Source organism: Eublepharis macularius, chromosome 8 (assembly GCF_028583425.1).
Source record: "Eublepharis macularius isolate TG4126 chromosome 8, MPM_Emac_v1.0, whole genome shotgun sequence".
Lineage (NCBI taxonomy): Eukaryota > Metazoa > Chordata > Lepidosauria > Squamata > Eublepharidae > Eublepharis > Eublepharis macularius.
In genome coordinates, this window is record NC_072797.1 from 123181112 (window position 1) to 123310234 (window position 129123).

At 43.0% G+C, this 129123-nt stretch overlaps 2 protein-coding genes across 6 annotated transcripts; one reads left to right on the forward strand and one right to left on the reverse strand.

Annotated features, from left to right (window-relative positions):
* Nucleotides 1–557: 557 nt before the first annotated feature.
* On the reverse strand, nucleotides 558–64635 carry PTBP3 (polypyrimidine tract binding protein 3). Of its 5 annotated transcripts, XM_054986220.1 has the most exons (15): nucleotides 64544–64616; nucleotides 54000–54033; nucleotides 28449–28524; nucleotides 24014–24183; nucleotides 21543–21689; nucleotides 19486–19650; nucleotides 18937–19047; nucleotides 18158–18332; nucleotides 13800–13877; nucleotides 13043–13182; nucleotides 12628–12661; nucleotides 11965–12057; nucleotides 9921–10137; nucleotides 6957–7034; nucleotides 558–6156 (listed from the first exon to the last, which is right to left on the reverse strand). In XM_054986220.1, the coding sequence occupies exons 1-15, from the start codon at nucleotides 64549–64551 to the stop codon at nucleotides 6024–6026; spliced, it is 1659 nt and encodes a 552-aa protein (XP_054842195.1). In that variant the 5' UTR covers nucleotides 64552–64616; the 3' UTR covers nucleotides 558–6023. The 5 variants fall into 5 exon arrangements, with proteins under 5 accessions (XP_054842195.1, XP_054842199.1, XP_054842196.1 ...); XM_054986224.1 differs by lacking the exon at nucleotides 54000–54033 and having other exon boundaries at nucleotides 64544–64635; XM_054986221.1 differs by lacking the exons at nucleotides 54000–54033; nucleotides 64544–64616 and adding an exon at nucleotides 27345–27434 and having other exon boundaries at nucleotides 28449–28516.
* A 34030-nt stretch (nucleotides 64636–98665) lies between these two features.
* On the forward strand, nucleotides 98666–125434 carry HSDL2 (hydroxysteroid dehydrogenase like 2). Its single transcript, XM_054986905.1, has 11 exons — nucleotides 98666–98789; nucleotides 102321–102484; nucleotides 105524–105622; nucleotides 106070–106184; nucleotides 110386–110489; nucleotides 113059–113157; nucleotides 114941–115135; nucleotides 116860–116931; nucleotides 118655–118876; nucleotides 120638–120766; nucleotides 124411–125434. The coding sequence occupies exons 1-11, from the start codon at nucleotides 98773–98775 to the stop codon at nucleotides 124521–124523; spliced, it is 1329 nt and encodes a 442-aa protein (XP_054842880.1). The 5' UTR covers nucleotides 98666–98772; the 3' UTR covers nucleotides 124524–125434.
* The last annotated feature ends 3689 nt before the right edge of the window (nucleotides 125435–129123 follow it).

Consider the following 129123-nt stretch of genomic DNA (forward strand, 5'->3'; position numbering starts at 1 on the left):
AAGATAGAGTGTGTAGCTATGTGTTACATCAACCCACACATCCCTCTTCATTAGATTTAGAAAAACACACACACGAATGGAATAGCTAGTCTCAACAAAAATCGTGTAGAAGTTATTTGAGGCAGCTCAAATTCATTGCTGGTCGTAGCCTTGCTTTGGCCAGTGCATTGGAAACACAAGTCAATATCTTATCCGTACACAACTGTGATGTAAATTATGTCATAAGGATGTTCCATGAAGATGCAATTGTCAAAGACTTCAAACACAATCCAGAGAGAGCAAGTGTAAAATGGCCAATAGAGGGAAAGGAACACAAATAAAAACAGAGAGACATTAGCTGTACATTAGAAGGAGAAATCCAAAGCAATAGACAAGAACGCAGAAAAATTTGAGAGTACAGATGTCATGACATTTATTAAGAGGCATGCTACAACTAGAGTTGTTAGAAAAAGAGTTAAGTATAGATACTCAAGTAATAATCAGCAAATACACAAAACTTAAAAGAAATGGAGTATACGGCAGTGTACAGAAGTCCAAATTAACCATGCACTACGCAGTTAGAAAATAGGTTTCTTTAATATTTCAACTTCTTTGCATTTTTAACATCAAGTCATCTGAACAACATGGAATCCTTTTCCCCTCCAATGCCGCAAGCTGCTTAACAAATGAAAGCTGGTATTGTTGCTTATCAAAATATACAAGACAATCGATGTTTTATTTAATATAAAAACCATGTTATACTTGTTCCCAAAAACCTTTTTTTTTTTGCCAGGTAAAAAATGTTGTTACAAATATTTACAGCATTTTCTTGTGTTTAGATTAATATTTTTTTACAAACTGAAAAAGGGACTTAGGAACACATGAAAAATTAGGGAATGTCTGACTCCTGTAAGCATGCTCCTTTTTAAAATACAGTACTAAGCAGTCCATTAGCCCCTTGCCTTATGCCATTACATTTGGTTCACATTTTTTAAAAGTAGCTTCTCTCATCAAGTGGTCCATTCACCGAGAGCATTCATAAAAAGGCCACTTGCAGAGTCTTTCAGAAAAGAGAGCTGAAGAGAAAACTGACAAGATGTCTCAGTATATAAGCAGAGCAGACAATCTTTGGTCATTGCAATGAGGTGACAATCTGGTGCAACGATCTACTTGGTCAGTCACCATATTTTTGAACATTTACAGGAACTGTAGGATGAATTGGGAAAAAACCTAAAACATTTAAGAAATGAATCCAAGAATACAGCTGGTTAGATTTCCACTATCATCCCTAATACTGGACATAGATTCAAGGACCAAAGTTCCCCCAAAACACGTACCCTTCACTTATCATGGAGGGTTGGTTGTCTTGATACTAAGGTCCCCCCCCCCTTACTTCTCCACTGCAAGCTATCGAGGGCAACCACAGCCGAAGAATTTAACTTGGATTCCTGCATGTTGCAGCATACTGATGCTACAATGGCAGAAGGCAAAGGGATAACAAACCCAAATGGAACAGTTACAACTGATTGCACAAATGGACAGTTCATGGGTCATTTGGTTTTTACTATATAAATACATATTTTCTTGAAAACAAGAGTATTGATTTGTAAAGACTGAAAGTTTGCAAAAGAAAAAAAAATACACATCTACCGAAGGCACATAAACTTTGGTCCCATTTTGTGTTTTTCTTTAAACCCTGAAATTAAGTTTTAGAAGTTTTTCAATTTCAAATAATTCCTAATTGTTAAGATTTGTTAAGAGAACAGTCTCATATGTAATATACAGATCTTTGCAAAGACAATTAGGAGTTAATTTGCTTCAAGAAAATCTCTGTGCAACTTGAACAGTTATCAGCACAACAGTTTAAATGTGGCAGTTTTTTCAGTTACCAGTCCACCAAAAAAGTAAAAGGCAAACATAATGGCTTTAATGCAGTTAACCACTCAGCCCCCTTCTCCTTTGAAAATATCAATATGTACTACATAGGACAGGATGAAGACTGAACAGGAAAATCTGAGGTTTCTTCATTACCGAAAGAAAGCCTATACACTATGTTTTACAGCAACAAAATTCCACCGCATACAATTTCTCCATCTGTGAAAAGAAATAAAAAGAGGTGCCACACAGACAACTCAAGGCTACATTTGGATATATAGGCACAGAGAGCCATCAAGGTATCCTCCAAGCACAGTCATAGTGCAACTGACAGGGAGACAAAAGGCAACCAAGTCTGGGAAAGACTTAACAAAGGAATATTTGTTTGAAGTTCTATACCTTGCAAAGACATAGGGTTGCCACTGTGAGTTAAGTAAACAGTGCAATCCGAGCTTTAATTGCAGTTCTAAAATTTGCTTCTCTAATCGTTTGTAAGGCTAATAAGCAAAGACTCCAATATGTTGAACTACTGAAACACCAGCAGTCTGTGCTGACCACAAACTCGCACTCTTTCCCTCCTTAAGCCAATTTGGAACAAAAGAAAGAAAGAGATTACTTTTCCTTCCAGTATTTATCCAAAACTAGCAGCTTTTTGCCCTCAGGATGAAAGCTATTATGGCTTAGGCTCTAGTAATGAGAGTCACAAGTGACTGAAATGGACTATTTAGTTGAAATGTAGTTTTTAAACACAGCTCTTTCACAACACTGATGAGCCCTGGACCTAATTTCAAAGCTATTTTGGATGTAATTTGGAATATGACATATTACTTTAATAAAAATATTTATTCTTACAGTTAATAGGAGTTTATTAAACCACAGATTCTTATTCAAGACACTGCTTCCCTTCCTCCGGTATATTAAAAGGCACTGTTGCCAAGTCTTTGCAGCCAAAACATTAAGTTAGTTAATTGGTTAGGGACCTGAAGGTATTTTATCAGCTGTAGAGTCAGTGATTCAAATATCTGACAGGAAGAAGACTGAGAACGGAACAGTTTTCAACTCCAAAGCATTTGCGAGGGTCACACAGTGTTAATTTCAATCACTTTGAGGATTAATGGTGAGAGAAAAGAGAAGAGACTCAGTTGATGAAATGAATGCCAGCAAAGATCAAGTACTCTGGATAACTGGCCATTCTGTACTAGGGTGCTTGATAAGGAACCCTTTGCACAGAGGCTGCTATCCAATAACCACATCCTCTGAAGCAGAATCTAATGCCGCCATTCGGCAGCAAAGGAATAAAAAACAAGAAAATAGGAAAGCGAGTGTTGTCCTAACCTCAATTAAAGGGTTAGGGCGTCTATTTTTTAAAAGAAAGGTAAGTAAATATAACTTGCTCTAAATGGAACAATTGTTTTACATGCAAACAAAGTGTGCTGCCATTGCTCACATATGCAATTTATGGAAAACAGCCTTGTGAAAATAAGCCAACCACAAAGTGTTGAGAACACATGCACTACAACAGATAATATAATTATGACAGGACCACACAAGATAGGTATCTACCATCCAAATTTTGGTTGAACCATTTTAAAGGCGCCAGCATATAAAAATGTATGCCCTACAAAACACAAACGGCAATGATTGTAGAAATGACATTTTCTAGGGACAGAATGAAGCTATTTCTCATGTTGACCATTTTTCTCCCTTAACACTACAAAGTTGCTTTTTTAAAGATTAGTTAAGTCAATAAATTAAATGTTTGCAATGTGTATCTGCATACACATACAATATTTCACACTGCACACACACACAAACACACACAAACACCCCACCCTCACCCGTGATATTATACATTGCTAATGCTCATTCTCAAAACTTCAGGTTGTTTTTTCCTGCTTCACAGTTACATTCAATTCCAATAATGTCCCCCCTTTGTAGCAGCATTAAACACATCATGGTGACCAAACTTAAGGAAACTTTAACCAAGCTAAGGAGGCAGCCAATTCATTACAGCCCTACTTCAATAAGCTAGTTATCTCATGCCTAACTAGACTGTCATCCTGAACATGCTTACTTAGAGCCATGTTCCACTGATATCAGCTGAATGACAGGATCAAGTGCCATATTGAAGTCAGGCGCCTGTTTAATCCCACTGCTGAACTGAGGGAAGATCTTGATACCCTTTACTAGTTGTATACCTTTATTTTTGAACAGCTGTGAAGTCATGGTGAACTTAGGACCAGTCATTAGTGGACACTAAAATTTCTCTGTGTAAAAGCAATGTATCTGCTGACAAGTAAAAAATACACAAGTTTTAGTTAAGTGTCCAAAGGTTTCCCATCATGATCAGCTGGAATTGGGAACATCTACCCAAATATAGCTGTATAATTTAAGGAAGCAACGGTCTCACTGCCTATCCTTTCATCCTACAGCAATATTACCAAGAAGCCTGCATTTCAAGAATATTTACCAAGCTATCAAATTAAAAATTACCATTTTTAAAAAGAGATCTGAGCAAGATCTAATGCTATGGAGTTCTGCTGAACCATATTTTCAGAAGAACAATTTGACTTGCTAAAAAATCCCTAAGATGAATAAGCACTACCAGCCATTACACTCAAATTCATTTCTTAAAAAAAAAAAAATCTGTGTCCGACTGCAAAACTATTTAAGGATTAATCACCCTTAAACTTGAGGAATACCTTACGAACAATGAAGAATTTCAGTAGACATAACATCTTGAGACACCTCTAAAAACATTGTATTACAATCATAGAAATAACTTGTATATACCTATTTCACACACACAAAAAAGAATTGCATCTCATCTTGCTCTCCAAACAGGAGTGAACATTCAGTACTGAAGTTATGATGTTTATGAAGGAAAGCAAGTCCACATTTAGTACAGCAAGCCCAGTTCTGTTGAGTGAAAAGGAATCCTGAGACAAAAATATTCTCAAAGAGCCACTGGCTCAACAGGTTATATACCATCCAGAAACTGGAGAACATTCTTTAGAGCCCAACAGTGATGCCACTCAGCTGCAACCCCCAAAATATTGTGAAGAGGCCTACAGGATGGTCCCTGAATTGTCTTCAGTGTCACCTCCCCACCCCTGTACCAAAGCACCAGAAATCTGATTCGACTATTACTTATTAAAACATTTTTTAAATCACCAAACTTTTAAAAACTAAGATAAAGAAAAAAAAAACCTCGCCAAGCCACAATACAGTTTAAGATACTTCAGATAAAACTCTAAACTATTGTATCATTATAAGCACATAATAAGGCACATAAGAAATTAAGTAAATACACAGTAATTCTGATTTAAGTATTAGAGATTATAGTGGTACAAAAAACCCTTGAGGTTTAACTTTGTGTTTTTAAACAAGACCTTACCAAAAATAACCTTTCTAAAAATTTGTCAAACCATATGACAGACCTGAATTTTTTTCCCTTAAGAGTGTAAACATTTTTTCTCTGAAAGAAAGGTAAAAATTAAAAAAAAAAATGGAAATCAGGACACATTTGATTTTCTCCAAAACTGCTGTTACACATCATTTCATAGTAATAAAAACTAAACCTCGTGCCATGATTTTATACCTAGATAAAAGTGTCACTGAGCACATTAAGACAATTTACTGGTGTCAGCTATATGATTTGGAAATTCTTGTATTTCAAGGAGAAAGAAGGCCCTGCCTTTCCTCCAAGAGTTTCAATAGGTGTTAATTAAAATGTAAGTCCATCAAAAAATTCCACAAAGGATAAAAATGAACATTCTTTATTAGTATTTTAAAGCTATCTGCTAAGTTTAATTTGAAGGCATTTTTTGTTAGGGTAATTTAATGGGGCACAGAAATGTTGTGTACGGTCATTTTGGAACAAACTAAAAATTATGTTCCTGAAATCATTCAAAACAGGGGCTTCTACCGAAAATGTTTTGTTATTAAATACTAGATAAGAAAATTTCATGGAAAATTATTAGCCTTTTGAACAGCGAGATATAGAAAGATCATCCCTTGGTTCATTGTGTGTATAGAAATACACATCAACTTATCGCGAGTTTCATAGTTCAAGGATGCAGCGTTTATCTTGACTACTCCAGTCTCTGTCTGAAGGTTTTACTCTTAACTGTGGGTAGAGTCTTTAAAAAGAAAGTGTCCAACATGTATCAGATGGTAGATTTGGAGAAGGAAACTCTGAGGTGATGATTTTCTCCAAGATCATGATTGTGGAGCTCAATAAGAGCCTGGATGGCTTCCTCCACTGAACCCAACTGGATGAGAGCCATTTTGCGGTCTTTTCTGAAAATGAAAAAGAAATTGTTAAGCCCTAGCCACATCTTAACAGTTTAATGCCTCAAAATCCAGTGTCGTGCAGCAGTTATGAGGGTCAGACGAGGATTTGGAAGGAGCCGGTTCCAACCCATGCTTTGCCATGAAGTTTGCTGGGTGATTTTAGGGCAATCTTTATCTTTGCCTAATCTACCAGACAGGGTTGTTGCGATGATAAACAGAGAAGGAGAAAATAATCTACACAGACCTAAGCACCTTGGAGGAAGGGTGGGATTAAAATGTACTAGATGTAAATCACAGTTACTGGGTCATTAGCAAAACAAGAACACGACAACTGCCAAAAAGAAAGATGGGTGTGACAGTCCTACGTAGCATCTCATTCTGGTTATTTATCTCACTTCCAGCGAGACACAGAACAAGGCAGACAGACAATGGAAAGCTCAATTAAAACTAGAAGATCTTTAAATATTTCTCCGTAAGAAAGGAAGATGACAACTTATCAAAATAACATGCATCTCCTTCCTACCACATCAGACTGGCAAAGTTTAGTTTACTACATGTGGAAGATCTGTTAAATCAACAATTCTACCTACAGCCTCCCAGCCTGGTTGACAAGAGAACCACTGTGAAGGCAAGGGAAAGTTTAAGCCATGCAGATCTGGATGAACTATTTTTTATCCGTGCACATTAAATAGTAATTTGATTCTACATCCTTCTTCATTTGCTACCATTAATTAATTATAAAACCATTAATTAATAATAAGTAATAGGAGTTCATTGCAGTTTTCCAAATTATTGCAGAAACTTACGGAAAGAATTTGAAGTTTTTCACATTACATCCAGTATTTCCAAAAAGACTCTTCAAGTCCTCAACTGTTATAGGAGGTCTATAAATAGAATTGATTTATTTAGAGTAACTGTAGCATATAATCTCAATCCATATATTCTTGAGGCACTATCATAAGACATAGCAATAAAGCATTAAAGCAATGATACAGTAGCAAAAGAAAACAGGAATAAAACAATTAGCTAATAGCATTACTGTTTCAGATAAATCAGTATCAAAAGCAAAAAAAAAAATAAATAGTAAAGATTTCAATTTAAAAAACAGATCACAACATAAAGCCATTAAAGGAGCAGCCAAAAAAAACTTAACAGAATAAAAACAATATAAAAAGGAGTGGTAATATAACTTTCCAGTGCCTTATAGTCACCCATTTCCCCTTAGGATGTCAGGGAGGGGGTCACACAGCAGGGCCTGCAATGGCGGTTTCAACTGGTGAGCAGTTCTTCAAGCACTCCCGGGCAAGGCCATTTAAAGGCAACAACATTCAGAATTGGGCCCAGAGGCACACTGGCAGGCAGGATTACTTTTTCAATACTCACACAATGTGTTCCCAGGGTCTGAAGGCACAACATATCGCAACTGCCGGAACTCAGCAGCTCTGCGTCTGTTAGTGCCTCAGTGGGATGGGGCCTTTCAGGAACTGCCTTGAGGTTTTGCATTAATTGCAGCTCTTAAGCATGCTTCAAAAGCTGTCTCCCATACAGCGCTAATCTGGGAGTGATGATCATGGATAATTGTGGCCAAATCAATTTCCCCCAAGATTTTTCTTTAAAAAGCAAAAACAAAAAAATTAAAATTCCATAGCTTCAAAACTCAGAAATTTTTAACATCTCTAAACCAGTCTGGAAGGCCATGATTTATAGTACTGAAAGCCACAAACATATCCAGAAGCATCACCAGGGACACACTCTTGCCAGTCTCTCATTGAAAGTCACCTAGTAGGACATCCAAGGTAGATTTGGTCCTGAAAGCAAGTTGGAAGCCAGACTAAAATGGGTCTAGAAAGTCTGTCTCTACAGAAATCAAACAGCAGTATGTCTGACAGAAGCTAAACATGTTAATATGACTTTTACCCTAAAACTGCTTTATTTATTACCTATTAGTTTCCAAGCTCAACTCAAGATACTCGCTTAGATCCGAAGCAGTGTTTCCATGGACTTCCGCCCAGAGCATGACTTTCTCACCTCCTCCATCCTGCTGCAGTCTATCTCCCACCCCCATGCATTTCAGGGGACGTTTGGGAGTACAGCGGGGTAGGAGAGTGAGAAAGTCATAATCTGTGGGCAACCATCCTTGTGCTCATGGAAACACTGCTTTGCATCCAAGCCTTTAAAGCTCTATGTAGACATAGGATTCACGTATTTGAAAAATCACTTCTCTATCAACTCATGATTGGTTAAGGTTTTATTAGCAACAATTGGTTATTTTGTCAACAGGAACAGTCCTCTAAGACTACTCCACTTCTCTGAAATACTACCTGCCTTGTGGAAAAGCCTGATGGAAAGAGGTTTAGAAAAATCCATCTTTGCTGAAACTTCAGGAATGGTCTGAAGCAATGTTATTGGAGACGACTCCATATACATATACATATGGATGGGTATAGTCTTGTTTCCTTCTACGTTTAATTCATGGTAAAGCTTTACAGGTGATTAGTCAGTTTTGTTATGAAGGTTAGCTGTATTTTTACTCTACATTATTAGCTGCTTCAAATGTTAAAAGAGACTGGATGTAAATTTAGAAACAAGTCAGCAGTGCCTGAAGGTTCACAACTACCACTCACCGTGGCCAAAAGGGGTGTTTGCTGATGGAAGACAACATTATTCAGGTGCAGGGACTTTTTTTGTTTAAAGAGAGGTTTTAGAAATAAGATGGTCTTCAAGGGAGTAGCCCCCACTCCCAGGCACAGCTCTTGTTTAATGGGGTCTTCAGTAATCCATAGTCTCTCTCATGTTGACTAGGTACAATAAACTATAAAGAGCAAGGATGGCGTACTGCAGGCTGCACTGAACAGCATGCCCATATCCCTCAAGTCAAAGAATATGAAATTAACCCAACAAATAAAAAACCCTCTGATACCTGAAACTGTACAGCCAAACTTGAGGGGTCTAGCTCATGAGAGACTGAAGTAATTTTATCTGTGAACTGCTGTATCAAGTGTCACATCTAGCTACTGAATGTCCCAGGTTTATATTATCAAAGGCAAAGAGACTACAGTTCTTCACCACCTGTAACACCCCAGGTAGTCAGATATTCTTGGATGCAAAGGCAGTACCGATGAAGTGAAGCTGCTTCACTGCTTTCACTGCCAGAGAGTAGGCATGAAAATGTGCTCCAACGGAAGTGTCCCTGGCATCCATTTTAGTTTTATCTCTCAACTACATCTACACTCCTTTGTTATCCTGCGATAGGCTATGGTCACTCCTCTATCCTGACCATCAAACTCTGGCTGACGCTGCACTGAAAACTTGGAGGACAGAAGAGTACTGTAGTCCGTACAGATCTACTGATCGTTTTGATGGCATTCCTGTACTTCTCTGCAAGCCATTTTGAGTCTACATTGGGAAGAAAGGCATAAAATGCTTCATTTAAAAATACGTTAAGTACCATTGTTCAAAAGTTCATTTTCAGATGACTCACTGTAGAAGCTTGCACGTTTGACGTCTGTAATCCTGCATGGAAATATGTGAGACACTCCCATTTGAAATCGGGGATTTATGCACCTGGAACGATGCAGCCTTTAACTACAGACCACAGATCTGAGAAGCAGGCTGTTCTGAGAACAGCTTGTTCATATCACAATGCAAACAGTTTCAAAACAGAAATTTATTTCTATGCCATGTGCAAGCATAAAACGGCACCTTGGATCAGGCCTATAGTCTACAAATTAGATCAGGCTATTGAGTACCTCCCATGTCTGGATACTTACGGAATGTTGGAGAGGTGCAGAGTGGCAGATGGTGGGAAGATATTTTGGAAGTTCTTTGAGCCAGGTTTCTTAAAGCGATGCAAAGGGCTATTACTATAGTCCTTAGTCAGGCCCTGGTCCTCTTGTCCCTCACGAGGGAGCTGTACTGTCTGATGCTTTGAGAGCGTAACACGAAGCACCTTCCCATAAAGTTTTTGTCCATTTAAGTGATTCATGGCTAAAATGTTCAAGTCAGGAAGTTAAGATCTGGAAAGAACAGCTACTCTGATTCTGACCTACTCTGAGTCTGTTTTGACTATCAATTAGTGATAGAATTGGATATACAGTTCACCTGACCTTAATTCTCGTTTATATTTTCACATTTTAAAAGCCAGAGTTCCAGTTTTTCCAAAAGATTTTTTTAAAAATACAATATTACTACACCAGCACACCCTTATTTTGGGCAAAACAAGTTTTCTTATATACTTTCTTCCAGCAATTTTAGAAAAACAGCAAACAATTTGGTATCAATTTATAGCAGCACTTTTAAACTAATATATTATTGCTGACTATTACTAACACACAAAGAAGGGTGTCTAGTTTAAACAACAGACTTTCCATCTTTATAAAAAGGAAATAACATCCTACTTATAGTATGGGGGGAAAGAATGAAGCAGAAAAACCTGGAATTTTTGCAGGTCCTTTTTAAAAAGAACGGCTACAATATCTAGTGGAAAGAGCTGTCAAGTCGCAGCCTATTTATGGCAACTACAAAGAGTTGTCAAGGCAAGATACATTCAGAAGTGGTATGCTGTTGCCTGACTGTGTAGTGACTAGGGGTGTGCACGGGGTTCCTGCTTGGGGTTTACCCGAAGCGGGTGTCATATATGCCTCCTGCATATCTGCCATGAATGTATATTGGCTCTGCCTCTGGTCTCTGAGAGTGTGGGAAGTTCTTTATTGCTGCATTGCCAGTAGGTTATCTCACGAATGTTTACTTTCTCTTCCTCGCTCCGCTGAACCAGTGTCCTTGATTGCCAGCTGAAACTGGCTCGAAATGTATCCTTCTTGAGAACCAAAGATAAGTTCCTCTTTCTCACTTTCTGCTCTAAAACAACGTCTCACTCCAACACCCCCCCGCCCCGTTAACGGTCCTCTTTCCCAAAGGCGAAAATATTCCCTATAACTAACACTGCTAGCCCCACATACATCACTTCTGCCAATTCCACTGTCTGAGCAGCTTGTACTGAATGGATCTCGAATAAAATTACTTCAACTGGAACACCTGTGTGTTAACTGTGGAGAACTTGGGGATCTAACTGCCAGGGACTGACAGCAGGAAAACAATCCAGAACAACTTGAATCCCAAATTGGCAAGCTGCTTCAGGATTCAGGTATTTAAACTACTTCAGTATGCTTTGTAAAGGTTCAGAGCACACTGAAGTGAAAAGGCCAAGGGAAGCTTTGTTCCAGCTCAGCTCCACCTCCACGCCCCTGGACTTACCTGGCTTGCCAATCAGCTGAAGCAAGGGTGCAAACTTTAAAGCGCCCCTGTCATTACTCCAGCTGACTGGCGGAGCTCCCCACTGTTGCTCCAGCTGACTGGCAGAGCACTACCTGTAAATGGCATGGGAAGCACTTTAAAGTTTAAATCCCCCGCTGTTGCTCCAGCTGACTGGCAGGCTTCACTTTCCGAAGCGACCCAAATCCCCTCAGAAAGCTTTGAATCAAGATTCTTGAATCAGGCCGGCAATGCTGGACCCAATTCAGAAATCCGGAATCTTTACAAATCTTGTCTGATTTGGGTATTTATCCCGAATTGGAAACCTGAATAGCACACCTCCAGTAGTGACCCTGGACTTCGTTGGTGGTCTCCCATCCAAGTAATAACCAGGGTCAGCCCTGCTTAGCTTCCAATATCTGACAAGACTGAGCTAGCACAGACTACCCAGGACATGGCAACTACAATATCTGGAGCTTGTTAAAAAAAAAAAATACCACATTGAACGTAAAACAGGAATGAACACAGCACCACAAAAGCCAATCTTTTACTGTCTGACCATACCTAGCTGGGATTGGGTTGCATCTGCCATCTGAACCAAGGCATTTTCCTTTTTATTAAACATTATTTTCACACGATGAACGTCACCATAAACACCTGCCAAAATGAAAAGAATGTTAAAGTGCCTTGAATTCCCGGAGCATCAGTTATCACATATTGTCAACGCAGTTATCTTGAACATCTTACTGCATGAATTCTTTAAGTGAATATACCTATAATTGGAAGCTGGTATAGTTAGACATTTGCATAGATTTTTAGGCATACATCTTTTAAATACACAGCAATACCGTCCTAAACTCAGAGATGCACCAAATGCACAGTCCTAAGCTCGGCAATACTGAATTGCAACTGGAAGAAATAAGTTTACCGTGACCCAGTGATCACTGGAAATACATGCAGTTCGTGTTACTGTTTCAACTATTAACACATCGGCAGATGATGAAAATCCTGATAAAGATCTTTAACATCTATGAATTATCATCCTACAAGTTAAATACAACTACCTAGTAGAGCAGATTGTTCTAATGTTCCCTATATTAAAGACTGCAAATGATTAACTATGAAAAAAATTGACTGGAATTAACAGCAGTTTTTAAAGAATAAAAATACAAACAAAGTAAAAGGTATTAATTTAATTATTCTAATTTTGTACACAAAATAACTTACCAAATAAGATGAAGAGCCCATCTGGTGAGATTGCCTGCATTAAATAGAACAAGATTACAAGTCTACATAAAATGTATTTTATGTTATTTATAATCTGCCTTTCTCACTGACTCAAGGCAGATATGACAAGATTATTACAAGTCACAGGAGTGTTAGGAACATTAAAATTATCTTATGGCCACAAAGAATCCTTAAAAGATGCCTTGAATTGTCATAGTTATATTAGAACAATGATGTTTCAAGTCATATTTGCTTAGTTATATAGAACACAAGAAGCAGTGGTCAGGTATGAGACTTTTCATTGGTAATACTATTATATTTAATCGCTGATTTGCATTTTACATTTTGATAAGTACTGCAGATTAAGCAGAAATCTTCAACGGTGTTATGATTAACAGTACATGTATAGCCTTACATCAGGATTCAGATTGCTAACAAGCAAGACAGAATTTCCAGGAATTCCAGTAACTCCTGGGATGGCCATCCGCCCAGTCATGGCAGAGGTGGTGATCGTAAGAGGACCAAGCGCACTGGGAACACCTGGGACCGACAGACCTGAGAGCAAAAAGAGTTCCATAAAAACCACTGCAGAAGAGTCACCTAAGTTACAGTTATAGCTAAGCAGCTGTGCTGGTCTGCAGTAGAACACCAAGATTTGAGTCCAGTGACCCCTTAGAGACCAACAAGATTTTCAAGGTATAAACTTTTGGGAGTCACAGCTACCTTCTTCAGATACCTTCAGAAGGGATCTCTGACTCTAGAGAGCTTTTACCCCGAAAATCTTGTTGATCTCAAAAGTGCCACCGGCCTTAGATCCTGCATACCTAGTTATGTAAGGGTTTGGTTTTTAAACCATGTATGCCAGACCATGTGTGCTAGTAGCTATATATAGTAAAACTAATTCCATGAATCCCTATTCAGCTTTAAATCAGCATAAACATTTCCAAAGCCCAAAAGGGAATTGGTATTGAAAAGTTATATTGTTATAGATCTATGATTATGAACAAGACCCCTACCAGTACCATAGGCAAGAGAGGCAGGTTAAAAGGTGCCAAAATTTCTCTCTACTCTTTTTGTTCAGGTAAATGTATTATTCATTTTACTTTTTAATAAACACCTGTTCTTCAGGTAGCAACTGAAGAACAAAATTAAACACATTAAAAAGGACTTGCCTGCAGCTTGGGGAAAGCCAATGGCAGGAGCAAAGCCAGCAGCCCCTGCATATGGTGAGGAGATGATGCCTGGAGTGCCTAAAATGGAAAACAGATACTGCAAAATGTTGTATACAGAGCACATAACCAGATTCAGAGTGGATTAGCCTGACACTTATTTGTCCGAGTGCATCTGCATGCACACACTCATTCAGTCCCTCCGGTCTCCTCAGTCCATGTGTGCTACTGCAGGCTGTCCTTACCTCCAGGCCATACAGGCAGTCATAGGATCCAACTGGCTTTAGATTCTGCATTAATCTTGTTCAGTATCAAACATAATAGATTTCACTGAAGCACACACATACTAGGCTGGCTCCTATATGTCAGAACTATGGTTTCCAGAAGCCAGCTTCTGGCTCACAAGCTTCTTCCCTCTTGTACTTGGATTTCCCCTCCCATACTTCCTCCTTCACAGCAAACCATAGTTGGTCATTTCATGTGAATTTGCAATTCAGTATTTGGTGTTAGAGGAATGATTCCTTTATATCTTGGAGTATGCCAACATACTAAAATGCAAGTGCAGAAACTAGTCATGCATTCAAGGCCCCAGGGTAGCACCTAGCAGGGGGTGGGTTTTGCCAATTCCCCCACCTGACAGAAACTGCCCCCCCTTGCGCCAGCACTGTTCCCAGGAGCCACTGAACAGCAGGGGAACAACTGGCCAGGGGCAGAGAAGGAAGTGGGAAAATTTGCTTACACAAGCACTGTTCTGCTTATGGCTAGACAGGGTCCAAGCCTCCATCATTAATTATGTGGCAATTAAAGTCTTGCAAAAACAAAGTACAAGAAGATATATCAAAAACAGGGGTGTGTTGTGAACTACAAATTGAAAACATGACCTAAAGCCTCAATGTAAAAAAAAATGTGACAAGCATGCAATTATAAATATTCAATGTATAAACAAGTATAAATACACAGAAAAGGGACAGTATAAATACACAAATATATAATACATCAAAAAGAGTAAAACAGAAGACAAGCACATAGGTTGCCAGCCAAACTCCATTTCAAGTGAATTTATACATTTATACTGTCCATTCTTCTGAATATTTATACACTTGTTATTTATTTACTTCATTTACTTCATACCCCACCTTTCTTCCCAATATAATGGTATGCTTATCGTATTTGTTCATATTATTGGTTCATGTAATGTTTTCAAGTTGTAGTTTACAACACATTCCTATTTTTGACATATCTTGTACTTTTGTGCTTCATTTTTGCAATCCTTGAGAATGTTCCTTGTTTTCTCTGTTGCAATTAAAGTCTCAGCTTAAAACAGGGTTGGCCTTGATTAGTACTTGGATGGGAGACCACCATGCAGTCCGGGGTCATAATGCAGAAGACGACAATGGCAAACCGCCCCTGAAAGTCTCCTGCCGTGAAAACCCCATGAGGGGTTGCCATAAGTTGTCTGTGACTTGATAGTGGTTTCCACCCCATAAGCTATTTAAAGTCAAGTTATTCAAACTGAAATTCTGATAGAAGAAAAAATATTAACAGCCTGCATTTTCATGTGATCCATACACTCATATGACATCGTTGTCTGAGGTTATGTTTCTGACATTGAAGAGGTATGTATGCAAAGGTTCCACAGGCAGAAGGCAACTGCTCATGGAAGGGTTGTTCTAAACCTTGTGCTACACAGTGCAAAGGAAATTAAACCCTCAAAATATTACTATGATCTAGTGTCATGTCTCTGCAGAACAGCACTAGCAGTTCTTTGGATCCAAGCTTCTGAAAATAAAGCCAACCTTTACAATGAAAGCAGCACACACAAAATGAAGGTGCAAAAAAAAAAGGAAAAAAAACAATTAGTAGGCTGATGTGTAGAAAAGGTCCAAAGACAGAAACAGGTTTATCTGCATTTCCAGAAATATGAGTTCATACTCTTTATGATGATATTGCGCTACTTCAAAAAAAATTAGCACTAAATCACCCCCTCAAGCAGTTAAAACATGTCCTTCCATCTGAATATGTTCTTATCTTTAATCTCAATGTAGCAGCTTTACAGATACTACAAAAAAAGACGATCTATTTTACATTTGTAATGCATACATTAGTCCCTTACATGGCTAATAACTGGCAATAGATGTCAATCGTTTGTTCATAGTTTTTATTTTCACTGTAAGTCATTATACAAGCAGCCAGTAACAAAAAGCTTATTCAGCCAGAAAGGGCCTGCATGAATACTGATACCACATGCAGACATACAATACTGCTGTGTTTGTCTAGAACAGCAAGCATCTGAGCATGCAGCTCGCAAAAGTCCTTTGCTACCTGTCGTGGAGCTCAGAATTCTAGAGATGTGATTAACCTACTTTATACTGGAAGCTAGGTATACCTTTCAGACTCAAAGGGAAATAGTTACTCAGACATCTACCCCCAATCAAGAACAGCCACTGCCTCCACCACCATTTATTAAACCAAGGGCTGGATTATTACTTAATGTAGCTGTCTAGTGTATGCAGGAGTGTTCTGCCCAAAACAGTGAACTAGTGTAAGAGGAAATCCACATAATATATATAGCATGTCAATCGTTGTAAGCTGGGACTTGCAGGTTTGGAGTGATAGAAAGTGATGTATGAAACAGCCCATGTCACCAAAAATGTGTATTCCGTAAGAATCTTGCCAGAGACAGCTTACGGAATACTCATTCTTTGTTTGTGTCATTAATCACTGTTCAGAAAGTGAGTCTGAACTCTGAAGTATATACTGCCTCATGTCCACAAAAGATTTTACAGTTTTAGGAAATGTTCATTTTAAGATCATTCATTCATTATGAAGGTGTTTTAAAAATTATATCAGCCCACCATAGGACAACAAAACCTGGTTTGGGATCATTAATACTTTTCATAATAGTCTTCCAAGCAATAGTATGTGAATACAGGGCTCATCTGGGGGGGGGGGGGAACGCACCGGAACACCGTTTCCGTAGTTCCCCCAACAGTCAGGTGGCTCGCCCACCAGACTTTGAAAAATTTGGGGCCGTTTAGGCCTCGATTGCGGCCGTTCCAGCCCGGATTGGGGCCAAAACAGCCTGGATTGGGTCAGTGCCGGGTGGGGGAATGCTCCCCTGCCAGGCACCAACCCGATCCCAGCCATTCAGGCCCCCTATCCGGGCCCAAACAGGCGCAAAATGGCCATTTTGGGCCTGTTTCGGCTTGGATCATGGCCGAAACAGCCTGGATCGGGGCCAAAACCATCCGGAGAGGGTCGGTGCCAGGCAGGGGAAGCCTCCTCCGCCCGGCACCAACCTGGTCTTGACCATTTAGGCCCCGATCTGGGCCAAAATGGGCCAAAACAGCCATTTGGGGCCCGTTTTGGCCTCGATCTGAGCCAAAACCATCCGGATTGGATTGGTGCCGGAAGGGGGAAGCCTCCCCTGCCTGGCACCAAACCAGTCCAGGCTGTTTTGGCCTCAATTCCAGCCCAAACGGGCCCCAAATGGCCATTTTCGGCCAGGATCAGGCCTGAAACCATCCAGATCGGTGGCAGGTGGGCGAAGCCTTCCCCGCCCAGCACCAAACTCAGTCCCAGCCATTTAGGGCCTGATCTGGGCCAAAACGGGCCCAAAATGGCTATTTTCAGCCGTTCTGGGCCCATTTCGGCCTGGATTGGGCGAAACTGTCCTGATCGTGTCGGTGCTGGGCGGGGGAAGCTTCCCCTGCCCGTCACCAACCTGGTTCCGGCCATTTCAGCCCTGATTCAGGCCCAAACGGGCCCCAAATGACCATTTTTGGCCATTTGGGGCTGGTTTCAGCCCGCATCAGGGCTAAAGCTGCCAGGATTGGGTTGGTGCCGGGTGGGGAACCCCTCCCCTTCTCGACACCAACCCGATCCAGGCCAAAACATGCCCCAAATGGCCATTTTGAGCCTCTTTCAGCCTGGATTGGGGCCAAAACGGCCCTGATCGGGCCACTACCAGGTGGGGGAACACTCCTCCCTCTGGCAGCAGCTAAATCCTAGCCATTTTAGCCTGGTCATGGGGCATGGCACAAGCAAATGAGTTATGCTAATGTGTTATGCTAATGAGTCCCTGCAGCTCTTTTTCTATGAAATGACCCCGTGTAAATGTCAAACCAATATTTTACTTCTGTTTTCAGTGCAATGAACAGCAAAATTCCAGTGCCAGAAGGCAAAAGCAATTTGTATAAAAGTGAAATCAATTTCCCCACCCTTCCTCCAAGAAGCTCAGGGCTGCTTGCATGGTTCTTCCTCTTTGTATCCTCATAATCACCATATGAGGTAGGTTAGGCAGAGAACAAGCCAACCCAGTGCCACCTAGTGAGCTTCATGGCAGAGTGGGGGTTTCTTACCAAAAGCAGCAGCCATAGTAGGGTCAATGGAAGGCTGCCCATCACCTGAAGGAAGGTCCAGACGAGTAAAATCTCTGCTTTTATCATTGTTGTATTTTACATTAAGGCTTGTGAGCTTGGAAAAGTCAATACGAAGAGTGCAGCAAGCATTGTAGATATTTTGACCATCAAGAGTCTATGAAAGAAAAAGGAAAAATACTAATGTTTAATCAGGTTTTGGGGTGGCCGTAAGTCAGCTATGACTTGACGTCCCTCTTCACCACCACCAATCAGGTTTCATGCTCTAATCAGCATTCAGAAGAGATTTGGAATAGAAGGGGCAGGTGGAGAAGGCAGAAGAACATCATAGTATTTCTTTTTTTAATTTACCTTGGGTTTTTTTATGTCATGGGCACAAGGTACTGTTTGAGTGCATATTACCACTATGTTCCTTAAGCTTTGGGGTCTCATACAGCCAAATTAATTTCAAATTTCATTTATTTTGTGCTGCGTATTACCTACACTTACGGTATACCATTTACTGCTTTCCCAATCAGAGCACTTAACTGCAGCTATCAATTATATATATTTATAAAAACAAAGAAATAAGGGTTAAACAAGGCTTTTTCTTAAATGCAAATGGAAAAGGAAGACTCTTCTGCAATTCATTAGTATTTCACAAAGCATCTTTACAATTCTGTTCAACAACAACTCTAATATCATTAAGACTACTATTGAAATCAATGTATGCAGCAAATTATGAATGTGTGTTTTAATGCAAAGAGGTGGATAACTCTTACCATTTTGGCATAATGTGCATTCCCTGGGTCAGCATATTGAAGCAAGGCCTGAAACTGATTGTTCTTTGTGAAAGTGATAATCTTCAAAACAGTCCCGAACTTGGAAAAGATCTGTATAAAAATTCAGGTAGTCAATTTACACTTCTGTACTTTTCAGGAAATGGCTGGACATCTAAGCAACACTGATAAACCAAATAATCAGTGCTACACTTACGGACATGGAGACTTTGGTCTATACTATACTAATGTCTCAATAGAAGGATCAGCTATATTTAATGCTAATGCAGACATGATATAGTTAAAACGCCAAGGTAGATTTTTATTTATGCTCTGAGAAAAAAAGCGGAACAAGTTCTATCAGATCATGACATTTTTCCAATAGGAAGTCAAACAATTAACGAGTGCAAGAAATTGGAAGAACAGTATATAAGACGCAAGTCTAAAATGAATAGGTAAATAGCCCAAATGCTAAATTTGGCTTAAATATAATAGCAATAAACAGAATTTGACAATGGAAAAAACTAACCTGAAATTTGTGCTCGTTCCTACCTGATATAGCACTTCTAGAGTTACAGGGTAGAAGAGATTTTCAACTATAATTCGAAGAACAGAACTCTGGCCGGGGGGTAGTCCACCCTCAGTAATTGGAACACTTGCAAGTGCCAAGCCTCCAGACTGTACAGCATTCACTGCTTGCAATGCAGCTTGAGCTCTCTACGGGAGGGGGTTGAAGAAAAGAACAGACTTACATACTGTACACACTTACAGACATTCTAATGGTTTACAAGAAAAGTTATTTTAAATTCTCCATATTCAGGACACAATGGTGGTTATAGATTTATGTTGCCCTTCATTTCAGGGTGTAATGGAAACAAATCTTTTAAATATGTTTTCAAAAAAGCAAAATTTGGAGTAGTAAAAAAAAATCAATCAATCAATTATTCCCTTTTAAATTTCAAATGCTCTATTTCCTTTTGACAGGCAGTAGATGAATAGTTCATGCTCATTCAGGTATTTTGGCAACTCTACTACAACCCCAAAGCAAGGGCATATAATGTGAACTGGAGAACTATGAATATGGGTGATCTAGTAGGCAGGATTAAAGAGTTATCACAATTTGATAAACAGAGTGTAGTATACAGACTCTGAAGTGCCAATAATTCTTCTCTCTCTCAAATTCAGGTGGAATTATGATTTTTTAAACTTTCCTAGCATGCTAGGAAAAGATTTGAGGCATATTTGCTAGACTGGGCTATGCAGCTTGTAAGTAAAGGTTAATGGTATACTGACATACATTTGTGTCATGAGGCAGTGGTACTTTGGATAAATTAAAATGAAAGCAATTTATTTGGAGAGTCTTCCATTTGTACAATGTCTGATGATATATTGGGGCATCAGGTGGCTCAAGACACTATTGAAAAGAGTTTACATTTTTTTTTACGAAATTGATGCACTCCTAATGTGTATGCCATCAAGGAAGATCTTTGCAATAAGATTTCACTGAAGAACATCCATATTATTTCACTACAAGAGAACACCAATAGGATGTTCAGTCCTGCATTACACACCCTGTCTACTCTCTCACACATATCCCCTATGTGTAGCGAAAATATAAACATATTCACAGTTTATGGAGCACAACTATTCAGAATAACATGCTATCTGCTCTGACGCTGCACATTCAGTTTTCAAAAATAACAGCAGGAAATTGTCTTTCTACTTATGCTTTGTATGTCTGAATTTTACAAGTACAATAGTACAGGGATTCAGTTTCCAACAGTTAACAGTTGCAGAATTTAACAGTTTAAAAGGAGGGCCAGAAGACATGTCAAAAGTCTTTTTCCGACTAGGCTGGGGCTAGACTTTGGGACCAAAGCTTAAATTTGCTGAAATCTACCAGCCTTGTATGCAGTTTACTTATTCCTCCCAAGATGTTCATTCAGTTTCTGACTTTTTTAGGGAGGGTGGAACCACCCCTGCCTCCAGTTGGTCATCTGGCATCGTATCCAGTTGAATCTGATCTGCTAATGGGGCACCAGAACAGATGTGGACAAACTGACAACTAAATATTTGGCTCATCTGCTATGCAATGAAGCAAGTTGACTGTGAAAGTAAACTTAGTTCACACAGCAACTGAATTCTAAGGGCGATAAATGCAAGCCTTCTGCCTCATTCATCCAGGAGGAAGGAATGTACAATTTAGAACATTTTGCAGAAACTAGATTCTAAAACAAGTATTGGGATCACAATAAGTAGCCAATCCCAGAATTCCATTTGAAGATCTAATATTCAACCCGGATAATGACATATAGTTAGGTAGAGCAAGAGAAGTGAAGGAGATGTCTTTAGATTTTGACATATAATATCACAATAGCACTAAGTACAATATGGCTAATTGTAGTAAAACCCAGAATAGAAGGGGAAGATCATTATGATTTTATAAAGGCAACAGTGGAACTGAAGTTCAACTACTCAGTTGAAATTCACTTGGCCTCACTTATACTACCTATTTGCAGGTTTCTGAAAACAGTAAGTGGCTCAGCAATCTTTTACATATTCGCTTATTAATGCATGCTATAAATTTTTCCTGAAAGTTGCACACTTACGGCCTGATGGGGCATATTGTCCGTCTTAAGTTCTCTGTGATTGGAATACTGGATATAAACAGGCTGACTGCGGAGGTGAGGAGTAACGGGAGTGTAGTAGTTCACCATGGTAACAGCAGCTTCTTCTGAAGCCATTTCTAGGAAAGCCTACAATTAAACACAAATAGGACAACTGAAACACTACACAAACTTTTCTGAAAGCTTGCAATGTACTTACCAATGCATTTATAAAAGAAATCTTACTTATATTTATCTCGGCTAAAAATGAATGTGTTAAAAATAAGCTATTTGTTATTTTATTATGTAAGTATATGTTCACTAACCCATGGAAACCTTCCTCATGTAATCATTCTGCTAGGCCAGGTGCACTAACAAGCTTCAGATACTGAGACCATGCCCTACCCTGGAGTAACCATTAATTGCTTTTAAAAAGCTATGTGATTTTATGAAAATAAATAAGATCAAACCCACAGTAACTGAGCTCCTAGCCGCTTTACTGTTTGTGTTTCCATCAATTCCCACCTTCCACTGAAGACTGTCAGTTTACCACATATATTTCCTCAGGGGTTCACTGCCCTCTGGGAGGACATGAAGGTAAGCACAGGAGGCTACAGTGGTGGTGGTGGGTGGTGAGTTCCTGTTCACCTAACATATCCAGCTTATGCTGGACAGGATCCAGTCCAACGTATACAACTTTGTAAAGCGCTTACTTTACTGCTATACAACATCTGCATGCTTTGGAGTTTACCGAAGACTAAGACTCTAACAGCCAAAACTGCAAGCTGCATTCAGACATCATAGAACAAAATGGAATTTGTTGAACAACTCACAGTCACTATGTCAGATGACCATAAACTAGCAAGTTTGGGTTCCCATTTTAATTGCTGGTAGCCTTCTTTTCTGACACCAAGCAGTATCCCTCGATACTATCACAAGAACCCACATGCTATTCTTCTTCTGGTAAAGTGCATCAGTAGCCTACCCACCATCGGTCAGTAACAATACACGAGTTGGGCAGGAGCAGTAAGTACAGAGTGAGATAACTCCCCCTCTGCTTAGCAACTTCTCTAACATCATATATCTCCCCTCATCTGACATGCACTGCACACTTCCAAAGAAATGCATCTTGTTGATTTTCCTTGGATATGAACTGGTACCGGGGGGTGGGGGGGGGGGATGCCAAGTATCATCTACTTGTGAAATAAATGTGGGATGGAGGCAGAATCAAGAGGAAGTGATATGCATTGCATTTCCAGAATGACTCATAGTGTCAGGGAGGGGGAAACAAGGGAGAAAGGTAGGGATTCAGGTGTGCCGTGCACTGCTTCTGTTTTGTCTAGAGCAATTTCTGCTGTTTATGTTGGCAACGTGAATAAAAGCATTTGTTTGTTCAACATCTTTTGTTCTGCTGCCTTTTATATCTCCCCTTGGCATAGGCTACAGTCATGCCGTTTAGAATGGAACAGCGAGTCACTCAAAGGGAGGGCAAATTCTGAGATGGAACAAAGAGCTGACTGCAACAAGGATTTTTGGCCACTCTAGGGGGGAGACAGGGGAGGGCAAACACTGTATCCAACTCCACGTCAAGAACTATGGAGGAATTCTTCCCATTAATGAGAGACACACCTCACTGTTACCGTTTTTCTCAGCATTCATTCCACTCAGGGGCATGGCACTCTTGCTCTTTTATTTACTTACTTCATTTATAGTTTACCCTTCTCATAAACTATGCAGCAGAGTCTAAAAGACAGCCAAAAAAATTCAGGGACTCAAAACACACCTGAATGACCCATAGACTGAAAGCCACTGTGCTAGGACTAAGGCAAACCAGTAGCTGTTTTCAGACATCAAGGCTTACAAACCAAAACTTGCCTGCAATGGGCACAAATGCTCTCCTCCTTCATCTGAACAGAACGACTGAAGCCTTGAGAATCAGGAAGCTTTCAGGGTTTGAATGCAGGCACGTAAGGAAACTGGAGTTTGACTCAAGGCTTCCAATATCACAAAACTTACAATCGCACCTCACATGTGACAGAAGAATGGAGGGGTGTGAACATGGCAACAAGCTGAATTCATTCCAGCCAAATAGAGATTTGATTGCAGCAACTTGAGATACTAGAAGAATATATTCTCAAACTATAAAGCTTGAGAATAGCTTAAGAACTTGAAAGCTTGATTTTAAAATAAAAAAATAGTATGGCCTTGATTCAACCGCACAGTTCCCTCAAGAAGGCCCCCTCAGTAACAACAATAGGAGGCTGCAGTGGGCAGAGGAAATCAGTGGAAATCACTACCACTTAGTTTAGAAAACTAAAGTGTTCAGAAGAGGTTGGACACAGGTCTTTAGGTAGAAGTTTCTTTTACTGATATGAGCCTACATTTTCTCCAGAGTGCCTTTTTTAAAAAGATCCAGTGTTCTACATAGATGCCATAGGTGCCGTCATGGGCAAATATTGCACAAACGTACATACCTGGCTTTTTCCTTTCAACATCAAGAGATTTGTTACTTTGCCGAAAGGTAAACCTAGAGATATGACTTCTGCTTCAGTGACATCATTTGGAATTTTACGAAGATGAAGGACTCGAGATGGGGAACATGGAGATCTGTCTCCTTTAAATTTCTTGCTATCATTCCCATTAGCTAAAATATAAAAAAAGGTAACAGTTTTGCACAAACAAAATTTCTTTGTAAAATATAAGACTGAAGCTCTTGCGAGCAATGTTACATTAGATTTCTTCCTACTCTAGTATTCTTTAATAAAGTAAATTCAAAGATACTGGAAGCCTGAATTACACCCCCCCCCACACACACACACTCATCTTATTGCCTCTTTCTTGTGACTACTGCCACCATCTGCAGTCCAAACTGGTTCCCTGTAACATCTACTTCTAACTAACTTGTTTTGCCTCTCCTCCACAAAAGTTATCTTTGAAAATTAAGGTTTTTCTGCAAACCCTGGCAGTAGGTGTGGTGGGCACCGTTATGCAGACTTACCTGTCTTTAGGGGGGGGGCTAACCCTAATCTTACACAGAGTGATGCCAGTTTGTTTCTTTCACAGAAACTTCGGTTTTACTTTTAGCTTGTAAACAGCTGTATCAAATTGTAGCTGCTGAATCAACAGCATCCAGAGGAGCTAAGACAGTGGGAGTCTTCTGAAGAGCAGCACCGGGCTCCATGGCTAACTGCACGGATCCATAAAAACATCAGACTAGATCAGGCACTAGTGTCACAGGGCAAGGGGTAGGGAAGATCAGAGGTCTAGGAAACGAAGAATGAGAAGGTCTGAGAGAGGTTCAACAGCACTGTTGCCAAGATTCTGTTTCATAAGCAGGCCCCTCTACTAGTCTAGATAGCAAGAGCAATCCGGCTGACTGTGCAAGGCACTAAGGAAGCTAACTGGACAGACAGCATATGTACCATGAAAGACCCTCCAGCCTTGTCAAGCAAGTATAGGAGGGACAGTGAACTGATCATAACCTACAGTTAACTTGGAAAGTGCCAGCACAGTAAGGATAAATTGACTTGGCATGAAGTGTCTTCCTACATCAGGCTGGAAGGTGTGAGCTGCTGGCAGGCCATCCAATCCCATCTTGTAGCCTTCTTTGCTGCCAGCACATTCAGGACTAGAAGTTAAACCCCATGAAGACGGAGGTCCAACATTTGGGCCGTCAGCTGACAGATTCGGGGATTAGTATCCCAGCCCTCAGTAATGCCAGCATACCTGCCATTATTGTGTTATGCAGGTTGCGCTCATCATAACTGTTTGCCAAAGTTATATTCTGTATACTGTATAGGTCATCTGAGAGTGTCTTAATGGCTAACATAAAACGCAGGAGAGCCAGTGGGGCCTCTCCGTTAACTGCTGAAAATATGTACTTTCACTTTTCCAGCACGTGTCCTTGAAGGAGAGCTGTTAGCAGTGAACACTGTATCTTTTCCCAGAGACTGGGATATTTTCACTTTGTACTTCAATTAGTCTAAACTAACCAGTTCCCATGAAACTTCTTTGGGGTTTCGCGCCAGAATGTCAACGGACCCAAAAGGTGGGAAGTTGCCCTATAATTAGTAATGCTTTTGTTTGAATTGTCACTTCTGCCAATTGCTACTTGTGTGAACACCCTGAATTGTATGGATCTCTAATAAAGTTGCTTCAACTGGAACACCTGTGTGTTAACTGTGGGACCTAACTGCCAGGGACTGACAGATGGGGTACCATTGACTTCTGCATCAACAGTAAGGAGCCTGTGCATGGTTCTGGATGCCTCCTTATTAATGGCAGCCCAGGTCACAGCAGTTGCCAGATCTGCATTTTTCTATTTTTGCCAGGTCAGGCAGCTAGTCCTCTATCTCTCGGCCCCTGACCTGACTGTGGTGATCCAAGCAATGGTCACTTCCAGATTAGATTACTGTAACTCGCTCTCCTCAGGGCTGCCCTTGAGACTGATCCAGAAACTGCAACTGGTCCAGAATGTGGCGGCACATGTCCTCACTGGAACCTTGTCTAGGATACATATACAACCTGTCTTGCACTGGGTCCCGGCTGAATTCCAGATCAAGTTCAAGGTTTTGGTTTTAACATTTAAAGCTCTTAGAGAACTGGGACCAATATATCTGTGAGACTGCCTCTTGTGATATGTTCCCTGGACAGTGCTCTGTTCAGCTGACAAACATCTACTGGTGATCCCTGGCCCCAAGGATGTTTGCCTGGCCTCGACCAAGGCCAGACCCTTCTCGCTTCTGGCCTCAACCTGCTGGGACTCTCTTTGGTGAGACCTGGGCCCTGCGGGACTTGCTACAGATCTGCTGGGCCTGCAAGACAAAGATGTTCTGCCAGCCTATGGCTGTGGTTGAGGCATGGGTGGACTACCTAACCACCCTTTCCTGCTGTGTTCCTTTGGGCTGCTCTGCTTTTATTGTTCTGTCCTGCTGTTGATTCTGGCAGTTTGCCTTTGTTCTACGCCACTGTATCCAAATATACTGGATTCTGAATTTGGATGGTTTTCATTCTACCTGTATTGTATGAGATGGTGTTTTTTATCCTTCTGTATTTATCGTATGGTTTTAATTAGTATGTGATTTGATGCTGTGACCCACCCTGAGCCTGCTTGCAGGGAGGGCAGGTTAGAAATATAATAAATCAAATCAAATCAAATTGCAAGGCAAGCCTAAAGGTCAGTAAAGGCAGCAGCCACTGAGGCTGACGGCAGAGGTGCTGCCTGGAGGAGGAAAAAGAGGGGAGGAGAAACATTTTTCTGTTTCTTCCTCTCTATCCACTGCAAATTCTTGCACATCCCCACTTGTTTTAAACAAGTCTGTCAGATTCTCTGAAGCCTCCTTCATATGAAAGATGCTTATCATGCAATCTGATGCTCTTCTTAGTAGTTTGTCCAGAAAACAGAGACACAATGCTCAAGGGCTGGAAAAGCCAACTGCTCTGTGTTTTAATGCTGTGTGTTATTTACAGCTTTGCCTTTAAAGATATGGTTAACAGGGAAGCTTACACTATGATATCACTGCCCGTTTTCACACACATTTTTAGAAATCCTCAGTATACTAAGGCAGTGATTTCAAAGAACAGATTGAAAGACAGTGTCATTCAAAGCTGAATACCAACTAAATATGAAGCTAGTTCTGATAGCACATTTTGTACTATATCCTAATTTAAAAATGACATTTTCTTGCCTACTGTCCTGGAAGCTCTTTGAGTAACTTGGTGACATGTGTACATTCACTATTGCACACTTTTTCCCAGTCAGCCAACAGAAAACTCAATATAACGTAAGGCTGTCTAATCACTTACATTAGGGATGCCCCATAGGTTCATATACTCCTCTCCCTCACTCCCTTTCCCTTTTCAGTTTGAAGCAGCAGGATTTGAGTTCAGTGGCACCTTAGAGACCAACAAGATTTTCAGGGTATAAGCTTTTGAGAGTAAGGTACTTTAGTTTGAAGCAGATTTAAACTATGACTTGGCATCGAATATTGCCACCAAAAATACTGGTGCAGTTAACTATCAATAGTTCGCTCAAGTTGAAAGGCGAGATACTTAAATGGGAAGCAGAACATGCAAACCTACAGAGTGCTCCCAATCAATGACCAGGAGAGAGGCAGCTCTACATCAGCACCGATCCAAAGTATTAGGCAAGTAGATACATATGCCCTTTTTTGGCACAGCTACATCTAGGCTTTATTGTGCCATACTTCAGGCTATACTGCAGTCAGATATAACAGTCTTTTCATTTTTCTATAAACTACGAAAAAATCCAACTGCCACCAGATCTAAACAACATTCAAGTCCTAAAAAAAAAAGAGTTCAGTCAACCATTGGTCTCCAAAACTAGAACAGCCAATTATGATTTCCCTATAGAGAAAGAAAGTTATGTCCACATGGTATAAATCAAGTTGGATTAGTAAAATTGTTTTGGTAAACAGATGAAGTAAACATTCACACAATGAATGTTTAACTGCCAATGGGATGCTGACAGGGCCTCCCCTTCTAGCAGGTACCAGTGATCATGTCCAGTCCATGCCTCTCCATGTCCAGCCAACTTTCTGCCTGTAATTCCAAAGTGTTAGAGGTAGTTCCCGTACAAGGCAATGGGAACAGAAAAATCTAGTTACGTTACTGAAGAGAAACTCATCTTTCCTATCTTTATCATTTACAATTCAATACATTCCTTAACACTTCACTATTGCTGTCAGCCCAGCTACTGTGGAAAGTAGGTTGACTGGACCAGACCAATGGCGGCAGCCCTTGGATCTGTCAGTAATTACATCAACATACTGCAGAACAGTCTTGCAAATAAATCTTTAAAAGTGAGTAGGCCACAAAATGTTAATCACTAGAAGAGACCAAGTAAGTAGCTAATTGCAAGCCTGCCGCAAAATAGATTGTTAACCATACCTGTAGCAGGAGTAGAACTGCTCATGGTAAAAGGCCCGTAAGTGATACCAGAAGGAAGAAGCTCATCAGATCCACGCTGAAAAAATAAGCCATAAAAAATAGCCGAACGTTAAAATTGCCATGGCTCACTCTGCTATCTACCAAATGTATTTTGGTATTTTTTTGTCTGCAAGACCTAGAACGGGGAAATTTTAGTCAAAACACAAAGACAATTTTATTCTAAAGGCACTTTTATCATGGCTTGAAACATTATTTTATCTAGTACATTATTCCATTTCAAGACGCTGTACAAAACCAAACTATTCTACCAGCATCTGGAAACAAATACTTGAGGACAGGTGAGGGTCAAGTATTGTTTACATGTTTATGGTTACATTTAAATTGCCTTTGCTTAACAGCACCTTTTCAAGGTAGCATACTCATACATGCATTTTTCAGGTGGAAAACAGATCTTTTCTGTCAGTTTTCAAATAATATTGTGTCTCTATTGTTATTGTTAGATATGCAAGTCATCACTTTGCTCATAGACCCTCCCGCCAGGTCTCTACTTGTTGAGTGAAATTTAGCACACTAGTATAATACCTCTACAAAGCCCAGTCTTCTGATCTACAGCATCTCGAAGTTCTACCAAGCCTTCTATTCATTACAAATTCCTCCATTCATTACTCAGTGAAATACTGGGGTGGCCATAAGAAGAGGGTGCTGTAAAGGCAGCTAAGCAGCAAAAAGGATGGAAGCAGTTAAAAGGGGAGAGAGCTAGGACAGAATAAGTAAAAAAGGAGGGCAACAAGAAAGTATGCAAGGGGTGAAGTATGTAAAAGGAATGCGAGTAACTAAAGAAGAATGGAAGACAATGGAAAGCTCTGGAAGAAGGAAAAAAGAATGCTGGGAAAGAAAGATAATGGGGATGATGTTAAGAAGGGAGGTGATGGGGAGGAGGAGAGAAACTGGAAAGCGGAGATGGAGAGGCTGCTGTATGAGAGAAACGGTGCAAGTCAATGGGTCAAGACCAAAATGCAGAAAGGATATGATGGGAGGGGAAACACAACAACATGGCAAATGAAATTCTGTGTTGGTAATTCTACAGTGATGCATGCTGGAATAGGAAATCTTAATATTTAGAGATTTTAATTAAATATTTAATTATGCTAATGGAGCGTGAACTGCCAGACAGAGGAAAAAAGCTGGGTATCATTGTGTATAGGTCAATAAAAATATTGGCAGTTCACAGTCGCGTTGAAAAATGCAAATTCTATGCTGGGGATGATTTAAAATGAGATTGAAAATACAAACAGCCAATGTTAGAAAAAACTGTATTAAAATCTATGATTCAGTCTCATTTGGAATGGTGTATAAAGTTCTGATCACTATCTCAAAAAAACCTGCAGAGCTGGAAAAAAAAAGTACAGAAGAGGGCAACCAAGATGACTAAAGGATTGCAGCACCTTTACTGTGGGAAAGGCTAAAGAGTCTGGAGCTTTCAGTTTAGAACTAAGCGCGCCTTGCTGGCCTTGCCATACCATAAGATACATTATCATTTTACAGCATCTCAAGTGTTGCTTTGTTTCACAACCGTTAATTACTTCCCAACCCTGACACATCAAATCTGAAAGCTAAAGTTTACAATGACAATTTTCCTTTTAAAAGCCTACCAGAAAGAAAAAGCTGAGGGCATGCCATACTGCCTGAAAACAAAGCTATCCCTAATTTTTTGTTTAAATTACTTTATATATAAGAAAGATTTCTTATGCACATGCTTGAGTACGTCTTCTGAAACATGGTATTTCAAATAAAAAATTAAGAATAGAGGTTTTCTACCATATAAGTGACTTTTCACACCCACAAGATAGTTTTTACTTGACCTTGGATGCAAAGACTCCAGGAATAAGGAGAAGATGCATCTGGTGAAGGATGTGTGTGTTAGAAAGAAGGGTCATGTCTCCCCATTGGAGACTCCAGCCCACTCCAAAACCTGGCCTGGGGATCTTTTTGGACCAGAATGTCAAAAACAAAGCAACATCTACTTATGTTGACAAAAAAAGGGTAGCCAGATGCACTGGTAGCAAGCCAAGCGCCAGCAGCACTGCCACTAAGCCGGGGCTCATATTGGACTCAGCTGGCCACTACAGGGTTCAAAGGTCAGGAGAAGCATAAGACAAGCCTGTGATCTTCTCCACTACTACCAGCCCCAATGGTACTGCCTGCTGTTCAAGGACTCATCTTGGTTGCTTGGCTGTAGAAATAGTTTTGCATGTCATACAAAGTTACTAAGCACACTGCAGTGTGGCACGTCTGTCAGAGGTTGGTCATCCCTACTGTACAGTGGCTTTTCCAAGGGCATGGGGGAATGGTCCACAGAAAGGACAAAATAAACAACACGCTTTCTGAGCAACTAGAAGAGTCTTCCACACACACAGGATGATCGTTTGATCTAAGCCCTGGCCTTGCTTGGCATTTACATCAACCCATCCCAGTAACTTGTGTGACTAAGCAAAAAGTGAAACACTAGAAACACTAATTTCAGCAATGCACAAGGATTAAAATGAAAACAAAATAGCCGTTTTATTGAACTGAAGGACAGTTTGGCAATCACATAAGACAGGAGGAAACACTTTAAATATGACTGTTAATAAGGCTTTTTCAGGAGCAAAAGAAAAAAAAAAGCATCTTCTCAGTATGGAGACAACTTTTGCTGGGATGTAAGATCTCAGACATGTTCGGTTTGTGAACACTTTTGAAACACTGAGGGTAATGAACTTCAGCAACTCCTGCATGGGAGCAAGGCCAAGCAAAACACAGCTGAGATGTGATGCTTGAGATGTTGTGGCCAGGTTGTTTTAAGCAAACAGGCCCATAATGAAGACTAACAGAGCCAAGCTGTGAGCTCAGGTGCCCATTATCCTTCAAGTGACAACTACTGCCTGAACTTCATAAGAGGCACCTAGAGCTTAGCTTCCCCATCCCCGCCCCCCATTGCCTTTAGAACATCTTTAAACTGCCTACGGGTTAGGGGCAGGGGTAACATGAAAGTGAAAAGAGACAGGAATGGGAATGGGACAGAAAACAAAGGAACTTGGAAAATGATAAGTAGAAGGGGTCAGGAACAAGCCAGCAAAGAGGCATCATGTTGGAGACTGCTGGATTAAACAGACAATCAGATGAGGACTATTTTATTTTATTTTATTCAATTTATATCCCACCCTCCCTGCAAGCAGGCTCAGGGTGCATCACAACAATAAATACAAGATTAAAAAAAACTTTAAAACTCATAAATTACATCAAAACCAGTAACTGCAAAGAGTCATCTAACAGGTGTCACTGAAGCTACAACAAAACCACAGGACGCAGCCAGTGATGAGGGTCTCCTGATCACATCCCAGGCTGCATGGAGTGGGGAATGGGCAGGCAGGAGGGACAGGCTGCCAACACCCCGCAGAACATCTCCACCTTACAGGCCCTGCGGAGAGACCTGGATGCAAGGCTCCTCTCAGCAGTAAAACTCAGTGAGTGATCTTGGACCCAACACACCCACAAGTTTAGGATGACTCAGTTGATGTGAATGCAAAATGGGAGGAAGAACAACATGTGACACTGCAGTCCTTGGAGGAAGGGCAGGATAAAAATGTGATGACTGTGTGATTTAGACATTACAATCAGAATGTTTTTCTCCGTTTGGCAGCAAGTTGTAAAGCAGTTCTTTCAACTAAATTTAGGAAGATTAAGGAAAGTTTAGATGCATTTCCATGACACTAAAGCACAAGTATTATGTTCTAAACACAGTGATAGATTTGGAACTCCACTACAAAACCCTATTGCCTTATTTTCCTGTGAAAAAGAAAATACCTACTATACTGAGGTTGCAAGTTTCACTTCTACTGCTCATAATGCATGCATGTTAAATATCCCTGTTGTTGAGAACACAAGTATTTGGATCAACAACATTGTGTGGAATACAAATATTTCTAATGCCTCAGTGTCTGCTGTTAGTTCAATTTACAAAACTAAGTTTATATATGGAAATGTGGGGTGCCTAAAAGTACTATTTGGTTTTGTAGGTAACAGTTTTTCATGCTTTAAATCAGTGTTCACCTTACACAGGTTTAGAAGTGATTCTTGACGTGAGAAGAGAATATGGAGCAATGTACATAAGCCTTGCAACAAGCCAGTTATTTTGACTTTTTCCTTAAATGAGCTCACATGTGATGTGTGAATGTAGTCCAAGTATGCTCTTTACTCAAAAGAGCTCAAAGCTAGGACACCTTTTCAAAGACTGCATTGAGGAAGGGCTGCATTAGCTTGTGTCTACTGTCTGCCCTAAACAGACAACTTTAATTGTACTCAAGTTGAAAGCAAGAATCCAATATGACCTGCTGTAGATAACAGTAGTTCAAAATTTAGCCTTGAGACCAGAGCAGTAGAATGGCAGTACCAGAGAGAAACCAAGAGGTTATTCTTGATTCATCCGTTATCAGTATAATTGGAAATGTATAAAGTTTTCATGATTAAATGTGCACTAGAACTCAGTAAATATTTTAAATTAAATTTAGTTTGTTACACAGCAAGACTACAGGAGACTGCAACTTGATTTGTACTATAATTTCTATTACAATCTTAGTTAAGACACAGATGAAATCAAACATTTCTGATTGAATGCTAAAAATATAAATCTGTGTGTGATGAGGTAGGACTGGTTCCAGCTCCGTCTCTCCTGGGAAATAGCAAATGAGAGCTGGTGGAAAGCTGGGCCAGTGGCAGTTGAAAGCCCACTGGAAAGGCAGTTACTGAAGAGAAGGTTTTGGAAGCTGCTAAGAGAGGCAGCAGAAATATACTTGGCTGTTAACCCCTGTTCTGATATACAGCAATCTTTCCTTTTTTAACCACAATCCATGAGTTTAGAAATCATTCTCTCCTATGTTCTGTGTAATAAAAGTTATTCTTCCGTTCCTGTGTTAAAGCTAGCTAGCCTGAAGTTGTTGGCTGAGAGGAAATAAGACACACAAGCCAGAGTCTGGTCAGGACAAATGGGCCAAATTTATTAAATAGTGGCCATGTGTGTATGGAAAGTAAACAACGAGCTCCCTTTCCCCAGTTGCCCTGGGCAGTAGCTGGGCAAAGGGAAGTAAATATAGGGAACTGGGCTGCCTGTCTGGTAGAGCCTCTGGGAAAGAGAAAAGAGGGAACTCTGTGTGGATTTGGGTCAGGGTTCTTTGCTTGAAAATTAGAGGTTTGATAGGTGGTGTGTTATGACAGTCCCTAACTATCTGGGAAGTCACAAATCCATGAAGAAAGGTTTGTGGTAGGTGGAAATGTATAAGGGGCTCACAACATGGTAAATGAGTTAAATGATCATACAGTTTTGCTCAAAAATAAAAATGCAGAATGACTCAACAGGACTGTAAATTCAAACCAAAGAAAGCTGTAATCTCAAAAGTTCAAAGCAGGGCTCAAAAAATTCCAGGCACCAGGTCACCATAGCACTTTCAGCGATGATTTTATTGTGGTGTCTCTTGGCAACACTCAGTGGCAGCACAAACCTTATTTATCATTTCACATCAGACTATGTTGTATGAAATAATAACATATTCATGAAGTTTTTGTCCCTGCTTGTTTACATGTTAATTTTGCACCATTCAACTGTGGTAGAATAATTCATCTCAATCACTTGCTTTCTATACTGGCTCTAATATTCAATTACGTGAAGCTTTATAAAGCAGTAATGAAACTATGAGAAACTGGGGAGAAGTTAGGTTATGGCTAGAGGTTAGAGCGACAACTAGGATTACTTGATTATGAGAAACTATGAAAATATTAGGATTAGGTTTAGTGATGACAATATTAAGACAACATGGTGATTAAAATAAAAATGAGAGATTTCTGAATTTTTGGTGTAGCTCCAAGAGTTAAAAGTTCTCTACGTCTGGTTTGGGCTGGCTGGTAGGGGTTAGGGTTAAGTTATAAGAGTGCATTTGGAAGGCTTCACTTTGTTATTAAAGGCTTCACTTTGTTATGATGTCCAAATCAGACAAAATGAAAAACTCTGGCTGTTGCTTTACAAACAAAAAATCCAAGCAAATCAAAAAGATATACCAAGTGTTCAACATACCACCACCTGATTTGGTATATCCTCATGGTATATCCCAACACTTGGTATATCCTCATGACAATCCTGTGAAGTAGATTAGGCTGAGTGCATTGTGTTTTCCACATGCACACTTATACTGGGTTTTCCGGATATTTGATCTGATTTGGGCCTTTGTAACTCCGCACTTGAGGGGAGCCAAATGGAAGTGGCGTCCGTTTATTTTTTCTGCGCTAGAAAAATGCTATTTCTGCTGGGGGCTTTCTGGGGAACACATCAGTTTCATCATTTGATTGGCTAAGGATGGGTCAGTTTTGTCAGTTGATTCACTGAGGAAACGTACGTGTTTAAGGTACCAAGGTTGCTGTTTAAAACATTTTTTAAAATAAAACATCCAAAATGAACGGACTAAAAATTACAGGAGGCACAGAGGGAAACTTTAAAATACCAAGTGGGATTCAGGGTTCTTTGCAGTATTTTTCTATTAGACATATTGCAGCCTTTCCCCTCATCAGTCACAGGGTTTTCTTTTTTAAGGCATCAATGTTGGTGTGTAATTTTTTCTTAATTCAGAGGAAAAAATGGATTGGTTGCTGTTCAACCAATCAGGGAGCAGGGGGGTAAATGGGAGGACGAAAGGGAGGACTAAACCTCACACCAAAGAAAGCATTCTGCACTTCAAAAAAGCCACAGTTCAGCTTTGCGGGGGGGGGGGGGAATGGGGGTATGTGCACAGGAAGAAAAGCCAAGGAAAACAAGGTTCCCCTTACCTGTAACTGTTGTTCATCAAGTATCTACCATGCAGGTACACACCGGGACTGTGCATGAGCAGGTTGGTCATGGAGAAAGATTTCAAGCTTTAGGACCCTGCAAGGGGAGCTCCTCTCCCAATGCACATGCACAACTAGTTTCCTGCTGAAACGGTGTGACGTGGCGTGGAGCTTCCCTCATTCTCTTAGTTCTCCTGAGCCACTAGCAGCAGACTAAGGAAAAAACGAGAGCTCACAGTGGGGCAGGAGTGAGGGAATGTGTGCCTGCATGGCAGATACTTGACGAATAAGTACAGGTAAGTGCAATCCTGTTTTCATCATTGCATCAACTATGTGCAGTCCCACATTGGGAGTATAACAAGCTACTCACCAAAGGAGGAGGGGTGAGCTTGTTAGTTAAACTAAGAGTGTGGTACTGCTGTTTGACTGTTGATTCTCTTCTTGAATTTGTGTCAAGAATAGTGTCTGATGAAGGTGTTGGCTGGCGACTATGTGGCGGCTCTGCAGATGTCATGAAGTGGCACACCCCTGAGGAAGGCAGCTGATGATGCCTGAGCCCTGGTGGAATGTGCAATGACTGGGACTGGACAGGATACACTGGCTTGTCTACAGAACAGCTTGATTGCTGCCACTATCCATCTTGATAGATACTGGGATGACACCCTTTGACCCTTACAGGTTCCAGGGAACCAAATAAATAAACCCTTAGGTCTTCTGAACAGTTTGGTCCTGTTTAAGTAAAATAATAAAGCTCTTCTAACATCAAATTTGTACAGTGTACACACAGCATGAGAACCTGTGGAAGGAAAAAACATGGGTAAAGTGATGCACTGGGACATGTAGAATGGACCTTTGGACACTTACCATGAAGGGTCCTTCTCCTCTGAGTGCAGGAGGACATCTTGGGTTGTTTCCTTTCACCCAATCAGGGAGGCAGGAAGTTAAAAGAAAATTTTCTTCTTCCTCTTCCTCTTGGGAGTCTAGGAACGGCCCTTTGTCCCAGTTATGGTGACTCCACAAGCAGTAAAATCTCTCAAAAAACATTCAGAAACTTTCGAAAAAACTTCCCCCGACTTAAATCTCAGTCACGTGTGCATAAATATGCGAGAGATTGAACGTGAAAAACAAAACAGACAGCAGCAGAATATAGACAGAAGGAGAGATAGGTAGACTCCAGACACAACGGTGTCAGTCATAAGAGAAAGACAAAGAAGGATAGACGAGGAAGCTCGGGAGGGGCAAGATGTCCTCCTGCACTCAGAGGAGAAGGACCCTTCACAGTAAGTGTCCAAAGGTCTGTTCTCCCTCTGAGGCGGAGGACATCTTGGGTACTCCCAAAGCAGTTATCTATTACAGGGTGGGAGAGGTTCCTCGTCCTGCACCACACGTTGTAGAACTCTCCTTCTGAAGGCTGCATCTGCAGAATCAAAAATGTTCATTTTGTAGTGCCGCATGAATGTGGAAACCGATGACCAAGTGGCCGTCTTGCAGATCTCTTCCACGGAGGCATCATTGAGGAAGGCTGCGTTTGTCGCCGCGCTTCTTGCTGAGTGGACCGTAATCCCCTGCGGCACGTCCCTGTTACACGCCTTATATGCTTCCACAATGCAGGATCGAATGTTCCTTCCAATAGTTGCTGATGACATCTTCTTCCCCTGGTTGGGTGGAGAAATATTGATGAAAAGTTAATCTGAATGTCTGATTGATTCAGTCCTGGACAGGTACGATTTGAGGGCTCTATGAACATCGAGGGTGTGCCAATCCCTTTCCTTAGGATGTGATGGATTAGGACAGAAGGATGGCAGATTAATCTCCTGAACCCTATGGAATCTGGAACAGGATTTGGGAATAAAAGTGGGGTCAGTCCTGAGAACCACTTTATCTCGGTGAAAAATGCACAAGTTAGGCTTGATCGACAAAGCTCCCAGTTCCGAGATCCGTCTTGCCGACGTAACAGCCACTAAGAAAATAGTCTTGATAGTTAGCCACCTCAATTAAATTGAGTCGAGGGGCTCAAATGGTGATTTGATTAAGGCCGACAGGACAACATGAAGTCTTCAAGTAGGAAAACGATGCAAGACTGGAGGACTCAGTAAGGTAGCGCCCTTGAGGAAGCGGTGAATGTGAGGATGTCTAGCGAGTCGAAAACCTTCCAGTATAGGAAGGACCGAAGACAGCGCAGCCACCTGTTTACTGAGTGTGGCCAGTTTAAGGCCAGAGTCCAGGCCATGCTGAAGAAAGTCCAACAGTGTTACAATAGACGGGCGCAGAGCGCTGACTTTCTTCCTCTTAGCCCAACGAGTGAAGGCCTTCCAGGTGATGTTGTATATCCTAATTGTAGATTTCTTTCTAGACGCCAGAAGAGTATGAATCACTTGGGGAGGGTACTTCAAGCTGGTAAGGTACTGCCTCTCCATTTCCACGCGGTCAGACACATCCATTCCGGATGAGGATGCCACACTGGGCCCTGCTGAAGGAGATCTGGCACCGCTGGGAGTTGCATCGGAGGGGAACTTGTCAGCAACTGGATCGTGGAACAGGTCCATGATCGGGGTCCCAAACTGATCCTCTAACATTCGGAAAACCTCCTTCTTGAGCGCCCACTCTCCCGGATGAATAGTTTGCCTGCTCAACCAATCTGCCTGTATGTTGGCTACTCCCCTAATATGTTCAGCTTGCAGTGAGGAAAGATTGGCTTCCACCCAATAAAGGATCTTCATGGCCTCTTTGTGTAGCTTGGGAGAGCAGGTACCCCCCTGGTGGTTGATGTACGCCTTGGTTGAGATATTGTCGGTCGGCACCAGGACATCCTTGCCAACGATGTCTTGGCTGAAGAACCAAAGAGCAAGGCGAATGGCTCTTATCTCCAGGAGATTGATGGGCAGGGTTGCCTCCTCCTGAGACCACATACCCTGTGCAGGTTGGTTCTCCAGAATCACCCCCCAGCCTGCGAGACTGGCATCGGTGAATAGCTGCAGTCTTGGAGGGTTGAGGCAGGATTTCCCCTGGCGCAGGTTGGGTGCTGAGGTCCATCATCTGAGACTGGACTTGATCTTCGAGGGAACCGGGAGCTGCTGGTTGCTTTTCAGCGCAATCAGGGATTGGAACGGTCTGAGGAAGGACACGAGTTCCCGTTTGTGTAGGCGGTCCAAGGCCTCGCAGTCCGCTACTAGGGTTCCCATCAGCTTGGACAGTGTCATCAAAGAAATAGAACTGCTTCTCATCACCAGGGCAACCATCTCCTTGGTCTTCTGAATCTTCTCTGGCAGGAGGTAAAAACGACCCTTCTTGGAGTCGATTAACAGGCCCAGATGGAGCAGTTTTTGTGAAGGATGAAGGGAACATTTTGACAAGTTGATCAAGAAGCCGTGCGCTTGCAGGAAGAGTATGGGGGTCTGTGTGTCGGCAACAGCCTTTTCCCTGGAGCTTGCTCTGAGGAGCAGGTCATCCAAGTAGGGGTAAATGTGAATCCCCCTCTCTCGAAGACGGACGAGTGGGTTGATGAGGATTTTGGAAAAAACTCTGGGAGCTATGGCAAGCCCAAATGGAAGAGCCTTGAACTGAAAGTGGAGACTGTCCACATGGAACCTCAGGAACCTGCGATGGACCTGATGAATCGGGATGTGAAAGTACGCCTCTGTAAGGTCTATGGAAGTGAGAAATTATTCCAGGCGTAGAGCTTCTGCGATTGATCTTAGGGTCTCCATGCAGAAGTGCCTCAGCTTTATGAAACGGTTTACGAACTTTAAGTCCAAGATGGCCCTCCAATCTCCGTTTCTTTTTGGCACTGCGAAAAACAGGGAGTAAACGCCAAAGTCTTGTTCTTGTCGAGGCACGGGTTCAATTGCCCTGATGTTCAGGAGATGTTGAACTGCTTTTAAGGTGATAGACCTCCTTTGTGGGTTCCGGCGTAGGGGGGACGATAGGAAACAATCCAGTGGGTGCGACTTGAACTCTACAGAATAACCCTTTGAGACTACTTCTAGGGTCTAGGCATCCGCCTTCGAATCTACCCAGGATTGATGAAAGAACTGTAGTCTCCCCCCCCCCCCCCACCGGATACGGCAGCGAGTCAGGATTTCTGATTTTTTGTGTCGTAATCCTGCCTTTCCCCTCGCTGCTGATGCTGCCTGTTGGATCTGAAACCGAAGTTGGATCTCCTGAATGGCTGTTTGTTGGTGTTCCAGGAGGAGCGTTTGGCATCTTGACGTGGTCTTGCCAAGGAATGGTGCGTACGAAAGGACTGATTGCTGAAGGGTCGCCTGTCAAACCTTCTAACCGACTTGGGTAAGGCTTTTTTCTTGTCTTTTGTCTTGATGAGAACCTTTTCCAGGGCATCCCCGAACAGCTTATCCCCCTGGAATGGATACGCCATCAGGATGAATATGGATCAAAGGTCGGCTGGCCATGCGCGCAGCCAAAGAAGCCTTCTAGCAACTGCCGCCGAGGCAATGGCCCTAGACGAGAAGGTAAGTGCATCTAGGGTGGCATCTGCTGTAAAAGTGGCTGCTTTCAAGACTGTATTTGCCCCTTCTAGTAGATGCTTTTGGTTTTCAGGTAGTAGCTGAATCAACTTGCATAGCCAGACTACTGATGCCCTGGACATGATGGATGCGGTGGAAGAGGCCCAGATCGCCATGGCTGCCGCTTCATGAGCTCTCTTGAGAGCAGCTTCCGCCTTCTTGTCCAAATTGTCTCTAACAGAGCCTTGGCCATCTTCCAACAGTAGACTTGAGGACTGAAGTGCTGCCACCGGGGCGTTGATTCTAGGAACCTGAAAAAGCTCAGATGCGTAAGAGGGTAAGGCATACAACTTTTTTACAGAGCTTGAACATTGTTTACTAGAGGCGGGGGAAGCCCATTCTGCTCTTGTCTCTCAAAGTATTCCGGAAAAGGGAAGACTTTCTCCTGGGTATCAGCTCTGGGGAAGAATTCCTTACACCCTCTGGGTCTGGAAGCGACCCTATTTGCTCCATTAGAAACTTCTTCCCCTCTTTTGTTTCTCCTGAAGCTCTAGGGCTGCCAGGGCCTTATTCAGTAGGTACGGGTAGTCCTCTGCTTTAAACAGCCTGTCTGACTGGTCAGGCATGATAACCTCCTCTTCCTCCTCCTCCTCCGAAAGAAACTCCCCTTCTTCACTCTCCTTGCTATCAGAAGAGGATCCCCCCCCCTACAACAAGAGTCCCATCTCTGGCTAGGATTGCGGCAGATTTCTGAGCTGCTTTGGTAGGCCATTGGCAGTGGGTGCGACGCACCTTACTGGGGGGGGGGCATGGAGGAGGACTCGCTCGCTGCCTCAGGAGAGGGCTGGCACAAATTAATAATTTCTTCCCTCATGGTTTGTCGCAGTAAGGACATGAACTTGCCTCTCAGGAGGGAACCGAGGTTGCCATGTACGTTACCCGTCCCTTGTGTGTAGGTGCCAGCAGATTACAGGGGCCAAACTGCTGTAGAAGGGCCTGCTAAGCACTCTCCCGACTGGAGGTTGGCGACCACGGCACCTGGAGCCGCGCAGGATTTGGCGTGGGCGCCATTTTCGTTTCCCGTCAAAGGCGCGGCTGCTTCGACTGGGCTGCTTTCAGTTTGCTCGCTGGCTGGGTCTGACGCTTCAGGATCTTGCTGCTTGCGACGCGATCTTTTTGAAGAAGTACACGGCTTAGAAGCCAGAAAGGTGCCGGGATGCCATTCAAGCCTGGGCGGCAAGACGGTACCGGTTGCAGCAGCCGTTTCTGCCACTGATGCGGCCTCCGGTGGGCTTTCCTCCCCACCTTCCATAAAACTATCCTCGGAGTCCCTGGACTCCATGGTCTCCATTGTCTTGGTAGTTGAAGGTAGGGAAGGAAGGAAGGATAGAAATAAGAAGGGGAGGCAAAGGCTCAGAGCGATAGAAGAATAAAAAAGGAATGAGAGAGGAAGAGGGAAGGATAAGTAGAAATAGATCAGAAAAAACAAACTGTGGGCTGGCAGAGAAAACTGTAGCCACAACTGCTCTCCCTGGAGGCAGGAAAAGAACTGGGACAAAAGGGCATTCCTAGACTCCAAGAGGAAGAGGAAGAAGAAAATTTTCTTTTAACTCTTCTCCCTGATTGGGTGAAAGGAAACAACCCAAGATGTCCTCCGCCTCAGAGGGAGAACCTAGAAACCACTTTGGGCAAAAACTCCAGGCTTGTGTGTAAAACAATTTTTGCGGGGTATACTGAGAAAAAGGGGCATCACTTCTGAGGGGCGTCAGTTTCCCACATGCCTGGGTAATGTGACTGCGACTAGAAAACCTACTTTCCATGAAAGTACAGCTAATGTATTGGAGGACTTTGGTTCAAAAGGAGGGACCATGTCTTGCTAAGACCAGAGACAGGCTCCGCGGGACAGGGAAAGGTATTGAAGAGGCCCTTCAGAAACTCTGATGGGGCTTACTTGCACGAACTGAATGATTTTTAGTTCAGAGTAAAATCAGTAATAATGGACAAGCCATCTTTCATGGCAACTTGTCTGGTAAAGGTAGGTAGTGATTCTTCTCATTCTGGAGTCCCTGAAGAGTTTCTAGGGAAACTTAGGATTTTCTGGGGACTCCTCTTCTAAAACTCATGTATGAGCATTCATTCAAGCAAAACACACACACACAGGAGGTAAACTTGCTTTAGTGGCAATTTCTTTCTCTTACTTTGCTGAAATTCAGCTGTAGGTCAGTGTAATCCTAAACAAGTGAGAAAGTTCTGGCAACTGTAAAATCCTTTTGTTTAATTCCATAACTAAGATTTCAGCCTTGGAAGAGCTACTTCTCAGAAGTGTTTCGAACTCATAACAAAAATATGGCTCCAGCATTTGAGATGTTTATATTAACTGACCTGTCACTCAAATTTGTCTGGTGCCATGTGTATTCTGGGATGTTTGTATTAACCTTCCTCATCTTTTATTCTGTAAACAATGTGTTAAGGTATATAAGATTCTCTGATGCAACTATTCTTTATGTATATGAGCTAGAGAATAGGCATCTGTGTTTTATTTGGAAATAATAAAACTCTTATTTCTTTACAGATCACTGTTTGGTGCCTTAATTGATTGAGGGTATTGGCCAAAAGGGAAAATAAATTGGCAAGCAGAGTACTTTGAAATAAATTCCCTTTCAATTTTCACCATTGTGGTGGTCTTCTTCTCCAGCCCTGCTGGAAAGTATTTGCTTGCCTACTATTTTCGCATAACATTACTTTTCACCTTTTTGTATACATTTCAAAGTCTGTAACCAACCCTTGTCTCCTCTCCAGAAATTCCAAATAGAAAACTGGAAAACAGTCTTGCTTGGTATATCTCACACCAGGCTAAAGGCAAAAAGCTGTAGGGAGCAAAGGTGGGTCGACCAGCTTGAGCAACATGATGTCAGGAACTCAAGATGGCCACTTCTGCAAATTTTGGCACCATTTTAGACTCAACTAGGATTTCTTTAGAGTGATGTAGCTTCACTTAACACGAGTAATTCTTGGTATCTTTAAGATAAACTCTTCTTTAAAAAAAATTCCAGTAAGAAGTCAGTGTGGGCTGGGTTTCAACACTCCACTTGCTGGGAAACTTAACTCACTGGGTTACTGTGAAGCTAAAATGTCACTTACAGAAAGAGCAGAATTCAAATTTAAATGTAGAAGTATTAAGAAAAAAATCAGGGTTGAGAAGGCAAGCCAATCTCAGAAGGTAAATACAAAACTGACAGGAGAAAAACTTAGAATCTAAGTAGAGTGGGAGAGTTAAGCTTGTGTAAAGAATGCTACTTCATGATGTCAAATTGCCTAAACGAGACAGCAACCGGCTTCACTAACAAAACCATCCCCTTCCACACTGGTTGAACGAGTTGATCAGCAATCTCCCTAGAAACAGGGCTGTTAGTTTAACAGAGAGCAGCTGTTTTAGTCTTGCTTGCTCACTGGCACACTTAGCATGCAGCTAGTTCCATTGTCTCATGTATCAATTATTGAAACTCTCTGCTAGATCAGTAACAAGATACTGTGGGCCTAACAAAAGGCACGCAAGACTGTAATTAAAGAGCCTGTGGAAAGAATGTTTATAATTGAAGGAACGGCTTCAACATTTATGTAAAAACTAATAGAAATAATAAGATCAAGATGGAAATACTGCTGAAACAAATGTCTTACTGGAATGTCTAATACCTTACATTATTATTTGTATTCTCTTTTAAAATATCTCCAGTTTCTAAATGTACTCAGAAGTTAGTATGGGTAAGCTTACGAAGCTTAAGAACCTTGCAAATACATTTTCAGAGGGTGATCACATGTCTCCTGCTCCACTTATCCAGTGCTTTCACTCAGCCGGGAAAGTCCAGTACTACAGTGCATCTCCTACTACTGGTGAGAAAGTTTGAAGGAAAGAAAACAAAGACTGGCAGCAAAAGGCATTCATGTATTTACTCCCTATTTTTCATGGAGTTAAAGTGCAAACAGACATCTGCAAGAAAGTGGGCGTAAGTAATGTTTCAACCTAGGAATTTACCTCAACAGAAGACGGCCCAGCAAGCTAAACCGAACAGAAAGCTAAATGTAGGGGGAAATGAATATGCAGTAGAAAATCAGAACTTCAGAGCTTTTAATTTTTGTTCAATTAAGAATGGTTCCATTTCTTCAAATATATTATTTTGTTAAAATATTTTTTGTTACAAAATAGCAGAACCAAATAGCCTCAAACAATGATTCCTGCCCTTTGCAGAAGTTCCATCCACATGTTCACTCCCCATGCAGAAAGGAATAGTGGGCACAAGTGCACTGGCCCACCCCATGCCTGCACATGATTACCAAATGGGGTCTGCACAGGGCAAGAACACTGAGGAAGTACGCACACATACACCACCCCCCACCCCTCCCTGTAACCAACAACTCTGTTTTGGGAACTCTGAAAATGGAAAAAAAATCCTAACGTTTCCTTTCCCCTCCAGTATCGTCTCCCCATTTTGCTCATAGTTCAGTATAGAATAATGAGTCTTTTGTGTGTTAACAAGGTATTGTGTACTTACACTGCTAAATAATGTCAATAGTCATTTGTTGTTTCAGTACAGAATTGTAATTTCAGTGTTTGGATATTCCATTTGTTTGGTAATATGAATGATTTAATTGGTGAAAAGTCTCTCTAAGAAAACACAGTTCAGGATCCAGCCACATTTCTTAACTTTGTCTCATATTATATTAAAAGTTTGAATTAGATGCAAGTAGTGTGTCCCCATGATTCAAACTTTCTACAACCAGTAAAGCAGTTTATTTGGAAAAGAAGCTGTTTTGTTAGATGGATGAATTCCGTCATGAGAGATGTTTCTCAAGGATTGAGTTCAAATGCTGCTTGTGCCTCATTACAATTCTGTCATTTATTTCAGCATCAGAGCAACTTCAGCTTTAGCTGATCACGTGCACTAAAGCCACAAGTCTCATGCTACCATTCTATCCATATGTTCACTCACTGCATGGGAAGGGAGAGCAGGCATGAGGACCCTGGCCCTACACCATCTCTCTGCAATTGCCAAGCAATCTGCTCAAGGTGAAAATGCCTGTGCGCACTCACACTCCCCATTAGTTTGTTTTTTCCCCATTTGAAGTAGCTTCTGGGATTAAGACATCATATTATGCCCAAGCATTATATACCAGGGGAAAAAATTCCAAAATATTTCATGAGGGTATTTTGTGAAATTCTGAAATACACAGGACAAACAGTTTTAAGTATACAGACAAGAATGGAACACATATGGCCTGTTCCATACATTTAATATGCTTTAGTAAGTATATGCTTTAGTAAGTATACTTCTCACTTACTGGAAACCACTAGAAGTTCAAGGCAGGCATAGCAAAGACTGTAGGATTCTACTGACTGAGAAATGATGGATTTAGATAAGTGCTCAAGGAAACCTTAGGTAAAGAAACACTCTAGGGACTCCAGAATGAGAAGAATCACTGCCTACTAGAAATGGGCACGAACCAGGGGAAAAACGAACCATGCGGTTCGTGGTCTGTCACATTGAATGAACCACGAACTTTCACGAACCTGCTCCGGTTCGCAAACCAGTCCATTTGGTTCGTGAAAACGTCACATCCAAGTCAGCAAATTGTCACTTCCAGGTCAGCAGAAGGTCTGCAAGAAATCCATCCCCTGTTACCTAGGATACTGATTGATCGGTGCCAGGCTATCTGCAGTGACGAACCAAAAAAATGAACCAAACAAACCAGCCTCAAGTTCATAGCGGTTCATCAGAAATGGATTTTGACAAACCATTGGTTCGTGAACCATGAACCAGCCCAATTCTTCATGAACTTAGGTTTGTATTTTAGTTCGTGCCCATCTCTACTGCCTACCATTAACAGACAAGCTGTCATGAAAGATAGCTTGTCCATTATTACTGATTTTACTCTGAACTAAAATAATTCAGTTCATGCAAGTAGGCCCCATTGGGATTACCAAGTACCTTATGTGAACTGAGTGTCACACTAGCACATGCCCTTGGACAATCTACTATGCACTTAAATTTCAAGACAGGCATGCCAGGATTTCTTTTCTGACAAGTCCAATTTTTTAAAATCGCATTGTCTCTGGCCAGAGTGAAAGTGTGGCAAAGCATAAGACAGGAAGACTTGACCTCCTGGAGTATGACCACAAGGTAACCAGGCCCTAGGCTTGGAAATAGGCCAACAGGACTGGTTAGGAGAATTGGTGCTGGAAAAATAATGAGGTGAAGAACACTTGTTTGCTCACTTATTCTAAGAAGATATAGTTGTATAAACAACATTAGAACCTTTTTAGTTATTAACCTGGAGCAGTGAAATCAGTTGCAAACTAAGTAGCACCAGACGGCAGGGTGGATAAAAATCAATGATTTTTTTTAAAAAAATCAAAAAAATCGGATTTTTTTTAATTTAAATCCGATTTTTTTTATTTAAATTGGATTTTTTTAAATAAAATGCTTTTTGAGGAAAATATATTACCATCCAAAGGTTATTCCATCATGAAATAAAGACTAGTTTTTAATTATGTAGAATAAGGCTGTATATGTTTATTTTTTTTGGTAAATAAATTCCATTAATCCATTCACAATGTCATGCTCTTCCAGTGGTTTTTGTAAGATTATTGGGCCTACAAGATATTATCACAGATGCTTGGTTTTGCAGTTCTCAAAACTGAATTTGTGTCAGCTCAGCAGAGATCACATGCCTCTTCTTCACAGCAAAAATGTTATAACATGAACAGAGTTGAGAAAAAGACCTTAATCCTATTGTTCTACAAACCTATGAAGACAGAATCAACCCCTCCAGTGCTAAGTTTCAAGAAGTTCAGTGAATAGAAACAATATTTTTCTGATTGTTTGGAGTGGAATAGATCTGCACAAGAAGAAACTAAGTGTAAGGAGGGAGGGGCAAGCAGTACAAAATGAAAGTGAAACTTTTTGAGCACAATACTGCACAAGTCTTTGGATCTTTTGTGTGTATGACCTGAGGTTTATCACATTATTTCCTTGGAGGAAAAAACCTGTAATGGCAGCAGGCCGTAAAAGAGACCCAGTTTGGGAATACTTTAATGAAGTTCCTTTACCTATCGGTAAGGCAGGCATCTACTTGCATATTAAAGTTATACCAGCAAGAATTAGTCTTTATGTAGAAAACTATGATTTAAATCAAGCCTTAATGATTAGTGATTTAAATCGTGATTTAAATCAGTTTGATTTAAATCAAATCCACCCCGCCAGAAGGTGCTAAAATCCAGAATGAAAGTGGATACAAGCACCCCAAAGAATCTGAAATGTCAACAAAACACAATAGAGAACTAGTATTTAAACAAGTAGCAGTCCTGAAAACAGCCCTATTTGAGAGTGATGAAAGTATCAGTCCATATAAGACAGGTTTAACTTGCATCTGGCAATGAAAGATATGCAAATAAAATTCTGATTACCATAAGCTGTTAATGGCAGACTCATGAATGGTAAAGCCTACCACAAAAAAGTGACACTGCAAAACAACAAAGAAGTAGGGCACCTACTATAATGAAGCATAAGTAGTCATTAGGGTCATCTGAATATCACTCCTTTCTATCTTTCCCTGCATGAATGAAAAGATATGTTCACCTAAAATGCTCACTGTGTTTGGGGGCAGGGGGACAGCAGAGACACAGGGTAGGAAACTGACTGCCAAATGCTGGTGGACGGCAAGGCACTGTACACCAGTTTGGTGTAGTGGTTAAGAGCAGCGGGACTCTAATCTGAAGAAATGGGTGACTTTGGGTCTGGAGCTCTCTCAGCCCCACCCACCTCACAGGGTGATTGTTGTGGGGATACTAACAACATATTTTGTAAACTGCTCCGAATGGGTGTTGAGTTGTCCTGAAAGACGGTATATAAATTGAATGTTGTGGTGGTGGTGATTATGTTACAAGAGACCATCCTCAGAGTTAGGAAAACTACACAGGTTCAGAATCCAGGATTGACAGGGCATACAGTAGCTAGAGTCCCCTTAGGTAGGTGCTAAGAGGGAGAAACAGCATCAGGAAATGCACATCCCCTGCATGGATCAGCTGAGCCCAAGCCCCTCGCCCAAGAAATTATTTTTAATGGTGAGAAGGGCTGTGTCGTTGCAGCTTAAAAGGTTGCCATGATACCAGCCTCAAAATGATGTGCACCAGTCTCTTCTCCAAGGAGAACTCTGGCCTGCTTCTGGGCACCATAAAGGAAGGGGGAGAGATATTAGACTTTAAAAACATGCTTCCTTTGAGCCTACTATACCCATTTAACTATGAAGTGTTGACAGTCCATGACTGTTCAGCACCAACAATTTTATTCCCAAACCTCTGTAGCTGCAAAACACTGGGCTGTAACTATACTATAGCTAATGAAGTTACTGTCAAATGTCAAAAGTAATAAGCAACATGGTTCTTTGATAGTAAAGTATGAGGAATTTACTGGCAGAGCTGTTCTGATGGCATTGCATTTTCTAACTAGTCAGGATGAATATACTGGAAAAATACAAAAGCTATCATTCCTCCCCCCTCACATATCTTACAAAACACAATGTATGCTGTACAACATGTCAACCACATGCCAAATACAACAATTTAGCAGGAAAACATCCACTTCTGAAATGGCCAAGAGTGAGGAATTAACCCAAATGGTCCTAGAGAGAATGGACAGGCATGTCCCTAGCCCCATCCCCAACATTAATTGCATATAATTATTTATAGTCTGCCTTTCTTACTGAGACTCAAGGTGGATTAATGGCCACTACACCACAAGGTGATTAAATGGCACTGGTTATTCCCATTACGAGCCCACTTCAGACATTACTTTAAAATGAGGCTATTACCAAAATAGAAAGATTTAATTTTCAGGGTATAAACTTTTGAGAGTCAAAGCTCCCTTATTCAGATACAACATTCACTTGAGCCTGAAAAAAGGGAGCTTTGACTTTTGAAAACTTATACCTTGAAAATCTTGAGCATTTTAAAGGTGTCACTGGACTCTACCTCCTGTTCTACAGGACAGCAATATGGCTACCCACCTGAAACGATCGAACAGGGAACTACATATACCCTGAGCCACTCTGAAAGTGGCTTATGGAAAAATTCAACCCATAAAGTATCTCCTCCCTCAGGTGTCTAGAATGTTTCAAACTAACTGAGCTGCTTCACAAATATGGGTTCATGTTCAGGTGACTGTGCAGCCTTAAATGCTAAAACATCTAAAGCAAGCTTGAGACTTCTTTACTTTACATTTGATCAGATCTCATAAGACTTCAATCTGCATGCTCTTTTATACCTTCTGCTGCTCTTCGCAGTGCTACGAAGCCAGTGTCTCTGCATGTTTCCAGATTACTTCCAATAAACCCTTGAGCCAGAATGTAAAGCCCCCAGCTTCTGCAGACCCCAACTAGGCCTCAGCTATCTAACCACTTATTCCCAATTGAAGCAATCTAGAGAAGACAGAGAAGAGGTTTGGTTGGTAAAGCAGAGGTTCTGAGAGAACTGCTCTTCCCTGATGAGAATTCCTTGGTAGGTTTGGTTAAAAATCTGAGTTGCATTATAAGATCCAAATCTCCTACTGGAGAAACAGGTTGCTACAGTGACTAAACATGTTTTCCCAGCTGCATCTGGACTATCAATTAGTATCTTGGACTAGACAACCTGGCTGCCCTGATCTACACTATAGTAGCCTAGAGGCTTGACTATGGGAACATTCCTGACACAGGGCTGTACCTGAAGGCTATACAAAACCCACTATTAATTTAAAATGCTACACCTGTTTATGGTTGAAGGAGCACATAAGGCTCACATTACTCAAATCTTCTTTTATTTCAGCTGCCAGTGCCAACATAACCAAAGGACTGCCTCCCCTGTAAACCCAAACACCAGCTTCAGAAACTACAACAGCAGCTCCTTATTATTCTGCCCTCCTGCACTAAAATGGGACAGCTGCAGTTTGTTCACTGGTACTTCTCTCAACCTCTCTGAACATACGAAACTGCCTCTTTCAAGCAAGGCTTCATGGCCAAACGTTTCAGAAGAGCATTTGGAGTTTCCTAGAAGTACTGTAATAGGAAACTTTGGCATACTTCTTGCAAACCTTGCTGTTTTTTGGTATAAGATTTAATTTTATTATTTTGAATCTATGTTGTTACCTATCTTGGATCCCAGACTACTGAGAAAAGAGCAAGTTACAAAGATGAAACTATCCAAGTACCATGGCAAAATCAGATGCCTGCCTTTTATATAAACACTGAGTAGGAGAGTATCTGAAGGTATCTGAACAAGTATCTGAAGAGGTGAGCTGTGACTCATGAAAGCTCATACCTTACCACAAATTCTGTTAGTCTTATAGGTGCTACTGACCTCTTGCTCTTTTCTACTGCTACAGATAGACTAAGTCTGTAGGAGAGGAGAGCCTTAAAGTCTGAGGAGAGTGTGAGCCTTAAAATTTCAAGCTAGTTCTCATCACAATATGCAGTTTATGATGTGATTGTTAATTATACATTGCCATACTCATTTCATTTTTCATCTATAAATCTTATACTTTTTAGTAAATACAGACAACATGCCTCAGGTCAACTTTTCTATAGATCTATACACTCCTCCTCCATTCAGTCTTCTTGGTAATTAGCCTTATTTTTCAGAATGGCCAATCAGAGCAGATCCATAAGGCACCATTACCAGGAGGCCTTGCAATGCCATCTTATTTCAGAGGGCTTTCCTTTGAGGCCATCTTCTAAGGAATCACCCTGCAAGGATCAGCTGAGTTATAAAAGTATTTTTTAATTCTTATTTGTGGATAAGTTTACATGCTTGTGGGTTTGTTTGTTTTTTTGCCTGTTAACATATCTTTAGCTACCACGACATCTCAAAGAAAGGTAGGATAGAAATATTTTAAGTAGGGAGAACCAGCGATGTAATATTAGGAAACTATTCAAATTGTACTTCTTAGAAGTTTTGGATTACTAAAACAATTTTAAAAAAATTGTAATAAAAAAGTTTTTTCTCAATGTATTGTTGAAGGCTTTCACGGCCGGAGAACGATGGTTGTTATGGATTTTCCGGGCTGTATTGCCGTGGTCTTGGCATTGTAGTTCCTGACGTTTCGCCAGCAGCTGTGGCTGGCATCTTCAGAGGTGTAGCACCAAAAGACAGAGATCTCTCAGTGTCACAGTGTGGAAAAGGTGTGGGCAGGTCATTTATATCTGACCTGCCCACACCTTATATACTTATATACTGCTGATTTTTCAGGTTGTCCAAGTCTGCAGTGTCTTTCATATTCTTTTATTCCTGTCTGGATGCTACGCTTTGTGGTCCCGATGTACACTTGTCCACAGCTGCAGGGTATACAGTATACTCCTGCAGAGGTGAGGGGGTCTCTACTGTCTTTTGCTGATCGTAGCATCTGTTGTATAAAAGAACATGAAAGACACTGCAGACTTGGACAACCTGAAAAATCAGCAGTGGCTGAACATAGCCTAACACAAACAGGGCACAGTATCTTATTCCAGGACACCAAAATACTGGACAACACTTCCAACTACTTTGTCAGACTGCACAGGGAAGCCATTGAAATTCACAAGCATAAGCAAAACTTCAACAGGAAAGAAGAAACCTTAAGAATGAACAGAGCATGGTTTCCAGTTCTGAAAAACACCAGGCTAACAAAACACTCTACACCCGACAATAGCCCTGTGGAGAAGATTAGCACATCAAGCACCAATCCATATCCAAAAGAACCTCCTCAGGATACAGTGAAGTCTCCCGCCATTAACATTCCACACCCTGGGAAATTCTTACAGGATGACTCAGCTCAACCCCACCCCTCCTGAGTAGATATAAATGACCTGCCAACACCTTTTCCACACTGTGACACTGAGAGATCTCTGTCTTTTGGTGCTACACCTCTGAAGATGCCAGCCACAGCTGCTGGCAAAACGTCAGGAACTACAATGCCAAGACCACGGCAACACAGCCCGGAAAACCCACAACAACCATTAGTTTTTTCTCAGATATAAAATACATTATTTCCTTTTACTCTTTCAAACTATTAGTGTTAATGGTTTCTTGTTTTCCATCCTGTACTCATATTCTTGTTCTCTGAATGCTCATTCAACATCAATGAATTATGTCAAATGTTCAAATTCTTTATTTACCTATGTGTATTGACAACAGCTGCTCAGTGCAATTCTAAGTGGAGCTACACCCTTCTAAGTCCAATGAAGAGTGTAGGGCTTGGTAGGGTATCACTCTGGTTAAAATTGCACTGTAAATGACAAAACCAAAGCACTTTGATCTTTCACTGAAACAGTATCCGCAAGTTACACCCAACAACAAATTTCATAGAAAGCTCTGCAGAACTCAAAAGCTCTCATACACTATCAACTGTACAGTGAGCTCTTTCATCATAGTTGTCCAACACGGCAACATCTGTCAGACAATAGCTTAAACAGTCTCTGTATTTTTGCTTAGATACATGGGATAGAGAAATGCTGTTAAAAGTTGAGAACACAAAAGAGGTAGAGGTCTTCAGCAGCACTGAACTTCAAAGACCACTACCAGTTGTTGTTCAGTTAGGCTTTAAAATGCCATTTATCACTCTCTGGTTTTATTAATATAGTCTGCACAGCACTAGATAGCAACATTCCAGATTTTAATTACTTTTAAGATCTGGATTCTCAGCACCTCATAAAAGTCATTAAGTTCTGATGAGAAAAAAGTGAAGACTCAAGCCAACTAGTATTTTGTGAATCCTATTATCTTCTATAAGCTGAGTCAGATTCAAAATCCTGACCTTTCTTGGCTCCTCATCCCATCAACCAATGCCTCCACATCACCTGAAAAACTGCTAGAGAATCATGTAAGTCTTTGGAACAATGTCAAACACAAGAGGGAAATCTCCTAATATAGACTAACAACAAGAGAGCCAATGCTCAAGGAGAGTAGATTGGGTTTGCAAAAATACCCAGAGAAACACATACATCTATTGTTAATTTTACCTCCAAATCTTAGAACAATCAGTTACATACACTTCATTTCATTACATGTAATAAATCACATAGCCATTCCAATATTTTATATACAGTCCCTTATAAAGTCCTTAAGTGATTAGTCCTTTTTATTTTTCGTTGCCTTTCCAGCCCGCTCCGAGTAGAAAGTGTGAAATATGCACACGGTCTTCCCCCCGAAGGGTAGAGTGAAAGGCAGCGTTCCAAGATGTTGCTTGGCAGTAGCGCGTGGCGTTTCAAAATGTTGCTTGGCGCTTGGCGTTTATCTGGCTACGAGCTCTGCCGGCTCATTTGTTAAGGGCTCGTTTCGAGTCTCTTCTTCCTCTGGCCACTTATTAATTTCTTCCGATAAATCTTCTTCTGATCAAGACTGCAATATAGCCATTCATGACTATATTGCAGTCTTGATCAGAAGAAGATTTATCGGAAGAAATTAATAAGTGGCCAGAGGAAGAAGAGACTCGAAACGAGCCCTTAACAAATGAGCCGGCAGAGCTCGTAGCGATAAACGCCAAGCGCCAAGCAACATTTTGAAACGCCACGCCCTACTGCCAAGCAACATCTTGAAACGCTGCGTTTCACTCTACCCTTCGGGGGGGAAGACCGTGTGCATATTTCACACTTTCTACTCGGAGCGGGCTGGAAAGGCAACGAAAAATAAAAAGGACTAATCACTTAAGGACTTTATAAGGGACTGTATATAAAATATTGGAATGGCTATGTGATTTATTACATGTAATGAAATGAAGTGTATGTAACTGATTGTTCTAAGATTTGGAGGTAAAATTAACAATAGATGTATGTGTTTCTCTGGGTATTTTTGCAAACCCAATCTACTCTCCTTGAGCGTTGGCTCTCTTGTTGTTAGTCTTTGGAACAACCCAAGATGCAAAGGTACACCTTGCACAAATGAAAATGACCTCCTCTCACGCAAAGGTACCTTTGGATTCATATATACGAGTATTTATTACACTCCTAATAACATCTAAAGTACAAATTACACTAAGCTAAACTACAAGGAGCATGACTGTGAACTTGTAAGGATAGTTATAATTCACTTCATTAAGAAAAAAAGTGTAAGACTGAAACAGAGCCAGGTCACAAGAGAAACATGAAGCATATGAACATCAATGTGATAACCAGAAACTGGAAAAACAAAGGGAAGGCGTTAACAAGTGTGCACGAAAGGACAGAAAAAGATTCCTACCTTTAAACCGACTGCTATAAGATCTGTAACAACACTGTGTGAAAAAATGGAGAAAATGGAAACATTAGAAGAATAGTTATTGCATAGGCAGTGGTAAATAAAGCTAAAGGAAGAACAAACTCCAAAAAATGTAATGAGTTATGGAATGCTTTTGCAAAATAAAAGGGACAGTTTAGTAACAAACAGTAAGAGAAAGGAGAAGTTTAGACAGAACAAGTAGTATAACATATATTCTTTAGATGTGCCCATCATCATGAAGTATGAACAAAATAGTTTTTTCATCTGTCTGCCACACACACAAATCAAAAATATGCCGATTAAAACAAAACAAGTGTTCAAATACAAATGGAATGCAAAAGTACCTCAGCAAGTACCTTGTTACTTTTCTACTATGTTTTTTGCTTTGTTATGTATTCCACATTACCATCCTCGAGGATGATAAGAGTTCAGCCAAGTCAAAAGAATTGTTCCATTTCATCCATATTTCTTTCTAAACCTCTGACAATCCTTTGTCCATATGCTGGACTGCCATCATCAGAGTTAGTTTCTAGAAGAAAGTTATCTTCATGGTATTCTAGAAATAGATGGAGATGATCTTTCTGGAAAGATGTTCTCATGAACAAACAAGACAGAGTTAGATATTAAAGGAAACTGGGGTGCCAGGCTTCAGGAGCTTTCAGCAATTCACCACTGAAACAGCACAAAGTAAAGGACAAGGGATAACATGCTAATGTGATCACCTACTGCAGTGTTTGATATCATAGGTCAATGTCATATTAGTGTACAGTACAGGTGATGATAGTATATTCCATTATTTTTAAAACTGAAGATTTCCTATACACTTTAGAGAAGCAATCTGGCTTTTATCTATGTACGTGGCATGAAGAAATACAGACTTACAGATCCTTGTATTAAATAAATTTAATCATCTAATATGACAATAATGCTGGCAAATCATGTATCAAATTGTGAAACAGGCTACAAATGCAATAAAAGAACTGAACAAATTGAAGGAGGTGCCAAAGATTCAGATGCCATTTGGTCTAAAGCCAGTCATGTGAACAGGGCTATAGTCTTCTCCAAGGAAGAAGATATATTCCTGGGTATCCAATCCCAGTTACGTTGTGTGTGTGTGTGTGTGTTGCCCTCAAGTCACAGCTGACTTATGTCGACCCCTGTTGGAGTTTTGATGGAAAGAGATTAATAGAGGTGGTTTGCCATTGCCCGTCTCCGCAACCCTGGTCTTCACTGGAGGTCTCCCATCCAATTACTAACCAAGGCTGACCCTGCTTAGCTTCTGAGATCTGATGATATCAGGTTCACCTGGGCTATCCAGGTCATGTTAACAAACATCAACTAGAACCTGCAAATAAACTAACTTCAGTTTAGACACATCTAAGAAATATTCTAAGACTATGAGTCTGAGAAAAATCCGTTGACAAAGGAGAATTTACCAACTGATCGATATATACATGGTCTTCCTACATATCAAGATACATGGTCTTCCTACATATCAATTAACTTCAGTGCAGCGCCATCACACATCGTATTCAGAGAAAACGATCTGCAGCAATAAGCAAAATGCAAGAATTCAAGAAGCCAAGAATTTAACCATCTGTTTCAAATCATACTTAACTTTACCATATGTAAGGCTCTAAGCTAATATTTCAGATTTTGTCCAAGGAGCGACTAGCTCATAATACACAGTTCACAGCTTCATAGGGCAAAGAAACATCTTTTTGCTAATGAATGGCAATCAACTTTTGAAGCCATGAAAGTAAGATTAGGGGATAGAGACAGAATAGGAAAGAAGCCAGGACAGAAAGGTAAAATCACACTGTCTTGCAAATCAGTTCCCATACTTCATCTTACCTTTTATAAGTACTGTGACTAATATTATTTTCCCTTTTAACATCCATGTGCATACAAACAAGCAAAAGGCAAGTAAGGATAAAGCAGAAGATCATACTGTAAATGTTTGTGTACAATCAAGATATGCCAAGTACTCAGAGAAGATCTTAGAGACAGCTGCAGAGGAGACAATTGCTTCCATTATCAGAGAAATTGCCTTCAAATAGAGCCATTAAAGGTTTATAACAAAAGAATACCATAATGCACTGCCACACTACAAAACTGTTAAACAACAAATTTGTGGAGAGAAACATCTGTTTCAAAGTTGATAATGCAAGGCATAGTATCATATGGCTGCACAGTAGATTACATCTTTCTACTGCAGTTGCTTTTAGCACATGCAGAAGATCTTTTCTTAAAGAATAGGACTGGCATGCGACTAGATCAGTCAAGAAAATATGCTGGGGGGGGAAGGTCAGAAAACAGTATTAAAAGTAAAAAAAAACCAATAAAATGAAACATGTTAACTGATATGATACCTATGCAATCCATACCAGTAACAATAATTCTGCCTCTTAACCTAGCCACAATGGCAAACTATGTATCCAACGCTAGTTCTCAGACTGAAAGGAAGGAAGGAGACAGTCATTTGGAAAGGGGGAAACAGCACTGAAGTTTACGAAGTAGTCCTTTTTGTGTGATCAGGTTAGGTGACGATGCAGATGTAACATTTCCCAAATCCGTTACTAAAGAACGGACACCTGGAAGATCTCTCAAGTAACTTCAAATGAAAATAAGAACCCTTGCCAGCATCTCTGACCCAGAAACCACCAGCCACAAAGCTTCTGATTTATGATAAAAACTGCCAGAAAGATGATTATTGATCTACTTAAGTATAATCATGACCAAGGAAACATACAGTTTCAATTCACCACATGCATAACAGTCAAGAGGAAGGGAGAGGTAAAAATGTGTCAGATGTTCAGGAAAAAGAGCTCATGCCTGAGTCTGTGTTCAGTACTCTGGACACACTTTGTCTACTAGAAAGTTTTATTTGGAACTGGATCATTTGTACAGTTAGCTGTGTAACCTAGTTCATATTAGTAAATGAACAGATATGTTGAGAAGAGTAAGACAAGTAGGCATTTAAGTAATTTCAGCTTCCAGTGTCTTGACATTCACTCACTGGCTGTTTATTCCACACAAATATCCAGGTTAAAAAATAATGCCACCCTATTTAAGCACACGATTAATAACAATGATGTTCCTAGTATTATGAGCAAACACAATTTGATATCTTGTTACAGCAATACCATCCTACAGCATGTAACACATTACACATGCTCTTAAATGATTTACCGTGTTGTGGACCTTAATAGGAATAAACGCTACTACCTGTTTGTGCAGGGAATGTCTCACTACAACTGATTCCACAATGCTTCACCTTTTAAAAGACTATACTCTCCTTGCCTAATAGATGTAAAGTCTTTTATCTTACATCCAAATCCTAAACATATTTGTTTGGAAGAAAGCACTGACTGAAGAAGGGAGCTCTGATTCTTGAAAGCTTACACTGTGAAAATCTCGTTGGTTTCTAAGGTGCCACTGGACTCAAATCCTGCTCAAATTAGTTCATGTTGTTCTTCAACTAATCTAGAGCTGTCAACTTGAGAATAATAATTTATCACTGCATGGGCACAGCTAGGTTTCCCCAGTTTGGATTTTTTTAAAAAATTTTTTTAACATTTTAATTTCCTATCCTACTTGTGCTAATCAAGATTTTGACACTCAACTTGCAGTTGGAAGTCACAGCTTTGAATCACTGTATCCTAAATTTGCGAAACTCCATCCCATTCCATACAGTTCTGAAAGCTACTGTTTGAAAGTTCACACACAGGCCTGTCACTGTTGGCTGGGGCGGTGGGGGGGGGGTGAGTAGGGTGATAAACAGACTACTGCTAGGGAAACTGCTTTGGTATGCCAGGTATGGCCTTTTATGTTGGTCTCTGCTGGAGAGCAGTTGGCTTACAGCTGATGAGAAGAAACCAGGACGTCTGGGACATAAACTGACACATTTTAGTAGGGTTCCCCCTCCTTCCTCTTGGTAAATGGTCGGCTCACAACTGTAATGTTCATTCGTTTCATCTTGGTGATCTTCACATTAGTCGATGAGCACTTAAGTCACCATTTGACAATTAAATACTGGTTTACTAAAGTATCATTAGTTGCCTTAATGTGATACCCCACATACAACAGTTTAGAAACCACTGGAGCATTGGGGATATAATGCTGGCTCAGCATTCTGTCCATTACATAATACTGGTTTTAAAGAGGGAGACAAGTTCAAGTAACCAATCTTAAAGAAAAAATTTAAAAAGTAAAAATAAAATGAGAAACAATAAATAATATGGGGAAATAATCCTGCTTAATGATGATTGTTTGGAAATAGAAATTTCTATACAGCTACTTCAGCTAAGCAGATATTCTAATTATACAAAAAGATTGCTGCCAGCAAGCACACTGTCATTCGCTAGACAGCACTGCCATTACAGGAGTAGGGGGGAGACGCCACAAGGATATTACACACAGGTATATCTTAATATAGATTTCTGTCAATCAATTTTATAGTGTGGGAAAACTTTTTCTATTAATAAAAGTTTTACTGTAAGGATTTTAAACATTAAACAATGACGGGCCTTGGTGCTCCAAGCGCTTAAAAATCCAGCTCAGGATGAAAACAATGTAGTCGGACTTGATGTTTTAATTAGCAGCTCTAATGAGTCTAGGGGCCAATGTGAAACTATAAAGCTGTACGGTAAGGGTACACATTTACTGGGAGGAGGGGAGAAATGCAGAAGATCCTGCTGACAGCAAGCTAGCAGCAGCTGAACTCCATCTTGGTGGGTATTTACTCCACTTCCTGTAGATATTTTGCCTGGGCAGGGCCAGAGGCATGAGCCCTTGAGCACAAGCCAAAGGACTATTCGGTCCCTGGCTGCAAGCCATGGAGAGCGAGACAAAGCATTGGCAGATCTGGACCAGCCAGATTGCAGTGTTTTTGATCTGTTTGTTTTACAATTTGCATTTACCTTTCTTTATTAAGCCATTCCAGGTACCTCCGGGGAGAAAAGCAGACTAAAGCCCAAATAAATATTTCTGTAACAGCGCATAAAAAATATTTAAGGTAGCTACTTCTAACAATAAAGGAAAGATATACACATTTATTAAATTTATTTACTAGGTTTTTAGTCCTGAAATCACCTTCATTGAGGCTTTAGCAACACAAAAATAAGTCCAATTCAACAGCTAAGCAAGAGATTTACTTTATTCAACTGACGGATATTGTATTATCAATATGCTTTTTTCACACCTTTCTAAAATCAAACCATAAGTGACCTAAATTAGGAGTCTTATGAAGTTTTAACAAAGGATTTAAAATTGCATACTTTCCCTAAAGTCTCTACGGGTTGATATAACAACTTCTGACCAATATTGTTTAACCTCTGACCAGTACCACCAACACATGCCATGTTTTGCCAAAAAAGTATATTTGAGGGAATATTCCCTTCAAATATTCAAGCAAACTAAAATAAAATGCAACTGTTACTCAGCTATCAAATATCCAAAACCTACTAAAATGAGTCCTCAGCACTATGTTCGTGCATTCTAGGACCTTTGTTACACAACCAGTTCTCGCTCAATTCAAATCATGGTACAGTAACAGAACAGAGTATAATTCATGTCTTCTATGGACAGACATCAGATCTGTACGCAGTAGAAACATGTAGACATCTTCACTAAAGCAGAAACCACACCATGCACTGATAACTACATATGCACCTTCGGAACTAATGTGTGTATTAAGGGCTTAGTGAACTAAATGGTGGCAGCACATGCTAAATTGGAAGCTAGATAGGTGGTGTGTGGCGGGGGAACTCCTGGTCTTTACATGCCTGGGTGGCAGGAGTGTGAAAGGCATGTGGGTGGGGGGGGGGTCTACCCACTTAAATATATATGGCCACCATAACATGGTTCTCCCCTCCATTTCATCTCCTGTGAAGTAGATTAGTCAGAGAGAATAACTGGCCCAAAGTCACTCAGTGAGTTTCACAGCAGATGGAATTTGTACCTAAGCCTGTCAAGTCCAAGTCTGATACACTAACCATTACACATCACTGGCTCTTTACACAAGTTTAACCCAGTCCATCACAACTACACTAGGAGGTAGTGCAGTATTACTCCCATTTTACAGAAAGATAAAGCAAAATCAAGTGCTTTAGAATATATCAATCTGATGATTCAAGGAGGATTTGAACTTTATCTTCCAAATCCTGCACACTTAACTGTGTGAATATATAACATTCTTATTAGATACCCCTGAGATCAGACATTTATTAGCATCTTGAGAACCTTTGATTCTCCTGCCTCAAATAAGTCAGCAGCCCACACATTTGCAGGAAAAAGGCCAGAAAAACACAGAAAGAATTAAGGCAAAAAACAGATGTAGGCCTAATTATATTAGGTTTTGCATTGGGGGAAGTGTTAGGGCTTAGCAATATCACATCCACAATACTGACAGGCACAGCCTCCATATTATGTGCTGGGAATTTTCTCAAAAATTAGACACAATGCATATTCTAAAGATGATGTTAACAACACACATACAATACATGCAAAATTAACACTTGACAAAGAGCTCATTATAAATTTCTGACACGGACTACTATGCTTAGTCTCCCTACCTATCATAAACTATTTCCGTTTTCTGCAATTAGACTTTTAAGACAACTTAATGAAACAGTTTTCAGGTGAAAGAAAAGTTACATTATCCCAACATGTTTATATGTAATCTACTGAAGATTTTTTAAACAAATATAGCAAAGACTTACATACAGTAAAGCTGTATTTAATTTTGAATTAGAAATTTAATTAAATTTTCACTAAAATAAAGATACTTGCTTTGCTTGGTAAAGCTGAACACAGGTTGTAACAAGAAACAGTGTAATTTAACAGAGTTTAATCAAAATTGGTCAAGCTGCATTTCTGAAACTTCTTGTTTGGTTCTGTGCAAAGAGAAATGTGATATATTAGAAATCTGTGGGTTTTTGTTTTAAAACTTTCACATTATAAGGCAAACATTCAATTATTTATCATTGCTTGCTTATCTGGCTTTGCTTATCTTTCTGAAACAAGCAAATGTGATTAGTGACCCAGCCTAACCAGTCTAGAATACCCATAAAAATTCTATCCACTGTGACCTGCAAGATCATTAGTGACTCAGGCAGCACTCTCAAAAGCACAGCTCAAACATATCTTTGTACAAAATCCTGTTTTCAGTTATTTCATTTATACAAAAGCTTTTTCCTCTGATGTACCACCCGCAAAACTAAATATATTATTCTTATGCTATCATACTACATATTTCTTTAGAAAAATACCATGACCAACAAAAACCTGAGTTACAGTTTCAGTTTCTTAAACAGAAGGAGCACCTTAAGATTTCAGTTTAGTTACTACTTTTAAAGATATGCTTGGCTGACTCTTCCTCTCCCTTCAGTCCTTGCTATGCTGAAGAACAACTTCTGAAATCAAACTGTAATAATGAGACACAAAACCAGCTTGGCAATTAAGCTGGTTAGACCAACTTATTTGGTGAAACAGAATGCAGACTTTTGGATATCAAAGGTTTCTTCATACTTTCGATTCTTGCCTCTCTTGCGTAATATGAACTGTTTCAGAAGGTGCTGCCAATCTTGAAATCCTTATAATCATAATATTTCATATATATTTATTTTAACTTGACCAAGAGACCTGAACTGCTTCAACACACCATGATGCCACATTTCTGCATTACTTCTGCCCCCCCCAAGCATGAACCCTGCAAGAGTCTATATGCAATTTAATCTTTAACATTAAATACTGTACAAAAATACGATTTTTCCAACTAAGCCTATCAATCTCCTACACAGGGCACATGCTCGGATCAGGCAGATGCTTAAGGGTCAAACTAGATGATAAATCACAGGTCTCATTTTGTCTCAAAAACTGAATTACAAATGCACGAGGCACTGATTTGCCTCAGAACATGGGAAGGAGAAAGGGGTTTCAATCCTTCACTCCGGCATGGTTTTACCAGTAGAAATAGTGTCCACTAGGCATGTAACTATTAACTTTTAAAAGAAAACATTTTCACAAGTATGAATCTGCCCAGATATTGAGACTGGCTGAGGTTTTATTATGGGATCCCACCTCATGTAAAATATAATGGCGAGGACTCTCAAAACATTCTTCTCAGTTGCTACTATTAACTATGATAAGCACTACACCTCTCCAGGCCTTCCAACAGATATATTCTGAAATGCTTTTGAATGAATACTATTGCTGGTACACTCAGATTTTGAGGAGGTTGTTTTTTGTATTTTTATTTTTTATGGCTTATAGTATCTAGCCAGTATAGTATCATACTATATATTTTTATTGGTTTTTAAGAGTGCTCAATGAAGACAGAAGTGGCATATTAACTGTATATAAATAAAACAACATAGGAGAGGCAATTCTCTGAGACTATCTCAGGGGCAATTCAGCATTTTAAAGACAGATCTATGATCTCCATCCTGCCTACTTTGACCTAATAATAATAATATTCGATTTATATACCGCCCTTCAGGACAACTTAATGCCCACTCAGAGCAGTTTACAAAGTATGGTATTATTATTGGTATTATTATCCCTACAACAAACACCCTGTGAGGTGGGTGGGGCTGAGAGAGCTCCAGAGAGCTGTAAGTTTGGAGACTGTTTGCTTAGGGTAACAAAGGTAGAGAAATTAGGCATCTTGTCACACGATTTAAAGCTGTCTTACCCAATCTTTGCTTCACCAAACCATTACTTAAATTCCAGGAAGACACTGTACAAAGAATTTATGTCCAAGTTGCTATCTAGCATTTATATTATTAGCTCAGTAAAGTACTGCCTATCAGTATGAAATATATCCCTGTAGTGGTCTAGACATAGGAGTAATCTAAAAAGCTATTTAAAGTTACTATTTAAAAGCTTAATATACATCAAAATAAGTCCTAAAGATCAGTACAGAAAAGCTCAATTTATGAACAGTCATAAGATGGCACCAAAAAAACAGGATGCACAGGCAAACGTATTTCAGACCATAATGTAAAACACTTCAGGAGCCAACATTGCTACTGGAAACACAGGGTCTGGTTTCATGTCTGTGAGTGAACAGAGTTCTAATTAATTAGTTAATGGCCTTCATCAGTATCAAGTCAAGATTACAGTTTTAAGTCTCTCCAGTTATCGCTTATACTAGCACTATACTAGACATACAGGCACTGCTGCCTTAAGGGTTAAAAAACCCTCTTTTAAAAGTTGCTCAGTTTTATTTTTAAGCATTTATTCCTGGACAAATCTGCAACTTTAACTTAAGGCGGCGCTCTCTTTTTCCTGGCTCTCCAAACACCAAGAGGAATAGGAGTACAATGCACTCTAACAACTACCCCTTCCTGTGGCTGCCTCCCATCCTTGATGTCGCTATTCCCCTGGTTCAACAAGGAAGCACTACAGCAGCTTCTGCTGCTCCTGTCTGTCTCCCTCCCTAGAAACAGCTTGTTTAATCTAAAAATCACAAATGTCCTTGCCCCCCATCCCCACATACTGGTTTCCATCTCTTTACCACCAGATCAAATAACAGACCCAAGAAAGAAAGATGACTATGCTTCCATTCAGTCGCCCGTCCCAGAAGCTTCAGCACAACTCCTTGCAAAAAGCTCACACCCACACCTGACAAACGGCCACAGCCGCAAAAGGCACTCTCCAGTTTTCTCCGGCCTTTATTCTCACCCTGCACCCTCCAAGAAAAGGAAAGAGGAAGAGAAAGCAGGGGAAGGGGGAAGAGAAAACTGTTGCTCTTTCAGGAGCAGGGTTTTTTGTTTGTTTCAGGGTGTTTTTTTTTTAAAGACAGGAAGGCGGGGGGGGGGGGGCAGAGCTCTCCGGCGCAACAACAGTATGGCGTGACTTCGCTCCAACGGCAATAAATGCGCAAGAAGTTTGAGGCTGGCTCCTACCGCCATACCTGAGGGAAAAGTTAAAAGAGTTTCTTCCCTCCCCGCATTCCCCCCCCCCTCCCGCTTCAGGTTTAGGAGAAAGGGAAGGGGGGGGGGCTTGTTTTCTTCTTCATCTCCACCTCCCCGGGAAGCAGCTTCGGCTGCAAACTCTACATGACCCCTCCTTTTCCCAAGGAGAGAAAAGAGATGGGGGGGGCGGGATATTTCGGGAAGAGCTGAGGGGGGAGACGAAATTGTGTGGGAAGCGAACTCAAGCGAGCCCCCCCCCCACAAACCTTCCCTCCCCCCGCGTCGCCTACCCGACTGCCCCACCCCGCCCCACCTTCTTTGGGCCCCCCTCCCACCTCTCTACCTGCGCCAGTCGCACTTCACTTCCCACCTGTCCCTCTTCGGTCCCCCCCTCCTCTCACTTCAGTCACTTCTCCCCTCACCCCAACCCGTTTGCCTTCCTTCCTCCCCCCCCCCCCGGATATTGTGTCTCTCCAATGCAAGCGAGTGCCCCCGCGAGGTGAGGCGAAAACGGCGCGGGGCTGGGGGGGTGCCGCCTCCCTCCCCTCCTCAACAGGCGGGTGGAGCCCTCCCGTTCCCAAGCGCCAGGGCGAGGCAGGTACTTACCCATCCATGGCACAGACAGGAGGAAGGAAGCGGCGAGGGACGGGACGGCGAAAGGGGGAGGGAAAGGAAAGGGAGCAAAGCGGCCGCCTCGCTGAAGGGGAAAACGAGAAAGGATGGGCGGAGGAGGGGGGCGGGCCGCCGGCACCGCGCATGCGCGCCGGCTGGGCTCGGCCTGCCCCGCCCCCTCCTCCCCCTCCCTTGGCCAGGGCTGAGGGGCAACACCCAAGCGTCAGCTGGGAAGGGGGCGAGGCCGCTCGGCGGAGGCGCGCGTGCGCACTTACGGGCTTCGTTTTTGAACGCCCAACGGGTCGCGGCTTCGTTTCGAAGGCGCGCTCGCGAGGAGAATGAGGGCGCGCGCGCGCGCGCGCTTCGGCTGTGGTAACAACCAGCCGGCCGCTCGTAGGCGGGATGTGTGCGGCGTCGCCGTTTCTCTTCGAGGCGCCCGCCCGCTTCGGTTTTTCCCCTCCTCCCGCTTGACGGTGTTTTTTTAGGCTAGGGAGACGCGCTCTTCACCAGTTGAAATAATACCTCCCACACCTGTTCAAAGTACAGATTACCTGCGAGTTGTATTAATGGTTACATTTCGTTTTCAAATTGGCGCCTCAAGTTTTCTTCACTCTTTTTTTGCCTCAGGTGTTTGCTAGGCTGAATATTGCGGTGTGTGTGTGTGTTTTAAAGCTTTCCTTCGGAGACTTAAAAGCGAAGAGTTGATGCTCTTCCCAGACTCTCGCCTGTAAAAGTGTTCTGAAGCGATTCCGTCTCTTCTCTCTTTTGAGGGCTTAAAAAAAGGGCAAGTCGCTGGCGCGAAACTGTGAGCCAAGCTACAAGTAACGCTGACACAGGTTGGACACTTGTCACCTTATCTCAAGTTTTGATGGGAGATGTAGGCATCCTGGTCCTACAGCTTGGCTCTCCATTTAATTAAAGTTTACAGAACCCCCCCCCACACACACACACACACAGCGGAGGGGAAGGGGGGGGTGCCTGGCAAGAGCTCAAGGCGTGCACTCCCCTCCCAACTGCATGTTCTCCCTCCCATAGACTGCCGCTCTGTAAACTTCTGTAAGCTGCAAGACCAGGATGCCTACATTTCCCATCAAAACTTGAGGGAAGCTGACAAGTGTCCAACCTGTGTCAGGCATCACTTGTAGCTTGGCTCTGTTTTGTGAAAGGGTCTGGCTCTAGGAATGCGTTGGTTGCTATTAAAGGACTCCTATGCAGAGTATAGGATCGGCCCAATGCCTTGAAGTGCATAAACCCATTTGTTTCAATAGGTTTTAAGTTTCCCTCTTTCTTTGTTGGAGTGACGCCTTTCAGATAGCCAGTGGTTCTTATGGTAGTGTATGTGGAACTCCACATGTACTGTTGCTAGAGATAAAACTGGGAGATTCCTAAATTACCTAAAGATCAAGATGAATAGCCAAAGAATCTGAAGAAGTGAGCTGTGGCTCAGGCTCATTCTCTACCACAAATTTTGTTAGTCTTATAGGTGCTATCTAGAGATGGACACGAACCAGAAAAATTCCAAATCGTGTGGTTTGTGGTTCTTCGTATTTCACAAACCACAAACTTTCACAAACTTGCCCTGGTTTGGTTCAGTTTGTGAAAACGTCATTTCTGGGTCAGCAGAAGGTCTGCAAAGAGCAGAGAGCCCATCCCCCTGTTGCCTAGGAAACTGATTGATCAGCACCAGGCTGTCTGCAGCGATAAACCGAAATACGAACCAGGCTAAAATTCATCTCGGCTCCTTAGGAATGAGCTCCCACAAACCACTGGTTTGCGAACCATGAACAGGCCCAGTTTGTGACAAACTTCGGTTCATATTTCAGTTCGTGCCCAAGTCTAGTGCTATCCTATCTTCATGAAAGTGTTCTTTTGAATACATGGGAGATTTGGGGGAATTGCACAATGGTCTGTGTCAATCATTCTCAAAATGTAGGCAGACTCATGCAAATTGAGTGGAAAGTGTGTCTCTGTCCCAACATCCTTTTCCGAGAGTCTCTACACAAGACATCTTATACGGGATGCTCAAGATCTTACACTTGTTCTCCCACTGTGAATACACATGCACTACTAGGGAGACAGAGTTATATGAGAATACAAGACCACACGGAAAGTAAGTCACTTAAGCATCCCCACGTAAAATGTCTTGTGTAGAGAGACTCTCAGGATAGCTAAATCTGCAATTGGTTATGCTTCAAGAGTGATTGATTGAATGATCCAGTTACATGGATTCAGATTTTTGATGAGTGCTACTTCTGTGTGTCACTGGTCTGGGTCTGTATCTGTCCAAACAAGCAGTGTAGCCCAAGGATAAGCTCATACAGCGATTCTGCAGGTAGTCATTGGCAAAATGAGAGCTCAAAGTGTAGTGTGGCATGCTATATGCCCATTTTAGATGTTGGTCCTAGTGATTTTGACAAAGAATGATTGGCATAACTGCTAATTAGATTTTTCCTTTTAAAGGTACGGTGGTTTTTGCTAGTTCTTGAGAATTGAAAACCACATTCTGTTATTTGATTTGGAATTTCAGTTTTCTTTTGATTTTGTTCATTGAGAATTAGGAGGAATTACTCTGCTGATGGCCCAGACATAATTATCAGCTATGCTGGGTTTTGACCTTGGAAATGTAATTTGACCTAGAATGTGTAACAGAGGGAGAGCTTCTAAAAAGAGCACAATACAGAAAGGTTTGTCCCTTCCGCCACTGAAAGAGCTCTGTTCACATAATTTTCATATTCCTTAACTCACCCTGCCTAATGGCTTTCTGAGCACTCAGAAGACCGAAGAGATTATAAATTACAGAACATGCTATCCAGTTAGGTAGGCACCCAACACTTTCTGAATGTTTGCATGAGCCATACCATCTAGAACAAATTTCCAATTGATTTCAGTGGCATCAATCCATATTCACATTACTTTGTAGATCAGCTACCATTGTTGACACCTCTGCACCTTGTTAGATGAGTCTAGTATTCCTACATGCAGCTAGATGGCTCTGCAAACTCTCATACATGATGACATCGCCTTTTGTTTGCCCACCCTCCCCCCACAATATCATAGTCTGGAAAAAGTGCATACCCCTCATTGCGCAAAGTGTGAACAGCAAAGTATGCATAGATTTCTTCATAGAGAAAAGGGTATCTAGAGGAGACGCAAGTTCTAAACATGTTTTACTGTGTGTGTTTCAGATGTTAAAGTTGTCGTTTGTTTTGATTAAGGTTTTATGTGAATGCTGGAAGAATTGGGACAAATCTCATCATCTACTTTGTGAAGGTATGCAGTGTTTCCCAACAGGGTGGTTAGTTCTCAGTGCTACAGCATTAAAAAAATGTCATGTATTTGTATGTTTGTGTTTAAATCCTATCAGGCTATGATCAAAGCACTTGCTACCACCAGTGCCATTGAAGCACTAAAAGGATTAAGTTGATTTATTTATCTTTAGTCAGCCTTTGGGGTTCAGGCTGCATTCTTATTTGTTTCCCTTAAAACAGAGAAATGACATAAAAACATCACTGCTCTGATATAGGTGGGGCCTCTTTGAATTATAGTGTTAATAACAGATGGAGATGAGGATGACCAAACCTTAATCTAGCCCTGGATGTATGTGCTCCTGGCTAGGGTTCCTGGGATCAGTTGCTGGAGTGAGAGAAACTGGATTCTGAAGTGCACCAGTTGCAATACTTAAATGTAGTATCTGTGTTCCACACCCTGTTGCATTGTTTATTGGATGCCCCATTCCTGTTGATTTAATTATCTCACGCTGTGTGATCTCCCTTGAATCCCAGTGAGAAAAATGAACTATAAATAGTGTAAATAGAGTAGCACTGCTCTGTTAACCAAACAAGGCCCATTTTGTTTACATCAGGCCTGGTTGTCCAAATTCTACCCACCTATCACAGAGACACTCACCTATTTTCTTTTATGCCTGAAATAGGTTCTGAGACCTAAACCCACACAGGCTGCTTCCATATTAGCCATTGTGTTTGGAATTGCCATTGGTCCTTTATAAAATTATAATCGAGAATGGCAGGGGCCATCAGACCGTTGCACCTCTTATGTTTTCTGTGTTGTTCTCCTAACTTTTATCAAATTTGGTTGGTGGCAATATTGTTGGCTTTGAAAAGAAGTACAGTGTTAGTCTGTCCCGTGAGCTTGGCCAAGTGTCTTTGATGCACATGGGAGGAGGAATGTTGACGTCATTTGACTGGTAATGCCCCTTGTTGCTCAGCCATTTTAAAATGTCCTGTAATGCGGTCCCTTCTTCGATTATATTTGAACAGCCTGTGATTCCAATAAGGAAATGAAATCAGGAAATACTTAATTAGAGCTAATTACAGTAGTAATGGGAGAGAGGAGCATAACTGACAGATCACTTTAAAATAATAAAGGGCTCTATGAAGCTGCTTGAAGTGCTCCTTAATATTGCAGAAACAAATTGTGCTGGGTGAAGCACTCTGAAATTGATTAGAATGTTGCCCTTTTCGCATCTGAGAAAGGAAAGCAAGGATTTAGGGCAGTGTTCGTTAAGGCTTAGAGATTTGGAAAATATATGGGGAAAGCCCTCCCTAGGAATAAGGACTTTAACAGGGGAGAGAAGTATGCAAACAGGCCAGTGGCCTTGGCTGACTTTCTAGTGACAAATCCAAACGGATCACTATATGCCACCCAATTTTATCACTTCTGTGGGAATAATGGTTGCAGAATAGTAGAATCATAAAATCATAGAGTTGGAAGGGGTCATACTGACCATCTAGTCCAATCCTCTGCCCAAAGCAGGAACAGCCTAAAGCATCCCTAAGAAGAATTTGTCCAGCTGCTTCCTGAAGACTGCCAAAGAGGGGTAACCCACCACATCCTTAGGCAGCCAATTCCATTGTTGAATTATTATCCCCCAGGTTTTTCGGTCCTTCATCAGTCGTGGACAAGTGGCCAGGGGACAGGGGTAGCGTTGCTCACTCGAGACTCTTTCTCCTTCAGACCACTCACCACCCCAAAGATCGCTGGTATTAATTGTGTGGGCCTGGTGTGGGATGCTGAAGAAAGTTTGGCTGTCTGTCTGGTGTACCGACCACCTAGCGCGCCAGCAGATACCCTGTTAATCCTACTGGAGGTGGTGGCTGGTTGGACCTTGGAGTACCCCAGGCTTTTGGTCTTGGGAGATTTCAATGTCCATGCTGAGGACAGCACCTCCTCACAGGCTGTGTGGACCTGGTGTCTTCCAAGGCAGCACGGCAACTCAATTTGTATCAGCACCTATGTATCAAGCAGGCCACACACTGGATTTGATCTTTGCAATGGGGATCTGGATGTAGTTGAAGCAGTGGGATGGCCAGACCACTTCGTCCTGAGGGCTTATTTGAGCGCACCAGCCCCCCTCCTCCCCTGCATGGGCGGCGAGCATATTTTTGCTCGTGTCAGGCTTTGGCTGGGGCATAGCTACACAGGGCGTCAGTGTGCCTGAACTGCAGTCCTTGGCTGTGGACAGGGACTGCCCAGGTCTCCGCTCTGTGGAAGGAGGGAAGCTATACATCACCCTTTTCTCCCTCTCTACCACTCGCACGCCTGCTCAACCTGTCAGGGTCCCAGCGGCATCCTCCTACTTCCAGCCTTCCGCGGCTTCCATTCTCCTTGATCTCTCTCCCTCCTAACCTCCTCCTCACTCCTACACAACCCACCCTGCCCTGTGGGTGGACTTCCCTTATATCCCTTCACCCATTACTGGCTCTACCTGCCAGCCATGCCCCCAGCACCCTAGCCACGCCCTTGGCAGTCCTAGGCAGCCACACCAGTGGCTGCTTTGCTCTCAGCCCCACCTAGTTCTGGCTGATTCCTTCTAGCCTGCCTGCAAAATGGGGCGTGGCCCTGTGCTGCCCTTCCTCTACTGCAGGTAAGGCTGCTGACTGTCTTGCTGCTGGCTGGCTGTCCCTGCTTTCTGGGCTTTTCCCCTCTGGTCTGATCCCCTCCTGGTTGTTCTCACTGTCCCTGCCTGGATTCCCAGCCTCCCAGCGGAGGGTAGGGCTAGCTGGCTTCCACATGCCCTGTCTAGCCCTCTGAGGCTTGGGTGCTTCTTTGCCTCCCTCTGTTGCTGGCAAATTTGGGACCTGGTCTGTTGGGACAGCAGAGTAGCTGCCTCCCAGCTGTCCCCAGCCTGTTCCTCTAGGCAAGTCTGGGGGCTGAGCCTCAGACCCCAGACAGCTCGCCTGCAGGGACTGATGAATCCTATTGGTTTCCAGAATGCTCTATGGGATCTGAAGCCCCCTGGTGGTTCATTGGATGAGCTGATGGAGGATTGGCATATCCCCATCTCTCCGAAGTCATTGATGAAATTGCTCCCCGTCTCCCTCTCCGCCCCCGTGCCCGACTAGCCCCCAGTATACTGAGATCTATGACAGATGAAGTGGGAGCTGAGATGGCTGGAGCAAGTGTGGATGCGGGATTATGACAAAGAAGTGAACATAGGTTGTTTATGAAAGCCTATGAGATGGCAGTAAAAGCGACTAAGAAGGAGTTTTATGCCACTTCTATTGCATCCACAAGCTCACAACTGGCGCAATTGTTTCGTGTAGTTCAATCTCTGACCTCCCTTTCTCAGGGAGATCACCAAATTATAAATTTGAGTATTAGCTGTGAGGCCTCTGGGAGCTATTTTGTGGGTAAGGTCTTGTCCCTCCACCTTGACCTGCCAGCCACGTTTGACACAGTAATGGAACTGGAGGACCCCTGGCCATCTTCTGGTTCGGTTTTTGATCAATTCAGTCCACTCTCCCAGGATGAGATTGACAGGACCCTGTGGGAAGTGAGGCCTACCACCTGCCCCTTGGACCCTTGCTCGTCATGACTGGTGAAGACTAGCACTGATGGGCTTCCTGCTCTGTTGGAGGTCATTGTTAATCTCTCCTTAAGCTCTGGGGTTTTTCCTGGATTGTTAAAGGAAGCGGTGGTGCGGCATCTCCTGAAGAAACCATCTTTGGACCCCTCCAATCTGGTCAATTACTGCCCGGTCGCGTAAGGTGATAGAGCGGGCAGTGGTGGAACAACTACAGGTATTCCTGAAGGATTCCTCTGTCCTGAATCCATTCCAGTCCAGCTTCTGCCCTGGCCATGGGGTGGAAATGGCACTGGTCACCCTCACAGACAATCTCTGCAGACATCTGGATCAAGGTGGGTCTGCATTGCTGATACTGCTGGATCTTACAGCAGTGTTCAACATGGTCAACCACGATCTATTGGTCCACCACCTCGCTGATGTGGGGATACATGGGACAGCCTTACAGTGGCTGATCTCTTTTGTCCATGGTCGGGGACAGAGAGTGGTGCTTGGGGAGCAATTATTGCCACGTTACCCTTTGGTGTGTGGCGTTCTGCTGATGTTATTTAATATCTAAATGTGCCCCCTCACCCAGCTGGTGCAGTTTTTTGGGCTGGGTTGCCATCTGTACACTGATAACACCCAGCTTTGCCAGTTGATGGACGGCCAGCTGAGCTCTGCCCCCGATAATCTGTCCAGGGCTTTGAAGTTGAACACTGGGAAGATGGAGGTCCTGCACCTGGATCGTGTGTTGTCAGATTTGGGGATCCGGCTCCCAGCCCTCGGTGGGACATCTGTTGAGCTGACACCGATGATAAGGAGTTTGGGCATAGTTCTGGATGCCTCCTTGTCAATGGAGGCTCAGGTTACAACAGTTGCCAGGTCTGCGTTCTTTATCTTCATCAGGCCAGGCAACTTTCCCCGTATCTGTTGACCTACGATCTTGCAACAGTGATCCATGCAATGGTCATCTCAAGGCTGGATTACTGTAACTCACTCTACGCTGGGCTGCCCTTGCTCCAGAAATTACAACTGGTCCACAATGCAGTGGCGCGTATTTTGACCGGAACTCCATTCCCGTCACATATCACACCTATTTTGCACCAGCTGCACTGGCTCCCAGTGGAGTTCCGGGTCAGGTTCAAGGTTCTAGTTTTAACTTTTAAAGCCCTTAGCGGACAGGAACTGACATACTTGCAGGACCGCCTTTTGCCCTATATTCCGCAGAGGCTGCTTTGATCAGCAGATATACAACTACTGGTGATCCTTGGCCCCAAGGAGGCATATCTTGCCTCAACCAGGGCCAGGGCTTTCTGGGTCCTGGCATCTGCCTGGTGGAACTCTCTGTCTGTAGAGGCCTGGTCTCAACAAGGTCTGCTATCATTTCACCAGGCCTGTAAGACAGAGATGTTCCGCCAGGCTTATGGGGGCTGAGGCGGATGAGCCACCCAACCGGCCCCTCCCAGCAGGAGGGGGATATGTGCCAATTCTACACTGGCTAAGTTTAACTCCCCTGCCCTGTGGGCCCGAGGTGCTACATAGGGTGCAAATATGAGCTGCCTTGTTAAGTTTAAATGCTGTATTTTATGGTTGCTACCAATGTTTTAAATTGTTTTAAATTTTTGATATATATCCGCTCTGAGCCCGCTTGCGGGGAGAGCGGACGATAAATAAGATAAAATAAATGTAATGAAACTTTTCCTAATGTCCAGTCGGTACCTTCCCTCCTGTAGATTAAACCTGTTATTGCAAGTCTTGTCCTCTGTTGTCAACAGGAACAGCTCCCCTCCCCTAAGTAACAGCCTTTTAAATACTTAAAGAGTGCAGTCATCTCCCCTCAGTCTCCTCTTCTCCAAACTAAACATTCCCAAGTCCCTCAGTCTTTCCTTGTAGGGCTTGATCTCCAGGTTGTTCTCTGTGCCCATTCAATTTGTCCACAAGTTCAGCAGGAGGCCTTGGGTAAGCCACTCCTCCCATGAAGGGCTTTGTATGTGATAACCAATACCTTGAGTTGAGCTCATCACCTGACGGGTAGCCAGTAAAGTGACTGCAGAATGGAAGTAATATTCATGCTCCACCTAGCTCCTGATAATAATCAAGCTGCAGCATTTTGCACCAACTGGAGTCTCCAAGTTGGTACTTTGAGGGGAGACCCACACTATATAGAGTGCATTACGTTAGTCAAGTCTCAATGTTACCATGCCATGGATCGTCTGGGTCAAGGTAGGTGGCCATTTTCTAGTCTAGAACATTAATTGGTAGGATGTTTAACAGCATATTTTTTGGATTTAGCTCAAATCTGAGTTTGAAAAATCTTCTGCAACTTTTCATGCATCTTTATCCAATATTTTTGTGCTTTCTTACAACAAATCCACCAGATATGGTAAACTGTTGCATCCCTGCATTGACATTTCCAACACTGTCCACTATAACCCTTACTGATTCTCGCCATGGCTGTTTCCAGATGGCTTACCTGCACCCGGAACATCGCGCCACGTTGCGGGGAAAACGCGAAATATCGTCGTGCAAAACTCGCACGAGAAAATGTGGTATTTCGCGTTTTCCCCGCAACGTGGCGCGACGTTCCGGGTGCAGGTAAGCCATCTGGAAACAGCCCATGTCTCCCTTCCCCAAACCCAGAACTATTCAGCTGTCAATATAGGCCACAATATATCACAAGAAGAATGCAGAGGCATTACAAGATGCCATAATGCAGGTTTTCAGAGGTTCAACAGAGGCCCTGCTCCATGTAAAAGTAAAGCGGTAGCCACGTTTTCTGTTTCTATTGGCAGGAAAAATAGGAAGATGCTGTTTCCCCAGGCATTTGGTGAGAGAGAAGGGGACTTTGTCCTGTTTTCCCTCGCTCACTAACTGTGATCACCCTCTGATAGTGAATGTTTTTCTACGTTACATTGTTTTTAAATTGTTGCTTGTTGTCATGTTTGATGTTCACCACCTTGGGAATCCTATTTGGTTGGAAAGTTAGCATAGAAATGTTTAAATATATAAATCTTTACTGATTTTAGATGCTGGATTTTTCTGATTGTTTTAAGAATATTTTTGCAGCTATTGCACACTGCCTCAAGAACCTTTCTGATGAAAGAGGTGTCTTAAATTACTGTAAATATAAATACATTAAATAAAACGTTCTTACAGAGCTGTTGTGCCAGATGACTCAGGCAAGGAAGCCAAGCCATTCCCTTCCCAGAAAGAAAAGGCATGTCATAAACTGTTTGCTACACCAGGCTGCCTTTCTTATTAACAAACATGGTTCATTTAATTGTTTTCATTAAAATGAACTTGGAGGGAATACAAAATCCCTATAATTGAATTAATAGCCGGTGTGGAGAGGGAGAGGTGTGTGATCTTACTCAGGGCTTTTTTTCAGCTGGAACATGGTGGAACGGAGTTCCGGCACCGCTTAAAAATGGTCACATGGCCGGTGGCCCCGCCCCCTGATCTCCAGGCAGAGGGGAGTTGAGATTGCCCTCCGCGCCGCAGCGCAGAGGGCAATCTCAACTCCCCTCTGTCTGGAGATCAGGGGGCGGGGCCACCGGCCATGTGACCATTTTCGTGGAGGCCAATTTAAACTTTAAAAAACTCCCCCCTTGTTCCAGCTGACCCAAAGTGACGTCATTGTGCGGTCTTGAGTTCCACCACCTCTTTTCCTGGGAAAAAAGCACTGATCTTACTGATACAATTACTTTGCTTTGTTCAAATAATCCATGACTTCTCCAAAGAAAAAGGGAAGAAACATAATCTAGGGAAGCTGCTGGTCCAGTGAAGTACTAACTGGTTCTGTCAATTGGTACTGAACTACCAGTTGGGCCTTGGGAACAGAGAACGGGATGCTCGTCTGCAAATGTCCATCAGAAGTTGTAAATCTGCACATTTTAACCTAAAACCCTTGTGGTTACTGACAAATGCTCCATTAAAGCGCAAGAGCTATAAATTTAAGAGATATTTGTTTCCTTTTATTCTTGCCCCTCAGGAAGGCCTCTCAGAAATAGTTTTTTTTTAAAAAAATCAGCACAAGGGAGAAGGAAATATAATTCACTTCTGAGTCCTTAAAAATATCTCCCTTAGAGGTTTTCCTAAGTAAAGACCCCACATTTTTATGACATGGCACAGATGTTTCTTATTACAAGCTAAATTTAAAGTCTGACTTAAAATACTATGGAGGATATTTCTATATTTGGTATATAAAAATAAGTAGGCCATTCATATTGTAGTTTGTGATGTTTTAACTAGGAACCTGGATTGACTTCTATTTCCTTTAGCTACCCAGACCTTGTAGGAGCTATTGTGTATTGTTTAATGGTTATAATAAAAGACAAGAAAACACCAGAGGTTTGTTTGAAGTAGAGACATTATTTGGTTAGGCTAGAGACGTGTATGTTGACATAGATAGGAAACAGTGGAAGGGCTAGGGGAAGAAATCACTCCGGGATAAAAGTAAGATTAGCAGAAATGTCTTAATTGCATACAAGTCTGATATTCTACTGAGACTCCACAGAATATCATAATTTTGATAATTTGGTGTGTTAGCTCCTCATGAAAAAAATGGTAGATGAGTCTAGGTAAAACAAAACACACTGGAATAAATATAGAGGTCTGCCTACAAGATCTTGTCTACAATATAAAACAGCCCATGGTTGACACACAAATACTGTTCCATGTTGGACTTGATTCTAAGCCTCAGTGTTTTTCTCTCTAACTAACTTCAAAATATTCTGATACAGTAGCATGTTCTGTGCAGATAATTTAATCATATACCAATTAAATGGTAAAACTTCAATTTGTAGAATGTAACAGCTAGATATACATGCTCAGCAGAGCTCTGAATTTATATATATCAAAAAAGACACATGGCAAAACTCTTTTGAGTTTTGTGATAGTTTGTGATAGGGATGATGGACCTGCTGATTCACTTTGGTTCTGGGGGAATTCCTTCCACTCTCTTGCTTTACTTTGGTTCTGCTGGGCTTCCTCTTGCATTTGTGACTATACCTTTGGCCATTGGCGGCCTTGCCACTCTGCTGGGAAATGTTTTCCCCATAAGAAACAATGGAGAGTGGCTGGGCAGCTTGTTCTGGGGGGGGGGGGGCGCTTGGGATTTGCGGGGACTTCATTTTGGTTCTATTGGGCTTTTTCTGGGTTGAGGCTGCATTTGGGAATGTGCCTTTGGCCACTGGCAGTCTTACCCCTGTGTGTTTCTGCCTAGGAGCCTGCTTGGAAATGTTTCCCCCAATAGGAAACAGTGGAGAGTGGCTGAGGGCTCCTTCTTCAAGGGCCCATAGAATTGGACCCGGGGGTCCAATCTTCCTGAAACTTGGGTGGTCTTTAGAGGACATTCAGGAGTAGGTTCTCTGAAAATTTGGTGGAGTTTTCTCAAAAAATGACCCCTCCATAGCCCCCAGATAGTTTTCCCCCTAGGGAATAATGGCCAATAAATTTGGGATTCTCTGATCTATCTTGAATGGATCAGAGAATTTTTCCTGGATTTCAGGAATCCCAGATTTTTTTGTGACCCCTGAAATGCAGATCTGGATTTCCCAGATTCTTTTTTGGGTAAACTCTCCTAGGTCCTGGTAGCCCAAATGTCATCAGATCAGGGAAGCTAAGCAAGGTCAGCCCTTGTCAATATTTGGATGGGAGGCCACCAAGGAATGCCTGGGTTGCTACACCGTGGCAAGTAATGACTGACCACTTCTGAACATCTTCTGCCTTGAAAACCCTATAGGGCTACCATAAGTGAGCTGTGACTTCACTACATACACACACAAAACAAGTTTCCTGAGAGTGGAAGCTCAAAGAATTAGAGGACGAAGAACTGAACTTGCTCCCTTCTGGAATGGAAGCTCAGACTGTATGTAAGAAAAGTCAGTCACTGCAGTCCCGGGGAGAGGGGGGAGATGTTAAGAGGTTAAACCAAAAAAGACATCTATGCTTCCCGCAAACCTACTGCCTAGAAGGCCCACACAACAGGAAGACATAGTGACCATTACTGTAGTAACTGATGATACTACAACCATCATTATTTTAACACTTGCAATAGGAGATAAAATGCTCGTTTCAGTTCAGAGCTTGATGAACACAATCAAACCTCTTGATAAATTCTATTTGATCAGTTTCCTGAATCTCACAGTGAAATTATTTTGTTGAATAATGGTGACATTCAGGTAAGTAGCCACGTTGGTCTGCAGTGGAACAGCAGGATTTGAGTCCAGTAGCACTTTAGAGACCAACAAGATTTTCAGGGTATTAACTTTCGAAAGTCAAAGCTCCCTTCTTCAGATACCCTGAAAATCTTGTTGGTCTTGGAGGTGCTACTGGACTCAAATCCTTTCAGGTAAATGCCAGAGGAGCTTGGAAAACAAATATTCTCACTCTGGTTTCTGAATATTGCTATTTTTAAAGTCAGATTGTGTCCATTTATTCCTTTGCAGGGTGCGGTGAGGTGAATATAGTCTGTGCAAGGGCTTGTTGTTACATGTAGCATATATTACACTGGAGGATAAACGGACGATTGAGCCCCTTGATGGTATGGCTGTTACTAGATCCCAGAATTATGCTGATTGACACACATGAACTTGTTACAGGGTCTAATTCCTGACCTATGTCTCTATTAGGACGCCTGTTAGTGCTGTGAAGTATCTCTTTTAAATCAGGGAGATGACTGTGAGTGAGTACAGGCCGTGTGATATGCTGCCGATGGTAGCATGAAGCATGTAGGCATAGCTAGCGATTCAGGACTTTCCAGCATATATTAGTGTTTGTATTTCCATTGCACGGTTGCAACGTAGCATCAGGAAAGTGAACTCGCTGTGTGGACTGGCCAGGCTGAACCTGATAGCGATGAGGAAGTGATAGAGATCCAGATGGAATAGCTCAAGATTATTCCTGTAGCTCCATCTGATGAGGATTTTAATGATGTGTTTCAAATACAGGAAAGGTATTTGGGGGCAGGAACTAAGGAAGCATTGTTCTAAGTCAGTCATAAATATGCTGGCATACTGTGAGGTGGTGCCTAAAGAGACGGGGGATGGATCCTACCAGCTTTTCAACTGAATCCCACCTTATTCTCTTCCTGAACAAAGCCTCTGTCCCATGTGGCTTACTAGCATATCCTTTTTGGTGGTCAGCAGGGCTCGTTTTGAGGGGGAACACGCAGGAATGCAGTTCTGGAAGTTCCCCAAAGAGATCACATGGCAGGTGGCCCCGCCCACCTGACTCTTGGCCATTTGGGGCCTGTTTCGGCCTGGATTGGGGCCAAAACAGCTCAGATTGGGACTCTGATGGGTGCTAGATAACTCTCCTGCTCAGCAGCAGCCTGATCCTGACCATTTTGGGCCCCTTTTCGGCCCTTTTCAGCCCTTTTTTGCCATTTTGGGCCCAATTTCGGTCCTGAATGGTCAGGATTGTGTCCAAAACAGCCAGGATAGGTGATGTCAGGGGGTGTGGCACATGCAAAACAGTTATACTAATGACACTTCTGGTGATGTCAAGGGGCGTAGCATATTGTGCTAATAAGTTATGTTAATGAGTTCCTCCCGCTCTTTTTCTACAAAATGACCCCTGGTGGTCAGTATTCTGACAGAACTGAAGTAGGTGTCGCTGGGGAATCATTTCACATGCATTGACTGCTTTTGACTTGGTGTCACCTCCAATTAAAAGGATTTTTCAGATTTTTTTTTAAAAAGCACTACAAAAAACCCATGAAGAGAGACAATAGTGGGTTGAGCATGCACGTGACAGACAATTGCGTTTTTATACCAGCTTCAATTCCCTTAAAAAAAAAAATCTATGAAGCCAAGATGAATGCTCAAGGATGGTTCATGCTACTGTAATAACCAAAACAAGCTGGCAATATGAATGTAAACAAATCCAGAAGAAACCAAAGCAGGACATTCTGCGGTAAATAAAATACCTGGATATTTTCTGTCAACCTCCCGTCTGCATTTGCTATCTTGCATCAACAAAAAAAATTCACAATTGATGGCTGCCTTGGAATGTGAAATATGCAAATGCCTGAATTAATACTTCCTAGCTGCTACTGGCAATAAATGAACCTCTGCTATGCTGAAACGTCAAAACTTGTTTAATTTTTTACACTTTTTCTGTGTTGCTTCAGCCTGACTTTATTCCTCCATATTATATTTTCCCCTTAATGTTTTCCTTAATTTAATTTTATTAAAGATTCTGACCCCCCTAAATCTGAGTTGCCTCTGGTAGTTCTGTGTACTGAAAACTAACAATGTATTTTGGGAAGACAGATAACAGAATCGTCTTCATGTTGTGACCTCTTCTAGTTTCATATTCTCCTATCAATGTGATTAGTAGAAACAAAGCTCCTTTTCCACAATCCAGAGTCATTGTCCAGCTAGGTAGGTAAAGGTGCAAGCACCGAGTCATTACTGACCCAGGGGGAGACGTCGCATCATGACATTTTCTTGGCAGACTTTTTACGGGGTGGTTTGCCATTGCCTTCCCCAGTCACCTACACTTTACCCCCAGGAAACTGGGTACTCATTTTACCAACCTTGGAAGGATGGAAGGCTGAGTCGACCTTGAGCCGGCTACTTGAATATCCAGCTACCACTCTGCATATTACTGCGAGACTCTGCCTTCCATTTATTTACATTCTGTTTTATTTCTTTGCTTCTTAATACATGCTCATATGCAGCATTAAAAGGGGCAGCTGAATACTCTTACCATTTGCCTGGTGGTAGTTGGCAATCTGCCACCCATGCTCTCAGTCCCCCCGCCCATGATAATTTGAAGAGCAAGAGAAAAAAATGTGGGGGTTGAATTCTAAAGATTCACCAATGCCATCCCCACATTTTTTTCTCTTGCTCTTCAAATTATCATGGCATTGGTGATTCTTTAGAATTCCACCCCCCCCATCGCTATTGTAAATATATTCCTACAACATCAATCATAAGTGACATCAGATACCCCCTCAAAATCTCTACCCTCCCAGACACAACCTCCCAGCATTTGTTGGCACCGCACTGATAATGCTACTGCCATATATCAGCTTTAGCTGAGTACGTAGTGCTTTACATGTATAAAGTCATTAATTCTCAGGACTTTTTTTCACCTGGAACGCAGTGGGACGGAGTTCCGGGACTTCTTGAAAATGGTCACATGGCTGGTGGCCCCGCCCCCTGATCTCCAGACAGAGGGGAGTTTAGATTGCCCTCCATGCTGCTGGAGCAGCACAGAGGGCAATCTAAACTTCCCTCTGTCTGGAGATCAGGGGGTGGGGCCACCAGCTATGTGACCATTTTCACCGAGGGCGATTTAAACTTTTAAAAACTCCCCCCTTGTTCCAGCTGACCCAAAGTGACGTCATTGTCCTTGGGAGCATGCATGCAGTTTGCGCACACGCATGTGGTACCAGGGGCACCACCTCCCTCCAAGAGTTGCCCCCTGTGCTGGCAACCCTCTGAGTTCCACCACCTCTTTTCCCAGAAAAAAAGCCCTGTGAATCCTTATGACAAATCTGTTAGGTAGCCCTGTATTATTTCCATATTGTAGACAGCAGGGTTGCCAGGTTGCCCCTGGCAGGGGGCAAGAAAAGATGGGTAGACTTACCTGCCTGTGTGGTGGTAACCATCACATCACTTCTGGTAGTGATGCCGTCATGGTGCTGCCACACTGGAACCGTACTGGCATTTGGGGCAGAAACAAATGTTTCTTGCCCAAATACCTGGGCTTTACCTGGCAACATCACTTCTGGACATACAAGAAGTGACGTTGTCATGTTATGAGAGACGTCACAGCGTTGTCCAGAAGGGTCTGCTTCAACCTGGTATGTCCCGCTTCTTCCTCCAATGGCCGTCTGAGCTGTGGCTGAAGGTGGAGAATCCCCCACCCACAGCAGGGCTGGCAGCTCTAGTAGATAGCGAAACTGGAAGAAAGTGGCTTGCTGAAGCCCGCCTGGTAGTAGTAGTAGTAGTAATAATAATAATAACTGTGCTTATATATCACTCTTGTAGACAGATTAATACCTCACCCGTAGGGGTGAACAAGTTAATATTATTATCCCCACAATACAGCTTGGGAGCTGGGGCTGAGAGGAGTGGCTTACCCAAGGCCACCTACTGAGCTCATGGCAGTATAGGGATTTGAACCAGAGGAGTGCTGATTCACAGCTGAACCACTTAACCACTGTGCTACAGCAGCTGAGTGTATTTATTTAATTGAATTTGTAGTCCGCCTTTCCCACAGCCTGCAGGCTCAGGGCAGATCAAATACATCTAGTGTATGGCACAGACAAGATTCAAACTGGAGTCCTCCTGATTCACAGCTCATTTTCTTAGCTGCAAAGTACAAGTCACAGTGACATATCCTTTTAAAAAAATCTGAACCTGCCCTTTCATATAGCAAAAGAGAACGAGGTCCAATATTAAGAGACAAAGTGGCTCAGGATCGGGGGAAGCTAAACTTTCCTGTTGTGGCTTGCTTCACCAATGGCTGCTTCCACACACCTTGGATAATGCAGTTTCAATGCTCTTTAGTGATCATTTAGAACTGGGTTCTCATGTGTGAAACACAAAATCCACTTCTAAAAGATAACTAAAGTGCACTGAAAGTGCATTATTCAACATGTGTGGAAACAGTGTCTGATCGCGATATTTTCTCTCATCCAGACTCTGTAAGTGAAAGGGAGCTCAGACTATAATGAGCCAGAAGAGCCAGATCAGCCGGCCACCTATTTTGCCCTTTAAATTTGACACTACCCTGCTTTCTACATAATTGATGCAAACTTAAGTTTAAAAATGCAGATCTGATGCCATCACTCCAGCACGTTCATTTCTCCTAAATTCTATGATTCTTCCCACTAACCAATTACAGTGCTGGCTATTTTTAAAAGCTCACTGAAATATTAAAAACACATTTAAGTACTGGCCAATCTTTTAACTTTGTATGAATATACAATATGATAATGTAAGGAGACATGGAGTTTCACCTTAGTAACATAAATTATATGATTTTCCTTAATGCAATGGTATTAAAACTTTGTATCTGCAGGACACCCTTTCCTGTCAAGGAATCTCTATCGGCCTACTGTGGATATCCTGTCTGCTATAGAAGATCCTCGGGCATATTTTTGGAGCATGCAGAGCAATGGGCCAGGCTTGTTGACTGTGAAACCCTATGCAGAATTACTCCGGTCTGACTTCAATGGGCTTAGATTGAAGTAACCTTGCATATGATTTCACTGTGAGCAGGGCTTTTTTTTCTGGGAAAAGAGGTGGTGGAACTCAGGACCGCACAATGACGTCACTTTGGGTTAGCTGGAACAAGGGGGGGGTTAAAGTTTAAATTGCCCTTGGCGAAAATGGTCACGTGGTGCAGAGGGCAATCTAAACTCCCCTCCGTCTGGAGATCAGGGGGTGGGGCCACTGGCCATGTGACCATTTTCAAGAGGTGCCGGAACTCCGTTCCACCGCGTTCCCACTGAAAAAAAGCCCTGACTGTGAGTCTCATAATTGTCCTGTTTAATCTGATACTACATCCCAGAAAACACCAATGTTCTCCTGCGATTGTGAATTGCAGAAGAAGAGCAAAATTGCAAATACGCTGTTTTTAAGGGAAGTGGATTCTCAACGAGGAAATTCTGACGGTTCTTCTAGAATTTCTGCACTCCGAACAGAGGCTTAAATCCTAGGCCTTGCTTCCACTTCCACTGCACCGTGCCTGATGCATGAACAGTCCTTAACCGTGAAGCGTTTTTCTGCTAGGCATTTTGTAAACTGAAAATGCTAGTCTTGTGTGAGTGAAAGCATCTAGCGTTGAACTAGCTGCCATGCAAAACAGGAAAGGCAGAGAAGCACGGCTTAAGATTTAAACCATAGTTTTGGGATTCGTTTTGTTACACTTCAGCTCCATGGGTGGGAGCTGCTATTAAAGATTCAGATTGTGAAATGTTTCCCAGAAATGCTCATGTTTTAACAAAATAGACTCTGAACACTATACAGCATTCCGTTTGTCCCAGTTGAAGCAAAATAGTTTAGCAGATGGATACCTGAATTTGTACAGTGCAAAAGAACGAACATATGGCAGACAATATGTTTTCAGCTTCTTATCCATGGATATGTGATCCTTCAGCTGCCCTCGTGAATAACAGCTCCGATTTATTTGACATTTGTCGAATCTGTTAACATATCTGTGACAATGTGTATGTTTAAAATGAGCTAGCGGGGAGTGAAAGGTTTAAAATTTAAGAGTTATCTTAGTTTCCTTGACAGTGAAATGTTGGGCCCGTATTACTCAAATGAGACAGGCAGCACTCAAAGCAAATCCTGAGCCGAGTTCCTGCTGTACGGGATTATAGTATTTAACTGAAAACTAAAACCATCTGCTAGTAATGGGCTAATTTGCAACTGTTTCAGTCATTTGAAATTGACAATATAATACTAGACTAACAAGAAAAGTTACAATTTGGAGCTTGATGAAATAAATATTTCGTGCGATGTGTTAACAGCTCACCTTGGAACTATACATTGCCCTAGCAAACACATGTTCCCAAACATGTGTTTTCTGAGATAAGGTGAATGTGGGAGGCAGGTTTGTAGAGGGCGAGTCGGCAGGCAAGCAGAGGGGATGCTTAATCTTTCTCTCCCTGACTGATTCAGTCCTGCAAATTCCCATCACAGTAGGAAAAAAATTAAACCAAAAATGGCACAGGAAACAAAGGAAAACTGGTGGGTTAGGGATGGGTTTATACAGCCCCTTCCTATCCTAAAATGAGCTCAGTAGCCCCACAATCAAGATATAGATCCATCATGTTTGCTTTGTAAAGTGCTGTTCTGCCCCTACTCAAGGCCAATAGCATAAAGGAAATCAATAACCCGTTTGTAGAAAAGGCAGCTGAGAAGGAGCATAAGCACATATTGCCTGTATCTACTCAAAAGGAAGATAAGCTTACATGCAAGACAATTGCACTAAAAGGGGGTTATATTCAAAAGGATTTTTATTACTGTACTTGTACTGTACAGCTTGTTGCACTTGCTTTTGGGGCCCAAATATATATTAATATAATATAATATAAAATATAAATATATGCATATAAACGCAAAAGGATCACAAAATAAAAAATTAAAAATTTATAGTAATGAAAACTTTATAGTAGCTAAAATATCAATGCACCTGCTATAAGAGGTCATCAGAACCCAGTCAGTCAAGATAGTTTCAGGACCTGATCACAACATTTTAGGGTCCATGAGATAAAGTTTGCTACTACTGTACTGTACATTCATCTGTACATTCATCTGTACTGTACAGTACATTCATCTTGTGTATGAATTTAAGATGCCCCCTTCACAGCACATATGGGGAAAGAACTGGTCTTCCTTCCAAGTCAATAGGTAATTCAAGGATTGCCTCTCCCACTGTGAGCCTGGACAGACCCTACGGTCTTCTTCCAAGGACCTGCTTTGGGTCTCCCCGAGGCAAGAATGACTTCTTGTGGCAGCTTCATCCCTTTGGAGCTGGGCATGAAACGATGGGAGGGCTGTTCATTTCCTTCTTCAGTTCAGAGGAAAGTACAAGGGCAAGCATTTTAGAAGGGTCCTTGACTCCCTGTTGATTTTATAGTCGGTTCTATTCAGGGTTTTTTTCCTGGGAAAAGAGGTGGCGAAACTCTCAAGCGGGAAATGAGGAAGAAACATGGGATTCTTTGAAATAATAGATCCAGAGGAGTTAGCCGTGTTAGTCTGTAGTAGCAAAATCAAAAAGAGTCCTGTAGCACCTTTAAGACTAATCAACTTTATTGTAGCATAAGCTTTCGAGAATCACAGTTCTCTTCGTCAGATGCATGGAGGGCAAGAAGAAACTGGTCAGATATATAGATGGAGAGGGGAGGGAGATGCAAACAGTAGCTTCTGATATGGAGATCAGTTTGCTTCTGTTAAGGAAGTCAGTTACTTCTGATAATGAGATAACCATTCATAGTCTCTATTCAATCCCAGCCTGAGTCAAATTTACATATGAATTCCAATTCAGCAGCTTCCTGTTGGATTTTGTTTTTGAAAGGTTTCTGTTGAACTACAGTGACCTTTAAGTCCTTGATGGAATGTCCTGGTAGATTGAAGTGTTCTCCCACTGGTTTCTGGATGTTGCCATTTTTAATGTCAGATTTGTGTCCATTTATTCTTTTGCGTAGAGGTTGGCTGGTTTGTCCAATGTACAGAGCAGAAGGACATTGTTGGCACATGAGGGCATATATCAGATTGGAGGATGAGCAGCTGTAAGAGCCAGAGACAGTGTAGTTGACGCCATTGGGTCCTGTAATTGTATTCCCTGGGTAGATATAAGGGCAGAGCTAGCATCTGGGTCTGTTGCAGGGCCTGGTACCTGTGCTGGCGACTCTGCTAGCTGATTCATGATTGTAAGTGAGAAGTCGTTTCAGGTTGTGGGGCTGTCTGTAGGCAAGGAGAGGTCTTCCACCCAGGGCTTCTGAGAGAGAGGCATCATTTTCCAGGATGGGTTGTAGATCACTGATGATACGTTGGATGGGTTTGAGCTGGGAACTATAGGTGACAACCACTGGTGTTCTGTTGTTAGTTCCTTTAGGTTTGTCCTGGAGCAGGCTGTTTCTGGGTACTAGTCTGGCCCTGTCGATTTGTCAGACTAGTACCCAGAAACAGCCTGCTGTGTACATTGGACAAACCAGCCAACCTCTACGCAAAAGAATAAATGGACACAAATCTGACATTAGAAATGGAAACGTCCAAAAACCAGTGGGAGAACACTTCAATCTACCAGGACATTCCATCAAGGACTTAAAGGTCACTGTAGTTCAACAAAAACCTTTCAAAAACAAAATCCAATGGGAAGCTGCTGAATTGAAATTCTTATGTAAATTTGACTCAATCAGGCTGGGATTGGATAGAGACTATGAATGGTTATCTCATTATCAGAAGTAACTGACTTCCTTAACAGAAGCAAACTGATCTCCATATCAGAAGCTACTGTTTGCATCTACTCCTCCCTCCCCTCTCCACCTATATATCTGACCAGTTTCTTCTTGCCCTCCATGCATCTGACGAAGAGAACTGTGATTCTCGAAAGCTTATGCTACAATAAAGTTGCTTAGTCTTAAAGGTGCTGCTGGACTCTTTTTGATTTTGAAATAATATTATTTTCACACATTATTGCAGAGTATTTTCAGGAGGTGCCGGAACTCCGTTCCTCAGTGTTCCCCCTGAAAAAAAATCCCTGGTTCTATTCAAATCAGATGGCATTTTAATAATTACTGTATATCAAAATATATCTTTGGAAGCAGCTTTGAGCTTTTAGAAAAAGCCATATAAAATAGGTTAAATAAATAAAATGCCTTATATTGTGTATCTTCTCTAAGTCTTTTATGACTGGGCCAACTTTCTCCCATTTCTACGGGTGAAAGATTTATACGGTCTGAAGAGAAACCAGAGTATCCATTTCTAAGGGGCAAAACTGTATATAGCCACTCTCTGCTGTTTCACATTAGAAGCTAAATCCACATGTAGCTAGAGCTAGAACAAGCTCAGTCTTGTCCTCTTGTACACCCTGTGCATAGGATCCCTCAGTTAGGTTATATCAACTTCACAGCCAGATTTCCCACAAAAATACAGCTGTGTCTTTGATTCACCTCCCTTTTTTTGTTTACCTCGAGAGGATTTGTAGGTGGCCACCTTGTTAACAGAAATCTGTATGGTATCGCCCTGAGGCATCTGAAGAAGGTGAGGCAGCAAGACCCACCACAGAGGAACGAATAGCCAATATCCCTTTTCTCTCATCAGCAAAACTTATCTACCTGCGCAGACTGTCAATAGCGGGCTCCCAATGTACTCCTAGAATTCCTTGCTGCATTTTTCTGCCAAGAGAGGAAAGAGGGACTCAGTAATACTACCTTTCACCATAGATCTTCTGTCATGTAAGTCATAAACCTACCAGCAAGTATATGAATATAGTATTATTTTATTTCCCTGCCTGTAATTCTGTGTTCTTTAGAGTTGCCAACTATCTGGAGAAGAAAACAGCCTGTCACTTTAACAGTAGTATGTGCATGTGTGTGTGCATGCACACACACGCATACATTGTCAAGTTGCAGCCAACTTATGGTGACCAGATGGAGTTTTCAAGGCAAGAGACATTTGGAGGCGGATTGCCATTGCCTATCACTGTGTAACAACCCTGGCCTTCTTTGGTGGTCTCCCATTCAAGTACTAATCAGGTCTGACCCTGCTTAGTTTCTAAGTTCTGATGAGATCAGGCTATTTGGACCATCCAGGTCAGGGATAAATGTTGGATGTTATTTACCTCCATGCCATGAAAAGCTGTCATAGGTCCGTTCCAAATATTAAGCCTCTTCTAAGGGGACAGGACTTTTTCTCCAGGCAATTGAAAACTTCAGAGGGCAATGCAATACCAAAAAAGGTTGTATTCAAATACTGGTTTTTTTCTGTGATTATCTAAAACTTTGTATTACAAGTTTTTCTGCTAGGAGTATGGTAAAACCGTGGTGGAGTGGCGGTGAGAGTTTTGCCCAAGTATTCCCATAAATCACTTTTCATGTTCATATACTGAAGGGAGCAATTCACACTGAAGGAAGTAAATATCTGCCAATAACAGCTGGTTACCCATAACACTTGTGGGAATCATTGGGAATCCTATTTGCGAAACCTCTCATTGGACTGTTGTCAGTCATAGTAGACGGTAACAAAGAGAGGAAACCAAGAACTACCTTATGCACACATGATCCTAATTCTATTTTATGCATTATGGACTCCTTCCTGCTCCATGTGTTCAATCTCTTCCTTCCTGAACAAATCCTTGGTTTTTCTAAAAGATTATATAGAATGAATTGTAAAATGAATGTTCCTTTGCTTGGTAAGCCACAGCAGGATATGTATTATTAGAAAGTTGGAACATTTGTCAGGTAGCAGGAACAGTCTTTAGCCTATTTCTTAATAATGCTCTCAACGCGTGTGCCGCTAGCTTTCTAATGCATATCCTGCTGGGGATTATTGACGTAATCAATTGTATGTAGCAGCAGGCCAGAGCGAATAATGGCTTCCCTGCTGGCATTTATTAATTATTGGGAAATATCTCTCTTTTTCCTAGTTTATGCCTCTGAGAGTTAAACCACACATCTACACTAAAAAAATTTCCCCCTTTGTTTTCATAATCTGATAATCTGTTTCTTTACACTCATTACTCAGACCAAATATAATGTTGCTTTCATTCATCACGCTTCATCATGTCCTTTAATACTGGTACTCTTTAAGTACATGCTTCTGTAATTCTTGGATCTAAAGACCTATTGTAGACTGAACGTGGCATACAGATACAGCAGTTAGGATAGCTGTGTCTCCATTATGGCTGGTTCAAACACCAAGTGTTTGGTTTGGATTCCTCCAGCTGCCTTTTTGATCTGGTGTAACCACTTGTAGCTAAAAATGTGTGGGTGTATTACCTCATATTACAAAACACAGGAAGGGTCATATTTTAAGACCCAAATGCCCCATGGGTCATTTGGTGTTTGCATGCATAACATTCCAAATCATACAATCAGGGCTCATTTCGAAGGGGAACGCGCAGGAACGCAGTTCCGGCAGTTCCCCAAAGAGATCACATGTCAGGTGGCCCTACCCACCTGACTCTTGGCCATTTTGGGCCCATTTCTGCCTGGATTGGGGCCAAAACAGCCCGGATCAGGCCTCTGATGGGTGGTAGATCACTCTCCTGCTCAGCAGCAGCCCGATCCTGACCATTTTGGCCCCTTTACGGCCATTTTCAGCCCCTTTTTGCCATTTTGGGCCCAATTTCGGCCCTGAATGGCCAGGATTGGGCCCAAAACAGCCAGGATAGGTGATGTCGGGGGGGGGGTATGCAAATCAGTTATGCTAATGACACATTTCCGGTAATGTCAAGGGGTGTGGCATATGCTAATGTGCTATGCTAATGAGTTCCTCCAGCTCTTTTTCTACGAAATGACCCCTGCATACAATACAGATACATATATTTGTAATATAAATGTAAAACGAACAAAGGGAGAATGGAGTTGTAAGTCACTTTTGGGTCCCTGTTGGAGAGAAAAGTGGAATATACATATCTAAATTAACAAAAAATACTTACCCATTAGCTCTCCATTCCCTTTAATTGCAAGGTTTTGCAGCTTTCACATACCATATGACCGACTGTGATTTTTCTGGATTTTCTTTGTAGCGTTAATATGAAATTTGTTGTTCTCTTTTTTAAAACAATCTAATTTCAGGGGGGGAATAATGGCTACTGGTCTCATTTCAAAGAAATTTACACTGATCCTTTACAGAGTTCCATCCTTCTAAGACCACTGAAATCAATTAGCTTTGAAGGGTGTAACTATGTGTAGGATTTCATTGCTAAACTCTCTGGAAGATAATCTACAGAAAGGTTCCAAACAGAAGCAAAACAGTTTGTTTACAATTGGCTTTAAAGTTTGGTCTCCCGAGTCCAGAATCCTGCCGAAATTATCTGCTGAAAGGATACTCTTGCCTACCCAAACTATCCTTATCTAGAATTTATTGCTGCGAAGGTTGCATGCTTGACATTTCTTTGCTTACTTTGATTTACAACAGAAACTTGGTAATCAGCAGTTTTTATCATCTGTGCACGTACTCTATCCTCCCCCACATGCTGTGAAGAGCCCCATTTGTCTACTGACCCATTTTCCTTAGCAAATCGGAACAGCCCTATTGCCGTATGCTTTTGAAGTCTACTTTGTGGCCTGATGGGCCCTAGTTCTTTTAAAATATAATTTTAGGTTAATACATCAGAGCCCTTAGGGGTCAAGCAAGGGAGAAGAGTTCTGCAGTGTGAAGACAGGCTTGTCTCTGCTTGTGAAAAAAGGGATGTCTCGTCTCCGTCTCGTCCTCTGGAAGAGCACGGCCCTTTTTACATGGGGTAAGAATCGTCCACTAAAGAATGACACAGAGATTTCATTCTTAGGCGTTTCAAGGAAAAATTGCTATGGCTACAATTACCCTCTGTAGCACAGGGCAGGGCATTCTTATCAGTATCTTTCTGTTATTTTTGGAATGGTATCTAATTAGAGTTACCATTGCTTATGAGAAGGTCAGAAGAAGAGATGCTGAAAATGTAGGCAACAGTTTTAGGCCACTAGAAAAAAATCCAAACATTTTACCTGCTGTTTTCACATCTTTGCTGTGGAATGGCTTTTCTCCTTCTGTCTCAGGTACTACAGTCTCAATCTCGGACATAGCATGAGCTGAGGAGTAAGAGCCGAACGGCCCTTAGCTTGTGTCTCGCAGTCTGTCTTCCAGGGAGTCAGCCAGTGAGTGCAACAACTACGTCAAGCAGCTGGTATTGACATTTAGAGCCCTATATGAATTGAGGCTGACATGCCTTCTCCCATATGAACCTACCTATCCACTCCAGTCATCTTCTGAGGCTCTGCTTCAGGTACTCCTGAGACTAGATGGGTGGAGGGATCCCATTCCCCCAGTGGGGGCAGGGGATCCCCCACTTTCACCCTCCACTCCCAGTCTCCACTTACCAGGCCAGCGGAGGAGGAAGGCATGGGAATGGGCCTTCCGGGTGCGCTCCCGGCGCTGTACAACATCATTGATATCATTGCACTATCCCGAGATAACTCTATTTGGGGCCGATTTGGGCCCTAAATGGGCTGAATTGGCCCATTTGAGGGCCAAACTGTGCCTGCACGATGATGTCACCAGAAGTGACATCACTGGAAATGATGTCATTGTGCACGGGTACAGCATTAACAGCGGAAGAATGAGGAAAGAGCCAGAACTCCCCCCTCCCACTGGGAGGGTAAAGGGACCTGGCAATCCTAGATGTGTGCCAATTAGGGTTGCCAGACTCCAGGTGGTGGCTGGAGATCTCCCGGAATTACAGCTGATCTCCAGGCCATAGACTTCAGTCCATCTGGAGAAAATGGCTGCTTTGGAGGGTGAACTCTATGGCGTTGTACCCTGCTGAGGTCCCTCCCCAAACCCAGCCTTTTCCATGCCTCACCCCCCAAATCTCCAGGAATTTTCCAACCTGGAGCTGGCAACCCAATAAAGGGTCTTCTTGGTCATGGTGTCAAAATTTTGGAACTCTCTTCCCAGGTCTCCCTCTATTGTAGTCTTCCACCAGCAAGTAAAATCTCTTTTGTTTGACATATCCCCAATAACTTGTTATTGGCCCTTCTCCCTTATTGTATTATGTGTATTGGTTTGTTTATATATTTTTTATTGTATGATTTATTTTCTATATATTTAAATGCTGTTTTAATGTTGAAATGTTTTGATGTTCACTGCCTTGGGGACCGTATTTAGGTGGCAAGCAACATAGAAATATTTTAAAGAAAGATAAGCTGGCTTTCATATAGTCAGAGTGGCAATTGCTTCTTTGCCCCTGTATGCTTTGGTGGAATTTAAACCTTGAAATCTGTCTCAAACATCAGAGAGTTTATACTTTTTTAAAGAGTCCAGTAGTACCTTTAAGACTAACCAACTTTATTGTAGCATAAGCTTTCGAGAACCAGCCTTCTAAGAGAGCTGTGGTTCTCGAAAGCTTATGCCACAATAAAGTTGGTTAGTCTTAAAGGTACTACTGGACTCTTTACGATTTTACTTTTATAAAATGATTCACAACAATTCAGCTGTTACCCCACAGTGAGATTGTCCTCCACCCAGAATTCGAGGAATGGATATTATGCTATGGCCAGGGGTCATTTCGTAGAAAAAGAGCTGGAGGAACTCATTAGCATAACTCATTAGCGTAACTCATTAGCATATGCCATGCCCCTTGACATCGCTGGAAGTGTGTCATTAGCATAGCTGATTTGCATATGCCACACACACCCTGATATCACCTATCCTGGCTGTTTTGGACCCAATCCTGGCCATTCAGGGCCGAAAATGGGCCCAAAATGGCAAAAAGGGACTGGAAATGGCCGAAAAGGGGCCAAAATGGTCGGGATCGGGCCATTGCTGAGCGGGAGAATGATCCACCACCTGTCAAAGGCCCGATCTGGGCCGTTTCGGCCCCAGTCCAGGCTGAAACAGGCCCCAAATGACTGAGAGTCAGGTGGGCAGGGCCACCTGTCATGTGACCTCTTTGGGGAACGGCTGGAACTGTGTTCCGGGGCATTCCTCCTCAAAATGAGCCCCGGCTATTGCCATTTACTAGGGATGTGCAAGACAATTACACAATATTATGGGGGGAAACCACGGCTCCGTTGTAAAGCTTCACAGGCTGAATAAACCCAGGTTCAATCCTCAGCATCTTCAGTAAAAAAGATCAGGAAATAGGAGATATAAACAACTTTTATCCATCACCCTGGGTAGCGTCCATCACCCTGGGTAGCGTCTCTGGAGTTGCCAACTTCCAGAAGAAAAAAATGTCCTGTCCCTTTAACAGAGGCTTCATGTTGTTTACCAGGTGATGTTATTTATCGCCATGCTATGAAAAGCTCGAGCTGCCCATTTCCACACATTATGCCATTATTAATGAGATAGGACATTTTTTCTCCAGGCCTGTTGACACCTTATTAGAGGAGTCAATGCTAATTCGACTCTATAAAAGGCAGGTTCAGGCAGCGTACACAATCATTCACAATAAAAGCTTAATTTAATGTCCTGAAACTTTTATGTATCTGTATTATATTTCTGTACTTTAGAGAACGATCCATCGGGCTTCTATTACCCCCGTCATCCACACAACAACCCTGCAGGGTTGCTCAGCCTGAAAGCTTGCAACAAGCTCACTTTATGAGTTTCATTGCCGAACAGGGATTTGACTCCAGATGCAAGTCAAGAACCCCATCCCCTATTAACACATTTGCTCTCAGTGTTTACACATCATCAGGTCTTTTTATATGGGCACACAGGCTGGAACCTGCTGGGAAATCTCGCCTTGGTATTGCTTTTAATTGCAGAGTCCTTTTGTCCTTTGACCCAATTTCTGTGAGTATTAGAGTTCTCCCACCTCGGTCTTCAAATATCAGTCCCCTTTGAAATTTCAGCTGAAATACGGCCAGCGTGCCCGATTGATATTCTCTCTCCTACATTTCACAGGGAGGACTGCTGTATCACTCCCACCTCCTAAACAAATTAATTTTGTCTCCTAATCTCAAAAACAGGCTCTACCACTCAACAGAACCTTGTGATGTTTTCCTTGTATCGGCCTCAACAATTTGAAAGAGCCTTGACCTTAACTTCCAAGCTGTTGCACGGGATTTGGGTGTTTGTGTCTTTTGGTACATTGTATGAGCTGTAACAAATAGAGTCAAGCAATCAAGTTACAAACAAGTGAATACAACTAAGTTTCTGCTGTACTTTTCTCCTGCCTTTATGCTCTGGAGACAGGCACTTCGGTGTTATGAGAATAAATCGAGATGCCAAGTATTCTGCTCCCAGCTCGGAGGCTCACTCACTGATGTGATCTGGGGCAGCTAATTAATCATGATGAGTTTCTCAGAACAGAGAATCTGCAGTTCTCACAAAAGCCTGTGGGGGTTATATAGAGGCTATACGACTTTCAAATTCTACCACCACACCCTTTCTCCGCCAGTGCAGGGCTGAATTTCATTACCGGTTAAGCATGAAAACTATTCTTAGAAGATCCAGAGGAGTTAGCTGTGTTAGTCTGTAGTAGCAAAATAGAAAAGAGTCCAGTAGCACCTTTAAGACTAACCAACTTTACTGTAGCATAAGCTTTCGAGAACTGTGATTCTCGTAAGCTTATGCTACAGTAAAGTTGGTTAGTCTTAAAGGTGCTGCTAGACTCTTTTCTATTCTTAGAAGCAGGGTTTTTTTCCGGGAAAAGAGGTGGTGGAACTCAGTGGTGGAACTCAAGACTGCACAATGACATCACTTTGGGTCAGCTGGAACAAGGGGGGAGTTTTTTAAAGTTTAAATTGCCCTCGGCAAAAATGGTCACATGGCCAGTGGCCCCGCCCCCTGATCTTCAGACAGAGGGGAGTTTAGATAGCCCTCCGTGCTGCTAATCTAAACTCCCCTCTGTCTGGAGATCAGGGGGCGGGGCCACTGGCCATGTGACCATTTTTAAGAGGTGCTGGAACTCCGTTCCACTGGCTTCCTGCTGAAAAAAAGCCCTGCTTAGAAGAGTGAATGAAAAATTTTGTTCAAGTATCTCATGCAGCGCCATCCTAAGCAGAGCAAAACTCATTAACTTCTGTAGACTTAGAAGGGGGCAAGTCTGCTTCCGTTGCTAGAGCAAAAGAACTGTAGTGTGACCCCAGATGAAAAATAAAGCCACAGTAACAAATTTTCCCTTTATTGTCTCATCAGCTCTGTTCTTTATTTAAATTTATACCTGGTTTTTCTCCCCAATGGGGAACTGAAGCAACTTACAGCATCATTCTCCATTCCTCCACCTTATCCTCACAACCAGCAACCTGCAAGATATGTTAGCCTGGGAGAGAGAGTGATTGACCCAAGGTCACCAAGCAAGCTTCCATGGCCGAGCAGGGCCTTGCACCCGATTCTCCCATGTCCGCAATCCAACAGCCACACAGGTTCTAAGGTTTCAGTGTACAGATGGGTGGCATTTATGACCCTCTCGATAAAGGTAGTGATTAAGGTTGCCAACTTCAAGGTGGGCCCTGGAGATCTCCTGGAATTATATCTGATCTCCACATTACAGAGATCGGTTCCCTTGGAGAAAATGGCCGCCGTGGAGGGTGGGCTGTATGGCATTATATCCTGCTGACGTCCCTCCCCTTCCCATCCCAAACCCCACCGTCCCAAGCTACACCCCAACATTTCCAGGAATTTCCTAACCCTAGTTGAGATGCTTTCATGCTTGCAGACCTCGTCGCTTTCTTCTGCTAAGAATTGCTTGCCAGTTCTACCCAATCTGGGACGAAGCCACAAGGAGGCAATGAGACATTTCCAGGTTATGCGTGTGCAGCTGTATCCCTGAGTTAAAAATAAACTACCCCCTTTCATTAAATTTAAAAACATATGATTTCCTGCAATCTTAACGGACGATATTTCACATTTAGATATCTGACAAAATGCATTTCCCGCAAGAAAGATCAGCTCTACATGGAAAGGAAGGAGGGTGTCTCTCCCAGTCTGCGCAAGGTGTTATTCATGTTCACCTGGGCAATGAAGGGTGAGAAATGTCTCTCGTGAGAAAAACAGAGAGGTTACTGCTATCGGTTTGTGCGTGGGTGTGTGGGGGAGTTTCTCTCTGATGAAATAACTTCAGTTTTTCATATAAGCCTGCTTCCCATAAACAGCTCCAGAGGTGAAAATGAGGTGGTAAAATTAACATAAGATGCTGGCAGCTGACCTGCATTTAAAAAAACAAAACTGGTCATGCAAGTGGTTTGCTTTCATGAGCATCTTAATATTAGAGCAGCAAATGGATCTGCATTTGAAAAGGGGGGAAAGTTCACTGAGGCAACAGTGCGTTTGCATCGAGGTCTTGCTCGGACACTAAACTGCTCTTGTGTAGATTAAAGTGAGTAGTGCCGGTCAGCCACTGGAAGGCAGCCTGGTGTAAATGGCTCAAATGATTTGTCTGCAGGGCCAGCTTAAGGGCTGCCGCTGCGCATGTGCATATGTGCACTCATGCGCGTGCCGGACTGTGTGATGACGTCACTGCGTGTGACATCATCACGCAGGGCTGGGTGCGCGCATGGGGGGGGGCCTTCCAGCCCTCCCGTTCAGTTGCTCTGCGGGCCAGGTGCAGCCAGCCGCCTTGGCCGCCGGCTGCACCTTGCCCGCAGAGCAATTGGATGGGAGGCTGCTCACTCAGCTGCCCCACGCTGCTGCCGCTGGCACACGCTCCTGGCCGAGCGTAGCAGCTGCGGGCCAGGCGTGGCAGGTGGCTGGGGTGGTGCACGGCGGCGTGCATCTTCCCAGCCCTCCAGCTCAATGCTCCATGCGCTGCCCCGGCCGCCTGCCCTGTGTGCTGCTGGTGGCAGCGGCGGCGGCAGCGCAGAGCAACTGGGCAGGAGGGCTGGGAGGCTGCCTGCTCAGTGGCCCCGCAGTGCCACCGCCAGCATGCACTCCTGGCCAGGTGCAGCAGCACAGGGCAATTGAGCTCCGTGGCACGCACCCCTGATCCTGGGCCAGCGCCCCCTCTGGCGCCTTAGCACCTGAGTCGGCTGCCGGGCCAGCCTCAGTGGGCAGGCCGGCCCTGCTTGTCTGGGAGAACCTGGTTCAAATCCCCTCTGCTGTGGAAGCTCTTTGGGTGACCAGTCACGCTTTCTCAGCCAGACCCTTTGAGGAGAAAATCAAGGTACAAATATCTAAAATAAATAAATGGGTGTCTGAAGAAGGGAGTTCCGACTCTTGAAAGCTTACACTCTGAAAACTCAAACCCTGAAATAAATAATATTGTCAACACTGAAATAAAGGTATGAATCCAGTCTCAAATTCGCTTTGAGATGAACCTCTACTCTGGCAAGGGATGATTGACACTTCATGCTGCAGGTACACTATTATCATTTAGTCCTCTTTGAGTGTTGCAGAATCAATTACAATGACATGAGCAGGGGGAAGCCACTTGCACCGATTCCCACCCAGTCTCCAAATGTTCACTGTTTCTATGTGGGCCCTATGCACATAAACTGTCTGTGCATTGGATCAGTGCTTGCAATGTGATATAGCAAGGAGGCTTTGTGTATGTAGGAGCAATGAACTCATCAGCAGTGCCAACTCTGGGTCAGGAAATTCCTGGAGATTTGAGGGGAGAAACCTGAGAGATGGGATTTGGGAGGGAAGTGACCACAGCGGGCCACAGGAGAAACAGATCTCCATGGCCTGTAGATCAGTTGTAATTCTGGGAGATCTTCAAGCAGGCTTCAGACACAAAAAAAAACATGGGAAGGGGCAGCGGGGCTGGATTCTTCTCCACAAATTCATTGCCTATACTTCCCAAATGCATGAAAAGGATTAGGTGAAAGCAAAGGGAAGCCAGTCTTTACATCTTCAGCCAGAATTTATTACAGGTGAATTTCAAAGTTACTCCTCCCAGAGTACACTTCTAACATAACTCTTATAGGGCTACCCTATGCACTCTTACTCAACTCTACATACATCCACTTTAGTCCATGGGCTTAGACTGGAGTAACTCTGTGAAGGAGCGTACTGAATCAGCACAGCTCCTAAGCATCTTTACTCAGAAGTAAGCCTTACTAACCTCAGTGTGGCTTTCTCCTAAGAAAGCATGTTTAGAATTGAAGTCTTGGTGGAGCCATTCTGGGTAGTAGAAATCCACCGGATTAGTATTTACTGGAATGTGAGCAACCAAGAAGTCTTTTGTGAGTACTCAAAAGGGCTCACTTTTTAAAAAATCTTGATCTATCTAGGTTGCATTGAATTTTTATTTCTGCAGTACACACCCTAGCTGTTGTTTTTAATCAGTTTTGCAATCCAGATTTTTAAAAAACTGGATTAAAAATAATTTAAAAAACGAGTTTGCAATCCAGGTAAAAATCCGGTTTTAAAAAAAAATCTGAATCTTTATCTGGATTGGAAGCTGATTAAAAATCTGAACTAAAAATTATTTTTTTTAAAAAAAAAATCATTTTGCAATCCAGATAACCCAATGTTTTTTTTAATCTAAATTTTTGTCTCGATTGCAAACTGATTTAAAAATGCTGGATTAAAAATAATTTTTTAAAAAAACGAGTTTGCAATCCAGATCTTTATCTGGATTGGAAGCTGATTAAAAACCTGGATTCATTTTTTTAAAGAAAATAATTTTGCAATCCAGATGTTTTTTAAAAAAAAAAATCTAGTTTTTTTTCTGGATTGCAAAAAAAAAATCTATTTAAAAAAAATTAAAATCACTTTGCAACCCAAATAAAAATCCAGATTTTTTTTTTTTTAAATTATGGATTGTTATCTGGATAGCAAGCTGTTTCTAAGAAAAACTAGGGCGTAGCCATAAAACCCGCCGCAACTCCATAGGAGCCTCTCAGCCGTCTCCGAGGCCCAGCGCGCCACCCGCTCCCCTCCTTTTAAAGCCTCGCTGGCCTCGCGCTCCCCACCCCGGCACAGGCTCCGCCCATCTCCGGAGGGGCCGAGGAGGGCGCTCCACCTGGTCACGTGCCCAGGAGAGGCCGATTTCCCAACAGTGCTCGGGTGGTTGCTATGGACGCGGAGCGAGGGGCGGAGCCGAGGCGCGCTTCGCGGGGCGGGGACCAAAGAGGACTCCGCGTTCCAGGCCGGATGGCTTCGAGGCGCTGAGGCCCGGGCGAGCTTCCCATTGGTTCCCGCGGCCCGAAAGGGGCGTGGCTTAGAGGAGGCGGGCCGAGGCGCGGCGATTGTTGCGCCTTTTGCCCCAGTGCGGGGTCGCGAGCAGGCGCCGGAATCGGAGCGGCCTCGGGGAGCGTCCCGCCCGGAGCTGGCCCCGCGCCTCAGACGTGGCCATGTTGCCCAACACAGGGTAAGCGGCGCCGTCGGCTGGGCTGCCCCCGCCCTTAGGCCGCCGGAGGGGCAGGGGCCCCGATCTCGCCCCACGCAGGCCTGCGGGAGAGCGACGGGACGGCATGGACTCCGCTCCTTCGGGGCGCAGAGAACGCGTGTATGGGCGCGGCAGGGTTGCCAGGTCCGGGTTGGGAGGGGTGGGGCTTCAGTGGGGTATAATGCCCTAGGTTTCACCCTTCAGAGTAGCCATTTTCTCCAGGGGAACTGAGGTCTGCGGCCTGGAGATCAGTTGTAATTCCGGGAGATCTCTCCAGCCACGACCTGAAGGCTGGCAGCTGTAGCCTCCAGGTCGTGGCTGGAGATCTCCCGGAATTGCAACTGATCTCCAGGCCGCAGACCTCAGTTCCCCTGGAGAAAATGGCTGCTTTGGAGGGTGGGCCCTATGGCATTATATCCCACTTAGGTCCCCCCCTCCCCAAACCCAGTCTTATCCAGGCTCCCCCCTCAAAGTCTCCAGGGATTTCCCAACCTGGACCTAGCAACCCAACCCACACACACCCCTGGCCAGCCATTCTCTGTCGCCCTCAGCCCAAGTTTGTTCTGCTCAAACACGCAAAGCAAAGGACAATGTCCTTTGGTAGGTACCCAAAGTGTGACAAGCTTATTCCTGATTGGTCCTGCCTAAGAAAAAGAGTCACCAGTTGGGTTCTCGCTGCCAGCTTTTTGCCCAACCAGGGTACAAGCACTTGCAGGGTAGCGTGCTGTTGAAGCTTGCAGTGAACTGTGGTTTATGATACGTGGGTTCCTGCGTGTGGAGCAGACGAGGCTTTATTGAAACAGTCATTTCTTCAGAAGTTAGGCATACCTAAAAGGTGTGGTGGGGAGAGAACAATCAGAAGTAAACACAAGTACACAAAAAATTGAATTGTGTTGCTGTTTACTGGACACAACCATGTTGCAGCTTGCGTATGTCGACCAGAAAATGCCAGAATCCAAAAGGGAGATTGGATGAGAATATCTGAGAGGAGAGAGCATCTCGTTCCTGCCATTGGACTTCTGGAGTGCTGCATAGTACATGATTGTGCAATGAGAGGTTGATTGGTTTGTGTTGTAGGGTCCCCCTCTCACACCCCAGCGTCACTTTCTCGCTAGGGTGTCCTGTCTTCCACCAGCTTCACTACAAACAATTCAACAGCAGGGAGTTGCCCAGATTCTGTTTTGATTGTAGGACTTGAGTCCATTGGCACTTTAGAGACAAAAAAGATCTTTAGGGTATAAGCTTTTTGAGAGTCAAAGCTCTCTTCTTGCTGATACCTTGTTTCTGAAGAAGGGAGCTTTGACTCTCAAAAGCTTATACCCTGAAGATCTTGTTGGTCTCTAAGGTGCCACTGGACTCGTATCCTGCTGTTCTATTGCAGATCAACATGGCTGCCTACCTGAAACTGCTTTAATTGTGTAATTCACTCACAGAGTCAAACTTGCAAGCTTAATGAATAGCCACAATCCAGCCAGAGTCCAGTCACTACACATCAGCTCCTTCAACCAACAGCGCAGGAGTGCACCCACATCTTCGAGCTGCTCCCTTTGTGGTTAGTGGTTAAGTGGTTGGGTTGCGAATCAGCACTCTGCTGGTTCGACTCCCACAACTGCTGTGAGCTCTGCAGGTGGCCTTGGGTAAGTCACTCCTCTCAGCCTTAGCTGTATTGTGGGGATAATAATAACGCTGACTTTGTTCACTGCTCTGAGTGGGCACTAATCTGCCCAGAAGGCCCAACACACAGTTATTACTGCACGCCCTGAGGCAGCTAGGGCACCTGTTTTGAGTAATAATAATAATAGTAACTGCGCTTATATACCATTCTAGATAGATTAGTGGCCCACCCAGAGCGGTGAACAAGTTAGTGGTATTATTATCCCCACAATGCATTTGGGGAACTGGGGCTGAGAGGAGTGCTTTATGCAAGGCCACCTACTGAGCTCATGGCAGTAGAGGGATTCGAACCAGTAGAGTGCTGATTTGTAGCTGAACCACTTAACCACTGTAAGTCAGTCTGTAGCCAGGAACAGTCTCCTTGGTTCCAGAGAGGGTCTCTTCCCTCCAGATCACAAAAATCAAGATGGTTACTGTTAACTGTCCCTCCTTTCTTCTGCTGGGGCCTTTTATTCGCTTCTATCCCCTCGGGAGACCTCTACATTAAAGGACGCCTTTATTCCAAAGGAAGCTAGTGTTGGCTGTTGTTCCTCCTGATTGCTCTTCAGTTACTCTAGGGGACTTTTCACTTCCCTCTGCTATGCCGCTTCACCACTACTCCTTTTAAGGTTGCACCCATGCTCCCCCTTCCCCAGATTTCGGGTGCACTGGAGCATGATAGTTCCCCAGTTTTGAGAGTTTCTCTAGCCCTGTTCAGATTGCCCCTCCACATGTTGTTTCCACCCTGCAGGGAGGGTGAACGGGCATAAGCACTCTGCCCGCCTCCACCTCCATGTGATCATGAAGTCGTCTGCATGTGTGGAATACATGTAGGAAGTTCCCGCATGGACACCTCCCACACCATGCGTTCAGCAGCACGCTTCTGAATGTTGCAGATCGTGAGAGGAGTTATGCATATGGGTACCTCCTCTGTGCATAAACTGGGAAGATGATTTGGTGATTGTGCAGAGGTGGGTGGGCAATGCGTTCATGCTTGTTTTGCCTCCCCATGTGGTGAATCGTGGTGTGGACTAGTCGTCTGCAGAGGGCTTGTGAATGTAGCCAATAAAATGAATCAGCGGGAGATGAAACCAGGCGTATCCAAGGTTTTAGGAACATAGTCACTCCAACGGGGTGAAAGCACTTTAATGCAATCCAGTTGCTGCTTTGTGTTGATGCAACAACAGTTAATATAAGGAGGTTTTAACTGCATAGTATTTAGGTGGTTTTGAGTTGGAGGAAATGTTCATAAGTACTGGATAAATAATGGGAACATTACAGCAGTCATATATCATCCACTATAAACTGGAAGTAGACAAGGTGGACTCCGCTTTGCAAAGAATTTGCAATAGTTAAGCATTCTTCTTGCAAAGAATACTCAGCTATGCAGACCTCGGTCTGCTTAGGTCCAGCAAGATACTTTTTGTGTCTTTAAGTGAGAGTGCACCCTTAGGATCACTGACCCTAAGCTTGCACCGTTACCATGTGACCTTAACGTATATCATTATTCCTGTATGTGACACACTGCTTTGAGAATGGGAAAGCATGAAAACAGGAGCAGACAGGGTCAAAGATTTTCATACGGTGTTCCTGCAATATCTTTCAATGGAGCAATCCAAACCAACTGTGTGACACCAAGATGTGTGCAATTTAGATCAACGTATGCAAAATGGAACAAATTAGGTAAATCATACAAACTTTGTCAAGCACTCCAGTTGGGGGGTTTCTAGCTGTAACATTCAATAAAATGTTGGGCACTGAAATTCAGACTTCAGCCAGTTTTTAGATTGAAAACTGCTCAGGTAAATTTTCTGGTGGTTAAAGAAATTATCCCCCCTTGGTTTTTTTTTTGCTGCATAGGAAGTTGAGAGGATGCACTCTTTTTATCACTGGGGCAAGCCGTGGCATCGGGAAAGCAATTGCCTTGAAGGCGGCAAAGGATGGGGCGAACATTGTGATAGCTGCCAAGACCGGAGTGCCTCATCGCACGCTCCCGGGAACCATCTACACCGCTGCGGAAGAAAGTAAGGATGGCGGGGCTCTTGGGTGGTTCAGCTACCTGCTCTTGACTTCCAGATCATATGGGTAACTGTGAATCAGAGAGAACTGTCTGTAGATTTCCTGGTTCCAGTTTACTTGGAATCTCTTTCCACTGGTTCACATCTATCAAACTGTCTGTTCCCACCCTTCTACTTGAATCAGGATGCGGTAAGGGCTCTGTACTCCATTGTGCCCTACTGAATTGGAAAAGAATACAATTTCAGTAACATGCCGTTGACAGCTTTAAGCTTTCTGAACAAGGCATAGTTTTAGACTGGAAAGCCAGTGAGACTGAGAGCCAGCGTGGTGTAGTGGTTAGAGTATTGGACTAAGATCTGGGAGATCTGGGTTGGAATCCCCACTCTCCCGTGGAAGCTTGCTGGCTGACCTAGGGTCAGTCACACACACTCAACCTAACCTACCTCACAGGATTGTTGTAAGGATAAAATGGAGGAGGGGAGAAAGTTATGCGCCAATTTGAGTCTCCTTTGGAGACAAAAGTAGGGTATAAATGAAGTTAAATAAATAAACAAATCCCTTAAGAACCCTTTCTGCAAGTGTCTGTTTATTTATTTACTTTATTTGTACCTCACCTTTCTCTCATTGGGCCCCAAAATGGCTCACAACATTCTCCTGTCCTCCATTTTAACCATTACACTATGCTGGTTTTAAATTTTTGTACAGTGGCCCAGTGAGTATAAACGTAATATGCAGGGCTCATTTCGAGGGGGAACGCCCTGGAACGCAGTTCTGGCAGTTCCCCAAAGAGGTCACATGATAGGTGGCCCTGCCCACCTGACTCTCAGCCATTTGGGGCCTGTTTCAGCCTGGATTGGGGCCAAAATGGCCCAGATCGGGACTCTGATGGGTGGTGGATCACTCTCCCGCTCAGCAGCAGCCCGATCCTGACCATTTTGGGTCCCTTTTTGGCCATTTTCAGCCCCTTTTTGCCATTTTGGGCCCAATTTCAGCCCTGAATTGCCAGGATTGGGTCCAAAACAGCCAGGATAGGTGATGTCAGGGGATGTGGCATATGCAAATCAGCTATGCTAATGACACTTCCAGTGATTTCAAGGGGCGTGGCATATCCTAATGAGTTATGCTAATGAGTTCCTCCAGCTCTTTTTCTACTAAATGACCCCTGATAATATGCATTCTGCCCTTCCTCTAAGAGCTCCAAATGGCCCGTATAAGAATATTTCATTTTTATTTTCATAACAATCTTGTTAGGTAGGCACGTCTGAGTAAGTGGTTTCGGCAAGGCACTACGTGAACTTCAAATCCCCTGGATTTCATACTTGTAAGCATGACACCTGGCATTAATTTGCAGGCTCAAGTTAGGCTGTGTTATTTAAATAGACACACATATTTTAAAGCTGCCAAAATGTCCTCCCCATCAGAGGAAGTTGGAAGTCAGAGACACGAGCGTGATCCGGGAGTGGAGCGGGAGGTTGTTTTGCAGCTTCCCGCCCTTCCCTGATATTTATTAGCACTGGCAATTGGAAAGTAAAGAGAAAGCGCTCTCAATTGATGCTGGATGCAGGCATGGCTGTATAGATAAAGCAGGGCCAAATCGGGGGGCGGGGGGGGGTAGTCTGCCCCCAGCGCCGCCAGGGAGGGGGTGCCAGGAGCAGCTGCCGGGAGCGCACGGGCAGCCTTACAGCCCCCCGGGAGTGCGCAGGCAGCCTCGCAGCTGCCAGGAGTATGCGGGCAGCAGTGCGGGAAGCCTTGCAGCCCCCTGCGCTGCCTTTTGCCTGCCCCGCAGGACAGGGGGCAGCCGGCTTGCCATGTGCCCCCTGTCCTGCAGGGCAGGCAAAAGGCAGCGTGTGTGGCTGGGAAGCCTCCTGCACCATTCGCCTCCCCGCAGGACAGGGGCAAATGGCACAGGTGGCCACGCTGCCTTTGCCGGCTGCCCCCTGTGCTGTGGGGAGGCGAATGGCGCAAGTGTCTTCCCATTCCCACAAGCTGCCTCCACCGCTCCTCCCTGTGTGATGACATCACCGAAATGACGTCATCATGCAGCGCCGGGAGCGCACACGAGGGGTCGGGCAAGGTTGCCCTGGGTGCCTGCAACCCTAGATCCAGCCCTGAGATGAAGTCTTGTTTATAAGTAGACTAATGCTATTAAAAAACCATGTTTGGATCTGGACAGCTATTCCTTCATGCTTCCGTTTGTTGCTTTTTGGCTAAAGGAGGAGCAGGTTATATGTATATTAATGTAGAGTAAAGGGGAATCTTTGTAGGGAAAAAACACCCTGATCCTCTAATAGAGGCTTAATGGGATGTTATTTACTTCCAATCAGTGAAACGCTTCAACCGCCCACTTCCACACATTAAGCCTTTATTAAAGGCACAGGACATTTTTCTCCAGCCCTGCTGGCAACCCTGAATCTCTGATCTGTTATTTTATGACCTGAATTGTGAGACTTATGCAGCTAGTTCTGCAGGCCCCAGGGAATGCCGTGTCGGAGCGGAGAAGACTGTTGGCATTTTAATCGTGGATATTACAGCGTCACTGAGAAGGAACTCTCTTGAATTCATTCTTATGGTATTAATGTATTTTACAGGGGAATTTTACAGAGTACTGGAAGCAAAAAAAAAAGTTAAATTGACGCCCTAAGGGCTTTATCGTCTGAAATCTCTTTTGGGTCATGATCTGTGTTGGATGTAGCCTTCAGTCTGTTTTGGAAAGTTTCCTCTTTCGTAATGGAATGAATTCATCGTGGGTTTGGATAGAATAGTTCTGTAATAACTTGTGGCTGTGACCTACCTGTGTGTGAGCCAGTGTGGCGTCATGGTTAGAGTGTCATATTGGGATCTTGGGAGACCCATGTTCAAATCCCTGCTCTGCCATGGAGGATTTCTGGGGGATCTTGGGCCATTTACGGCCTAACCTACCTCACAGGGTTGTTGTGAGGATAAAATAAAGGAGAGGAAAACTACGTAAACCACTCCGGTTCCTCATGGGGGAAATGTCAGGGTATACACGAAGTAAATGAATAAGTAAATATTCTCTTTTCCAGTTGAAGCAGCTGGAGGAAAGGCTTTGCCGTGTATCGTCAATGTGAGAGAAGAAGAGCAAATCGTTGAAGCCGTGAATAAGGCTGTTCAGACATATGGAGGTAGGACCTAACCTCAGTTCTGCAAATTGTACTGTGTGTATTCATAATCAATAATCTTACTGTATAAAAGGCAAGCCGTATTGGCGACAACTCACTTTTTATGCCCACGCAGGAGTCCTTGCAAGCCCTTCCATGGGGATAAAAAGTGAGTTTTCGGCAACATGGCTTGCCTTCCCATTGCCATAGCGCCCTTCTCGGGGGGGGGCCCTCCGGGGGCCCAGGAAAGCCCGGTGCAGCGGTGGGAAGGCCCAGTGCGGTGGCCCAGCCCTCCGGAGGCCCAGGAAGACCCACTGTGGCGATGCGTCTCTCCGGAGGCAGTTTACACAACGGGCTTGGTTGTTAGTAGACCATAACTAACCAACAAAACCATTCATATTTCCTAGCATGTGATCTTGAAATGCTGATTTTTTTAAAAAAAAACAAAAACCTGGATTGTTTTAAAATCAGGGATAGATGTTCTTGTGAACAACGCAAGTGCAATCTCCTTGACTGGTACTCTGGAAACACCTACGAAAAAGGTAGACCTCATGATGAGCGCCAACACAAGAGGAACCTATCTTACGTAAGTGCTTTTGGATAAATATGGATTGATTTAATTTTTTTCCGTCTGCTCGATTTAGGTGGGTAGAATATCAGCGGTGTCTGAAACACAGGTAAATACTCTGGCATTAATTTTGCTTGTTCGACTTTCCATAGTAAACAGCCACTGGTAAGCCATTGTTAGTGTCGTCATTGCAGATTGAAAGTGCTGGCAAGAGAAATTACTCCCGGAGGATTACTTGGCTGCTCTTTTGCTTGTCAGTTCAGAAATTCCAAGGCATTTCTGGACTTAATGCTAATTTCTGTTTCCTCCTAACCATGCTTTTTTAAAACATAGCCAAGCCCTGGCAGTACATTTCCTTGCAATCCGCAGGAAATTCTTTTTTCTGGAGTTTAAAGTGTCACCCTAAATAATACTTCCTTTTCAAGAAATGTCCAGGCCCACAGTTCTTGTAGTGTGATGTAGGAATCCTTAAAAGAGGAGTATACGTTTTTTGCTAGGAAGGCACTTGCATTCCTGTCGCCCCTTTCCAGTTGTTGGTTTATTTTAAAACGCTTCTGTCCTGACTTTCCTCTGTCAGGGTGGGACTCAATGAAATGACAGTGCAGAAAACAATAATAAACCTCTCTCTCATCTCAGATCATTCCCCAGGCTGAAGTTCTTACATGCCTCAGGCTTACGGGAGGGTGGGGCTGAACAGCTGGTCTCTCGCAGCTCTGACTGGAGAATCCTCAGCTACCGTCTGTCTCAACTGGACGAGGCGATTCATCAAGACCTTCACAGTCATTTTCATCAGGCCTTCACAGTCATTTTCAGGAATGTTCAAGTCATCAGTGGCAGCCATCTTCTTGTGCGCTTGAAGGCTTGTCCTCTGCACCTTATGGTGTTGCAGGAGCCTGTGCGGCCCTGGTAACTTTTCCTTTAAGCTGTCTTCCCTGTGTTTAGGGCAGTTCACACGTGCCAGCAGTCCTCCCTGGTTTCTTCCCACAGCACTGTGGTCCTGTGTATCAAATGGAACCCTTTAAGCTGCCGAACAGAGTGGTCTCTTCCCACACGAACTCTTCTCTCCTTTTATGCCATCCGTTCGGGCGGCCTTCGAGAGGGGATAGCCAAGCTGTTTGTTTTGGATTAAATGTTTTTTTGCTTCACTGGGCAAGGTCTGTCTGAGATAATTTGTGAGCCTTGTTTGTGTATAGAAATTTAGCCAGAACTTAGATCGGGACCCTAGCTGTGTGCTCCTAAACACTTTCCTGGGAGTAGACCCCACTGAATAGACCTGTATAAGATTCTGAGGAGACGTGCTTAGGAACGCTTTCTAAATGGAACAAACAAAAGGACAGATGAGATTAAAATGGCGGTGCCTTTTAGGGAGGCAGATGAACGCTTCCCCCTTAATCTGGCTTCTGAACTGTAAAGAGCTGTTGGTTTTGAATGGTGTTGTTTTCAGTAACTCAAATTACTTGATGATTGAATTGATGGTATTGTATAATACATTTAATGATACTGAAGCGTCATTGTTAAGACTGGTGTGTGGAGAACTGGGGCAACCTGTTATGTGTTTGTGCATGCATATATGCACATGTATACAAGTGTACACTATGAAATACTCTGTGTGTGTGTGTGCACGCATGCACATGCGTGTGTGATCACTTCAAGTGGTGATTTATGCACAGGTTGGCTATTATTTCCTGAGACAAATGTTTTTGGTATAGGAGAAACATACAGGAGGTGGACTTTCTGTCCATCTCAAGAGAAAGAAAAAAAATGTATACCTAGCCCATAAGAAAAATGGATTATTTTTGTTAGATTTGTAAATAAACATTTACCATATTTGAATTTAAGAAGATAAATTTCTATACAAATATGTTAGAAAAAGCTTTAGAAGGGACTTTTTAGAACGAAATTTTGAAATAACGAGTCTTGATTTTGTTTGAGCAATTGATATGCTATATAATGGGGCTTTTTTCAAAAACTGATACAGTACTAATGGAAACTTCATCCTATAAGAAGAAACAGACTGGCCATTATCTGAGAAGAATGATGGTATTATGTTTGTGAGATGAGTCCAGTCTATTCATCTAATGTAGCTATTAAGGAAATGGTTTAAGAAATGTTGTTCCAGTGATACTTCATTCCATTTATACCATTTTTTAAAATGTTTGTGACCGCTTCACAGCAGCGTCAGAGGTATCAAACGAGATAGGCAGATTTATTATGTACATGGTAAGGGTTGTGCCGTTATTGAAGATGATAAGAGAGAATCTTTTGTTACTAAAACAGAAACTAACCCTCCTTTGCAGTAATCAGTTTGTTGTTTAGTATCAGAGAGATACTAATACTGAGAGATACCAGGACTGTATATTTTAAAAGAAATATGCTGCCCAGTCCTAAGCAGAGTTATTATACTCTTCCAAGCCCCTTGAAATCAGAGAGTTTAGAAGGATAATTCTGTTTAGAATTGCCATGATAGAGGTTATCAGGCAGCTCTTTAGCGTCTAAGGGATAATGGTACAAAACTGGAAAAACAAGAAACTGTTGTTGAAGGAAAAGCAAAAGAAATTCTGGTGTATACTGTTGATAAGTAAATGTTTGCCAGGCGAGTAGGGCCAGTTAAAACTGCTTCTGTGTTGTTAAAAAGCTTTCTTTAGTCATTAATTTCTGGAATACCATTGTGCCAAATGCTACAGCTCTCAGATGTTATCGATGTCGTAGCTTAGAAATAGCAAGGGAGGTGGAAAACAAATTAGGTACAGAGAAACTGGTCCTCTGTGTTTTATGTCAGTCCAAGTAATTTTGTATTTGCATATGCTTAATAAGCTACCTAAAGAGTGGTTAGACATTTGTAAGGCACTTAGCAATTAGCGTCATTTTTAAATCTTTATGATTCAATCCATGAGGTTTTATCACTGTAACTAGATTTAGCTTTATAGACCTGGTTCAGACCCTCACTCAAACTTCCACTCAAGTCACTATCAGCCATTAATTTAATTTCTGACAGATAGCTTGTCACAACATACAGTTCAGAAACGAGCGTGTGCATGCGGTTTAAAAGTAATGGCTTATTTCTAAAATTACAAACATAAGCTGCGGTCCACCCAAACTTAAGACTTACAAAATTCCACTGATTACGGTGGAGATTGTTTCAGGTGGGTAGCCATGTTGGTGTGCAGTAGAACAGCGGGGTTAGAGTCTGACTAAAGGAGGTTTGACTCTTGAAAGCTGAAAATCTAGTTGGTGCTATTGGACTCGAACCTTGTTCACTGTGGGACATGTATAAATCTCACTGTCTGAACTGTTTTAAAAGCACCTAGATTTGGCTGGTTTTTGCTCTAACATTTATGTATAATAACATACCGAGTCTGGTGTGTGTTTTTTTTAAAGACGGTAGGATATTCTTATAGTGGAGTATTGCAGTTTATATTAAACTATGTAAAAGGAAGATGCGCTCTTGCTGAATACAGTCTTAGTGACATTTGCTATGTTAATATTTACTTTGTTAGGAAAATTATGGAACAACAATAGAATTACATTAGGGAAATTATGGAACAGCAGTAGAGGAGCCAGGAGAGGACCCCATGCCATGTCCAGTGATAATCAGTGACGTTTGGCACCATTTCCCTATTAATGGCTGATTGGGAATATTTATGGTGTATGTCACTTGCTATGTATAAAAATTAGTTTTCCATAGATTCTGAATGTGCAAATTAAGATGAGTATGACTTGAATGTATAATATATTATTCCTTTAAATGTATAATATATTATTCTTTCGAACTTTCTTTGATGAGATTGTTCTCCCAGTTATTGAGCCATAGCAGCTATTCTGTATCGGGCCTGTCGGATGTAAACTCACTCCCACGAGAGCCATTTGTATATGAAACATCAGCCTGCTTTACAGAGCTGTAGCATCTCTCTAGGAACTTGTCCTGAAATGTGTGCGTTCAAGTAGGACCTGCAAAATGACCTGGGAGCCCTCCGTGCCACAGAACTGTCTGCATTAATTTGAATGGTGGGTGGATGGGAGCTCTCGGAGAGTTTTGCATAAGACTCTCTGAGCTTCCTTAAAGAAGGAGAACACGCGAAGAGTCCTAAAATCACACCAGCGGTGTAAGGCCCGGTGTGGGTACGGAAGGAGGAACGCAAGGAAAGCAATCTGAGCAGAGCTGATGAGTGAGCAGCAGTGAGACTAAGTATATCTGCTTGTTTGTTTTTCATACCCCCAGATCTAAAATATGCCTTCCCTACTTGAGGAAGAGTAAGATCGGTCATATTCTTAATATCAGCCCACCAATAAACTTGAATCCTGTCTGGTTCAGAAATCACTGTGGTAAGTACACTTTTGGAAGCATTCGCATAGAGAGATTTCTCCAAACTCAAGGCGGATGTAAAGGTTTGTTCTCCTCCCCCTCCCCTTTCCCCCCCCCCTCCCATTTTCACAGCCTGGTGCATCTCTCTCTCTTTTTCCTCAAAATTGTTGCACATTGTCGCTCTCTTGTGTCATTTCAAATACACAGTAGGATGAATGGGAATTTGCCTGTCCTCTGTTCCCTGTCCTCCTGCCCAGTTAGCCCAGTTTGACCCAAGCCTTGGGAACTAAGCCGGGTCAGCCATGATTGGCACTTGGATGGGAAACTGCCAAGGAAGAACGGAGTTACTACATGGAGAATGGCAATGGCAAACCACCTCTGGGCATCTCTGTTGCTCTCCCCATTTCATTTTAAATGCAATGGCAAAGGCAAACCACCATGGATGGGGTCACCATGATACAGTTGCAACTTGACAGCACGTGCTTCTTTTTCTTCTCCTGTGCCCTAGGAGGGTTCTAAGACAATAAAACCTTATTTTGTCCCCCCCATCCCACCCCCCCCCCTTTTTTTTGGCACTGATTTTCTGCTGCTGGGGAAATTAGCCTGGTTATAGTATGCAAGTTAGTATAGTGGGGTGGTCCATGTGGGACTAGAATTGGGAAGGCCTTGTACAAATCCGTGCTTAGCTGTGGAGCGGTGTGGGAGTGGTCCATGTGGGACTAGAATTGGGAAGGCCTTGTTCAAATCCGTGCTTAGCTGTGGAGCGGTGTGGGAGTGGTCCATGTGGGACTAGAATTGGGAAGGCCTTGTACAAATCCGTGCTTAGCTGTGGAGCGGTGTGGGAGTGGTCCATGTGGGACTAGAATTGGGAAGGCCTTGTACAAATCCGTGCTTAGCTGTGGAGCGGTGTGGGAGTGGTCCATGTGGGACTAGAATTGGGAAGGCCTTGTACAAATCCGTGCTTAGCTGTGGAGCGGTGTGGGAGTGGTCCATGTGGGACTAGAATTGGGAAGGCCTTGTACAAATCCGTGCTTAGCTGTGGAGCGGTGTGGGAGTGGTCCATGTGGGACTAGAATTGGGAAGGCCTTGTACAAATCTGTGCTTAGCTGTGGAGCGGTGTGGGAGTGGTCCATGTGGGACTAGAATTGGGAAGGCCTTGTATAAATCTCTGCTTAGCTGTGGTGTGGTGTGGGAGTGGTCCATGTGGGACTAGAATTGGGAAGGCCTTGTATAAATCTCTGCTTAGCTGTGGTGTGGTGTGGGAGTGGTCCATGTGGGACTAGAATTGGGAAGGCCTTGTATAAATCTCTGCTTAGCTGTGGTGTGGTGTGGGAGTGGTCCATGTGGGACTAGAATTGGGAAGTCCTTGTACAAATCCGTGCTTAGCTGTGGAGCGGTGTGGGAGTGGTCCATGTGGGACTAGAATTGGGAAGGCCTTGTATAAATCTCTGCTTAGCTGTGGTGTGGTGTGGGAGTGGTCCATGTGGGACTAGAATTGGGAAGTCCTTGTACAAATCCGTGCTTAGCTGTGGAGTGGTGTGGGAGTGGTCCATGCGGGACTAGAATTGGGAAGGCCTTGTACAAATCCCTGCTTAGCTGTGGAGCGGTGTGGGAGTGGTCCATGTGGGACTAGAATTGGGAAGGCCTTGTACAAATCCCTGCTTAGCTGTGAAACTCGCTGAGTGACCTTGGGCCAGTCCCTCTCTCGGCCTAATGTAACTCAGAGGGATCTTGTGACAATAAAATAGAGAGGGAAGGGCTGGGTACATCACCCCGAGCACCTTGATAGACAGAAATTAAATCATCTGAAATGCCACGGCTATTCTCTGTTCTTAGCAGCTAACTACCTGACCCCTGTCAGTTCTCCCTATTTCTGACCTTCTTAGTCATTAAGAGTGACAGGAAGCATTCCACAAGTATCATAAGACACCATCTAGAAAAAAGGACTAGGGTTTATATTTGTATGGAATTGTACTTGTGGCAGTAAACCCTTGAAACCAACAACATACAATAGTAATAATAACAGTGTGCTTATATACTGCTCTTCTGTACAGATTAGTGGCATACAGAGCGGTGAACAAAGTCAGAGTTGTTAGTACCCCACAATACAGCTGGGAAGCTGGAGCTGAGAGGAGTGGCTTGCTCAAGGCCACCTGCAGAGTGAATCCCACGACTGCCATGAGCTCAGTAGCTGGCCTTGGGTAAGCCACTCCTCTGGGCCCCAGCTCCCCAGCTATATTGTGAGGATAATAATAATACTAACTTGTTCACTGCTCTGGGTGAGGCACTGATCTGTCTAGAAGAGCGGTATATAAGTGCTGTTGTTGTGTGACAGTCATGCAATGAAATAATCAATATCTAGTGGTACCAGTCAATTAATGAAATGCTAATATCTCTCTTGTGCATGTGTGCGCACATGCGCACACGCACATACAGAGTAGCCCCTCATTTTTCCCACCCTGATCTTCTTTCTCTTAAAGGCTTTGCCTGGCACTTTGTACATAGTGAAAAACAAGCAAGATTTAAAATTATGAATGACAATGATGATGGATTTTAATTGGCTCCCTCTGTCTTCTCTTCTCGTTCTAGCCTACACTATTTCTAAATATGGAATGTCCATGTGTGTGCTTGGCATGTCAGAAGAATTTAGAGGAGAAGTCGCAGTTAATGCTTTGTGGCCTCAAACAGGTGTGTGTTCTTTAAAGAAAAGGTATCATGCTTGGCTTTAACATACATCAACTCCATTTCTCTTTTAAGACGTTCATAATGGAATGGGATTTCTTTTGTTTGTGATGTATACATTGTAAAAACAAAACACATCCAGTGGTTTTCCTGGTCTGTTAGGACTAGCAGCGTGAATGGCTTATTCCAACCTTTTCTTCAGTCTTCAGACATCATCTGCTTGACTGTAAGCATTGAAACTGACCTCTTGCAAAATGTGGTTTGGGGTATTAAGCAGTAGAATCTTCTGCATGCTTACTTAAAAGCAAATCCCACTGAATTAAATGGAACCAGGGCTCATTTTGAGGGGGAACGTGCAGGAATGGAGTTCTGGTAGTTCTCCAAAGAGGTCACATGTCAGGTGGCCCCACCCACCTGATTTTCAGCCATTTTGGGCCCTTTGCAGCCTGGATCGGGGCCGAAACAGCCCAGATTGGGCCGGTGCCAGGCAGGGGAACCCTCCCTTGCCCTGCGCTGATCCGGTCCTGGCCGTTTCAGTCCTGATCCGGGCCCAAATGGCCACTTTGAGCCATTTTGGGCCCAAAGCAGCCAGGATTGCTCCCAAAGGCCCAGATCAGACCTCTGATGGGTGGTGGATGCTGACCATTTTGGGCCCCTTTTTGGCCATTTTCAGCCCCTTTTTGCCATTTTGGGCCCAATTTTGGCCCTGAATGGCCAGGATTGGGACCAAAACAGCCAGGATAGGTAATGTCAGGGGGTGTGGCATATGCAAATCAGTTATGCCAGTGACACTTCCGGTGATGTCAAGGGGCATGGCATATGCTAATGAGTTATGCTAATGAGTTCCTCGAGCTCTTTTTCTACAAAATGACCCCTGAATGGAACAGTCTTTGCAAGTAGGTGTGCATAGGATTGTTTTCTTCGATTTCTAGAGTGGTGGCATTGAAACTACGCACCGGTGGAATCCAATTGCCGGCAGAATACTTTACAATAGTGTAGTATCTGCAACCAATTTTGATTGTTGTTTACAGATTAACATAGATAAAAGGAGCCAGCCTGAGTGTTTTGATGCCAAGCTTCACCTAAACTTCCTGGCTGGTTTGTCACTGAATGTGCAGATTGTCTCTTCCTGGCCTTTCCTCGTTACATTCCCAGTCCTCACATTCACTATCTCCTGTGCACAGGAAGATAACATCTTACGGCTGTCTAAGAAATAAGCAGAACTATACCTGCTTTTGCCTCCCTTTTACCATCCCAGAGACGTGCTTCACCTGGAAGCTTCAGCCCCCTGAAGTTCAGGTGCCTTTCCCATTCTCAAAAAATCTGTTCAAAAATTGCTTGCTGGATCTTCCTCTGGGTTTGGAAATGCTGCTCACGTCACATAAAATAGCATCTCTTGTAAGAATTACTAGACGTGTAGTCTGAGATTCTGAGAACTCAGGGTATGCGTCTCAGTTGTCGGTCCAAGGAGACAGCCTGACCATCTTTGCCTTTGCAAATTTCTTAACCTAAAGGATCTTTTCAACATACGACATGGAGTGAATCCCAGTTTGCCTTAGTATGCACTCTCTGTATGCATGCTTGCAAACAAATGTTTCATGCCTTTACAATTAACATTTTTAGGTGGACATGTAAAGCATAATGTATGAAGAGGCTGTAGGATGCACATCGTGCAATAAAAGAGAACGCCAAGTTTACAAGTCTATTGCATATCTGCTGGGTAAGGAAGGTAGGATTTAAAACGGCATCACTAACAAATTACTCTCCTCCCTTCTGTTGTCTCATTTAGCTATATACACCTCTGCTATGGATATGTTGGGAGGAGCTGGAGTGGAGAAACAGTGCAGAAAAACAGATATTCTTGCCGATGCTGCATATTGCATTTTAACAAAGCCTAAAAGTTTCACTGGAAACTTTGTCATTGATGAAAATTTGCTGAGAGAAGAAGGAATTAAGAATTTCGATGCATATGCAGTTGCGCCAGGTAATTTAGATTCATTTGTCTTGCACAAGGAGGTGTGACTGTATGAAGGAATTACACTTCTACAAATCAGTGACCAATCCCACCGCTATCCTACCACTGCACTGAGCAATGTTTGAAGATGAGCTTGCAAGAATTTGCAATGAATGCCGTGCTCTCTCTTGCTGAAATGTAGATGTTTTCATTATTTATTGAATACATTCATTTAAAAGCTCTCAGAATGACTTTTTAAAAAGTTAACACTGCTGCCAATCAGAGTGGGCAACACTGACCTTGATAATGTATAAGGCAGCATCCCATATTCAGTTGCGCAATTTCAGTGCACAGAGCCTTCTGCAGGTACCATCCTGCAATTGGGCAGAATTGGTTGTTGCCTGTACATGTGCATTCTCTGAGAAGTGGCCTGTCTGAAGAGGGCAGGAGAGCTCCCGTTTTCTTGGCTTTCTGCCAGGGCTTTTTTTCTGGGAAAAGAGGTGGTGGAACTCAGTGGGCTGCCCTCGGAGAAAATGGTCACATGGCTGGTGGCCCCGCCCCTGATTTCCAGACAGAGGGGAGTTTAGAATGCCCCCTGTGCCGCTCCAGTGGCACGGAGGGCAGTCTAAACTCCCCTCTCTCTGGAGATCAGGGGGCGGGGCCACTGGCCATGTGACCATTTCCAAGAGGTTCCAGAACTCTGTTCCACCACATTCCAGCTGAAAAAAAGCCCTGCTTTCTGCAAACTTTGCAAAACTGAATTATTCAGGGGAGTTTTTTCACTCAGATAATAGGACTGTGCTGTAAGAAGTGGCTTTGGTGAAGGGTCAGGGACTGTAGCTATACTACTGGGCACTATCAGTTGATGTAGATATGCTGATACTGGATAATTTCCATGTTTAATATGTCATGCCAAATTATTTGTTTTGTTTCAGCTGCGTATTTGGAATTATGCTTATATTCAGATTTCTGCAATCCATAGCCTATTGTTTATTGAATGATTCGGCCATTGATCATATTGATTTACACTGTGTAATCCGTCTTGAGTCTCAGAGAGAAAGGTGGACTATAAACAGCATAAACTGGAATGTAATAATGTGCAAGACACTCAAAAAAGTCAGTTCCACTGAAACGAAATGTAACTGACAAGGAAGTCTACTGCCAAATGCAGCTTCCCTTCGACCTGTGTGTCAAAGGGAAAATATGTATCCAAGGTGAACAGTTCTTTTTCTAGTACCCCATAAAAACATTGTATATCTGAGGGATTTTTTTTATTAGTTTGTGTACATTATGCATGCTTTGGAGAAGACAGAATCTGCGTCAAGTGATGCAATCCATCTATATAGTGCATTTTGCTACTGATGTATGCCTTTGCTACTGATGTATATCTTTTCTGAAGTTACCGCAGAAAATAATGGTGTTAGGCCACTGTCTGCTAGGTAGTGTGTGGCTGTTGTATATGTGGTCCAGTCACATTTTCTAGATACGTGCACAGGTGTTCAAAGTGCATGGAGCCCATGTTACCTGTCACAAGAAAATAGCCATGTAACACCAGTATTCTCTGCAGCAGTAATAGCATGTGGAGCTACTTAAATTTCTTGCTATCCCATCTGACCACATAGTCTGATTTTACTGTAAGACGCTTATTCGTTCTGTAACACTTATTCGTTCTGTAACACTTATTCGTTCTGTAACTCTTATTCGTTCTGTAACACTTATTCGTTCTGTAACACTTATTCGTTCTGTATTTTTAGGTCACCCTTTGCTACCAGATTTCTTTCTGGATGTGGATCCTGATACACTAGCGATGAAAATGGAAGCACACGGTGAGAAATGATGCGGTTAGCTGAACATTCCCTGAGGCTATTGAAATATGCAGTAAATCTCTCTTCTCTTGAACTTAATCACTTTCAAACATCTGGCAGCGGCTCACTGATTGCTCTTTCTTTTTTTTTAAGCATCGTTACAGTTGGGGCTGGATTTCGTTGTTGAAATATTTCTGCCTCTTTGTTGGGACATTAAAGTAGAAAAAAGGGGAGGACATGGGGAGGGCAGAGTCTAAACTACAGAAGGTCGTTCTAAAAGTACCGGTTTCCAAATGCTGCTGTTTATGTTTCCGTATAGATTTGCGGCTAAAATTTGATAGTTGCGTAATTTGAGTTGACCATCTGAGTGCTGCCGTTGGTGATGCCCTGGAAAGCCTCACCAAAAGTGGCAAGGCTGTGGTCGGATCAGTCTCATGCAAGGCAATGAGCCCATTTATTCTTTTGATTTGTATGGAAGCACTGAAAGGGCTACAGTCAGGAAACACATCATGGAGGAAGGGGAGATATTCCTGTCTCGATCCATCCTCCAACATCTACTCTCCCTCCTCAGTATATTGATATAAATGATGAAGCTGGCATAGCCAGAAGCTCACTCGCTCATTCATTCATTCATTCATTCATTCATTCATTCATTCATTCATTCATTCATTCATAATCTGCCTTTCTTACTGAGATGCAAGGCGGATTACACAGTGGAAGTGAGATACAATATAATCAACAGCTAGGACATTCACTGAGTGAATACTATAATGAACAACAGCTAGAATATATTGTTGAAGGCTTTCATGGCCGGAGAACGATGGTTGTTGTGGGTTTTCCAGGCTGTATAGCCGTGGTCTTGGCGTTGTAGTTCCTGACGTTTTGCCAGCAGCTGTGGCTGGCATCTTCAGAGGTGTAGCACCAAAAGACAGAGATCTCTCAGTGTCACTCAGTATCCTGAAGCCTCCCTCCATTAGCATTCCACACCCTGGGAAACTCTTACAGGATGACTCAGCCCAACCCCACCTTCCTGAGTAGATATAAATGACCTGCCAACATCTTTTCCACACAGTGACACTGAGAGATCTCTGTCTTTTGGTGCTACACCTCTGAAGATGCCAGCCACAGCTGCTGGCGAAACGTCAGGAACTACAATGCCAAGACCACGGCTATACAGCCCGGAAAATCCACAACAACCAACAGCTAGAATATTCATTGAACAGATACAATAGGGTATGGTAGCAGGAAATTTGAAAACAAGCGTAAAGGTGAGCATAGAGATGAAATCTTCTGAAACAACACGTAACTAATTTACACGGCATGTTAAGCAACGTGTAAACTCCCTAGTGGTGCGTATCTGCACTAGCAGACACTACCCAATTGTGTAGCGCATAATCAGTGTCCCTATCAAAGCATCTCTCTGAGCTGTTCTTATGACATAGCCCTATAATTTGAAAGCCCTCCTGAATAATTCAGTTTTGCATAGTTTACAGAAAGCTTTAATACACCTGGAGCAGGTTTATAATATCACATTCTTAAAGAATTTTACTGACCTCTGGCCCTCCCTCTTGTTCCGTGTGAGTTACTGAAATCATACTTGAATTTTAGAATAATATCTGGCACCTGGTTGTTAAGGGGTGGAATGGGGAACAAGTTTCTCAGCGGGCAAGGAGATTTGGGGCACGCTGTTAGGAAATCTGAGCAAGTATCGTCAGCTCTTCTGTGGTCAATGTTGGCACTCCAGGAGCTTCTCCAACATTCAGAGAAGGGAAGAAACAGGACTTCCCCAAGCATGAAGGTCCTGACAGAACGAAATCAGAAGGTCCTGACAGAGGGAAGCATCACGTGCACTTCGCAGCTGAGAGCTCGGCCGGGCCTGTAGTGGAAACGTTTAAAATTATAAAAGGAGCCGTCAACGAAGAAGTTGTAAAGTCAGTCCAAGGTGTTTATCAGTTTGAATTATCTGGTAAGAGACTTTTTGTTTGGCTGTCTCATTATGATTCTGTCGGGCTTGTGATCTCTGTCTGGTTCTGACTTTAGTAGTACCCACCCCCCACGAAAGGCAAAGTTGTCTCAGCGTTGGCCGTCGTTTATCTGATAACTCTCATTCGGCGTATTATCCTATAACTACTTCAAATAATTCTGGAGAGTCGTTTTAGCATCCACAGATAGTAATATTTTATTGTGAATGTTCACTGGGGCGCACATGAGGGATTTCATTTCGCTGATCAAAAGCTGAAAATAGGAAATACAAATTTTAAAGTCCCCAGGACTAGGAGCTTATTTTCAGAGAGAGTTAAACTTTCATAACGTGAAAAATAAGTGAATTCTTCAATCATGTACAATCATGTTACAGCATATTAATTTTAGACAAAGTTAGTTGTGTTTAAACAATAGCTATATACTTGAAATTAATATGCATGTCAACACTGTACGATGGAAATATTCTGTAATGCCATCGATTGTCTTACATAAAAGACAATAATTTGTCCAGTACAGCCTTGTCTTAGAAAACTTTTCACTCATTCCAAATAAGAAACTATTTCACGGAAGTTCCCCGCCCCCCCCCCCCCAGTATGTCTCAAGATTTCCTTGGGGGGGGGAGGGGGCTTGGAAAAATTGGAAACAGGCTTGGGGGGCTTTTTGCTGAATTTTTCCGCCCCCCCCCCCCCAGGCCTTTATATCTCTACCCTTATCTGTGAACTTAATTGGTTGTCTTAAGTATGTCATCATATCTCAGTATCAGTCCCCATATCAGTAATAAGGAAATACTGCCCTGTTTTAGAGGATTGTTGTAACCGATGCATACATTCTTTATCTAAAGGAGGCTTAACATTTAGGAATAGTGAGAAATGCATACTAAGTATTATTAGGTGAGTCTTTAGAGGCCGCAGTTCTCTGCACAATTACCTGTGAGTAAATGCTGTTGACCACTGTGGCTGCTTCCAAGCATTTTAATTATTGGGTTTGCTTGCTATATATGGGAGGTAGTGGAAACCCCAGGGAAAAAGTAGAACAGAATTTGAGTCCAGTAGTACCTTAAGAGATCAGCAAAATTTTATACCATATAAGCTTTCTTGAGGAAAAGCTTATTTCATCTTGTATCTGACAAAGTGAGCTTTAACTCTTTAAAGCTTATACCTTGGAAAATTTTGTTGGTCTCCTAAGGTGCTGTGTGTGTATAGTGCCATCAAGTCACAACTGACTTACGGTGACCCCAAGCAAGGGGCTTTCAAGGGTAATGAGAAGCAGAGGTGGTTTGCCATTGCCTCCCTCTGCAGAGCCTTCCTTGATGGTCTCCCATCCAAGTACCGACTCTGCTTGGTTTCCGAGAACTGACGGGACCGGGCTGTGCCCTGCTGCCTTTCCTCTCTCCTAAGTTGCTACTGGACTTGAATTTTATTCTGCCACTACAGACAAAGATGGCTACCCACCTGAAACTAGGGGGAAAGTGGGACTGAGAAGTACAGTCGGAATTAGAAGAAGAGGCCCCAAAACGAGACAGATGAAACCGATCCAGAGACCACCGAGTCTAATGGAAGCAGGACACTACACATATTAAGCAAATCTACACCTCACATTGACTCCTGCTAGTAATATTTCCTCATGTTAGCATTGGTCAATAGTTTTTTGTCTTTGCGAAACTGCCATGTTTAACTTTAACATTTCTTTGCTGTTAGACCAGTAAATGAAGAAAAAACGTTTGGTGTTTTGACTCTTGCATTAGGTGAAGAAGGAGGAACATGGTACATTGATCTTAAAAACAAGGGGGGCAGCGCAGGAAGCGGAGAGCCACCTGTGAAAGTCGATGTGATCATGAGCATGTCTAGCACGGACTTTGTGAAAATGTTTTCAGGTTGGTATTGATAAAGTCTACTCTGGTTTAGCCGGAATGTATCTGTTCGGCTAGCTTATTACTAAGCTACTGGTCTTAACAGTGGCTTGCTGACCCTTACGACTTGGAAGAAAGAATTACGATTATGTATTGCTTTGTATTTTTTCATTGTATAGCACTTTCCTTGAGAAATTCAGCGCTGTAAAGTTTTATTCAGCTATGTTGTTTCCCGTACAGGCACTGCAATGTTGAGATTTGCTTAAATTTTATCCATTTATTAGAAAATGTGTATCTTGCTTTTCTGTCACAGCTTTGACATCTGACACAGAGAAGTTGCATGCACACACAACAATAATAAGATTATAAAGAATTAAGAATTAAACTAAAGCCACTAAAACAGTTTGAAAAACTAGATTTAAGCAACAAGATTGTGAAAGCCACATTAACAGGGCCATCTTAAGCAGAATTAATGCCGGTCTTAGTCCATTAGAAGGATGTATCTCTGCTTAGGATGGCTCTTCATGTATTTTAATAATTATTACACCCAAATAACAGTGCCCTTCCAAGCAGAGTTACCATTTTCTAAACTCCCTGATTTTAAAGCTCTTAGAATGGCGTTACTCTGCGTAAGGATCCTTTGTAAATGAAGTAATGCCGCGTTAAAACAGCTTGGCCCGCTGAAAAATACTTAAAAGATTCCCGATAAAACCCATCCCTTGCAGCACAATTTTTGTAAAAAATTACCTCATTCCAAAAGTCATCCAGAACAAAGCCACTTTTATAGCTCAGCAGAGCTCTTGGGGGCATTCCAGATTCTAGGATCCAAATAAGAAAAGGCCATATCTCAGCAAAAACGGGTCTACAGAGCAGGCCAGCCTCAGCCAGTCTTAAACGGGGACAGAAGCAGTTCTTCAGATGGATCCCAAGCCCAACATGGCTCTCAAGCTTCGTCTTTCTCTGTGGGGGGCCCAAATGCCAGCTGCATTCTGTAGACCAAAACTCGCTGTCTGTGCCTTTTTTGAGAGAGGTATATTTGGCCTCTCCTTGCTCAGGTGCCTTTTCTGTAGCGCTTCCCCTGGTGTGGAATGAGCTCCTTCAGAGAATCCATAGTCTCACCTTGAGAAGGGCCATTAAGACCTTTCTGTTCCTGAAGGCATTGGTGTGAAATTTTTGTGCAGAAACACGTACGGGCCGGCTGAGATTCTGTGTGCCATGTGCCCCTGACAGATTTTACGTAAGGCGTTTTCCGTTGTATGTTTAAGCTGCCTTGAGCATTTAGGGTGAGAAGCAGGGGATAAGTGTTCTTAAGTTAAAAAATAAAAGTCATCTCTAGCACCATAGATATTACCATGGAAAGGTGACTGTTGTGAGGAGTAGACTAAAATGATGCGGAGAGATAACACGAGCCTCGATCAGGGCAATGTTGCTGTTGCTGTTCTAAATGAGAATGCAGTTATACAGCCTGAAGGGGTGGCTAAGAAATTAAAACTCATGCAGTCATCATGGAAGCAGCTAAAAAACACAGGTCTGGGGATAACTATGACTAGAATTACATTTGCATTTATGTTTTCGCTAAATAGTAAAGAGTCCAGTAGCACCTTTAAGACTAACCAGCTTTACTGGAGAATAAACTTTCGAGAGCCACAGTACTCTTCGTCAGCTGCTGTGGTTCTCGAAAGCTTATGCTACAGTAAAGTTGGTTATTCTTAAAGGTGCTACTGGACTCTTTACTATTTTGCTACTACAGACTAACATGGCTAACTCCTCTGGATCTATGTTTTCGCAAATCATCGTTCGCACTAAAGCAAAATATGAAATCGGGCAGAAGCAGGCTTATGACCCAACGGCTAAAATCAGAGTTTGTGAAATAGTCCATGCAAATGACATACTGAGTACGGAAATCCCCAAAACCGAAAGGGAAGAAAGAATGCCTTGGAGAAAAGGCAAAAGCCCAACTGCTTTCACGGTGCTCCGGATGAGTGAGCAGCACTGTGTGTGAACACACAACTGGCATGCGTACCACCTTAGAATCATTTTACAGGGGCAGTCTCCAAAAAAGAAGCACTGCTTTAAAGCTACTTCCCAAACTGAGTAACCTTCCAGTTCTAATCATCATGGCTGAACATGTAGAACAAGCTAGTCAGCTGAATTAACAGTGCTGTTGTGTGTGCCCCATCACAGCTTCCTGTTTAGACCCAAGCAGCCACATTTAGGGTAATTAAAGCTTCCAGGTTGCCTTGAAAGGCAGCTGCCCGTAGTTTAGTCTAGCTCAGGGGTGGCCAAACTTGCTTAATGTAAGAACCACATGGAATAAACATCAGATGTTTGAGAGCCACAAGACATGATGCATTGAAGTGACGTAAGATGAAGAGGTGGGTTTGGGGGAGTGTCCTGAAAGTGACACCACAGAAAGGGGTGGGGTTTTGGTGCAGTATGCTGGAAATGACATCATTGGAAGGGGTGGAGCTTGGGAAGAGCTGTCACTTGACCTTTGCCTTGGAAGTGACATCACAAAGTGATGTCACTTCCTTGCTAGGCTTCACCCCCAAAGTCCCCAGGTATTTTCTGAGTCAGACCTGGCAACCCAAACATTTTTATTGGAAAGAACGAAGGAAGGAAGGAAAAAAGGAAAAGGGAGGGAAAGACATGGAAGGAAAGAAAGAAAGGAGGGAGGGAGGGAAAGTCATGGAAAGGGAGGGAGGGAAATAAACTAAAATAAAATGTATGGCCATGGTCAGAGACCACCGGGAGCTGCACAATATGTCTAGAAGAGCCACATATGGCTCCCGAGCCACAGTTTGGCTGCCCCTGGTCTAGCTGTTATTAACTGTGGCCTCTGAAACAGCTGGTTGATGGCAAACCGGCCAAAGCTAGTAAGAAGCTTTCCTAGTCATCCCTACAATCTGCTTGTGGAAGATCCACTGCAAACTTGCTCCTTCTGGGGTAGGGATGGGAACACAGCCCCATCCAGACCTGGTTGTACACCTGATTCCAGATTAGTTTTATCCGCAAGTCACAGCGTGCTTCAGTGTATTTGCCCGCAGCCAGCCCTCCGCTGACTGTGGACAGCGATTCAAGGTTTCTGTTACCTCCCTAGAGTAAGATGGGAGAGATGAGAATCATCCATACATTGGAGACACTCCACTCCGGGTGCATCACACGCCCTCGGATTGTTCTCTGGGTCCTGAGGTCTACAGTGAATTAATCCCGTCTTCAGGATAAATTGTGCAGACAGACTAATTCACACTAAGTGCTTTGCTCTTTTTCTTGCTGAAATGCAAATGAGTGACTTTTTCAAAAGCTAACATGGCAACTTGTTTAGCAGGCTTGGGAGGAATTCCGAGCTAATTAGGGCTCTTAGGTTTTCTTACTTTTGGTCTGTCTGAGCTGTTTCATGAAGAACTCATCATTCCATCTTCTCATTGGGCTTTCAACTCGAGTCCACGCTACCATTTTCCTAGTAAAGTGTTCACTGAATGAAAAAAAATGGCAGATATTTGATTATTAAGTATACCTTAACAAGGCAATCCTATGTACAGTTACTCCAGGCTAAGCCCATTGATTTCAGTTGTCTGAGACTGGAGGGACTCTGCATAGGATTGTATTGCAAGGTGTGTTTTTTTAATGGTGTCTTCTCTTAAAGCCTTTTCCCCTGTTTCTTTCAGGCAAACTAAAGCCAACCATGGCTTTCATGTCCGGAAAGCTGACCATCAAAGGTGACATGGCCTTAGCGATCAAGCTGGAAAAACTGATGGGCCAGTTCAACGCAAAATTGTGATAACATTAAATAGGAGAAGAGGGTGGTTTTGAGTGTCACGTTGACCTTTCAATAAATGTGCAGCACTTTGCTGTGGAAGGTGCTGAAGTTTGCTTTTGTTTAACGCATTATGATTTGACTCATAGTTTCCACTGATCCCCTAACATTTGTAGGATGTGGAACCAATTCTAACTAGATTTACTTGGGATTAAATTGTATTGGTTTAAATTGGGACTGATGTCTGAGGGATTATTTTTAGGATCACTGTTGGGCCCTGTTTTTGTTCTGATGAAAATCGGTGCTGCCTCAGTTTACAGATGAACGCGAACTCTTCCTTTTGGTACAATCATGTCCGCCTTGCTTAGGTCAGAGATTGGTGCCGCTTTCCTCTTTCTGATGCTGCCATGTTTCAGTTGTCTTTCTGAATGTCCAAATTCGCTTGAAGTCAATGCACCTGGGAGCATTTAAAAAAAAAAGAATAGCGCTGATTGAGTCGATGTAAGCTAGTTCTTTGATTGAAAAAGACTCTGATCTTATTGCGGTGTTTTTTAGCTGTGGGCCTGAAGTTGCAAATCTTTTTATATGCTGCACTCCTATTGACTTCAGTGGAAATATGCCATTGTTCAGTGGCAACTGAATTACCTCCACGGCACCTTTGACATTTACTTCCAGTATTGTCGCCTTGAGGGTTTGTGTTTTTTCATATTTCTAAAGTATTTTTTTCCTTTGTGGGTTTAAATGACACAGCCTCTCCCCTCTCCCCATTTAAAGAATTCTAAATTCAGATATTAAAGCAAGGAAAAGTAGGGATTTGCCTTAATTTTAAATGCCTATATAATTCTTATGCTTTTAAATACTTTTGCTGTGGTGAAAACTTGGTTCCTGCCAAAATGTACTTACAAAGTGAGTTGAAATAAAATGTATTATTTTAAGTCTGCTTGCTTACTTGTACTTAAGATGTTCGTTTCTAAAGTTGTTTGTTTGTAAACACTTTGCTGAAGGATTCTATTTTTTAACATCTGTTCATAGGCTGGTTTCCTCTCAAGTAAGGCTAGGTTGGTTCAGTCAGGGCTTTTCTTCAGCTGGAACGCAATGGAACGGAGTTCCGGCACCTCTTGAAAATGGTCACGTGGCTTGTGGCCCCGCCCCCTGATCTCCAGGCAGAGGGAAGTTTAGATTGCCCGAGGGGCCACAAGCCATGTGACCATTTTAGCTGAGGGCGATTTAAACTTTTAAAAACTTCCCTCTTGTTCCAGCTGACCCAAAGTGATGTCATTGTGTGGTCCTGGGAGCGTGCGCACACTTTGCGCACATGCATGTGGTACCAGGGGTACCTCCCACCAAGAGTTGCCCCCTGTGCTGGCAACCCACTGAGTTCCACCACCTCTTTTCCCAGAAAAAAAGCCCTGGGTACAGTGAGCAAATTGGAGATGCTAAAGCTAATGGCAATACATATACAGAGCACTAAATAGGCAGATGTTTTCATTTCTCACTGTGTATTTGTAATGTTGGGTACAAAACCATCATCTTCACTCACAGTCATAGAATCATAGAGTTGGGAGGGGCCATACAGACCATCTAGTCCAACCCCCTGCCCAGTGCAGGAATGTAAATGGATAAACCATCTTGAATTCGGGATGGGGTGAGAAGCAAAGAATGACATGTTAATTGCTGCCTCATGCTGAGCAGAATAGAAATTTATTACAGTCGTGGTGGAGTAAATTACCATCAAGTCGCAGCTAATTTATAGCAACTCCAAAGAGTTTTCAAGACGAGACATTTGAAGGTGGTTTGCCATTGCTTGCCTCTGGGAGGTGACCTTGGGCTTCTTTGATGCTCTCCCATCCAAGTACTAACCTGGGTAGACCTTGCTTAGCTTCCAAGATCTGATGAGATCGGGCTAGCCCGGACTGACCAGGCCAGAGTTATTACGGTAATAGACCAGTAACGTTAACCAGAATTGCTGGTCCAGACACTGTGGCCTAGACTGCATAGCCAGCAAAATAACTAGATAGAATCGAGCTAATAGGATGGACTGTACCACTCCAGAATTTATTGAGGGAAATGCAGTCCCCCCTGTATAAAAAGACTTCTCGCAGCTAATACCGTAGAGCACTTAGGAGAAAAGTTGTCGTCTCGTTGTGTTAGTTTTCTATCAGCTCAGCCGTGGGCAGGGCGGGGGGGACATACAGGGAGCAGATAAGGCAGGCTGCTGGCATAACTTTTGAGATGCCCCAGAAGAGCGCCCTGGTGATGCCGTGCCCCAGTCAGGGTGCTGGTGTGGCAATATTGTGGAACAAAGCTGCTACATTAGCACAGAAAGGGATGGGGCACAGTGGTAGATAGTCAGCTCCACGAGCCACCTCAACCCGAGAATGCCCCCCCCCAAACTGGCCACCCAAAACCATGGCGACTGTACAAAAGCATAGGCCAAGCACACACACCTCACACAGATGCACGCGCAGTCCCGACCAAAAGCCCAAGCAGAGCACAAACTGCCAACTACAGCCGCAAAAAATCCCCCTTCTCACAAGCGTCCAAAGATCCTTCGCTGCACCCAACCACAGCCCCCTCCCCAGCATTACATAAACCCCAGCCTGGATGCCCCATAGCCTGGGAGGTAGGGCACATGGCAAGGGATTCTGTCTCGGAGGTCTCTGCTGTGAGCCCACTGCATTTCACTGGTGGTGGGATAAGGCACTTAGCAGTAACACTCAAGGGGGGAAAGAAAAGTCCATGCTGTGTGGCTATTTCCAGAACCCTAACATGTATACTATCTCCGGAGGCCCAGCCTGAAGAGACAACCACGCGCTTACAGATAAGCAGGGGTGGGAATCCAGCTGCCTCACCCTTGGAGTTCACACATGCCTTTCCCCGTCCTCCTTGCTTGAGCTGGGACGCCACTTCAGTACTGCTGGTTCCCACACCTGAGCCAAGCACTGTGGCCCGTATCAAGCAATGGTGCATTCTTCCAGGGAAATATATTGGGGAGAGCTACCTGTGATGTGTGAGGCATGGGGACTCTGACATGCCCATACTGAGCTGTTAGCATACCCTTTTGCCAGGATGCTCCCTCCCCGGGCAGGGAACAGGGTGCAATTGTGTTTTGGGGTGCCTGCAAGCTGCCCCACTGTGCTCTGTGGCTCATCTGGCCATGGGACTCATTGCCTTGCAGGATCAGGCCCCGATGCAGCATTTCCATTGTAGAACACTTGTGTGTGGGATTAGTAGGTGTTATTCGGAGGACACAAGCATGCACTTCTTGGAGGTCCCCTGGCAAATTGAGCCTCTGCCTCCCTGGGGATGGAATCAGGGACCCTGCTGGTGCCCCACAGGCATGGCTGGGGCTGGCCATTGCTGCGCATGTTTCCGTTTAGCATCTGTGCAGGAGGCGATTCAACAGAGAGATCTGAGAGCTTGACAGTTCCTGCCATTCTTCACTCTCCAGTTCCAGCCGGGCTACTGGAGGATCCCGTCTTGGGCAGTTTTCTGAGCCGCAAGTCCACCTCACCCGTGTGCTATGCTAGGGACAGCTCAACATGTTTCCTCGTGGCCCCCGTGTCTCACAAAGGCACAGGTGCCCTACTGATCGGAGGAAGCTGGCGGTCCAATTCATCAGATCTGTTCATGACTGCAGTTCAATAAAGTCTGGGGCGTTCTGAAGTTGTGTCCCTGCCTGGGAGTGGATGAGACTAGCTCCACACACCCACTGCTCCATCTCCTCTCCCCCATCTGTGTCTTCCCCTTAGGGTTGCGGGTGGGCTCAGACTCAAGCATGCCCCCATACTGGGCTTGCTATTGTTGGTCCCTGTGGTGTTACAGCACTTCTGTTTTGTTCAGCTGCAAAATATATCAGAGGTCCAGCGGCATCTTTAAGTTTGACCCCTCCTATTTGTCCCCACCCCTTCCTCTGCAGCTTGGGGGGGGGGCAGGGTGGCGGGTGGTCTGAGAGGGTGTGTGGCTGCTCTAGCATGGAGGAGGGCAGGCAGTGTCCGGGTCCCATGCTGCTCCACAACACAACTGGCGTCTGCTAAGCCATGCATCTTTACAGTGCATGCGCAGGGGACGCACAGGGGGTACGGAGCAGGGTCCCTGCCAAAAGGATGCATCTCCAGGCTGGCCTATTGACTCTTCCATTCTGTTCACCCTTCTGTGGTTCGTGGGGACCAAATGTCATCTCCAAAGCTTCAGACTGCCTCTCCCCTTTCCCCACGTGGGGATCGGATCAGGACCTCTGGCCATGCCTGCCTGTGCAGTGACGGCCTTTGCCTGGCCCCATGTGGCTGGAGGTGATGTCAGGGCTGCAGTGGGTAGCTGGAGGCCTCGCTTCAAAAAGGATGTGGACAAAATCGAGAGGGTGCAGAGGAGAGCGATGAGGATGATCAGGGGTCTGGAGACGGAGCCCTACGAGGAAAGGCTGAGGGACTTGGGAATGTTTAGTTTGGAGAAGAGTAGGTTGAGGGGGGACATCATTGCTCTCTTTAAGTATTTGAAAGGTTGTCATTTGGAGGAGGGCAGGGAGCTGTTCCAGTTGGCAGCAGAGGGTAGGACCTGAAGCAATGGGCTAAAACTACATACACAAAGGTACCGGCTGGATATTAGGAAGAACTTTTTCACAGTC

Excerpts from the sequence above, each read along its gene's own strand:
- HSDL2 (XM_054986905.1), top strand. Across the intron at positions 113,158-114,940 it reads TGCTTTGTGGCCTCAAACAG|CTATATACACCTCTGCTATG; the intron begins GTGTGTGTTCTT and ends TGTCTCATTTAG. Across the intron at positions 116,932-118,654 it reads GATGAAAATGGAAGCACACG|GAGCTTCTCCAACATTCAGA; the intron begins GTGAGAAATGAT and ends TTGGCACTCCAG.
- PTBP3 (XM_054986220.1), bottom strand. Across the intron at positions 21,690-24,013 it reads TGTTGAAAGGAAAAAGCCAG|GCTTTCCTAGAAATGGCTTC; the intron begins GTATGTACGTTT and ends GTTTAATTGTAG. Across the intron at positions 10,138-11,964 it reads TGCAACCCAATCCCAGCTAG|CCATGAATCACTTAAATGGA; the intron begins GTATGGTCAGAC and ends TGAACATTTTAG.